Source organism: Eubalaena glacialis, chromosome 7 (genome assembly GCF_028564815.1).
Source record: "Eubalaena glacialis isolate mEubGla1 chromosome 7, mEubGla1.1.hap2.+ XY, whole genome shotgun sequence".
Taxonomy (NCBI): Eukaryota; Metazoa; Chordata; class Mammalia; order Artiodactyla; family Balaenidae; genus Eubalaena; species Eubalaena glacialis.
Window position 1 is genome coordinate 109173177 of NC_083722.1, and position 144179 is coordinate 109317355.

Consider the following 144179-nt stretch of genomic DNA (forward strand, 5'->3'; position numbering starts at 1 on the left):
CACTCTCCCTTCTCATGGCTCTCCAACTCTCCCTTTGTTTCTTCTCCCACCCACCTGGCTTTTTCTCTGTCTCTCTGCTCCCTCTTCTCCCTCTCACCCTGTTTTCCACCTGGGCCAGAATCTGAGCCCTTCCCCACCCAGCAAAGGGCAGAAGGGCACAGTTTAGTCCCATCCACGACCTTCCCAGGGTTAATGTGTCATTGGCTTGGTCCCTTGAAGACCTTCGTTTCCTTGGGAGATTCTTGGGCTGACTTCACTGGCCACAGAGGAAGCACCGCGTTTCTAAGGCCTCGGACTGGAACAGGGCTGTCAGGGCCTTTGGCCTTGCAGGAGCCAGCCCATCCCACGGCCTCACCCGGATGCTGGAGGCACGCTTGTTTATTAGGCAGAGTTCAGAGAAGGGGTGGGAGGCTGGAGAGGCAGGGCTGGGGGGCCCAGGATGGGCTTGGGAGGGGCCACGGCCAGGCCACACTCCGGGTGGCTGTGGGATGGCATCACTTCTTGGAGGCCTGTTTCTTCCAGGTAGTTATCTTCTTACTGCTCCTCCTGGCTCTGCTAAGAGGATGCAGATCCACTTCAGGCTGTACCAGTCTAAAAACCAAAACAGAGAGAAGCAGACGCGGGGCAATGGGTAGAGAGGGCTAGTCTGGCAGTACCTGGAACCTCCCCGGCCTGGGCGAGGAGGGTGGGCCTCACGGGCCTCGCTGCCTGTGCAGCTGAGGCCTCTGGGTGTTGCTCCAACCTGGGGGTCCCGGCGGAACCTGTGACCTTTCTGGGTGCTCACAGTTTTGCTTTTCTATCTTCATGAGAAATGTGTGATTTTCACATCCTTGCAGAACATGATTTGCTTTGCAGTTACTGCGGCCAGCGCACTGGACTTTTGACGGGTCTAGGAAGTTTCTTGCCGGAGGCAGCGGGCAGTCTCCACCCTTCTCAGACCAATGGGTCTGGGCCATGGGGCTTTGCCGAGAAGTCTACAGAAGGCCTCCATCTCCACCACCCAGAACACTGCCAGCAACTCCAGGGAGCAGCCTTGACGGCCAGCTGGACGTTGTGTTGATAAAACGGACCAGACGTCAGGGATTGCTAGAGGACCCGCACCCGGGGGGAAGTGACTTGCCCAAGGCCACTTAGCCCCTCGTGGCCTCTGTGGCCTGTGGTGGAGCCAGGGCCCCTGCTGTGAGCCACACCCATTCTGCCAACCAAGGGGAGGCCCCTGATCCCAGGGAGGGGGTGGCCACCTACTTACTTCTTCTCAGCTTCAGTGGAGGGCTCCTCCATCTTGTTCCCCAAGGCCAATGAGGAAAGGCTTCCTTGGATGTCTCCCGACACCGCTGTCTTGGCCGAGTCAGGGTCCTCCAGGCCTGGGGTGGAGGCTGAAACGCTGCAGGGGAGGCTGGGAGGGGAGGGAGTGCTCAGCAGAGGCCCAGCCAGAGGGCGCCCAGAGCTGGCGGGCCTGGGCAAGCCGCCCTCGCTCGGCTCTGTCCTTTCAAGGCTCCAGTTCTGAGAGGAAAGGGCACAGATGCCTCTCCTCCCGAGGCGGGTGAAGGGAGGACCCCTGGGGACCCGGAGACTCACTGAGCTCAGCTTCCCTGGCTTCTGTTTAAGGCTGGACTTGCCCTAACCCTGTGTCAGCAACACCCGTACGCCCAGTGCTGACCACCGGATAGGCCTGCCGTGGGGGCCCCGCAGAGCGAGCAGAGAGAGGCCAGGAGGCCCGCATGTAAGTCCTCCTGTACCGTGTTATGGGTTGACTGCGCCCCCTCAAATTCTCAGTTGGAGTCCTAACCCCCGGAACCCCAGAATGTGACCTCATTTGGAAATAATGAGTGAAGATGAAGTCATGGGGACTTCCCTGGTGGCGCAGTGGTTGAGAATCTGCCTGCAAATGCAGGGGACACGGGTTCGAGCCCTGGTCCAGGAAGATCCCACATGCCACGGAGCAACTAAGCCCGTGCGCCATAACTACTGAAGCCTGTGGGCCTACAGCCTGAGTTCCGCAACAAGAGAAGCCACTGCAATGAGAAGCCCACGCACCACAACGAAGAGTAGCTCCCGCTCACCGCAACTAGAGAAAGCCCGCGCACAGCAACGAAGACCCAATGCAGCCATAAATAAATAAATAAATAAATAAATAAATTTATTAAAAAAAAAAAAAAGATGAAGTCATGAAGTCACACCAGAGTGGCATGACCCCTCATCTCATCTACCCGGCGTCCTTATAAAAGGGAGAAGTGTGGACACGGACAGGCATGGGGGACGTCACGTGACGACAGTAGTGCTGCCACGGCTAAGGAGCTCCCAGCAGCAGGGAGAGAGGCCTGGAACAGATCCTCCCCTGGCACCCGTGGAGGGAGCGTGGCAGCCACACCTCAATCTGAACTCTGGCCTCTAGAGTCATGAGACAACACCTTTCTGTCCAAGCCTCTCCCGTGCTCACTCCTCACCTTTGCACCACACCTCAAGGCTCTGCAGCCATTCACTGACAACAAGCACTTTCCAGTGACAAGGTGGCTTTGGGCATCAAGCAGCCCCAGGGGACAGGCAGCTCAGGGGCTTCTGTCCCCGTCCCACCGACAAGGGCAGAAAGGAGAGTGGGCTTGTGGAAGGGACAGCGCTGGCCTTTTCGTTCACTGTCTCTCATGTTTACTGAGCTCATGTCCCCCCACCCCTGCCTCTGCCTCACCTGACCCTGCATGCCACTTGCTCAAGGCAGGGCATTGCAGAGATAAGAGACAAGGGGGCGGAGGGGGCCTCTTCCATTATTCCAAGGGCCCTAGAGAAATTAAAAGTGGAGAAATACCAAAACAGGGTCACAAAGGCTGGGTGTATTCACAATGTTTGCAAACTGACGCCTTCCTCTACCCGCCCTCTGCTGCCTGCCCCTGCCCCACGCAACTCAGTCCAAGCCACCCTGCGCAGCACCGCACTGGACACCAGGCTAGAGGCCTAGGCGGCCTGGGGAAGTCAGGTCCTGCACGGATGCTGCAGGTGTCTGGGCTGAGCCCAGGGGCGCTGGCCTCCATCCCTGCTGGTCCCAGAGGGCAGAGGGGGATGACCAGGGGCAGAGCCAGGCCGATGGCTCCTCTGGGAACCCCTGCAGGGCCCCAGCCCAGGCTGGATGGGGAGGAGGCCCCTGGGTTCTCTGGGTGGCAGAGGGTGCTTGGGGAGCAGAAGGGAAAAGCCCAGGAAGAAGCATGGTCCCCCTAAATTTCTTCCCTGCTCAGTCACTCATTCATTCATACCACAAGCAATTTTGAGCACCTACTCCCTAAGCTAGGCTCACAGCCGGCCCCTCAGTCCCGCCCATCCTGAAGCACCCCTCCAGGGCACAAGCCTCCTCCCTGGCCTCCCTGCTTCCAGCGTTACATGCCCAATGTCCACGCTGCTGCCCAGCGGCTTGTCCTCCTGGATCGGGCCTTGTCTCTCCTGCTTAAAACCAGGCTATGGCTCCGCAGCTTCTGCAGGGGTGAGCCCCAGCTCTCTGGAGTGATGCCCAGCTCAAGGCCCATCAGAATCTGGCGCAAGCCACTGGCACGTTTTTCTAACAGCCCCTCTTGGTAGCCTCACTAAATCCACAGCTATCCTGCTCCCAGGTCCCAAAGTGTGCCGCGCCATCCAATCCCCTGCCAGGAGTGTCTTTTCCCTCTCCTTTTCTCCTGGACCTTGTACTCATCTTTTAAGGCCAGGCTCCTGTGTCACCTCCTCTGGGAAGCCTTCCCTGAACTCTTGGAGAAGGAGTGATTCCCTCCTCTATTTATTTTGGTGCAGGGTTCACAGCTCTGTGAGTCAGCCTCCAATCACCTGAGGAGAGGACTTGATCTTAGCAACCTGGCACAGTAGGTGTGAGTGAATGAACGAATGAACCAAATGACGGGGCATCAAGGAACGCAAATGGCTAGGCCAGTGAAGCCACACAGCCATCCTCTTGGGGTGACGGGAACACTCCTGTTCCTGCTGACAGTAGGCCAGGTGCTTTCCTGGAAGAACAGTCTGGAGATGCATGCCGAGACCATCCTTGCTCAGGGATAAGCAAGGAAGGCCATCTGGGGGTCTATAACAGGCCAGCCCCTCCAGCAATTTAAAAAACCTTTGTACTCACTTCAGTGAAAAGGATAGTGTCACCAAGGGCTGGTCCTCATCAGAGTGAAGCCCCCCCTCCTCCCTGTGGCATCGAGGCCAGCCACTACATCTAGCCCCTGGTCTACTGTAGGAAGGTGGCCTTTTTCCAATCAGCTCTTTCAGGTCCCCCTGTCCGGGAGAGAAGTGGCTTTATTTATTTATTTATTTATTTATTTATTTTGTCCATGCAGGCGCGGGCATGCGGGATCCTAGTTCCCCGAACAGGGATTGAACCCGCACCCCCTGCAGTGAAAGCGTGGAGTCTTAACCACTAGACTGCTGGGGAAGTCCCAGAAGTGGCTTTAAAACCACCTTCATCCATACCATCTGCTCCTCTGACAAGCCTATTAACACCCTGGTAGCCCCAACCCAGTCCCTACCAGGTTCATGAGTCTAAAGCCCAACGCTGATCAAGCCTCTCCCCCAGCTCAAGAACCTTCAATGGCTCCCCACTGCCTGCATGATCGGGTCACGGAAGCCTTCCTTGGCATGCCCTTCCCCTGCCTATCCAGTGCCTGCTTCTCCTTCCGCTGGGCCCCCGCTCCAGCTGGTCTTGCCAGGACTCCTCATGAACTGGTCCACAGTGACCTGCTAACCCACAGAGAGCCCGGGCACTGCCTCATGCTGGCAGGCTTCTACTGTCTCCTCTCCACGAGCTCACAAGTCTCATCTCACCAACCAGGCCTGGTCCACACCTCACGTGTCTCCAGTTCCCCTAACAGAGTGGCTTGACCCAGGGCAGGCCGGCAGCAGGCTCACAGTGCCACAAACCAGAGCCCTGCTGAGAACCTCCATGGCTGGTTAGGGGAGCTGCCTGGGCGTGGAGGTGGGGAGGCCCCTTAGGACAGGGGTGGAGGTTGGAGGGCCAGCCCAGCCACGCCCTGTCCCTGCACACACAGAGCTTGCACCCTCTTCCCAGGCCTGGCTTGACTCCTCTCTGTGAGAGCTGTCAAGGTGCCTGAGGACAGGGTGAACAAGGCCCCTGGTAGGTTTCCTTGGGCTGAGGGTGGATGCTGGCGTGAACAGCTGGCGAGGGCGACTGGCCCTCCCTCACAGCAGCATCACTGTGGGAGGGCCTGGTGGCAGCTGGCTCCTCCCTGGCACTGGGCCCACCCTTCACAGTATCCTCCTTGGAGGGGGCCTGGTGGACATAGCTGATGCGAGGAGAGACCCGGGTCTCCTGACACTGTGCCCTGGCCCTCCGCTGCCTGCCCCTCCTGCCACTGAAAGGCCGCCTCCTGCCTCTTCTAAGGTAGGCATGCTATCAAGTGGCACAACTGTGAAGAGCGTCCCCTCACATGCGGTGGCACTTTACAGTTTACAAAGACTTTGCTCTAGTTTAGAAGGAACATTACAATTTACAAAGCCTACCTAGGATTACATGTGCATTTACAGCACTGTGCTCCCTGTCTGAAATGTACTTTTCACTTCAGAGAACTTGACAGTTTATAAGGGGCCTTGTCATTTATGGAGTGTCTTGTAGTTTACAGAGTGTTTCACAGGGTACAGTGTACCATACAGTTTGTGAAGCACTTTCCAGGCTCCCAGCTCACGGGGCCCTTTGGAGCAGGCCTGTCTTCAGGTTTGGGTAGAGGGCACACAGAGTTACAAGACACTCTGCAGTCGATGGGGCACCTCACAGCGTCCAGAGCCCCTGTGGTTGGTTGGGCAGGCGGCACCTGACAAAGGACTCAGTCTTTCACAGATTCCACCACAGCTTGCAAAGTGCTCCAGGGTTTACCGGGCATATTACAGTTTACACAGGTTTTGCAGTTTACCGGGCATACGACAGTTTACAAAGCACTTTGTCATCACAGAGCACATCACCTCTTACAGTTTTTGATTCTCTCGACTCCCTGCTCTGAGAGGGTCCTGAAAGAATGGTGTCCTCATCCTACTGGGAAAGGGCAGGTGACCGTCAAAGCCATGTGTGTGACGTAGCCTGGCCCCCGCCTCTCCAGGCACTTCCCTGCCCCCTCTGCTCCCTGCGCCAATGGGAGGGGGCTGCACAAGGGGCTCCTGGCCTGGGCCAGCCCCTCTGTAGGGGGCTCACCTCCCGGACTCCCACATCATCCAGCAGCTGGGCTTGGAGCCCACGGCTTCACTCTCCTCTCCCCACCGCCCCTGCCGGGCGCTGTAGGCAGCACGCGTGGCAAAGGCAGGCCCAAGTGGCAGCGACTGCACCAACGGCAGGGGGAATCCGTGGTCTGTGGCGGTGAAGTGTAGACCAGGCTGCCTCCCCGCTGTCCCCTTGGAATCCTGGTGGACAGAGGTGGCAGGAAAGCAGACCCCAGGAATGGGTCTCTTGAGACTTCCTGCCTTGGGCACATGGCAGTGAATGGGGTGGAGGGGAAGCAGACAGCACTGTGGGCTCCCCTCGCCGCACCCCCCGACCCAACCTGCCCCTGTTCCCCAGGATGGGCCTTGGCTCAGCATGTCTTAGGAACTCAAAGCACCACCAAATGGAAAAATGGAGTCAAGCCAAGCGGGATGCAGGTGAAGGGTACGTCCCTGGGTGAAGGGTGACCAACAGGATACCCAACAAGAGTGGGGGTAACCCTGATGGAGAGGCGCCCCATCAGAGGCCCTCCATAGTCTTGTTGTCTGTGAATTAACACTGGCCCCCGGCCATGGAGACAGTCTTTAGGAGGCCTCAGCGCCAGGGGGCCTGTCAAGGGTTCCAGCCCCCTCTGGCCTTGCCCCTCAAAGCTGCCTGGGCTACCCTTCTCAAAGCACCACCCCCAGCTGCCGGCTGCACTTGGGGTCTGGGAATCCGGTAGCACCTGTCTTACCTGTAGCTAAAGTGGCCCCATCTCCATCATCCCCCGACCCCGGGGCAGGGGTGAGCCCCTGGCATGTGGAGGCTCTTGGTGTTCCCAGGAGTATCTCACTGCTCTCTCCAGGGGCGGGGGAGGAGCCCTTCCCTCGTCCCCACTGCAGCCCAGAGTGCCACTGCTCACAGGCACCCATCGCAGGGCCTGCCAATAGCGCAACCTCTCCTGGCCACAAGGAGGCCTCCCTGAGCCCAATGAGGGAGGCCGGGAAGAGCAGCCGCCAAGCGCCCAGGTGGCTGCAGCTCAGACTCATGAGGCGGCCACCTCCTCAAGATGCCACCTTGTGTGCGTTCCAGCTGTCCTTTCGACCCAGCTTCTGCCCACTCTGCCCAGGAGCTCTCCTGACTGTTCCAGCCTGCTGAGCTCTCCCTCGGTCAGGGGTCTGTGCCTTCCACCTGCGGGTCCCTCGCGTGGCCGTCCCTTTGTGCCACTGCCTGAACCCCACCCCAGAGCTGCAGAATGTCCGAGAGAAGCCAAGAGGGCAAGGAGAGGGCTGGGCCAGCATGGACTCAGTGCCGAGCACAGGGCTGTGGGGATGGGGGGGTCACTATCTGCTGAACAAAGGAAGGAAGGAAAGAAGACACGGGGTGGGTGAGGGGCAGGGGGCCGCCAAGCTCTGGTCTCCAGGCCGTTCCTGACTCCCAGCTGTGGCTCTGTTTGCTGGGCCAGGAGCCTTCATTGGGCCTTGCGTTGGTGCCCCGTCCTGGGCATCAAAGATGACGGCCACGGCAGCTCCCACTGGGGCCACACTGCCCACAGGGTCCCTCTCCTCACCCGCCCCCACTCAGCCTGGCTGGCTGTGCATTGAGGGCTCAGAGAGGCTCCCTCCTGGGTGGGCCTACGTGGGAGAAAGGAGCTGCAGCATGCAGCACCCAGGAAGCCTTCTGTGGTGAGGACAGGCTCACGCTGGAAGTGCAGGCCATAGGACAGACGTGGACAGGTCAGTGGAGCAGGTAGGGGACGATCTGATGGCCAGAGGGAGAATGGGACCTGGTGCTACCAGAGCAGAAAGGGTGGGCTTTGAAGACCAAACCAGCCCTTGCCCTGGGAGTGCGCTAGCCGAGGAAAACAGTCCCTTTCTTCCCTGTCAGCTGCAAGCACCCACAGAGCATCTCCGAACCCCTTTTTATAACTGTTGTTAAAAGCGGGTTAACATAAAATTTACCATCTTAACAATTTTTAAGTGTACAGCTCAGTAGTGTTAAGTACGTTCACATTGTTGGACAACAGATCTCTGGAACTTTTTCATCCTGTAAAACTGAATCTGCCCCCATTAAACAAACCTTCCCATGTCCCTCCCCCTGGCACCACTCTACTTTCTGTCTCTATGAATCTGACTGCTGGAGGGGCCTCATATAAGTGGAATCATACAGTATTTGTCCCGTGTCTGGCTTATTTCACATAGAATAATGTCCTCCGGTTTCACCCATGTTGCAGCAGGTGTCAGAATTTCCTTCCTTTTTAAGGCTGAATAATATTCCATTGTGTGGATAGACCACGCTTTCTTTATCCATTCATCCATCGATGGACACTTGGGTTGCTTCCACTTCTTGGATATTGGGAACAGTGCTGCTATGAACATGGGTGTGCAAATATCTCTTTGAGACACTTTTAATTGTTTTAGGTAGGTACCCAGAAGTAGACTTGCTGGATCATATGGTGATTCTATGTTTAATTTTTGGGGAACCTCCATACTGTTTTCCACATGGCTGCACCCTACATGAGAGTTCTAATTTCTCTACATCCTCACTAACACTTGTTATTTTCTGTTTTTGTGTTTGTTTTTTAATAGTAGGCATCCTGATGGGTATGAGGTGGTTTCTCATTGTGATTCTGACTTGTGTTTCTCTAATGCTTAGTGCCCTTCACTCCTTCTCACATCAGTTTCCGGCCCTTTGGATCAGTGAGGGTAGAGCAGGTCCAGGTCTTGTCCACCTCCAAATCCCCAGGGCTGATGGAGCACAACGCCGGGCGTGCAGCAGCTGATCAGAAACTGACCAACCGGCATGACTTTTAGGCTGCAAAGGGGCGGCCTCTGGAGAGAGGGGTCTCCCATCACTGGAGGTGGGCAAGGAGCGGCCAGTTATCAGCAGACACACTGTCTGCCAGCCCTTCCTCATTCTGACCTGACCTCTGACTCCCTGGGATAAAATCAGCCCTTGGTCGTCATTCAGCAGATGTTTCCCAAGGGCCTCCTACGTGCTGGGCCCCGAGCATGAGCGGAGGATGTGAAGAGAAGGGAGTGGGGGGTCCAGGGCACGTGGGGCAGGACACCCAGCCCTCTGACGGCTTAATACCTGCAGGGACCTGCAGCCACTTCCCCACCCACTGCCTGCGCCTCAGGGCAGGGCCGTCCCCAGGTGGCTCCACCCCTCAGGACTGTAGGAGCCTGGGGCCTTGCCCCAGTTGTCCCTGGCCTGGCACACCCTCACCCTTGTGCTCTGTTTGTCACAACCAGTCCACTCGCTAGTCACGAACCCACCCCAATCTCGACTGGGGCTTGAAAGCTCCTGGGCAGCCAAGTTCCTCCTCTGGCTGAGGAAACCCCAGCTCTTCTGCATGCTCACAGCTCTTGCTGTGATGGTCTCACAGACCCCGAGCCCAGACTGACGGCGGTCTCTGTGGCAGCTCCTCGGAGGACAGAGAAGGCCCAAGTGCCCCCAGCCCACGATCTGGCTCCCAGGCCTACCATCCCCTGCGTTTCCCGAGACCGGTCTCTTCTCCCCCACACCCGCCCACCTCAGAGGAACGGTTTCCTTGAATCCTCCCACTACATCGGGACAAAACAAAGCAGATGAAAACTCTGGTAAGGAAGACACGGTTCCTACCAAGGGCCGGTGAGGCCCTCTCAGGGCTCTGATGCAAGGCTGTCTGCCAACAACCCTCTTGAAACAGGACCCAGAAACAGAGGCACTGCAGGGCCACGGCCGGCTACTGCTGGGCGAGACACTGGCGTCAGGACTCCTAGAAAACTGAGGGCCTGGTGGGAGCGGCGCGCTGCCGGACTCAGCGCAGTGGGGACGCAATCAGAGGTAAGCCCACGTCTGCAGGCAGATAATGCTTCTTAGGCAGGTACTGCCCAGGCGTTCTAGAATCCGCCGCTGTCTCCCAGTACAGCTGTGAGCAACGTCATAAACCCCAGGCTCCTTCCCTGGACCAGGCTGTGTGCTTCTGAGCCTATAGACCTACCTTTGCTCATCTCAAGCAAGCTGGGCCCAGGCCCCTCCCACAGCGCCAGCCCCTCCCTCCCGGTCACCCTGCCCTGTGCCCGCCCCTCATTCCACGTGTTTCCTGCTTTACCTAAATTTGTAGTTCTCAGGCAGGAAGTAGCCCATCTTGTAGTTCTGTCGAGCCTGGAAGATCTGTTTCAGCAGATTCTGCCTGCTGAAGCCATATCCATTCAAAACGCAGCCCCCAAAAAGGAGCTTTCCCCCAGCGAACATCTGTTGACACACAATAAGGCAACAGTGAGAGAGACCCTCAGCACATCAGCACTGAATCTCAGGACAGTGCAGCGGGCTCTCAGAGCTTGTCCCAGAATCCAGGCCTTTCTTTGGTGGTTCTGGGGCAGGGGTGTTGCCGTCCCCGAGTCCCTCAGTGAGGTGTGGCTGAGCCTGTCCCCTATGCAGGCCTGCAAGTCAGAGGGCAGCCTCACCATCCCAGCCTTTGCCCCTGCAGGCCTGACCAGCTGAACTGCCCCTTCACAGAGCCCTGGGGCCAGAAGGGTGTCTTCCTGCTCAGAGGCCCCCAACCCCCTCTGCCTCTAACCCACTTATCTGTTACACTGATGAGCAGGTCCCAGGGGATGGGGGCCCCTTGAGGGCAGGGATCTTGTCCTACTGCTCTCTGCAATCCCACCCTCCCCGTGTCAGTCTCAACAAGAGAGGCCTGTCCAAGATTTCTGCACAAGGATATCCATTACGGTGCTATTTATTATGGCCAAAACCAAAAAGGAAATAACATAAACATCCAACAAAAGGAACACAGGTAGAGAAATAAAGTGATTCTTACGCTGCAGTTAAAAATCATAATTAAAAGGCAGGGCCTCAAAGTTAGAAAATTACTGAAGCGGCCAGACACCAAAATGTGAGCAGGGGTACGGCCCAGGGCTCCCGAAAGCGCTGGTCCTAGCACGCACTCAGTGCATGAACAATTAGGCCATTCGGCTGATATGATGAAGTGATTATTTTCTAAATTGCATTTTCCAAAGTTTCTACAATGAATATATGTGTTTTTTTACAATACACTGTTTTTAGTAAAAAGTTATTTAAAAACAAACAGATGAAGAGAATTTGTTTCTTCAGGTTAAGCATCACCTGTCCCTTCAGCCTCCTGGGATGGGAGACACATGGGGTCAGCCTGGGGACGGGGGCCAGGCTCCAGCCCCAGCTCCATGTGCTGGGTGACTTTCGGTCAGTACTGCTCTCTGGGCCTCAGCCTGGCCCCTAAATCTGTGATTCCACAAGGGTAGGGGCTGCAAAGACCAGGGTGGCAGGCAGCGGGCAGTGGGTCCCCCCGGGCCCCGGCTCACCAGAACCATCCCCTGCATCACAGCGTACTTCTTCACCAGCAGGGGCGGGTCCCTCTGCAGGGGGCTGTCCAGGTTGTACTGCAGCAGGCGGTAGGGGTCGTGCCGGCACTGCCGAGAGAGAAAGGAGTGCCCGTCACCCCCATGCCAAGAAGACACACTTGGATTCCCACGTTCTCAGCCAGGCTGGTTCCCCTGAGTCCTGAGCCCCATACAACATCCCCTCCCAACTCCTGCTCAATGGCCCTTCAGCCCCTGCACGCACACCTCCCCATCCATCCCCAGAGGATATCTTGGATCCACTTAGGGCCCTCTGCTGGTGAAGGTCATCATGGAGATGACTGCCCCCCACTACGTGACATCCACGAGCCCAGCCTTCTGGCGTCTGCAGGACTTGTTTATCCCCTTTGCCTGGGAGAAGCCCTGCAGAGATCTGAAGGTGTGCCCTGTTCCTGGGGGTACTCCTTTCCAGGACTCCTCCACCGTCTACCCCCCTCTGCCCCCACTGGCTGCCCCTCTGAACACCTCCCAGTCACCCAATCCAGTGCCAGGACCTGAATTGAATCACCTGAATTGGTCACCTCAAGGTAGGACCTGGTCAATCCAGAGTAAAGCTTGTCTCTTTCCCCTCCTTTCTGGGTGCTACAGGTCCATTAATATGACTAATGTGTAATGTGATGTTTTCTGGTTGTATCTGTCTTTTATTCCAGGTGCCCCCAGCTGTCCTGCCTGACCATTCAGTTTAAAGTGTGGAATGCAGAACTGCACCTGGGGTTCTAGTTATCAGAGCAAAAGAATGTCAGAGAACGTTTCTGCCTTAACTAAAGACACCGGAATGGTGGCACCAGAGTCACCGTGAGATCTGACACCACCCCCGGGTCTGTCCTCTGCCCTCCTCAAATCCCGCTGCCCATTCCTGCGTCGCTTCAACCACCTCAGCCCAGGCCCTGTGCCCATTCATGCTGCCCATGGCTGCGCTGGGCCACTGCGCCTTCCTATACTTTCAGACAATTATTAGTGAACAATTAATAGCCCAGAAATAAACTAAAGTCAACTCTAACTTCCACAAGGGCAGGGATGATATCTATATACAGATGGGTACAGAGCTGGTACTCAATACTGCTCATGGAATCTAACTAAATCGGAATTCTCTCCAGAAAATGTACGTGGCTTTGATGTATGAGACCCGTAAAAAGCCTTCTGGCGTCTGATCAGAAGGGTTCCGATGCCAAGCTCAGGCACTGGCTGGAGTGCATGCCTGAGGGTGGACACCTGGGGGTCAGGGAGGCAGCACCCCTGGGAAGAAGGAAGGAGGGGGCATTCCCAGGGCATACACGGAAATTTAGAACTCAGGATTGCAGCCAGAGAGACAGGGCAAAGCAATGAATTCGAGAGGCCACAGGGCAAAGAGGACCTGGAGGAGGTCAGCGGTGAACATGAAGCTCTTATGCGCATGCTTGGTCACACTTGGCATCCTCTCCTCCACTTGGTCTGGGGACGGGGCCACCCCATGAACTGTGCTAACCCCGCTGGGAACTGCTGCTGATTCAGGGTGATGATGAGACTTAGGAACGACTCTGCAGCAAGGAGATGGGGTGGGTTCCACGCGCCCCTGACTGACCAACCCCTAGAACTTCAACCACAGTGAGCGGGGGCCTGGAGCAGCCATTTCCCCCCAACCTTTGCACAGCCTGCTGCCTCTGCTGGGAACACACACCCATCTGCCAAAACCCTCTCTTCCTGGGAGACCCTGGCTGACCCTCAGAGGCGGCTGGCCCCATTCCTGGGCTCCTACATGCCTAGACCTGTCCTCTCATGGCCCTTGCCCGGGCTGCTATCAGTGCCACCCCTGGGGCCTGGCACGGGACCTACACGCGGGTATTCGGCCATGAACATTCCTGAGCCCTGAGGGGCCCATGGTGAGCACGTCTCCTCTAAATGCTCACTCCAGTGCATGACCACAATCTGCAGCTTGTGGTCTGGAAGAAAATGGCCAGCACCCTGACCTGTCTCAAGGTCAGAAAAGGCCCCCACCTTGAGTGGTGACATTCACCTGGGACAGGAGGATGAGTGGCAGAGAGAGAAGAGGGCTGCAGATGGTAGGAAGAGCGTGTGCAAAAGCCCAGGAGAAAAGGAAGTGAAAGACGGCCCACGTGCTCTCAGCAAGAGGCTTAGCCAATCCCAGCCCCACGGGGGTCTCCCCCACCCGTGTCCTGGGCTGGGCCCAGGACCAACCTGGATGCAGGGGGAGGCACGGCCCTGCTGCTGGTGACTGTAGAGTGTGTCCAGCAGCCACTGGAGCTGCCCCGACCTGGTGGAGTTCTGGCCCGACACGATCCCGAACACCAGCACCTGGCTGGGGTCTCGGGGTGCTGACAGGAAGCGCTCCAGCTCCACGTCGGACACCAAGGGTGCCCTCACCATGCACTTGCAGCCGGCCCGGACGTCTTCCTTGAGAATGAGCTTTCGCAGAACCAGTGGGCAGTCGGAGGGTGAGGTTGCCCACCTGGTGGGGCTGTGAACCTCTCCGGCCTTCCCTCTGCCAGGAAGAACAAGTGGGTGGCGCTTAGTGGGTGGGGTGCAGGTCCCTGGCCCCCAGGCCCAGCTCCAGATGAACAAAGCCCCCACTGCTGCAGAGTCAGAGGTGGGCTGCAGGCAGTTCTAGTCTGGCCTCTGCCACCAATGTGCAATGCCGCCTTGGATGGGTCCCCTAAACTCTCTGTGCCTCAGTTTCCTCAGTTGCAAAACAGGATTTGCAAGGGACTCTTTCATCCATCCAACAAAAACTCTGGAATCATCCTGAACGCCTTTCTTTCTCTCACACCCCACATTCCGTCCAATCTATCAGCAAGCTTGTCTACTCTACATTCAAGACAAATCCAGGATCCGACCACTTTCCCTGCCCCCACTCCTAGTAACATGGTCTAAGCCTCCATCATCTCTTGCCTGACTGCCTACCAGTGCCTCCTAATGGGTCTTTCAAGGGATCCTGTTAGAACTAAGTCACACCCACACATAGAACACAAACTTATGATTACCAAAGGGGAAAGGGAGGCGAGGGATAAATTCGGAGCTTGGGATTAACAGATACCCACTACTGTATAAAAAACAGGTAAACAACAAGGACCTACTGTATAGCACAGGGAACTATATTCAATATCTTATAATAAACTATACTGGAAAAGAGTCTGAAAAAGTATGTGTGTACTTTGTTGTACACCTGAAACATTATAAATCAACCATATGTTAATAAAAATTTTTTTAGAAAAAGAGCCAAGTCATACCACATCACTACTCTCTTCAATACCCTTCAGTGGCTTCCCACCTTCACAGGATAAAAGCCAAAGTCCCTACAACGCCCTCCAAGGCTATACTTGATCTGGCCTCTTCCTCACCCCCTCTACCTCTTATTCTCCTCCAACATTCTCACCTTTGCTCACTGCACTCAGCCCCGGTGGCCTCTTCTCACCCTCCAACCTCAGGCCCTTTGCTCTTGCTGTTCCTTCTGCCTGCCTGGCTTTTCCCCCAGATGTGCGCTTTCTCACCCGACTGTTCTGTTGGGAATTGCATCCCTCCATCCCCAACAAACTTCCCCCTTCCCTGCCTATTTTCTTTACCACTGCTGACTATCTAAAATACTATATAGGACTTCCCTAGTGGCGCAGTGGTTAAGAATCTGTCTGCCAATGCAGGGGACATGGGTTTGATTCCTGGTCCAGGAAGATGCCACATGCCGTGGAGCAACAAAGCCCGTGTGCCACAACTACTGAGCCTGCACTCTAGAGCCCGCAAGCCACAACTACTGAGCCTGTGTGCCACAACTATGGAAGCCCACGTGCCTACAGCCTGTGCTCTGCAACAAAAGAAGCCACTGCAATGAGAAGCAAGTGCGCCACCACAAAGAGTAGCCCCCACTCACTGAAACTAGAGAAAGCCCGTGTGCAGCAACAAAGACCCAATGCAGCCAAAAATAAATAAATAAAATAAATTTAAAAGTTCCTGTCCGAAACAGTTTAAGGTAAAAGCTTGCAACTGTGTGGACCACTTCTGTCTGAAACTAAGATGTTTCCTCCTAACAAGCTGAAAACGGTTTCAATAAAAAGCTTTTTAAAAAAATACTATACATTTTGCTTATTTATTTTGGTTGTTTTACTTCTCCATCCCAATGGAACATAAGATCCATGAGTTCATGAGTTTGGAGTGTTCTCCTCAGTGGAATAATAGTAAAGATTCAATGCGTACTCAAAAAATAATCAAACAAGTATTTATCAGGGAACTACTATGTGTCAGACACTGCACAGGGTTGTTGCAGGGTTGTGAAGGTTGTTGTATTTAGATGGGAATAAGTACCATCCAGATAGAAAGAGCTGCTATGACTTTTACTCGTATCATTACTACTGCCTTACACCCTGGTTAGCATTTTACAGCATCCACAGTCCTTGGCATAGACATTGTCTTGGTTTATTTTGTAATAACCCTAAGTAATAGGCTGAGCAGACACTATTATCACTGTTTACAAATGGGAAAACAGAAGGCTCCCACCAGGTGAAGGGGTTGCCCAAGTTCATACAGTCTTTAAGTGGTAAGGGCTAGGATTAGAAGCCAGATCATTCTGAAAAAGAGCAATGCAAGTAATTTACTGCTCATAATTATTCAGAGGCTACCTGATACTAATAAATACTTGCTAAACAAACTTAAGGATAGCTCTTCTTCAAGAACATGAACATCTGCAGGGCAAAAGGTTGGATCTGTTAATCACAACTTATACCAAGATAAATCCAAAATGGATTAAGCATTTAAATGTAGGAAATTAAGCCATAAAAGTTCTAGTAGAAAATATGTGAAAATCCTTTTATAACTTTGGAGAAGGTAAGACTTTTCATAATTATGACTCAAAAGTCCAGAAGTCATGATAGAAAAAGACTGATAAATTCAACTACACAATAGAAAAAAAAACCGAGAAACCCTGAGTGGAGAAACTATCACAAGCCAAGACAAAAAAGATATGACAAACTGGAAAACATATATGATACTCCTATCACAAACAAGTGGCTAGTTTCCCTACAACATAAATAACTGTAAGTGAATTTGAAAAATTTAATAACCCAATAAAATATAGACAAAGGAAGTGAACACACAATTTATGAAAATCATATAGAAATGAATTAATCATAAGAAAATAGGAGCGATGTTGCCTAAAATGGCAGAGTAGGGAACTCCATAACTATGTCCCTTCACAGAAGGTCACAAACAAACAACTACAAACTACAAGCAGCAATAATAAACCCTGGAGAAGGGGGAGTATTTGATTTCCAGAGTTACTGCATTGTAACATTCTAAATGAGTTTTCAACAAAAAATTATGAGGCATGAAGAGAAACAAGAAAGTATGGCTTTGATACCAAAGCCAGACAAAGATACGGTAAGAAAAGAAAAATACAGATGAATATCCACTATGCATATAGATGCAAAAAACCTCAAAGAAATACTAGGAAGGCAGAGGCATATGTTCCAGATGAAGAACAAGATAAAACCCCAGAAGAACAACTAAGTGAAGTGGAGATAGGCAATCTACCAGAGAAAGACTTCAGAGTAATGATTGATCATAAAGATGATCCAAGATCTTGGAAGAAGAATGGATGCGCACTGCAAGAAGTTACAAGAAACTTTTAACAAAGAATTAGAAAATATAAACAACAACCAAACAGAGTTGAAGAATAACTGAAATGAAAAATACACTAGAAGGAATCAATAGCAGATTAAATGAGGCAGAAGAATGGATAAGTGAGCTGGAAGACAGAATGGGGGAAATCACTGCTGCGTAAGAGAAGAAAGAAAAAAGAATGAAAAGAAATTAGGACAGTTTAAGACACCTCTGGGACAACATTAAATGCACCAACATTCGCATTATGTGGGTCCCAAAAGGAGGAGAGAAAGAGAAAGGGCCTGAGAAAATATTTGAAGAGATAATAGCTGAAAACTTCCCTAACATGGGAAAGGAAACAATCACCCAAGTCCAGGAAGCGCAGAGAGTCCCAGGCAGGATTAACCCAGGGAGGAACATGCCAAGACACATAGTAATCAAACTGACAAAAATTAAAGACAAGGAGAAAATATTAAAAGCAGTAAGGGAAAAGCAACAAATAACATACAAAGGACTCTCCATAAGGTTATCAGCTGATTTTTCAGCAGAGACTCTGCAGGCCAGAAGGGAGTGGCACGATATATTTAAAGTGATGAAAGGAAAAAACCCACAGCCAAGAATACTCTACTCTGGGACTTCCCTGGTGGTCCAGTGACTAAGACTCTGTGCTCCCGATGCAGGGGGCCCAGGTTTGATCCCTGGTCAGGGAACTAGATCCCACATGCTGCAACTAAGAGTTTGCATGCCACAACTAAAGATCCCTCATGCCTCAACGAAGATCCCACATGCTGCAACTAAGACGCAGCGCAGCCAAATAAATAAATAAATAAATATTAAAAAAAAAAAGAATACTCTACCCAGGAGTAAGAAGACAAACTATCCAGCAAGGCTCCCATTCAGATTTGACAGAGAAATCAAAAGGTTTACAGACAAGCAAGAGCTAAAAGAATTTAGCACCACCAAACCAGCTTCACAACAAATGCTAAAGGAACTTCTGTAGGCAGAAAATAAAAGAAACAAGAATTTTTTTCTATTTTCTATCAATAGAAACAAGAAAATTCCGAAATAGGAAAGCTCACCAGTAAAGGCAAACATACAGTAAAGACAGGAAGTCATTCACACACAAATATAATATCACAACCAGTAATTGTGAGGGGATGAAAGTACAAATGCAGGATATTTGAAATGCATTTGAAATTAAGAGATTGACAACTTAAGACAATCATGTATTTATATAGACTACTATATCAAAAGCTCATGGCAACCACAAACCAAAAATCTGTAATAGATATACACATAAAAAAGAAAAAGGAATCCAAACACAATACTAAAAATAGTTATCAAATCATAAGAGAAGAGAACAAAAGAGGAAAGGAAGAAAAAAGACCTATAAAAATCCAAAACAATTAAGAAAATGGCAATGAGAACATGTATATCAATAATTACCTTAAATGTAAATGTATTAAATGCTCCAACCAAAAGACATAGACTGCTGAATGGATACAAAAACAAGACCCATATATATGCTCTTTACAAGAAACCCACTTGAGATCTAGAGACACATACAGACTGAAAGTGAGGGAATGAAAAAAGGCATTCCATGCAAATGGAAATCTAAAGAAAGCTGGAGTATAAATACTCATATCAGACAAAATAGACTTTAAAATAAAGACTGTTACAAGAGAAACAAGAAGGACACATGATTAAGGGATCAATCCAAGAAGAAGATATAACAATTGTAAATATACATATACATATATATATATACACACACACACACACACACACACACACACACACACACATACACATATGCATCCAACACAGGAGCACCTCAATATACAAGGCAAATGTTAACAGATATAAAAGAAGAAATTGACAATAACACCAAAATAGTGGGGGACTTTAACACCTCACTAACATCAATGGACAGATCATCCAGACAGAAAATCAATAAGGAAACACAGGCCTTCAATGACACATTAGACCAAATGGAGTTACTTGATATCTATAGAGCGTTCCATCCAAAAGCAGCAGAATTCACATTCTTTTCTAGTGTACACGGAACATTCTCCAGGATACATCACATGCTGGGCCACAAAGCAAGCCTTGGTCAATGTAAGAAAACTGAAATCGTATCGAGCATCATTTCTGACCACAATGTTATGAGATTAGAAATCAACCAACGGATCACTGAAGAAATCAAAGGGAAAATCAAAAAATACCTAGAGACAAATGAAAACGAAACACGATGATCCAGAACCCACGGGATGCCACAAAAGCAGTTCTAAGAGGGAAGTTTATAGCAATACAAGCTTACCTCAGGAAACAAGAAAATTCTCAAATAAACAACCTAACCTTACACCTAAAGCAACTAGAGAAAGAAGAACCAAAAAACCCCATAATTAGTAGAAGGAAAGAAATCATAAATATCAGAGCAGAAATAAATTAAATAGAGACAAAGAAAACAAGAGAAAACATTAATGAGACTAAAAGCTGGTTCTTTGAAAAGATAAACAAAATTGATAAACCTTTAGCAAGACTCATTAAGAAAAAAAGGGAGAGGGCTCAAATCAATAAAATTAGAAATAAAAAAGCAGAAGTTACAACTGACACCACAGAAATACAAAGGACCATAAAAGACTACTACAGGCAACTATATGCCAATCAAATGGACAGCCTAGAAGAAATGGACAAATTCTTAGAAAGGTACAATCTCCCAAGATTGAACCAGAAATAGAAAATATGAACAGACCAATTATCGATACAAATACTGAAACCGAATCTGTGATTTAAAAACTCCCAACAAACAAAAGTCCAGGACCAGATGGCTTAACAGGCAAATTCTACCAAACATTTAAAGAAGAGCTAACACCTATCCTTCAGAAACTGTTCCAAAAAATTGCAGAGGAAGGAACACTTCCAAACTCATTCTATGAGGCCACCATCACCCTGATACCAAAACCAGACAAAGATACCACAAAAGAAGAAAACCATAATTTGAAAACATGCATTCACCCCAATGTTCATTGAAGCACTATTTACAATAGCCAAGACATGGAAGCAACCTAAATGGCTATCAACAGCTGAATGGATAAAGAATATGTGGGGTGTATATATATATATATATATATATATATATATATATATATATATATCAATACTATGGAATATTAGCCATAAAAAAGAATGAAATAATGTCATTTTCAGCAACATGAATGGACCTCAAGTTGATCATACTAAGTGAAGTAAGTCAGACAGAGAAAGACAAATATCATATGCTATCACTTATATGTGGAATCTAAAAAAAAGATACAAATGAACTTATTTACAAAACGGAAACAGACTCATAGACATAGAAGACAAACTTACGGTTACCAAAGGGCAGTGGTGGGAAGGAGGGATAAATTAGGAAGTTGGGAGTAACATATACACACTACTATATATAAACTAGATAACCAACAGGGACCTACTGTATAGCACAGGGAACCATACTCAATATCTTGTAATAACCTACATGAGAAAATAATCTGAAAAAGAATATGTATATATATATATATATATATATATATATCTTTGCCATATACCTGAAACTAACAAAACATTGTAAATCAACTACATTTCAATAAAAAAATTAATTTAAATAACTAAATAAAAAAATAAAATTTAATATCGCTTTTGCACTAAAAAAAAAAGAAAGAAAGAAAAGAAATACTAGCAAGCCAAATCCAGCAGCATATTAAAAGGATTATTCACCATGACTAAGAGGAGTTTGTCCAAGGAATGCAAGAGTGGTTCAACATATGAAGATGAATCAATGTAATATATCACACTAATAGGATGAAGAGGACAAAAACCACATGATCTTCCCAATTTATAAAGAAAAAGCATTCGACGAAGTCCAACACCCTTTCATGATAAAAACATTCGACAGACATGTTAAGGGAACTTCCTCAACATGATAAAGGGCATTTATGAAATACTCACAGCTAACACTATACTCAATGGTGAAAGACTTTAAAGCTTTCCCCCTTAGGGATAAGGAATGAGACAAGGATACCCACTTTCACCATTTCTATTCAACACTGTACTGGAGTTCTAGCTAAAGCAATTAGGCAAGAAAAAGAAGTGAAAGCCATATAAATTGAAAAGAAGGAGGAGTTAAACTATTTCTATTCACAGATATGATTTGTATATAGAAAATCCTAAAGAACATATACACACACACATGCGCATGTGTGCAAGCACAAACTATTAGAACTAATAAACAAATTCAGCAAAATTTCAGAATAAAGATCAACACAGGGCTTCCCTGGTGGCGCAGTGGTTGAGAATCTGCCTGCCAATGCAGCGGACACGGGTTCGAGCCCTGGTCTGGGAAGATCCCACATGCCGCGGAGCAACTAGGCCCGTGAGCCACAACTACTGAGCCTGCGCGTCTGGAGCCTGTGCTTTGCAACAAGAGAGGCCGCGATAGTGAGAGGCCCGCGCACCGCGATGAAGAGCGGCCCTCGCTCGCCACAACTAGAGAAAGCCCTTGCACAGAAACGAAGACCCAACACAGCCAAAAATCAATCAATCAATTAATTAATTAATTAATTTAAAAAAAAAGATCAACACACAAAAACCAATTATGTAAAAAAAAAAACCAGTTATGTTTCTATACATTAGCAATGAACAATCTGAAAAGGAAGTTAAGAAAATAATCTCATTTATAATAGCATCATAAAGAATAAAATACTTAGGAATAAATGAAACCAAGAAAGTGAAAGGCTCACACAGTGAATACTACAAAACACTGTTGAAAGAAAATTTTAAAGACCTAAGCAAATGGAAGACACCCATGTTCTTGTATTGAAAGACTTAATGCTGTTATGATGGCAGTCCTACCCAAAATGATCTACAGATTTGGCACATTTCCTATGAAAATTCCAAAAACCTTTTTCTTTTTGCATAAATAGAAAAGCCAACCCTAAAATGCATATGGAATTGCAAGGGGCCGTGAGCAGCCAAAACTACCTTGAAAAAGAAGAACAAAGTTGGAGGACTCGCACTTCTTGATTTCAAAACTTGCTCTAGTGCTACAGTCATCAAAACAGTGTGGTACTGGCATAAAGACAAGCATACAGACCAATGGAATAGAATAGAAAGCCCAGAAATAAATCCTCGCATATATGGTCAAATGATTTTTGACAAGGGTGCCAAGACCATTCAATGGGAAAGGACAGTCTTTTCAACAAATAGAGCTGGGAAAACTGGATATCCATATGCAAAAGAATGAAGTTGGATCCTTACCTAACACCTTATACAAAAGTTAATTTGAAATGGATCAAGGATCTAAATGTAAAACATAAAATATTATAATTTTTAGAACAAAACATTGCAGAAAAGCTTTACAACATTGAATTTGGCAATGATTTCATGGATATGACACCAAAGGCAGAGGCGACAAAAGAAAAAATAGACAAATTATACTTCATAAAAACAAAAACTATGTGCACCAAAAGACACTATCCACAGAGTAAAAAGGAAACCCACAGAATGGGAGAAAATACTGGCAAATAATGTATCTGGTAAGAGATTAATATCCAGGATATATAGAGAACTCCTAAAACTCAACAAAATAACCAACAACCTGATTGAAAAATGGGAAAAGGACTTGAACAGACATTTCTCAAAAGAAGATATGCAAAATGGCCAATAAGCACATGAAAAGATGTTCAACAACACTAATCATCAGGGAAATGGAAATCAACACTACGAGACACCACTCTCACACCCATTACAATAACTACCATCAAAAAACTCCCCAGAAAACAGCAAGTATTGGTGAGAATGTGGGGAAATTGGAACACTCTGCACTGTTGGTGGGAATGTAAAATGGTACAGCCACTGTGGAAAACTGTATGGTGGTTCCTCAAAAAAATTACAAAATAGAATTATATAATTTAGCAAATCCATTATGGGTATACACCCAAGAGAATTGAAAACATGGTCTTGAAGAGATATTTGTACATCCAGGTTCATAGCAGCATATTCACAATAGGTAAAACATGGAAGTAACCCAAGTGTCTACTGACCAATAAATTGATAAGCAAAATGTGGTCTCTACATGAAATAGGATATTATTCAGCCTTAAAAAGGAAGGGAATTCTGCAATATGTTATAACATGAGTGAACCTTGAGGACATTATGTTACATGAAATAAACCAGTCACAGAAAGACAAATACTGTATGATTCCACTTATATAAGGAACTAAGTGTAGTCAAAGTCATAAAGATAGAAAGTAGAATGGTGTTGCCAGGGACTGGGGGAGGGGGAATGGGAAGTTAGTGTTTAATGGGTAAAGACTGTCAATTTTACAAGATGAAAAGAGTAATAGAGACGAATGGTGGTGATAGTTGCACAACATTATGAGTATATTTAATATCATTAAAATATATACTTTAAAATGATTAGGATAATAAACTTTGTTATGTGTATTTTACCACAATAAAAAAATTGAAAAAGAAATGAAAAGATACTCAACTTCACTTATAATAAGATAAATACAAATTAAAACTATACTAAGGTAACATATTTGGCTGATGAGAGACTGTAACTTGGTATAACCCTTATAGAGATTAATTTGGCACTATCTCTTAAAATTATAAATGCATATGACTTTTAGCCCAGAAATTCCATCTTTAGAAATTTATACTCAAATATATGTGTACAAGGGTGAGATAATGAATATATATGGCTATTGTCTTCAGCATGGCTTAGAATAAGAATAAAGGATTGCGCCAATCAATCATGGAACATCTATACAATGGATATTACCCATCCTGAGGAAAAAAAAAAAAGATGAAATTGATTCACAGAATAATCTCCAAGATATACTAAGTAAAAAAAGCAAAGTTCAGAACAGTGCTATTAATATGATATTTTTTAAGCAAAAAAGAAGAGAGAAAGAGGAAGAAATAAAGTATGTTTACATTCGCTTGCACAGGCATTGAGAAATTCTAGGCTGGGTTTTGCTAATGGGGCACCAGCAGGAGATCGGAGGAGAGGAGGAGCATAAGGTTGGGTATTTACTACTCCAGTTCCCTCCCTGCGGGGTCACGTATCTCCCATCACAGGCCACTGCTCCTGTCACAAGGTCCTCCCCATTGCTTTCTCTGTCTGGGACTTAGCCATTTGTCCTGCACATCAGATCCAACCTCTTCAGCCTGGTCTCATCAAGGTTCTCCTTCCCAGCTGAACTTGACTTTACTCTTCAGACAGGCCCACACATTTGGAACCACCTCCCATCTGCTAGCTGTGACCTCTGCAATGCTGAAAGCCTAGAGCCTAAGTTACTGTGACTAGCAGCCCGTCGCGGAGCTCCCTTATCCCACATCTGTCAGTTCTGTTAGCTTTACTTCCAAAATGTACTAGAAATATGTCTAATTTTCTCGTTATTTCTGCTACTACCCTTGACAGCACATTAGTGTCATCAGGATTACTAAAATCATCTCCTAACTACTTTGATTCCACTCTTCCCACCCTAAAATAATTTTCCCACAGAGCAATAAGAAATGTTTCCACTTCCAACAATGGCTAATTAGTGTCTTTTAGACCAATCTTCCTTCTGAGAAAAATGAGAAAAGCTCAACAAAAAATATTTTAAAAAACTGTTTAAATGCATTGGAGACTTCACAAGTCAATGAGAAATTGCAGGGTCAGGATCTGGAAGAAGAGGGAAACCAAGAAGATGAATGTGACCTTTAAGACAGCTTTATCCCTCTCAGCAAATACTGATTCTGAAAATGAAACCTGGGGATGACAGGCTGAGCAACTGAGCAGAGCTCCTGACATGCTCATGGCTAAAGGGAGAAAAGTGGGAGTTCAGGGCCCATTGAAGAAGATGGCCCTGATAACAATCCTGAAGAGTGAAGGTGAAACAGAAATAGACAAGCCCTAACAAAGAGCAAAGCACAGTTTCAGTCCCTGTCTGGATGAGGGTGGTCTGGCCACAGCCAAGCTGACAGTTGAAAACAAAGGTAAATCTTATCTTAAGGAACATTACATCATCCAGAGCCTCAAATTATCTCTATACTTTTTCATATACAATGTGTGGCATGCACAAAACATCAAATACTTTAAAAGTCAAGGACTAACTGAAAACTATGAGAAACATCTACAGGGATATAGATATTGGAGATATCTGACACAGACATCAAAGTAGCCATGATTAATATATACAAGAAAACAGGAGATAAGATGAAGAATTTCAGCAGAGAATAAAATTCTAAAAGAATCAATTAGACATTCTAGAATTTAAAAATAGAATAAATGAAATCAAGAACTCAAGGGATAAGTTTTATCAGCATATTAGACACAGTTAACAAGAATATTAGTAAACTGAAAGTCAGGTCAGTAGAATATAGACTAAAGTACAAAGGATGGAAAATATAGACTCGAGAAAAAAAGATGCATGGAACTCACGGAAAAGGTATAACATAACATACTTGGAGTGCCAGATGCAGAAGAGAGGAAAAGGAGGAGGAAAAGAGGGGAAGGAAGAAGGGAGAGAAGGGAAAAAGGATAGAGTGAATATCTCATGAATTAATGGCTGAGAATTTTCCAAAACTAATGAAAGCCACAGATCATGAAATGCTGCAAACAAAGGAAAACTCAGAACTTCAGGAATTAAAGAAGAGCAACAGAAATGACAAATAACAAATAACATAATACACTATGTATTTTTTCTTAAGTGCTTTAAAATATGTTTGACTGTTGAAAGCAAATATTATGATGTTGTTGAAGAGTTTAAATATATGTACATGTAATACATATGATAATAGAAAGGAAGGAGGGTAAAGAGACTTATGATTGTAAGGCTTCTACATTTCCCTTGAAATGGTAACTATTAGGCCTAAACATACTGTGAAAAGTAAGGCATGTATTGAATAGAATGTATATGCTAAGGCAAACAATAACATAAAAATTAAAAAACAAAGAGCTATAGCCAAAAAGCCAATAGATAAATTAAACTGGAATACTAAAAATATTCAAACAATTCAAAAGAAAGCAGGAAAGGGGACAGAGAGAAATAAAAAAGCAAAGGATACAAACAGAAAAATAATAAAATAGCAGACTTAAACTATATCAATAGTTATATTAAATGTAAATGGTCTAAATATGCCAATTAAAAGACAGTGTCAGGGACCTCCCTGGCAGTCCAGTGGTTAAGACACTGCACTTCCAATGCAAGGGGCGCAGGTTCAATCCCTGGTCAGGGAACTAAGATTCCACATGCCGCACAGCACAGCCAAAAGATTAAAAAAAAAAAAAAAAAGACAGTGTCAGACTAAACAAAAAACCAAGACCTAATTATATGCTGTTTACAAAAAACCCACTTTAAATATAATGATATAGATGATTAAAAATAAAATAATGGGGACTTCCCTGACGGTCCTGTGGTTAAGACTTTGCCTTCTAATGCAGGGAGTGCGGGTTCGATCCCTGCTAGGGGAGCTAAGATCCCACATGCCTCGTGGCCAAAAAACCAAAAACATAAAAAAAAAGAAGCAATATTGTAACAAATTCAATAAGGAGTTTAAAAATGGTCCACATCAAAAAAAAAAAAGTAAAATAATGGAATAGTTGTATCAAGCAAACACTAATCAAAAGAAAGCTGAAGTGGGTATATTATCATTAAACAAAGTAGACTTCAGAACACAATTATCAGGTATCAAGAGAGATGTTATATAATGACAAAAGAGTTAAATGTGCTGTACCCAACAACATAGCTCCGAGATGTATGAAGCAAAAAACTGATATAGAATTAAGGTAAAATAGACAAATCCATAATTATATTTGGAGACATCAACATTCCATTCCTACTACTCAGCAGAACAAGACAGAAGATCAACAAGGATGTATAAGACTTTTACAACAATATCAACCAATTTGACTTCATTGACATTTGTTGAAGACTCCACCCATCAAGACCATGAATACAGACATATATTCTTTTCAAGTGCACAAACAGCATTCACCAAAACAGATTATATTTGGGGTCATAAAACAAACTTTAATTAATTTAAAAGAATGGAAAGCGAACAAACTACATTCTCAGACTATACCAGAAATAAACCAAAAATCAATAACAGAAAGACATCCGGAAAATCCTCAAATATTTGGAAATTAAAAAGCAGACTTCCAAACAACCATGGGTCAAAGGTGAAACACAGGGAAATTAGAAAATATTTTAGACTGAATAAAAACGAAAATCCAACATACCAAAATTTGTGGGGTGTAGGCAAAGCAGTGCTTAGAGAGAAATTTACAAAATTAAATACTTATGCATTAAAAATACAAGGCCTCAAACCAATAATCTAAGCTCACAACTTAAGGAACTAGAAAAAGAGCAAATTAAACACAAAACAAGCAGAAGATAAAGAGCAGAAATCAATGGAATTGAAAATAGAAAAACAATAGAGAAAAATCAATGAAACCAAAAAGTGATTTTTTGAAAAGATCAATAAAATTGATAAAACTGTAACCAGACCAAGATAAAAATGAGAAGACATAAATTACCAATATCATAAATAAAATAGGGAATATCACTAAAGACCCTATGGACAGGGACTTCCCTGGTGGTCCAGTGGTAAAGAATCCGCCTTCCAATGCAGGGGGCGCGGGTTCGATCCCTGGTCAGGGAACTAAGATCCCACATTCCGTGGGGCAACTAAACCCACGTGCCAAAACTACTGAGCTCGCATTCCTCAACTAGAGGCAGCGTGCCGCAAACTACAGAGTCCACGCACCCTGGAGCTTGCACACCACAACTAAAGAAGAGAAAACCCACACACCCCAACTAGAGAGAAGCCTGCGTGCCACAATGAAAGATCTCACATGCCACAAGGAAGATCCTGCATGCTGCAACTAAGATCCAATGCAGCCAAAAATAAATTAAATAAATAAATAATAAATCTTTAAAAAAAAAAAAAGAAGGAGGGGAGGAACCAAGATGGTGGAGTAGAAGGACATGCTCTCACTCCCTCTTGCGAGCACACCAGAATCACAACTAGCTGCTGGACAATCATCAACAGGAAGACACTGGAACTCACCAAAAACGATACCCCACATCCAAAGACAAAGGAGAAGCCACAATAAGATGGTAGGAGGGGCGCAATCACAGTAAAATCAAATCCCATAACTGGTGGGTGGGTGACTCACAGACTGGAGAACACTTATACCACTGAAGTCCACCCACTGGAGTGAAGGTTCTGAGCCACACATCAGGCTTCCCAACCTGGGGGTCCAGCAATGGGAGGAGGAATTCCTAGAGAATCAGACTTTGAAGCCTAGTGGGAATTGATTGCAGGACTTTGACAGGACTGGGGGAAACAGGGACTCCACTCTTGGAGGGCACACACAAAGTAGTGTGCACATCGGGACCCAGGGGAAGGAGCAGTGACCCCAGGGGAGACTGAAACAGACCTACCTGCTAGTGTTGGAGGGTCTCCTGCAGAGGCGGGGGGTGGCTGTGGCTAACCGTGGGGACAAGGACACTGGCAGCAGAAGTTGTGGGAAGTACTCCTTGGTGTGAGCCCTCCCAGAGTCTGCCATTAGCCCCACCAAAGAGCCCAGGTAGGCTCTAGTGTTGGGTTGCCTCAGACCAAACAACCAACAGGGAGGGAACCCAGCCCCACCCATCAGCAGTCAAGTGGATTAAAGTTTTACTGAGCTCTGCCCATCAGAGCAACAGTCAGCTCTACCCACCACCAGTCCCTCCCATCAAGCCTCTTAGATAGCCTCACCCACCAGAGGACAGACAGCAGAAGCAAGAAGAACTACAATTCTGTAGCCTGTGGGAAAAAAACCCCACATTCGCAGAAAGATAGACAAGATGAAAAGGCAGAGGGCGATGTACCAGATGAAGGAACAAGATAAAACCCCAGAAAAACAACTAAATGAAGTGGAGATAGGCAACCTTCCAGAAAAAGAATTCAGAATAATGATAGTGAAGATGATCCAGGACCTCGGAAAAGGAATGGAGGCAAAGATCGAGAAGACGCAAGAAATGTTTAACAAAGACCTAGAAGAATTAAAGAACAAACAAACAGAGATGAACAATACAATAACTGAAATGAAAACTACACTAGAAGGAATCAATAGCAGAATAACTGAGGCAGAAGAACGGATAAGTGACCTGGAAGACAGAATGGTGGAACTCACTGCTGCGGAACAGATTAAAGAAAATAGAATGAAAAGAAATGAAGACAGCCTAAGAGACCTCTGGGACAACATTAAATGCAACAACATTCACATTATAGGGGTCCCAGAGGGAGAAGAGAGAGAGAAAGGACCAGAGAAAATATTTGAAGAGATTATAGTCGAAAACTTCCCTAACAAGGGAAAGGAAATAGCCACCCAAGTCCAGGAAGCGCAGCGAGTCCCATACAGGATAAACCCAAGGAGAAACACACCGAGACACACAGTAATCAAATTGGCAAAAATTAAAGACAAAGAAAAATTATTGAAAGCAGCAAGGGAAAAACAACAAATAACATACAAGGGAACTCCCATAAGGTTAACAGCTGATTTCTCAGCAGAAACTCTAAGCCAGAAGGGAGTGGCATGATATACTTAAAGTGATGAAAGGGAAGAACCTACAACCAAGATTACTCTACCTGGCAAGGATCTCATTCAGATTGATGGAGAAATCAAAAGCTTTACAGACAAGCAAAAGCTAAGAGAATTCAGCACCACCAAACCGGCTCTACAACAAATGCTAAAGGAACTTCTCTAAGTGGGAAACACAAGAGAAGAAAAGGACCTACAAAAACAAACCCAAAACAATTAAGAAAATGGTCACAGGAACATACATATCGATAATTACCTTAAACATGAATGGATTAAATGCTCCAACCAAAAGACACAGGCTTGCTAAATGGATACAAAAACAAGACCCATATATATGCTGTCTACAAGAGACCCACTTCAGACCTAGGGACACATACAGACCGAAAGTGAGGGGGTGGAAAAAGATATTCCATGCAAATGGAAATCAAAAGAAAGCTGGAGTAGCTATACTCATATCAGATAAAATAGACTTTAAAATAAAGAATGTTACAAGAGACAAGGAAGGACACTACATAATGATCAAGGGATCAATCCAAGAAGAAGATATAACAATGATAAATATATATGCACCCAACATAGGAGCACCTCAATACATAAGGCAACTGCTAACAGCTATAAAAGAGGAAATCGACAGTAACACAATAATAGTGGGGGACTTTAACACCTCACTTACACCAATGGACAGATCATCCAAACAGAAAATTAATAAGGAAACACAAGCTTTAAATGACACAATAGACCAGATAGATTTAATTGATATTTATAGGACATTCCATCCAAAAACAGCAGATTACACTTTCCTCTCAAGTGCGCATGGAACATTCTCCAGGATAGATCACATCTTGGGTCACAAATCAAGCCTCAGGAAATTTAAGAAAATTGAAATCATATCAAGCATCTTTTCTGACCACAACGCTATGAGATTAGAAATGAATTACAGGGAAAAAAACGTAAAAAACACAAACACATGGAGGCTAAACAATACGTTACTAAATAACCAAGAGATCACTGAAGAAATCAAAGAGGAAATCAAAAAATACCTAGAGACAAATGACAATGAACACACGACGATCCAAAACCTATGGGATGCAGCAAAAGCAGTTCTAAGAGGGAGGTTTATAGCTATACAAGCCTACCTCAAGAAACAAGAAAAGTCTCAAGTAAACAATCTAACCTTACACCTAAAGAAATTAGAGAAAGAAGAACAAACAAAACCCAAAGTTAGCAGAAGGAAAGAAATCATAAAGATCAGAGCAGAAATAAATGAAATAGAAACAAAGAAAACAATAGCAAAGATCAATAAAACTAAAAGCTGGTTCTTTGAGAAGATAAACAAAATTGATAAGCCATTAGCCAGACTCATCAAGAAAAAGAGGGAGAGGACTCAAATCAATAAAATTAGAAATGAAAAAGGAGAAGTTACAACAGACACTGCAGAAATACAAAGCATCCTAAGAGACTACTACAAGCAACTCTATGCCAATAAAATGGAAAACCTGGAAGAAATGGGCCTTCCAAGACTGAACCAGGAAGAAATAGAAAATATGAACAGACCAATCACAAGTAATGAAATTGAAACTGTGATTAACAATCTTCCAACAAACAAAAGCCCAGGACCAGATGGCTTCACAGGTGAATTCTATCAAGCATTTAGAGAAGAGCTAACACCCATCCTTCTCAAACTCTTCCAAAAAATTGCAGAGGAAGGAACACTCCCAAACTCATTCTATGAGGCCACCATCACCCTGATACCAAAACTAGACAAAGATACTACAAAAAAAGAAAATTACAGACCAATATCACTCATGAATATAGATGCAAAAATCCTCAACAAAATACTAGCACACAGAATCCAACAACACATTAAAAGGATCATACACCATGATCAAGTGGGATTTATCCCAGGGATGCAAGGATTCTTCAATATATGCAAATCATTCAATGTGAGACACCATATTAACAAATTGAAGAATAAAAACCATATGATCATCTCAATAGCTGCAGAAAAAGCTTTTGACAAAATTCAACACCCATTTATGATAAAAACTCTCCAGAAAGTGGGCATAGAGGGAACCTACCTCAACATAATAAAGGCCATATACGACAAACCCACAGCAAACATCATTCTCAATGGTGAAAAACTGAAAGCATTTCCTCTAAGATCAGGAACGAGACAAGGATGTCCACTCTCACCACTATTATAGTGGTGAGACATAGTTTTGGAAGTCCTAGCCACGGTAATCAGAGAAGAAAAAGAAATAAAAGGAATACAAATTGGAAAAGAAGAAGTAAAACTGTCACTGTTTGCAGATGACATGATACTATACATAGAGAATCCTAAAAATGTCACCAGAAAACTGCTAGAGCTAATCAATGAATTTGGTAAAGTTGCAGGATACAAAATTAATGCACAGAAATCTCTTGCATTCCTATACACTAATGATGAAAAATCTGAAAGAGAAATTATGGAAACACTCCCATTCACCATTGCAACAAAAAGAATAAAATACCTAGGAATAAACCTACCTAGGGAGACAAAAGACCTGTATGCAGAAAACTATAAGACACTGATGAAAGAAATTAAAGATGATACCAACAGATGGAGAGATATACCATGTTCTTGGATTGGAAGAATCAATATTGTGAAAATGACTATACTACCTACTAAACTACTCCTAACTATCTATTAAACTACTCCTACCTACTAAACTACTCCAACACTACACCTAACTCAGGCACTGACATTCTCCCTAACTAAGGCCTTGACATTACTCTTAACTCAGGCCCTGACACTGTCCCTAAGGCCCTGACACTACTCCTAACTCAGGGACTGACACAGATCCTAACTAAGGCCCTGACACTACTCCCAACTCAGGCACTGACAGTGTCCCTAAATAGGGCCCTGAGACTACTCCTAACTACTACTAAAATGACTATAAGCAATCTACAGATTCAATGCAATCCCTATCAAATTACCAATGGCATTTTTTATGGAATTAGAACAAATCATCTTAAAATTTGTATGGAGACACAAAAGACCTCGAATAGCCAAAGCAGTCTTGAGGGAAAAAACGGAGCTGGAGGAATCAGACTCCCTGACTTCAGACTATACTACAAAGCTACAGTAATCAAGACAATATGGTACTGGCACAAAAACAGAAACACAGATCAATGGAACAAGATAGAAAGCCCAGAGATAAACCCACGCACATATGGTCAACTAATCTATGACAAAGGAGGCAAAGATATACAATGGAGAAAAGACAGTCTCTTCAATAAGTGGTGCTGGGAAAACTGGACAGCTACATGTAAAAGAATGAAATTAGAACACTCCCTAACACCATACACAAAAATAAACTCAAAATGGATTCGAGACCTAAATGTAAGACCGGACACTATAAAACTCTTAGAGGAAAACATAGGAAGAACACTCTTTGACATAAATCACAGCAAGATCTTTTTTGATCCACCTCCTAGAGTAATGGAAATAAAAACAAAAATAAACAAATGGGACCTAATGAAACTTAAAAGCTTTTGCACAGCAAAGGAAACCATAAACAAGACGAAAAGACAACCCTCAGAATGGGAGAAAATATTTGCAAATGAATCAATGGACAAAGGATTAATCTCCAAAATATATAAACAGCTAATGCAACTCAATATTAAAGAAATAAACAACCCAATCCAAAAATGGGCAGAAGACCTAAATAGACATTTCTCCAAAGAAGACATACAGATGGCCAAGAAGCACATGAAAAGCTGCTCAACATCACTAATTATTAGAGAAATGCAAGTCAAAACTACAATGAGGTATCACCTCACACCAGTCAGAATGGGCATCATCAGAAAATCTACAAACAACAAATGCTGGAGAGGGTGTGGAGAAAAGGGAACCCTCTTGCACTGTTGGTGGGAATGTAAATTGATACAGCCACTATGGAGAACAATATGGAGGTTCCTTAAAAAACTAAAAATAGAATTACCATATGATCCAGCAATCCCACTACTGGGCATATACCCAGAGAAAACCATAATTCAAAAAGACACATGCACCCCAATGTTCATTGCAGCACTATTTACAATAGCCAGGTCATGGAAGCAACCTAAATGCCCATCGACAGACGAATGGATAAAGAAGTTGTGGTACATATATACAATGGAATATTACTCAGCCATAAAAAGGAACGAAATTGAGTCATTCGTTGAGACGTGGATGGATCTAGAGACTGTCATACAGAGTGAAGTAAGTCAGAAAGAGAAAAACAAATATCGTATATTAACGCATGTATGTGGAACCTAGAAAAATGGTACAGATGAGCCGGTTTGCAGGGCAGAAGTTCAGACACAGATGTAGAGAACAAACGTATGGACACCAAGGGCGGAAAACCGTGGTGGGGTGGGGATGGTGGTGTGCTGAATTGGGCAATTGGGATTGACATGTATACACTGATGTGTATAAAATTGATGACTAATAAGAAAGTGCAGTATAAACAAACAAACAAAAAAACAACTAATACTAAACTTTCTTTGGGTTATTTGTATGGAAATATGTTAATATAAATGTTTCAGACATTACATGAAATTTCTAAAAATCTTATATGTTCTGGTATAATGTTATAAGTCATAATCCTAGTTATTACTTTAAAATGTACATCTCAGAAATAACTAAATTTCCTTATCAATTGCATTATTATGAACTTTCATCAAATCTTTAACCATGGTCATTTTTAAGTCTTTTGTCACTTACAGACAGTTCTGGGTGTACTCTGATGCTTTCACAAAAATGTTCCTATAAAAGGGTTTCACCTTCAAGGAATTCATGGAAAAGACTCTGACAAGTACAGGTTTCTGGTAACTGACTATACTGCTGAACTGAATGAATAAGCATTTTCAGAACTCTAATGGAAAACTGATGAATTCATAAAAGTGCTAACAAAAGATCAAGATAAAAAAAAATTAATCACATGGGACTGAGTGAACTGATGAGGATGATTATAATTTTTGTGACTTTCTGTTTGAATAAAAAAAAAATCCCACAAGGATTCAGAGGCAAAAAATATACAAATCAATTTTCACTGCAAAGTAAAGAGGCTGTTACAGTGGAGGATTACTGGACTGAATGTCAATATTATGACATAGTATGAGTGTGTTTCGTGTTTGGTAATTGCAATCATTGTTGCTTTTGTTGTGGTCATCCATTTACAATGCTTGGTATCAGTTTATTTATCTCTTGTACAAATAAAATACAGTGTGTGTGTGTGAAAAAAAAAAAAGGAAAACGTTTTGGAGGTGGATGGTGGTGATGGTTGCACAATGTGAATGTACTTAATGCCACTGAACTGTACACTTAAATATAGTGAAGATGGTAAGTTTAAAAAAAAAAAAGACCCTACAGACATTTAAAAGATGATAAGGGAATACTATAGACAATTCTGTGCACATAAATTCAATAACTTAGATGAAATAGGTCAATTCCTTTAAAAACACAAACTATCAAAATTCACTCAAGAAAAAGAGATGACCTGAACAGTCCTGTATTTATTAAAGTAATTAAATTTGATTTTAAAAAGCTTTCCACCAAAGGAAACTCCAGGCAAGACCATTTCACTGGTGAATTTTACTAAACATTTAAGGAAAAAAATAATACCAATTCAAAACAAAGTAGAAGAGGAGGGACTACTTCCCAAGAAACTTTTAAGGCCAACATTACACTAATAAACCAGACAAGAACATTGCAAGAAAAAACACTATAGACCAATAACCCTCATGACTAAGGATGTAAAAATCTCAACAAAATATTAGTAAACTGAATCTAGCAACAGAGAAAAGGAATAATACATATGACCAAGTGGAGTTCATTCCAGGAATGCAAGGCTGGTTCAACATTTGAAATCAATGTAATTCACCATATTAACAAAATAGGGAGTCCAGAAAGAGACCTACACAAATATGGGCAATTGACTTTTTATAAAGGTGCAAAGGCAACTTAATAGAGAAAAGGATATCTTTTCCCCAAATGCTGCTGGAACAATTGGATATACATATGCAAAATAAATAAATAAATAAACTTCAACCCATACTTTGTACCTTATACAAAAGTTAACTCAGAATGGATCCGAGACATAAATGTGAAACATAAAAATATAAAACTTTTAGAAGAAAACTTCTGTGACATTGGGTTTGGCCAGAGTTTCTCAACTGGTACTACTGACATTTTGGATCATATAATTCTTTCTTGTGTGTGTGTGTGCTGGGGGGGATCATTTTGTTCATTGCAGGATGTTTAGCAGCATCTCTGACCTCTACCCACTAGATAGCAGTAGCATCCCCTCCCCAGTCATAACAGTTAAAAATGTCTCCAAACATTTTCAAATGTCCCTTGGGGGTCAAAATCATCTCTGTTGAGAACCACTGGGTTAGGCAAAGGTTTTTAGACATGACACCAAAAGCACAATACAGAAAAGAAAAAAAAATGATAAACTGGACAGCACCAAAATAAACTTTGCTCCACAAAAACACTACTAAGAGAATGAAAAATGAAGCCACAGACTGGGAAAAAATATTTCAAAGTCCCATTTCTGATAAAGTACTTATATCCAGAGCAAGGAACTCTCAAAACTCAACAATAAGAATACAAATAACCCAATTTAAAAATATGAAAAGATTTGAACAGATACTTCACCAAAGAAAATATATGAATGGTAAATAAGCCCATGAAAAGATGTTCAACATAATTAGTAATTAGACAAATGCAAATTAAAATGATATTGAAATATTACTACACATATATTAGAATGGCTAAAATTTAAGGGGAAAAAAGCTGACAATATCAAGTACTGACAAATATTTGGAGCAACTGGAACCCTCACACATTACTGATGGGAATGTATAACGGTACAGCCACTTGGGAAGACAGTTTGGAAGTTTCTTAATGAAGTTAAGCACACCATTTACATACAACCGAGCAATCCAACTCTGAAGAATTTACCTAAGTGAAATGAAAACCTGTGCTCACATAAAAACCTGTTCTTGAGTATTTATAGCAGTTTTATTAATAATCACTAAAAACTGAAGACAATTTAAATGTCTTTCAATGGGTAAATGGATAAATAAATTTTTGCCCACCTATGTCACATAATATATACAGAAGAGAGTTAACATAGGAGGCCTGAAGCTGCTGTCTTTAGAAGGACCTGCCTACAAGGTTGGCCCCTGGCTGGTGTCTGGGAACTTGGCACTTGAACCATTTCCTACACTATGCCTACACTGTTTATATAAATAATGTGATTTATGCTGAACACGTGCTTTCCTTCTGGCAGTCTGCAACTTTGATATTTGTTAGGCAGAGAGTATCTACATGACTACTACCCAGTAAAAACCTTGGGCTCCGAGTTGCTAATGGGCACCCCTGGGCAGAAACATCGCACATGTTACTGCAATTTTTCACTGCTAGAGAAGGAAGCACGCTTGGTGTGTCCCGTTACAGGAGGGAGAGCGCATGGCGAAGTCTGTATATGGATTTATCCAGATTCTACCTGTGTCTTTTACCCTTGCTCATCCTATCATGTATCCTTTCACTGTAATAAACCTTATCCATGAGACAACTATATGCTGAATCCCATGTGTACTAGTATCAATAGATCTCTAAATGTGGGGGTGGTGTTGGGGCTCCCTGAAACAGAATACTATTCAGCAATAAAAAGAAACTATTGAGGGGCTTCCCTGGTGGTGCAGTGGTTGAGAATCCACCTGCCAGTGCAGGGGACATGGGTTCAAGCCCTGGTCCGGGAAGATCTCACATGCCGTGGAGCAGCTAAGCCCATGTGGCACAACTACTGAGCCTGCGCTCAAGAGCCCGCGAGCCACAACTACTTAGCCCACGTGCCACAGCTACTGAAGTCCGTGTACCTAGAGCCCGTGCTCCGCAACAAGAGAAGCCACCACAATGAGAAGCCCTCGCACTGCAATGAAGAGTAGCCCTCGCTCACCACAACTAGGGAAAGCCCGCATGCGGCAACAAAGACCCAACGCAGCCAAAAATAAATAAATTAATTAATTAACTAAAAAAAAAAGAAACTATTGATACATGCAACAACATGGATGAATCTCACATGTCTTATGCCATGTGAAAGAAGCTAGACTCAAAAGGCTATATACAATATAATCTCATTTATATGACATTCTGCAAAATGCAAAACCATAGCTACAGAGAACAGATCAGTGGTTGTTAGGAATTACAGGTGAGGGAAGAGTTAGACTACAAAGGGGTAGCATGAAGGAATTTCTTTCTTTCTTTCTTTCTTTTTTTCGGTTGGTGGGGAAACTGTTCTGTATCTTGGCTACAGTGGAGGTTACACCACTCTATGTGTTTGTCAAAACTCATAGACTTTTACACAAAAAAGAGTAATGTTTACTGTAATTAATTTAAAAATAAATTCAACTAAAACAAAATCAATTGCCTTTCTATAACCAGCAACAAATAGAAAAATTAAATTAAAACATAATTTATAAGAGCACCAAAACTATAAAATATCATAGAATAAATCTAATGAAAGACATACAAGACCTCTATGCTGAAAATCACAAAATATTACAGAGAGATTAGAGAAGACATAAACAAATAAACAGATATACCATATTCATGGATTGAAATACCCCAATATTACAAAGACATTAAGAATCAAATTGAAATCCCAGGACAATGTTTTAAATCTACAGGATGATTCTAAAATTATATGGAAATGTAAAGGGCCAAGAATAGCAAAACAGCTTATCACACAAAGACTGAGTACTTACTCTGCTGTATATCAATACTCATTATAAAGCTATAATAACTGGGTCTTTCCTGGTGGTCCAGTGGTAAGACTCCACATTGCCAATGCAGGGGGCCCGGGGAACTAGATCTCGCATGCATGCCGCAACTAACAGTCCACATGCCACAACTAAGAGTCCACATGCTGCAACTAAGAAAGTCTGCATGCCACAATTAAAGATCCCGCATGCTGCAACCAAGACCTTGTGCAGCCAAAATAAATAAATAAATATTTTTAAAAGTTTTTTTTTAAAAAAGCTATAATAACTAAGACTGTTAGGTGTTGGTAAAAGTTTTACCAAATAGGGAACAAAATAGGGACTCCAGAAAAACGACCCTTGATTTAAGCGTGTAGAGCCCCTTGATTTATGACAGAGTTTGCACCAAAGAGCTGAGGGAAAATTACAATCGTCTCAATAGGTGATGCTGGATCAGTTCAGTATATATGTGGGGGAAAATAAAACTTGGCCCCTACTTCATGTCATACACAGAAATCATCTGCAGGTGGAGGATGGATATAAATGCAAAAGTTAAAAGAAAAAACTAACAGAAGGCAACTTTGGAGAATACCATCATGTTGTCTGAGTAGAGAAGGTTCTTAAATAGGTTACAAATAACTAATTACAAACAAAAAGACTGAAAACTGGACATTAAACTTAGCAACTTCTGTGCATCAATAGATACCACTGCCAGAGTAGGAGTGGGAGAATCATTTGCAACATGTATAACTGACAAAAGTCTTGTATCCACAATAAAGAACTCCAAAATATAAATCAAGAAAAGACAAACAACCAGCAGAAAAATGGATGAGAGGACTCAACAGGCACTTTGCAAAAGAGAATATCCAAAAAGGTCAATGAACAATTGAAAAGATGCTCAACCTCTGTAGTCACCAGGGCAATGCAAATTAAAAAATATTTCATCATTATAGAATGGCTGTAATTAAAACGATGGACAATATCAAGCACTGTGAGGATTTGGAGCAACTGGAATGCTCATACACTGCTGGTGGGAGTGGAACTTGAAACCACCATTTGGAAAACGGAGTCTCACCAGAACTACAGGATCTAGCATAACATACACATACTCTATGACAGCAATTTCACATCCAGGCATATCCCAACCAGAAATAAGGACATATACAAAAACCAGCACAGTCTGTCATTACCAAAATTGTAACCAACCCAAATATCCACCAACATTAGAATGCATAAAATTTTTAGTGTAGTCTTACAATAGTTCATTACATAGCAATGAAAATGAGCAGTGGTTCTGCCACACGCAGCAACATGGATAAATCTCACATTGTAACATTGAGCAAAAGAGGCCAGACATCAAAGAATACATACTGAATAGTTCTATTTAAATAGTTTAAAAATATATAAATCTATGATGTGAGAAATCATCCTGTTGGGGAGGACGGTGGGATTATTGATAGGGAGGGGACAAAAGAGAACTTCTAAGGAGCTGATAATGTTCTGTTTCTTGGGGCCTATAGGGTATGTTCACTTTGTGATACACGTTGAGCTATATACACTTAGGATTTGTTCATTTTTCTATATTTTATAAAATTTTTTAAGTTAAAACACAAGAGATATATATCTTATCATTTTTTTCAGTTTTCTAAAAACCTCATGAATCAGATGATGTCACTTCCTGCCTTGCAGGTACAGAACGGCTTCCTCTATAACACTCACAAGGCTACTTGATCCAGCTCCTGCCTACCTTTCTGTCCTCAATTTGCATCCCTCTTCCCCCTTCCTCACAGTGCTCCATACTGGTCTTCTCACTTTCCCTCACACATACCAAACTTGTTCTTATCTCAAGGTATTTGTACTTGTTCTGTCCTCTGCCTGATGTTCCTTCCTGATCCTTCTTTGTGCCTATTTCTAATCCTTCAGCCCTCCATTAAAATATCTCTTCAGAACTGCTTCCCCGACTGTCTACCTAGTGTACCACATCCCACCCTACTTTCCAGTCACTCTCCGTGCCTGGGGTCAGTCAGCATTTTCTACAAAGGGCCAGACAGTAAAAACTCTAGTCTTTGCAGGCCAGGTGGTCTTGGTCACAATGACTCAAAATTTCCACCTTAGCAGGAAAGCAGCTACAGACAACATGTAAATGAGTGGGCATGGTTGTGCCCCATTAAAACATTACTTATGGATCCTGAATTTGAATTTCATATCATTTCACATGTCACGAAAAACTCGTCTTTTGATTTTCTTCCTCCCAAGCATTTAAAAACATAAAAATGGGCTTCCCTGGTGGTGCAGTGGTTAAGAATCCGCCTGCCAATGCAGTGGACACGGGTTCGAGCCCTGGTCCGGGAAGATCCCGCATGCCACGGAGCAACTAAGCCCATGTGGCACAACTACTGAGCCTGCGCTCTAGAGCCCGCAAGCCACAACTACTGAGCCTGCGCTCTAAAGCCCGCGAGCCACAACTACTGAGCCTGCGCTCTAAAGCCCGTGAGCCACAACTACTGAGCCTGCGCTCTAAAGCCCGTGAGCCACAACTACTGAGCCTGCGCGCTAAAGCCCGTGAGCCACAACTACTGAGCCCGCGTGCTACAACTAATGAAGCCTGTGCGCCTAGAGCCCGTGCTCCACAACAAGAGAAGCCACCACAATGAGAAGCCCACTCACCGCAATGAAGAGCAGCCCCCGCTCGCAGCAACCAGAGAAAGCCCGCGCACAGCAATGAAGACCCAATGCAGCCAAAAATAAATAAATAAATTTATTTTAAAAAATAAAAATAAAAAGGTAAAAACGACTTTTAGCTCACCCATAAAAAAGGCAGGCAGTGGGGCCAGATTTGGCCCCTGACCGTAGTTTGCCAGCCTCGGCGCTAACCCATTTCCCCGGTCTACTTTCATCCCAGCCTTATCCCTAACTAAAATAGTTCAGCTGTTCACATGTGTATCTTCTATCTTTCCCCACCCCTAAAATTTCAACTCCAAGAGGGAGGGGCCTCATCTGTTTTGTTCACCATAGCGTGTTTATTCACCATAGCGTGTTTACTACCCATCTCAGCATCTGACACACAGAAGCTGGAAGAAATGAAGGCCCAAGCCCACCTGGGTGTGACCGTGGCCTTGGCCTGGACCTTGATGGGCTTCTTCCGAGTGGGGTTCACAGGAGCCAACACAGGCTCCTCCTTTGAAGACTCTCCAGTTGAGGATTCGGGTCGGGCTGACTGAGACCGTAATAAAAGGATTTCTCCTGTGTATAAACTCAGCTTGGTGGAGTGCTCGGGATAGGGCCCGGACCTTAATCTGGTCCGAGTGATTTCTGCCTCTTCCTTTACCGGATATTCTATGGTGAACAGGCCTGTGAACAGAAGACACTGGTGTCACTCCCCCTCGTGGCCTGGCCGCCGTGCCCTGCTGTGAGACTGCACAGCTCCCTCTCCAGGCCATTACTCTCGCAGAGTCTGCTGCCTCCCGTTGTCTGGCCCAGTGCTCCCACCCTAGTGCGGCTAGTGGATCAGTAAGTGCTGGCTGAATGGAAGAACAAATCAGTCTCAGTTCTGGCCATCTGTCAAGACCCAGCTTTGATCCCTCTTCCCCCATGGGCCTGTGTTTCATTCAGCTTTGTGTCCTTTATAGCACTCAATGTAGAGGCTGGGTACACTATGCATCCATGTTGTTCCCTGTGCCTCCAGACTTAAGTCATTTCCATCTATGTTCTTTGTTGTATTTTTCTTTTGCTTTCTCTGCTAGACTGGCCAAGGGCCTCTCATTTCTTCATTCACTTACCAAACATTTACTAAATGCTGGGCACTGGGCATAATGATGACCCCATACAGGGTTTCCTGCCTCTGGCACTCCAAGCAGGAATGGGGGGTGGGGATGGGAAAACAAGTAAATATTTATAACGCTAGGTAGTAAGATTTATAATCTTACTATATAGTCTCCTTACCTGCCGCCAGCAGGACGGAGTTCATGAACTGGGACACTGTCTTCTGAAACCGCCTCTTGATCTCTGCCAGGGCCCGACTCATCTTAGACACCTTTTCATCCATGCTGCTGATTCTGCGGGTCATCTGGGGAAAGGCCAAGGGGAAGGGCATTGTCACCTGCCCCGCCAGGAGCCGTCTGCCCAGCCCAGTGACCACAATGCTTAGCCCTGGCTTAGAGGATGTGCCGCTCCTGCCTGGGACCCACCTCTCTCCCCTCAGCCCAGTGAATCCCTGCACACTGACCCAACCCACCTCAAACATCCCCCCCAGGGAGGTTGGTTGCACTGGGCAGAACTGTTCCTTGCCTTGGACCCTCACCACTTTCTCTATGCAGCCTGAAGACAGAGGTTAGCCCTTTGTGAAGTGATCAGTTGCGTGGGAGCCTGTCTCCCCAGCCAGACTCTAAGCTCCTAGAGGACAAGGATCGGGTTTTGGTCTCCTTTGTGTCCAAGTGCCCATCGCACAGAAGGCACTCAATTAATGCCTGTTGCGCTATGAATAACTGGGTGGACAAACGCCTCTCTGGACGTTTGCTGCCTATCTCCCTCTATTGCACAACCCACAGAACCCTCTTCACCCTGCTGGCCGCTCTCTGCTGAGAGACTGCCCTAGGCCAGGGTTACACAGACTGACTGGTCCCCATGGGCACCAAGGCCCAGGCCTCCGGCCTCAATTCAGGATTACTCCGAAGGGCCACACTGGCTCCGGAGCTACTATGGGACAGCTGAGGTCGCCCTGCAGTTCAACCTCTGCCTCTGCCGGGGCGGAACTAGGTTCAGATTCTGGAGTTAATGGCAATCAGGGTCTGACTTTTTCTTCAGGAAGGCGTCACAGACTTGCTAAGCTACCAGCAATCACTCCCCACGTTGAGCTTGCACATCTGCTCGTTCCTGTCCTTCTTGCCCTGGGTGCTGGTCACTTTTTACTTTCTTTATCCCTAAACTTCGTCAGCCCCTGAAGGCAGGGTCCATGCGGTCTATATCTCCCACTTCACACAGAGGAGGTGTGAAATAATTTTTCGTCTGCAGAATTGAAGCCTCAGGTGGAGAGAGCGGGGTGAGTGGTGGACAGACTTTCTGAAGAGCGATAAAGTCAGCCACGTGTCCCTCTTTGTCCTGCAGGCAGAGCTTCTGTAAAGGATGCCCCAATTAATAGCAAAGCCTCAACGATCCTTTTGTTTGTTGGCGCCAACCTCTGCCTCTGGGCTAATTTTATTTATTTATTTATAATTTATACGCAGTCTTGCTTCCCAAAAGGATCTGAGGCAGCACTGGGCTAATAAAGCATTTAAATTGAGGCATTTCCTCGCTTCCAAAGTGCTGCCTTGATAGAAAATTTAGTGAGGAGCCTGGCCGCAGGGCTATAAAAGCTGGGACTGCCATTCTGCCTGTCGCTCTGATGGGTGGTTCCTTCCAGGGTGATGGGTGTCTGGGGAAACCATTTAACAAGTTTTCCACTGACAGGGAGTGTGAGGGAAGAGGCCACCCTACTCCCACCCCTCAGCTTTCCTAGATGGCCACAGGTTTGCTGATGAGTGGGTGACAACCAGCTCCAAACATACACACACACACACACACACACACACACACACACATACACACACACGACTGCAGTTGAATGGATTTTTAAAGTCCCAGGAGAGAAGTGTGGGATAGCTGGGTGGGCCTTTACACATCACTATACAAATGGGGAAACCGAGGCCCAGCAAGGAAAGGGAAGGCCTGAGGCCACCTCCTAGCTGAGGCTCTCTGCCAGCCTCGAGATTTCACATAAAAGTATTCCAAGATGCTTAATCTGGAAGCTAGGGTCAACATTTGGAAATCCTGTTACCCACAATAAGTCTTCATTTGTTGTTGTTTATCTAGTCAGAAAGTTGTAATATACAGTACACCACCCTGCTCTCTCAAACAGAAGAGGTTAAGACGAGGATGTTCTGGGGCAAATCAGTCTCCTTGGTCAACATCAACGACTATCCTCTAGAATGCGGTGGTTTTCAGAAGCTGTTTTAATGTATTTGTCTGTTTATCCCTACGCTAGATGTCTCCAAGATGGTTATGCTTTTTGAGTTACAATGTTCTTTTTAATAGATAACTTCCAGCCTCCTTCTGCAATGTCAGCCTCTGCGAGCTTCCCTTAATGAGTACTCCACCTTTAGATCCCCACTGTTCAGTAAAAATATAATGCGAACTGCACGTGTGGCTTTAAACATTCCTGAAGCCACATTAAAAACATTCTCAGGGGACTTCCCTGGTGGCGCAGTGGTTAAGAATCCGCCTGCCAATGTAGGGGACACGGGTTTGAGCCCTGGTCCGGGAAGATCCCACATGTCGTGGAGCAACTAAGCCCACGCACCACAACTACTGAGCCTGCACTCTAGAGCCCGTGAGCCACAACTACGGAAGCCCACGCGCCTAGAGCCAGTGCTTCACAGCAAGAGAAGCCACCGCAATGAGAAGTCCACGCACTGCCACAAAGTGTAGTCCCCGCTCGCCGCAACTAGAGAAAGCCCACGCACAGCAACAAAGACCCAACGCAGCCAAAAATAAATAAATAAATAAAAACATTCTCAGAAGGTGAAATTAATTCTAATAACATATTTATCTAACCCAATACATCAAAAATATGATTACTGCAACATGTAATCAAAATAAATGATCAATAAGAAATGCTACATTCTCTTTTCATACTAAGTCTTTGAAATGCAGCGTGTGCTTTCACTTCCAGCCCATCTCAGCCTGGAATTGTCACATTTCAAGTGCTCAATAGCCATTTGTGACTCATGGCTACCATATTGGACAGCACAGCTCTGGACCTCTGATTCTAGCTCTCTAAGGCTGCATTTAGCTAAGAAAACATAAGATGTGAATGACTGAGGGGCTTTCCTAGGCCAAGAGGACATGTTCGGTACATGGAACTTAGAGTGATTTCTCTCAGCTGTTCATGGGGGCCTTCAACTGCTTACGTCCTGGTTCTTAGCCATGTTCCAAATTTCAGAGATTACCAGACAAGAGGTTGCCAGAAAAACAAAGCATTACTGCAATTTCATGTGAACAAAAACTCTTCTATTATCTATTGCCTTTGATAAGTAAATGCACATTTTTTTTCACATTTTTTAAAATACAGTATAAAAAGGTTTTCAAGAAATGTAGACATGTGACCTCATACATCCTGTGTACTTAGTCAGCCAACAATGAAGTTTAGAGTAAGCGCATGGAACCAAATTGATAGAATGGACTTATCAATCAGCAGTCATCTCAGCCCTGATGGACTCAAAATCCTGGCGTTGTTTTGCTCTTTGGCATGAGGAGTGTAGGCTGAAGGCATTGGCGTCTGAGTTTCCTGGGTGCTCAATGAGATCCCTTTAACAAACCCACCAGCTCCCTCAGCGCCCCTCTCTCCCGCGCACCACACCAGTCAAGCTGGATCACAAACCTGTGTTGATGCTTTTGCCCCTTCCATTAGACTGAAAGTATTTCAGAGACAAGAGGGAGTGAGGCTTCTTTCACTTCGACATCCCCAGCAGCCAATCCGGCACACGGCAGGTGCTAATTCATGTTTATTGAATTAGCTAATCAACTAATGAAGTTGAAATGCTGCTGAAATGTAAGAGCAGTGAAAAAAACAGGTGCAACGCTTCCCTCCAGGAAAAACACAGGTGTTCTCTGTGTCTTGTTTAGATACATGGGTCTCCAACAAATGCCAGCCTCGCGTGTCCCCACGTGAAGGGGAGACATGGGACTGGCTGCTCCTATGGGCTCTGTCAGCCCTGCGAGCCTATGAGCCTTTGGCATGTGGTGGCAAATGCCCTCACAGTGCAAACGCCTCCTTCAAAGTGACTATAATTTATCAGCCAAACTGGGACACTTCTGAGAGTGAAAGGGATGCTACTAATAACTCCTGGGCTGATAGGCGTAAACTGGGACTGGCCCCGGGAAGACTGGGAGGTGTGGTCCCCTCGCTCCCACTCCAAGGAGGCTTCTTGAGTGAGCCAATCCCCTGTGTGTAATGCCAGCGGCCAGTGCCACCAAGCAGCCTGTGGCCAGCCCAGTCTCATGGTGAATGTCAACTATTCTCTTCCAGACTATAAACTCCTCGGGGATCAGGGACTTTGTCCCCTCATCCTCTCCATCTCTTTCCACAATGTTGACTCTGGACCAGGCACACAGTAGGATCCACAAAGACCCAGTGAATGAAGAACTGGGTTTCCAGACTCCAACATTGGCTCACCTACCCCCTTAGCAAGTGCTTCATTTGAAGCAGTCCCTGTGCTTCAGGGCAACAGTACCTGTAGGAATCACAGGGAATTCCCAGTTTGGTAGAGAAGGCTGGCTTGTAAATAAAGCAGTGTTGGAACGGAGGTGAGTCACGGCTGGGAGGGCTGAGCAAGGGGACAGGCAGATTCTACCTGGGATGGGAAAGGGGGTGGTGGAGAGGGTCATCAACACATGGGCAGTTACTCTATCCGGCATCATATCTCCCTTTTCTGGTAACAGCACCATGATTTTCCTTTAGGAACACACTCCTGCCTAATCGTTTGCCCGAGTGGTATACCTGGGGCTGATCACACCCCTCGGCTCCTGGGATGGACATGACCACTCGAGCCTGGCTAGTAAGAGCAACACACATACCTCACCACAGAGAACATTTCAGGTGCAGGCAGTAGATGGAGCCAATGATGTTGGTGTTGGCACCTCTACTGAAGTGCTTAGCAAAGAGAAGCCCTCTTTTTCCTGGGGAGACCAAAGCTGGTAGAACAATAAGCCCGGAGAGGCTCATGACCATCTTGTCACCATAATAAGAGAAACTCCTTGAGAATAAAGCCAACAAAGAGGAAGGCAGAGCCAAGAGATGGGAAGATCTGATGGAATCCTTTGAGGGCCTGGATCCAGCCATGCCTGATGCTGCCTATCTACAGACTGACTTTTCAGTTTACTGAGCCAATACAGTTTCTTTCCATGCTTAAGCTAGTCTGCAATGGATCCTGTCACACCTGAAAGACTCTTGATAGAAGTTTCACAGAGAAGGTGGTACTAAAGTCAGACAGTGAATGATGAGTAGAAGTCCATTAGGCAGGGAAAGAGGTGGGGCCTTGTATGGGTAGGGGAGGCAGGAAGAACAAAGGCATTCCGAAGTGACAATCCATGTGGAAATGCTCTGGGGTCAGGCCTGGGTGACTGGTCTGCGTGCCTTACCCGTTTATCGTGTGATGTCCCGTGGGGACAGTTGTTGGCCGATACGGGGAGTGTTACTGTCTCATTCAGGGAGGTAAAGGTGACCATGATAGAATCCTGCCCTAGCACCGTCAGCTTCATTTGCTCATTCACCTGTGGATGAAGAAACCAGGACTCAGTGGATCCCTGCTTCTGTTGTCCCACCTACCCGATCCTGACCGAGTAGGTGGGACAACAGAAAACCACAAAACACAAAACCCCTCTTGGCCTGGGGCTAAGAGAGCTGTAAGATCTTTCTGGTTATTATGCTAGAATCCTGTTTTCAGGGAGAACACACAAGAATTCCAATTTTTCTTTGAGGGATTAGCAGAAAAAGTAATGATGGTTCCTTACCCCTGCCCTTCCCCTTTCCAACCCAAACCTGTAACCAACTGTGAAGGAGACACAGGGATCCAACAGGCGAGTCAGCTTTGGTTCTGGTAGAGTTGGATAGGAGTCAGAAGCCAACACTGTCCCTGAATCTGACACTGTATCCACCCAGGCACCAGGTCTGACTAGGAAAGCACGCAGAGCTACCTTGGCAGGGGGACCAGAACTCACCCCTCTGCAGGTGGGTGGGCAGATGGCAAAAGGGAACCCAGCCAGGGCCATGCCACACATGCTCATTCCCCTCTCCTGCAGTCACCAAATGTGTCACCACTCCTCCCCTGAGGAGGAGCCACCCTTTTTCATCACTTCCGAAAGGGTGGGATTTCCTAGGTAGCAGTCCCAGAGAAGAACACAGGGAGGGTGAGCTGCCCTTATAGCAACTGACTCCTTACTAAGAACTCTGTGGTCTGGAGTGAGTCCCAGTTCTGCCTCTGGTTAGCAAGCCACTGGGCCTCTCTGAAGCTCCCAATCTTCAGTATCAGAGTCAAAATGCTCGTGTTAGGTTCAAATAAGATAAAGATTATGGAAGTGGCTTTCTAAACCACAAAGGCCCACACCAAACACGAGCAGATATTGTCAGGATGTGGCAGAGCAACGCGCACGTAAGGCCCTGGATGGTTCAGGTGTGCAGAGAGTTATTTATGCACAGTGGCCCCACCGGGGCCTGGGCATCTGTAACTCTACAGCCCCTGACCTACACGTGCCCCAGAACTCCTCGGAACTAAGAAGGTGCTCTCCATCTTCACTCCTTCCATTTCCTTCTAGGATTCCACTTGCTGGTCCAAAGGTCCACACTCAGTTTCCTCACCACCCAGCCCCTTCCTCATTCTCTGCAGCCTGGGTGCTAGTCCCCTTCCACACCCTGAAAACATCTGATCCATGACCATCTTCCTGCCAAGTGTGTGACATCTTCAAACCTGTAGATCACCCTCACTTAAGAGAGACACTACCTGCTCCTGTTCTCCTTCTAGAGAGTGTAGAACAGAGCTGTGAGCTGTGGCTGGGAGCTTAAGCACTGTGGTTGGAAACTTTAGGCAGGTTGCTTTGCTTCTCTGAGCCTGGGGACAATAACACAATCTTTCTCTGGGGCACTAAGCAGATTTCACAGATAAAATAAGCAAAGGGCTTAGCTTGGTAGAGCTGTTTTTAATTATCTTGGCCCCTGGGTGGTTTCTCTTCCTCTTCCCAATGTCCCAATGATGGTGCTCTATGAACTCAGCCACTGCTCATCTTCCTGGGAGTTCGTAAGCCACATGTATATCACGTGTATATCATCCCCAATCTCTCAGTCTAGGTGAGGATCCCTGTCCAGAGAGAGATGTCCACTGAGCCCAATCAGCACATCAAAAACCATATGGGCCTCTGAGCCTCTCAGAAACTGCTTTGTTTCCACCCAGACACACACACTCCATGTGGAGTCATCTATAATTCCCTCTTCCTCTCATTTATCCCCTACAGCCCATTTCTGAATGCCACTGATTTATTTTACTGAAATGGTCCCTTTAAAAAATATTACTAATACCCTTCATCATGTCAAGTCTGGCTAGTAACTCCTTAACTAGTCTTTCTACTATCCCCATCTGCTGATCTTTCCCTCTCCCGTCAACCTTCCACATAAATGCTGGATGGAGCATACCAGCCCTCAGCTTAAAAACTAACCAGCTGGTTATACTCCCAGCATAGCTGAGTCAGCTCCTAACAGGCTGATCCTCCCACAGAACTTGGAAAAAATACAAAAAACAACTACCCAAAGGCTCAGAAGAGTAAGCAAAAGCAGGCAGATTTCAAAGAGTCAAAACTTAAAAGGATCAACATGGGATGAGTTCTTTCTGGCCCAAAGAACCAAAGGACAAAACGTGGGGTCAACTACAGTCACAGAAAAGTAAGGAGAGAATTACAGAAGGGACAGAGAAATAGAGTCCCAAATGCTATGATTAAACAGTCCACAGCTTTGGCTGATCCCCGAACCATGTGTGAGCAGTGCAAACTCAAGGCAGTTTACTTCCAGGGAAACAGAAGACTGAACTGAGATTTGAGCTGCTGCCCACTGCGGGTGAGACAAAGTTTGCATTATGAGTCTAAACAAGCCCATTGCCTGTTAAAACAAAAAAATCAACACTCTTCAGAGAAATACATCAGAACTCAGAGACTCTAAAACGTAATATCCACAATGTCAGCAATCCAAAATGACTCAACATGTGAAGAGCCAGTGAAGTGTGAGCTGTTCTCAAAGCAACAAATAACCAATCCTGCCTGATATGTCCCGGATGTTGAAATTACCAGACAAGGCTTTATAGCAGCTAACTTAACTATACTCAATAAGGCAAAGGAAAATATATTTGTAATGAAAAAAAATTAGGAAATCTCAGCAGAGAAACAGAAAATATAAAAAACAACTAAACAGAAATCATAGAGTTGAAAATAAATATCTGGAATTTTTAAACGTCACAGGATTAGCATAACAGCAGAATGGAAATGACAGAATAAAGTCAGTGAATTTGGAGATAGATCCATGTAAATTATCCAATCTGAAAAGTAAACAGAAAAATATTGAACAACAACAAAAAGAACAGAGACTCAGGGACCTTTGGGACAACATAAAAGGTCTAAAATACATGTAATTGGAGTCTCAGAAGAAAAGGAAAGAGACTGGAGTGCATTTTTTCCCTAAAATAACAGCAGAAGACTCCCCAAATTTGGTGAAAGATGTGAATTTACAGATTAAAGTAGCTCAGTAAACCCCAAACAGAATTTATATGAAGACAACCACATGCAGACACATCATAGTCAAACTTAGAAAACTGAAAGAGAAAATCTTGAAAGCAACTAGAGAAAATGAACAATGATTTGAATAACTACAGACTTCTCATCAGAAACTATGGAGGACAGACACAGTGGAACATCTTTAAAATGTTGATAGAAAAAAATGTCAACCAGAATTCCATATCTGGCAAAAATATTCTTTCATAAAGACATTTTTCACATGAAAGAAAACAGAATTTGTTGCCAGAAGATCTCCATTTCAAGAAATGCTAAAGGAAGTTTTTCAGGATGAAGAGAAATGATACCAGAGGGAAACTGTATTTTCAGAGAGGAATGAAAATGCTGGGAACGATAAATATCTGGGCAGAAACAGACTTGCCACTGCAGCCTCCAAGACAGCATGCAAACTTCTCAGCATGACATCCAATGCCTCTCACCTCCACCCCCCTGACACATACAGCTCTTGCCTACTTTTCTTTCATGAGAAGCACTTGTGAACTTTTAACAATGCCTCCCTGAGTCCCAACTCCAAGCCTTTACAGATGCTATTCCTCTATCCAGTGTGCTCTCCCTCCTTCTTATCTGTATCTATGAGAATAATATGCACACACACTCATGTTACAACTCAAGGCCACTCCTGACTGTACCAGCCCCTGTTGTGCATTTCTGTATGCAGCTCTAGGGAACAGAACAATGAACTAAAACACACTGCTGAAACACTTTAGTGTGTCAAAGCACCTTCCCCACCATTGTTTCATTTAGTTCTCACAGAAGCAGTGTGAGGCAGGAGGGAGGCTCTTGTGACCCACCTTGTATTGATGAGCCACCAAGACTCAGAGAAGCTGAGTGGTTTTCAGAAAGCTGCACACCCAGGGTTTGGCAAAGCTGACACTAGTACTTGGCTCCTCAGACCCTCATCCCAGAGTTCTCTGTCCACTTGGCCATACTGACATATAACGTATGGTGTCTGCCTGCAACCAATTTATAATCTTTTTGGATTGTAAACTTTCATACGACTACAAAAAGTTAAATAGTAAGGCAATAACTCAATACACCCCTGGACTGGGGATCTTGGACCTGGTCAAGCAATAGAAAGACTTGTGAAAACTACAAAATCCAGAACCCATGACAGACCAACTGAATCACAATCTCTCTAGGGCTGTGCCTGGGATCTATATTTTTGTTAAAGTCCCATGGGTGATTCTGATATGCAGCCACAACTGAGAACCTCTTCATTACATGACTAATTGTACAATGACTGAAATTTGTCATTTCAGTCCGGATTACTTTTTAATCCAGACAGTGGGCACTGGGAGAAGAGAGAAATGGGCGTGGACTGAAGTGCCATGAGGAGAGGAAGTCTGAGTAGGGCCTCGAAGGAGGGAAAATTTGGATTGGCAGAGAGAAAAGATGTATTATATTTCAGTCCAGTGGGGTAGGAAGGGTGAGACATGTTCAAGGAATTGAATGTTTCTGAGCAGAGGTATGGTCTACAGGAATCGAGATATAAGAATGAGAATCCAGTGGTCAATGTAGAGGATGAACAGGAAGGGCATGAGACAGGATGCTTGAGCCCTACCATGAACTCTAACAGTGCTTCTGTCTGTAACTCTTACCTTGGGTGGATTCTATGTTCTGTGATCTTTCTCTGAAACCCAACCCTATGAGCTTGTCCTTCTCTCACAGCCCTTATACTTTTCTACCACATATTCTTATTATTCCCCTAGATTTCTGAGTTCCTTGAGGGGTGCTGTCTATCTTTCTATCCCCTAGATTGGTGATTTTCAACAATGGGTGATTTTTGCCCCCCAGAGACATTTGGCACTGTCTGGAGAGATTTTTGGTTGCCACAACTAGGAGAGGGGGTACTCCTGGCATCTAGGGAGATAGTGGTAAATATCCTACAATGCACAGTTATTACAAAGGATTATCCATCTCAAAATGTCAGTCGTTCCGGGGATGAGAAACTCTGCCATAGGTAAAGTGACAAGCACACTTATTTGCTTTATTAGTATATTAAATGTATTAAGTTATTATTTAATATTAGTAATCAAACATTTATTATTTAATAACTCTTTGATGAATAGCTGAACAACCAAATGAATGAAAAAAGGATTTGTGTCTATCAGCTTCCTTTAACTCTCAGATTTTTTTCTTTCACAGATAGTAAAACTATAAAAACAAAAACTGGGGAGACCAACATAGAATTACTTTTCTTATTGCCACACATAGGCATTAAAAATAAAACTAGCAACTACTGTAACAGTTACTTCCTAAAATAAAGGACATTTTAACTATAAAATATAATATCATTAATAATAAAAATAAAACAGGAAGCATATTACCAAGAAAGGTCAGTACAGCAGTCAACAGTTGCTGTAGGCTGGTGAAAAGTTCACTTCAGCCAGCCCTGGACCACTGCCCATCAACGTGGGAACCTCTGAGATTATAAGCTCCTTGAGGCTAGGGCTCCTGTCATACAGGTAGCCCTTTGGCTCTTAATGCTGGGCAGCCCAGTGGCAAGCCCCACCTCTGCTGCCCATCCCTACCTTGTATTCCAGGGAGAGCAAAGTCTCCGTCTTGGAGGTCCAGCTCCACTTGTGGACTACATAGCCCTTGTAGTCATTGGTGGTCCCACCTTCCTCATCCAAGACCAAGACGTATGGGCAGCTAGGAGAGATACGTAAATGAGGAGCTTCCTCCAGGTCCCGGAAGGAAGCCCCCATCACTACAGGCTATAGGCAGGCAGGGCTCTGAGACTCTGCCCCAGCTGGAGGAACTGTGGACTCTTGCAGGTGGCCCTACTTACCCCGCCTAACATGGTCTGATGTCCCTTCACACCTGTTGATGCTACTGGGGAGTCTGTTGGGAAGGTCAGATCTGACGGAGATGGTGGAGGCTCAGGCCAAACCCAAGGGGGAGAGAAATGGAACGTGTGCCCGTAGCCCAGGAGCCTGAGCATATAAGATCTCAGGCACCAAAATGGGAAACAGAACATCTGTCACATGAAAGTAAGTCAATCCCTCCAAGAACAGTTCCTTAGGAAAATCAGACAAAATCAACATTTGGCTGCCAAGAATATGTGCTACCCATGGCCTCTCCTTCACTGCTTCCTAGTATAAAACACTTCTCTCCCCTAAAGAATTCTTCCATGAATCTAGCTAACAGTGAAGATCTTAGTGCTCTGGGGGGAACAAGTGGAGTAGGACTTGGGGAATTTCCCTTCTCATTGGCTATGACATGAATCCAGCAAGTAAGGGCCTCAAAGCACCTATGTCCCTACAGGCACTGCTTTGGCCCTGCCACACCGTCTTCCTAGACCTCTGGACACTGCCTGGTCCATCTTTTTCCCAGGGGCTCCTACTTTCCACCTCAGTGCCCCACTTTGTCACCCTCAGAGATACTTCCATGGGGCCAAGATTCCCTCAACCGACTCACCGGGCCTTCAGGTTGTAGTGAACACAGCCCTGGCCTTCAGCATTGAACATGGCCAGGAAGGAGAAGCTGGGTGTGTCATTAAAGAGGCAGGTGATGGCTCTCCCTCTGCAGCACGTGGGGATCTGACACACGGCGATGTTTCCGGAGGGATAGCTGGCAGAAACTGTTAAGTAGAACTAACAGAAAACTCTCAGAGTTCTGCTCTTAGGTGCCTCATGGAAAGCAAGTCTACATGTCAGTGTTTTAGCTGTTTGGTACATCATTCTCAGTCTTCTGCACTTTGCGTAAGTAACAACTAAATGACTATGGAACCAACCATGCCCTGGGTGCTTCCCTGTATCCTCTTTCTACTCCTCACAACCACCCTGTGGTAGGTACTATTACCTTCATCTCACAGATGAGTAGGGTTTCCCTGCATGTCAGGGGTTTCCTGGGATGCAGGACTTTCAGTGATAAAACCAGGAAAGTCCCAGACAAACCAGGGTAAGTTATTCACCCAACAGATGAGGAATCCAAGGTGCAGAGAAATGATCTGCCTTACATCACAGCACAGGAAGTGGCAGAGCCAGTATCTGAACTCTGAGGCCAGAGATATTTCTAATGCTGTTAGACTGCTTCCCCTTCTTACCAATCTAGAAGAGTAGACAATGTCTCCCTGTTCATTTCCTATTAAGGAGGCCGCAAGGAGCACTGGTCCTGACTAAAACAGATATGGTGTGGGCAGCTACTATCCTTTTTGCAGGAATTTCAGAAGTGCCCCAGACAGGAAGAATTTCAGTGATCCTACAATCCCACTCCTGGACATATATCCAGAGAAAACTATAATTCAAAAAGATACATGCACCCCAATGTTCACTGCAGCACTATTTACAATAGCCAAGACATGGAAGCAACCTACATGTCCACCGACAGATGAATGGATAAAGAAAATGTGTTATACACACACACACACACACACACACACACACACACACATACACACACGATGGAATATTACTCAGCCATAAAAAAGAATGAGATAATGACATTTGCAGCAACATATAGGACCTAGAGATTAACATACTAAGTACAGTAAGTCAGAGACAAAGACAAATATCATATGATATTGCTTATATGTGGAACCCTAAAAAAATGAACTTATTTACAAAACAGAAATAGTCCCACAGACATAGAAAACAAATCTATGGTTACCAAAGGGGAAAAGTGAGGGGAGGGATAAATTAGGAGTTTGGGATTAATATATACACACTCTTATATGTAAAATAGATAACCAACAAGGACCTACTGTATAGCACAGGGAACTATATTCAATATTTTATAATAACCTATAATGGAAAAGAATCTGAAAAATCATATATATATATACACATATAACTGAATCACTGTGCTGTATACCTAAAACTAACACAGCATTGTAAATCAACTATACTTCAATTTTTTAAAATTTAAAAATAAACAAATAAATAAATAAATAAATAAATATTAAACAAAAAATAAATTCATTAGATGGATTTAGCAGCATGCTGGAGCAGTAGAAGAAAAAAATCAGTGAACTTGAAGACAGAACAATTGAAATTATCCAGCTTGAGGAGCAAAAAGAAAAAAGAATGAAGAAAAATGAACAGAACCTAGGAGACCTGTGGGACACCACCAAGTAGACCAATATATGCATAACAGGAGTCCCAGAAGAAGTGAGGGGACAGAAAGAAATAATGGTTGAAAACTCCCCAATTTTTATGAAAGATATGACTCTATACATTCAAGAAGATCAACAAACTGCGAGTAGGATGAATTCAAAGACAGCCATGTTATTATCGAACTGCATAAAAACAAAGAAAGAATCTTGAAAGCAGCAAAAGAAGAGACTTGTCATGCACAAGGGATCCTTAATAAGATTAGTGGCCAAGTTCTCATCAGAAACCAAGAAGGCCAGAGGCACTGGGATGAAATATTTTAAAAGCTGAAAAATAAAAAAGCTATCAACCAAGGCTTCTATACTGAGTAAAACTATTCTTCAAAAATGAAGGAGAAATTAAGATTTTTTCAGATAAACTAAAGCTGAGAGAGTTCACCACTAGTACACCTGCCCTACAAAAAATGCTAAAAGGATTCCTTAAGGCTGAAATGAAAAAACACTTGACAGTAACTCCAAGACAAAGGAAAAAAGAACACCAGTAAGGGTAACTACATAAGTAAATATAAAATTCAGTATTATTATTTTGTTTATAATTCCTTTTTTCCTATATGATTTGAAAAAACAAATGCATAAAACAATACTTGTAAATCTATATTAATGGCAATGTATATATAAAGAGTTAATTTCTGTTAACAACAAAATAAAGGAGGAGGAATGGAGCTGCATAGGAGCAGAGTCTTATATGCCACTGAGGCTAAGTTGGTCTTAACTCAAACTAATATGTTGTCAAATGTAATTAGTTTCTTCAGGCTGCTGTAACTAAGTACCACAAACTGGGTGACTTGAACAGCATAAATTTATTCTCTCACAGTCTGGAGTCTAGAAGTCTGAAATCAAGGTGCTGATGGGGCCATATTCTTGGAGGCTCTGGGGAAGAACACTTCCTTGCCTCTTCCTATTTTTCTAGTGGTTACCAAGAATCTTAGCATTCCTTGGTTTATAGATGCATCATTCTAACCTCTATCTCAGTCATCACGTGGTGTTCTTCCCTCTGTGTGTGTCTGTTTTCTCTTCTTATAAGGACACCAGTGGATTAGGGCTCATTCTAATCCAGTATAACTGCATCTTAATAATTATATCTGCAAAGACCCTATTTCTAAATATGGTCATCTTCTGAGGTTCCAGGTAAACATAAATTTTTGTTAGACATTATTCAACCCATTATACCAGGGGAACCAATAAGAAAATAACTAGAAAGTGTGGAGAAAAGGAAATCAGAGAGCTACCATAGAATCCAGCAATCCCACTCTTGGACATATATCCAGAGAAAAACATGGTTCGAAAGGATACACGCACCCCAATGTTCATTGCAGCACTGTTTACAATAGCCAAGATATGGAAGCAACCTAAATGTCCACTGACAAATGAATGGATAAAGATGTGGTACATAAATACAATGGAATATTACTCAGCCGTTAAAAAGAATGAAATAAAGCCATTTGCAGCAACATGGATGGACCTAGAGATTATCATACCAAGTGAAGTAAGTAGGACAGGGAAAGACAAATATCATGTGATATCACTTATACGCTATATCCAAAAAGAAAAAAATGAAAGAAATGAACTTATTTACAAAACAGAAATAGACTCACAGACTTAGAGAAGGAACTTATGGTTACTGGGGAGAAGGGTGGGAGGAGGGATAGATTGGGAGTTTGGGATTGACATGTACACACTGCTGTATTTAAAATAAAATGCCTTGGGACTATCCTCGTGGTGCAGTGGTTAAGAATCCACCTGCCAATGCAGTGGACACGGGTTTGACCCCTGGTCCGGGAAGATCCCACACACCGCAGAGCAACTAAGCCCATGTGCCACAACTACTGAGCCTGCGCTCTAGAGCCCACGAGCCACAACTACTGAGCCCACGGGCCACAACTACTGAAGCCTGTGCGCCTAGGGCCCGTGCTCCGCAACAAGAGAAGCCACCACAATGAGAAGCCCATGCACAGCAACAAAGAGTAGCCCCCACTTGCCACAACTAGAGAAAGCCCGTGCATAGCAACAAAGACCCAATGCAGCCCCCATAAATAAATAAATAAATAAATAAAAATAAAATGCTTTTCCATGAAAAAGAAAGAAAACAAACAGCAAAATGGCAGAATTCAGTCCTCCCATATCATCAATTACTTTAAATATAAATGGATTAAACTCTCCAAACAAAGGCAGAGATCTGCCAAATGGATAAAAACAAAACAAAACATATTACTCAACTATATGCCATCTACAAGAGACTCACTTTAGATGCAAAGACACAACTAGGTTGAAAGTGAAATGATGGAAAAGGATATTCCACGCAAATAGTAACCAAAACAAAGGTGGCTATATTGATATCAGACAAAATAGATTTTAGTAAAAATTTTTACCAGAGACAAAGAAGGATATTATGTATTGAGAAAAGGACCAATACCTCAAGAAGATATAACAACTATAGACGTATAAACACCTAACAACAGAGCCCTAAAATATATAAAGCAAAAAGGCACAGAATTAGAGGAAGAAATAGTTCTACAATAAGAGAGACTTCACTACCTTGCTTTCAATAATGGCTAGAAAAACTAGACAGAAAATCAATAAAGAAACAGATGACTGGGCTTCCCTGGTGGTGCAGTGGTTAAGAATCCGCCTGCCAATGCAGTGAACACGGGTTCGATCCCTGGTCCGGGAAGATCCCATATGCTATGGAGCAACTAAGCCCGTGCGCCACAACTACTGAGCCTGCGCTCTAGAGCCCGTGAGCCACAACTACGGAGCCTGCGAGCCACAACTACTGAAGCCCGTGCCTAGAGCCCATGCTCCGCAACAAGGGAGGCCACCACAATGAGAAGCCCGCGCACCGCAATGAAGAGTGGCCCCCGCTTGCCGCAACCGGAGAAAGCCTGCGCGCAGCAACAAAGACCCAACACAGCCAAAAATAAATAAATAAATAAATACATTTATTTAAAAAAAAAAAAAAGAAACAGATGACTTGAACAATACTATAAACCAACTAGACCTACCAGGCATATACAGAACATTCCACTTGACAACAGGAGAATACATGTTCTTCTCAAGTTCACATGGATTGTTCTCTGGTTTACACAGTATGTTAGGCCACAAAACAAGTCTCAATAAATTTCAAAAGACTGGAACCATAAAGAGTATATTCTCTGACAACAGAATGAAACTAGAAATCACTGGCAGAAGGAAATTTAGAAAATTCACAGATAGGTGGAAATTAAGCACACACTTTTAAACAACTAATGGATAGAGAATAAATCACAAGGGAAATCAGAAAATACTTTGAGATAAATGAAAACAAAAACACAAAATACCAAAACTTATGGGATCAGGTGAAAGCAGTACTCAGAGAGAAATTTATAGCTATAAATATTCATATTATGACAGTCTCTAGGTCCAATCCATGTTGTTGCAAATGGCATTATTTCATTTTTTTATACAGCCTAGAGATTGTCATAGTGAGTGAAGTAAGTCAGACAGAGAAAGACAAATATCATATGATAGCACTTATATGTGGAATCTAAAAAAAATGGTACAAATGAACTTATTTACAAAATAGAAATACAGTCACATATGTAGAAAACAAACTTATGGTTACCAGGGGGGAAACAGGGTGGGGAGAGGGATAAACTGGGAGATTGGGATTGACATATACACACTACTATATAAAAAATAGATAACTAATAAGGACCTACTGTATAGCACAGGGAATTCTTTTCAATACTCTGTAATGACCTATATGGGAAAAGAATCTGAAAAAGAGTGGGTATAGTAAATCAATGATACTTCAATTTAAAAAAAGATAAAAAGATTAAAAATTTAAAAAACTAAGAGTGGATATACGTATAAGTGATTCACTTTGCTGTACAGCAGAAACTAACAACATTGTAAATCAACTATACTCCAATAAAATGTTTTAAATATTCATGTTAAAGGAGAAGAAAGATCTCAAATCAATAGCCCAACCTTCCACCATAATGAACTATAAAAAGAACAGCAAAGTAAAACTAAAGCTAGCAGAGGAATGAAATAATAAAGATTAGAGAAAAGAAAAACAAAACAGAGAACAGAAAAAACAATAGAGAGAACCGACAAAACCCAAAACTGGTTCTTTGAAAAGATCTGTAAAATTAACAAAACTTTAGCTACACTGACCGAGGGAAAAAAAAAAAAAGGAAGACTCAAATTCCTAAAACCAGAAATGAAAGTGGAGACATTACTACTGACCTTACAGAAATGAAAAAAGATCATAAGAGAATTATATGAAGATCTGTACCTCTACCAGTTAGGTAACCTAGTTGAAAAGGACCAATTTCTAGAAACATGTAAAGCAAAGTTGCAGGATACAACATCAACACATAGAAATAAGTTGTCCTTCGTGAACATGGGACGTCTTTCCATTCATTTCAGTCCTCTCTATTTCAGCAATATTTTATAGTTTTCAGTGTACGAGTTTTACACCTCCTTGGTTAAATTTATTCCAAAGTATTTAATCCTTTTTGATGTTATTGTAAACAGCATCATTTCCTTTTGTTCATAGCTTTTCTATTGTTGTTGTTGCTCATATAGCATTTCAGATCATTTGTTCCCAGTATTCATGGATTGGAAGAATTAATACTGTTAATGACAATGCTCCCCACAGTGATCTACAGATATTGGGTTGGCCAAAAAGTTTGTTTGGGTTTTTCTGTAACATCTTAGGGTCTTTTTGGCCAACCCAATACAATGCAATCCCTATCAATCCCACCAATCTTTTTTGCAGCAAAGGAAAACTTGATCCTAAAACTTGTACAGAATTGCAAGGGTACCCAAATAACCAAAATAATCTTGAAGAAAAGAATAAAGATGAAGGACCCACACTTACTGATTTCAACACTTACTACAAAGCGATAATAAAACAGTGTGGGGCTTCCCTGGTAGCGCAGTGGTTGAGAATCTGCCTACTAACGCAGGGGACACAGGTTCGAGCCCAGGTCTGGGAAGATCCCACATGCCGCGGAGCAACTAGGCCCGTGAGCCACAACTACTGAGCCTGCGCGTCTGTAGCCTGTGCTCCGCAACAAGAGAGGCCACGATAGTGAGAGGCCAGCGCACCGCGATGAAGAGTGGCCCCCGCTTGCCGCAACTAGAGAAAGCCCTAGCACAGAAACGAAGACCCAACATAGCAATCAATCAATCAATCAATCAAACTTTAAAAAAAAACAGTGTGGTACTGGTATAATAGACATATGTATCAACAGAACAGAATTGAGAGTCCAAAAATAAGCCCATATATCTATGGTCAATTGATTTTCAACAAGGGCGACAAGACCATTCAATGAGGGAAAGAATAGTTTCTTCAACAAATAGTGCTGGGACAACTGGGAACCACATGCAAAAGAACGAAGTTGGACCCTTACTCATACCATATGCAAAGATCAACTGAAAAATGGATCAGAGATCTAGACGTAAGAGCTATAACTATAAAGCTCTTAGAAAAAACAGAAGAATAAGGAATAGTTTCTTAGATACAAAATCCAAAAATATAGAAAAACTGGACTTCATCAAAATTTAAATCTTTTGTATATCAAAGGATGCTATCAAGAGTATGAAAAGACACCTCACAGTACAGGAAAAAAATATGCAAATCATATATCTGATAAGGGCCTAGTATCCACAATATAAAAAGAACTCTCACAACTTAATCAAAAAATGGGCAAAGGACTTGAATACACATTTCTACAAAGAAGATTATACAAAGAAGGCACATGAAAATGCTCCTAATCATTAGCTATTAGGGAAATGCAAGTCAAAACCATGACAAGATATCACTTCACACCCACTAGAATGGCTGGAATTTAAAAATTGGAAAGTATCAAGTATAGTCAAGGATGTGGAGAAACTGAAACCCTCACACATTGCTGGTGGGAATGTAAAATGGTGCAGCCACTTTGGAAAACATTCTGAATGTTTTCATAATAAGTTAATAAGTTAAATATAGAATTATCATATGACCCAGTGATTCCACTCCTAGTTATAGACCGAAAAGAAATGAAAACAGTGTGCAAATAAAAACTTCTCCAAGAATGTTCATAGCAGCATTATTCTCACTAGCCAAATGGTGGAAGCAATCTAATGTCCGTAAATGAAAGAATGGATTTTAAAAAGTGGTATATCCATACAATAGAATATTAGTCAGCCACAAAAAGGAAGGAAATTCTGACACGTTACAACATGTATGAATCTTGAAAACATTATGTTAAGTGAAGGAAGCCAGGCATAAAAGGCCACATACTGTAAGATTCCATTTATATGAGATGTCCAGAATAGGCAAATCCATAGAGACAAAAAAACAGATTGGTGGTTGCCCCTGTGGGTAGGGGGAAATGAGGAGTGATCAATTAATGGGTATAGGGTTTTCTTTTGGGGTGAACTCAATAGAGGAGTTGGTTGCACAACACTGTAAATGTGCTAAATGCCACTAAATTGTACACATTAAGAGGACTTTATGTCATGTGAATTTCACCCCAATCAAAAAAACAAAAGGAGGGAATTCCCTGGAGGTCCAGTGGTTAGGACTCTGTGCGCCCACTGCCAAGGGCTGGGGTTCGATCCCTGGTCGGGGAACTGGGAGAACTGATGCATACTACAACATGGAAGAACCTCGAAAACATTATGCTAAGTGAAAGAAGCCAGATAAAAAGGCCACATACTGTGTGACTCCATTTATATGCAATGTCTGGAATAGGGAAATGCATAGAGACAGAAAGCAGATGAGCAGTTGCCAGGGACTGTGGGGGAGGGGAAATGGGGAGTGACTGCTTAATAGGTACAGGGTTTCCTTCTGAAGTGATGAAAAAGTGCTGGAAACTAGATAGTGGTGATGGTTGTACAACACTATGAACGCCACTGAATTGTACACTTCAAAATGCTTAAAACGGTAAATGTTATGTGCATTTTACCATATTAAAAAAAAATGTGCACCACACACAGCAGTTCTGAGTGCTCAACAAATCCCTAAAGGAACAGCACTTAGCACAGTACTGGGCACATGGTGATTATGGTTTGTTTTTAATGTGGTGAGTTTGTATCTTTGTATGAAAAAAGGACTTGAGGGAAGTTTGACAGGAGACTCAGCCATTGAGGACAGAGATCCAAGGAGATGCTGACAGCCCAAATGAAAGGGATGCCGGGATGGTTCTGGGGTCTGACACTGACCAGTGCAAACCCACTGGGGCTTGGAGCCTTTTGGCAATCCAAGGGCAGACACATCACTTCTACCTGAGAGTTTTGCCCAGCAGTCTCCGTGAAGACAGAATTAGCTGCCGAGTCCAGGGTTCTGTGGAACCCATGAGGGAGGGAAGTGCCTCCCAAACATTTTCTCTACTCCAGAGGGATCCAACACCTGCACGTGTGTTTTGGCCATTTGATCACAGTAACACAGATGTTGTCCTTCAAGATCACTGGGTCCAACTTCCTCACCTTATAATGGAGAGAAGTGAGGCCCAGAGAGATGGAATGGCTTGTGCAGGGTCACCAAGAAGAACTGGGCCTAGAATCCAGGCCTCCTGGGACTCCCACAGCAGAAATACATTAATGACCAAGATCACTGGGGTCTGAGTCAAGCGCACCAGCATCGATGGCCTGAGGCCTGGGGTGGTCCCAGCAGGGGCTCCTTGGGATTCTGTGGCAGGCGAGGGAACACGGATCCCAGCAGGCTGGGCTGCAGTACCTTGATCCCCTGATCTACACTTGTCCACCCCTCTCTGGTCCTGCCAATAGCAACCTAATTCACAGACACAGCTTCACGAGCTCAGGGCGATGGTCCCATTCAATGCAGTGTGGAGTAAGAAAAGGGGGGAGAGGGAGCCCCATGACCCCTGTGAGCAGCAGCTGCCTGGGAAGGTGTGTGCTGAGTTCAATGCACAAGGTGCCCTGGAAGCAGGGCTGAGCAGAGGGTAATGAATGCACTCATTTATGGTCAGAGAAACAAAAGGACTCCTTTGACAGGCACTGCAATTCTGAATTCCCAGTTCAGTGAGGAGGAGGCCAAAGGAAGCGAGTGGGGCCATGGCCAGGCAGGCCTGCTGGGCCACCTGTTGAGACAGTTCAGAGAGCCACCTCCCTCTAAGGTAAAGTGGTACATTCACTCCATTCCATTAATCATTGCATATAATACTCGATAAACATCTGTGAATGAAGAAAGCAATCTGATTCCATTCATGCTAAAATATGCATAACTCTCAGCCTTTACCCTGCATGTTAGAAATCTTAGTTTTCCTCAGTCTAGGGTTCTTGGTCCATGGACAAGCTTTGAAGGTCTGCAGACCCCCTGCAATCACAGGAAATGTTTTACATGCATGTGTATCAGTTCATATTTCTGGGAAGAGGGTCTATAGCTTTCACCAGATTCTCAACGAGAAAATGTGTCCCCTTGTGCCACTCACACACCCCGAGGTTGGGACCCAGCTGCCCATATGCTCATGAACACCGACAGACCTCAGATGCAGAGCAACCCGAGCATGTGCCAGGCGGGGTATCTGCGGTGCGGGTTAGACTCCAAATACATGGATCTTGGGGGCAAAGTATGCAAGAACCACAGGGCTTACCCGTTGAGCCTGGGACAGAAGGACAAAGACTCCCCTCCCCCAGGATTGAGAGTCTTCTATCACCTTCTCTCGGCTAGAGATGAATTGTTCTGTGTCTCCAACCTCTTCCTACCTGGGAGAGCCTCGAAGGCAGGGACTGCTGCTGTACCCCCAGCCCGCACTGACACGCGATCACAGATAGTCGGGTTCAGTACGTCCTGGTTGATCAGGACTGAATTTGAGGCTTGACTCTCGGTACTTCTTCTCTGACCTGGACAAACTCTTAATATCCCAGAGGACCCGTCACCAGGCTTCTCTGACCAAATGAAAAGCCTTGTCAAAGCCTGGAGTTCTCTGGGCTGAGCTGCTGGGGAGAAAGGGAAGCACCAAATAAAAGGATACTAAATGAAGGAGGACCCATCATAGAAGGTGTAATGCAACTTGATGGCCTTCTTGGGTGCCTTCCACTCTTGAGAATGCCGGCCCCAGTGAAGATGATGGGCAGGAGGTTGGTGAGGGGTGGGAGTGGAAGTCTGAGCACCTGGAGGGTGAGGATGGTGGGAGCCTGGGGTCTGAGCGTCCCCTCTGGGGGTCGACATTAGATGAGGGGGCATCTTTGCCCTGTAGTTGCGTAAGATCATGGGGTAGAAGATATTCTTCCCTTTCCACGAGACCCTTTCCGCTTCTCTGCAGGGAAGGAGACCAACATATTTTCTAGCCACTTGCCTCTCACTCACCAGGCTCTCTGCAGCCCCTCCCCAGCTCCCGAGACTCCCATTCCATTTCCCTGTCCCCAAAGTACCTGTCCCTACCCCAACCCCTCATCCTTACAGGTAATGTTTTTAGGAAGAACTGGGAAGGTCCCCATACCCCTTTGAGACCAGCCCTGGCCTGATTTCTACCTTTTGCACAGGGGTGGGGACCCATGGAGTGGAGCTGCGTGTGGAACGGGGTGGCAGAGCTGGAGGCTTTGATCACCTCCCAATCCTGAGCTTACAAAGGAAGACAGCTTCCTTCTGGAATGTCACAGTAAGGAGCAAACTGGGTGGCTGCCCTCTACGCATATTCTACAGCTGCAGTGACAGTGGCCTGGGAGCCCCAGGACACGTATATGCTTAGATGTGACTAGGTTTGAAATCTTTTATGGCCCATGGTCCGGGCCTTTGGAGAAATGCAGATTCACTTGCTAGGACTTGTGGGACCCACAAAATCATAAATACCATTAATCACCCATGTCAGTGTTTTTTGTTTGTTTTGAGAGCTGTTTCTTTTTTTCTAAGAGAACATCTGACAAATTATGTCAAGAAATAAACATTCTTAACTGTAAGGGTGTGTAAACTTTAACAAGCCATGCAAAGGGGTCTCACCAGTGAGGAGGCAAAGAACATTGTCCTGGGACAGGCCCATTGAGCTGTGGGACCTCAGACAATGCCTTACCATGTGCTTGGGGTACCTCAGTTTCCTCATCTGTAAAACGGGCATAAACCTGCCTTCCTCCTAAGGTCATAGTAGGACTGAAAAGGACTGTGAATGTGGAAGGACTAGGGATGTGTGTGTGAGGGACGACTATCACCCTGTCACTGTGGCGGGGGGCACTGGGTAGCCGACATGTCCGTGACCCCCCTCCACGCACATATAGGCCGTGCCCTCCTCTCCCATCCGCCCCCAACCACTAAGGTGCTCACATAAGGCGACACATCTCCTGCAGCTTCTCCCGGGCTTCAGGGCAGGGGTCGCTGAACTCGATAACCTCAGAGGCAGAGGTTCCTGTTCCTCGTTGTGGGGATGTCGAGACTACTTCTTCCAAATTTTTGAGTTTGCCTGTAGTTGGAGATGAAGAGGTTAGGGAGGGTTTTAGAAAATGGTTTCTCAAGACGTCATGTTCACCTGGGGTGAGGGGGCAGGGAGAGCAGGAGACCTGCATCCCTTGAGAATCAAAATAACTGTGGGAATCATTTATGCTTCCAGGGACAAGAATCCCCAGCAGGTCACTTATGAAACAGAGGCGGCACTCTGTGAGTCAACCGAGTGTGTGTCAGGAACACTCATGCAGAGTGATGAATCCAGCCACATTTCCCCAAGGGCGGCCTGGTCCTGGGTGGAGAGAGCACACACGTGGCTGTGGTGGATGCAGAAGGGATTCCCTTGTGACACTTCTGACTTAAGACAAAAAGTCCCAATTCCATCTCAATGGCTCAAGGGCTTCAACACTTCTCTGATGCTGGCTTATCTTGGCCTTCGGCAGAGGGCAGAGTATATCAACTGAGACTCAGACTGTGATGTTTTGGGAGTTTTTGTGTGTGTTTGTGGTAAAATACGTATAACAAAAATTTACCAACTTAATTTTTAAGAGGCAAGTTCAGTGGTATTCAATACATTCACAGTGTTGTGCAACCATTATCACCATCTATTCCCATAACTCTTTTTATCTTATAAAATTGAAACTCTGTAACAATAACCCCCCATTCTCCCCTACCCCCAGCCCCTGGCAACTGCCAATCTACTTTCTATCTTTATGATTTTGACTACTCTAAGTACCTCCTATAAGTGGAATCATACAGTATTTGTCTTTTTTGTGACTGGTTTGTTTCATGTAGCATAATGTCCTCATGTTTCACCCATGTTATAACATATTGCAGAATTCCCTTCCTTTTTAAGGCTATATAATATTCCATTATAGGTATAGACCAAATCTTTCTTTTCAATTTTTTAAAATATTTATTTATTTGGCTGTGCCAGGTCTTGGTTGTGGCACTTGGGATCTTCATTGTGGCGTGCGGGATCTTTTAGTTGTGGCATGCGGCATCTTTTAGTTGAGGCACGTGGGATCTAGTTCCCTGAACAGGGTTCGAACCAGGGCCCCCAGCATTGGCAGCACAGAGTCAACCACTGAACCACCAGAGAAGTTCCAATGATTGAGTTTTATATGTTGAACCATGCTTGCATTCCAGGAATAAATCCTGTTTAGTGTCATGTTGTATTATCCTTTTATTATGCTGCCGAATTCTGTTTGCTAATATTTTGCTAAGGATTTTTGCATCAATGTTCATCAGGTATATTGGTCCGTAGTCTTCTTCTAGTGTCTTTGGCTCCAATATCAGGGCAATACTGGCCTCACAGAATGAGTTGGGAAGTGTTCCCTCTTCAATTTTGGGGGAAAATTTTAGAACGATTGGCATTAATTCTTCTTTAAATGTTTGGTAGAATTCATCATTGAAGTTATCAGGTCCAGGGATTTTCTTTGTTGGGAGATTTTTGATAACTGATTCAATCTCTTACTATTTATAGGTCTAGTTCAAATTTTCTATTTCTTCATGATTTAGTCTAAGTAGGTTTTGTGTTTTAGGAAGCTGTCCACTTCATGTAGGTTATCCAATTTGTTGGCATACAGTTAGTTGTTCATAGTACTCTATGATAATCCCTTTCATTTCTGTAGAATCAGTAGTTGTGCCCCATTTTCAATTCTGATTTTAGGAATTTGAGTCTCCTTTCTTTTATTCTTAGTCCATCTAGCTAAAGATTTGTCAATTGTGTTGATCTTTCTGAAGAATCAACTTTTGGTTTCATTGATTTTCTGTTGTTTTTATATTCTCTATTTAGTTTATCTCTGCTCTAATCTTTATTTCCTTCCTTCTCTAGCTTTTGGTTTAGTTTAAAGTTCCTTAAGTTGTAACGTTAGGTTGTTTACTTGAAATCTTTCTTGCCTTTTAATATAAGCATTATTAGCTATAAATTTTCCCCTTAGCATTGCTTCCATTGTACCCCATAAGTTTTGGTATGCTGTTTTCATTTTCATTTGTCTCTAGTATTTTCTAGTTTTCCTTGTAATTTCTTCTTTGATCCATTGATTAAGTGTGTGTTAATTTAATTTCCACAATTTTGTAAACATTCCAGTTTCCCTTCTGTTATTGATTTCTAACTTCATCCCATTGTGGTTAGATAAGATACTCTGAATGAAATCTATTTCTTTTAATCTACTGAGACTTAATTTGTGGCCTAACATATGACCTATCCGAGAAATGTCCCATGTACACTTGAAAAGAATGTGCATTGTTTTTGTTGTTTTGTTTGTGTTCTGCATGTGTCTGTTAGACCTAGTTGATTTATTGTGTTGTTTTTTATTTTCTTACTTCTGTCTGTTATTCTATCCATTATTGTGAGTGGGTTATTGATGTCTCCCACTATTACTGTAGAACTACTTGTCTTCAATCGGTCAGGTTTTGCTTCATATATTTTGATGGCTTGTCATTAGGTACATAAATGTTTATAACTGTTGTATCTTCTTACTGTATTGAAATTTTATTATTATAGAATGTCTTTCTTTGTCCCTTGTAATCTTTTTAAATTTAAAGTCTATTTTATCTGATATTAGTATAGTCACCCCTGCTCTCCTTTGGTTACTATTTGCATGGAATATCTTTTTCCATATTTTCACATTCAAACCCACTTGTGTCTTCTCTGGATCGCAAGTGAGTCTCTTATAGCATATAGTTGGATCATGAGTTTCTATTCATTCTCCCAATCTCTGTCTTTTGATTAGAAAATTTAACCAATTTACATTTAAAGGAATTACTGATAAGGAGGGACTTGCTTCTGTTACTGTGTTTTTTATTTTCTGTATGCCTTATTAGAGCTTTTTGTTCTTCATATCTTGCATTACTGTCTTCATTTGTTTTAATTTGTTGTAGTGAAATTTTAAAATTTCTCATTTCCTTTTCTGTATATTGTAGTTATTTTCTTTGTGGTTACCATGGGGATTACATTTAACATCCTAAGGTTATAACACTCTAATTTGAATTTTACCAGCTTAACTTCAATAACGTACAAAAACTCTCCTCCTTTACAGCATCATCCCCACCACTGTCAGTTGTTAATGTCCTAAAAATTCCATCTTTTTATATCGTATGTCCCAAAACATAAATTTACAATTCTTTTAAATGCATTAATCTTTCAAATTATGTAGAAACTAAGATTTGGAGCTACAAACCATAGTTAACAGTAATACTGGCTTTTACACTAATTTTTTTCTTTAAATATATTAGTCTCTTAAATCATGTAGAAAAACAAAAAGCGCAGTTATAAACTGCCGTTACAATAATACTAGCTTTTATTATTTCCTATGTGTTACCTTTATTGAGGTCTTTATTTCTCCATATAGCTTTGTGGTTCTGTCTAGTGTCCTTTCACTTCACCTTGCAGGACTCCCTTGAGCACTTCCTGCAGCACAGATTTAGTTCTCATGAACTACCTCAGGTTTTGTATGTCTTAATGTCTTGCTCAGTTTTGAAGCACAGTTTTACTGAATTCAGGATTGATTTTTAGCTGACAGGTTTTTTCTTTAAGCATTTTGAATATATTTGCCCTGTACCTTGTATCCTCCAAATTCTGATAAGAAACCTGCTAATGATCTTATTGAAACTCTTTGTGAGGATTCACTTCTCTCTTACTGCTTTCAAGATTCTCTTTTTGTCTTTGTCTTTTGAAAGTTTGATGATTAATGTGTCTTGGTGTGGGTTTCTCTGAGTTCATCTTTCTGGGAGTCTGCTGAGCTTCTCTGATGTTTATATTCATGTCTTACATCAAATTTGGGAAAATTTCAGCCATTATTTCTTTAAATATTCTCTCTGCCTCTTTTGATCTCTCTTCCTCTTCTGGGACTCCCACATGCATATGCCACTTGATGGTGTCCCACAGTTCCCTTAGGCTCTGTTCATTTTTCTTCAATCTTTTTTCCTTCTGTTCTTCAGACTCAATAATTTCCATTGTCCTGTCTTCGAGCTGATTCTTTCTTCTTCCTGCTCAAATCTGTGGTGGCAATGTTTTGTGCTTATTTCCGTTATTTTCACAGTTATCCCCCATGGCAAGTCTTAGGTGGTATGAGGATATGATGACATAAAATTGTGGAGGTGATCATCCATGGCTGAATTTCCAGAAGCATCTATTCAGGTCCTGCCTGCTTCTGAGCCTCTGCTGCCTACTCAGCTGGAGCCACATGCTCTCTCTTGATATATGTAGGCTCATCTTCACCTTGGACTCAAAAATAAAATGAGTCTTCAGGCCAGGGGCATTGTTTAGGCTCCAACTGAGCCCTGAAGGCCTCAGAATGGAGTCTTTCTCACTGTCAGCCAAGCCTTGAGGTTTCTGGTTGGTGCTTGGGTACCATGTCTGGTACCTGTCACCTTGAGTGGTTCCTGGTCCCTTTCCTGACTCCTCCAGCCATGAGACCAGAGACTTGACCCTGAGGTCCACCTACCTACTGGCTGACCTCCTGGAACATCTGCTGGCCTGAGCATCCATTTCTGGCCTGCCCCTAGTTGCTTTGGGCCCCCAAGTGTGACAACCAGGAACCACTGTTGACAGATTTCTCTCAATTCTCTATCTGTAAAGTTGGGCTATGCTCCAGAAATAGCTGTTATCTGCTCAGGGAGTAGGTCTAACTCCTGGAGCCTGTCTGCTCCAAGTCTGCACGACCCTAGAACTGCAAAGGGGGCCAGCGGGCAAGGTGTGACAGCACGTGTACATGGAACAGATAGCAGAGGTCCCAAACCCAAAGTGACTTAAAACCACAACGACTCTACAATATGTTCTTTAAGCTAGTGTACTTTGGAATGAAAGTGGGTATAATTAATAGTTATGCCAGGACAACAGCATAAACTGGGACTTTCCTGGGCAAGCTAGGACACACGGTTACTTATAAACTATTAGGGAAGGTTAACCACCCATCCTAGCATGCATGTGTGAGAATAATTTCTAAACAATATCAGGAACCTATAAGAAATGCAGCAGCGTTGAACATCCTAGTGAGAATGATGCAACATCATGGGGTAGTCACATCCTCGGGTGGCAGAGGAAAACAGCCACATAGACAAAGAGACCAACAGACATATGTAACTTTTGTTCTGGAACAACCTTACTCAAGGCATCACCCCTGAGGTCATTAGGAAGAAAAAAATCATGAAATCACTGGGTGTCCTGAGGATACTTTGTTTCCCCTCAAAGTGACTGCATAGATTTAGGGCCAGCTCAGGAGGAGATATGATAAACCAGGAGCATATAAAGAGGGATGCTGGAAGTGATGCTCACAGTGACAGAAAATGCGTCATGAGAGGTAAAGGAACAGGGGAAACAAGAGTCTGAGGATGTCACCTCCATCAGGGAAGGTGTTCCTTGTCTTAGAATCCACACGTGTACCCACAGCATTCAGAACAGTGACTGACAACTAGCAATTGTTCAATAAACATTTGTTCACTGACTGAAAGGCTACAGGATCAACTTGATATGGAGAGTGAGGCTTGGAAGAAGGCAAATCTCATAGCAATCCTAGGTGGGCTCAGGAATAAAATCCAAGCTTCTCAACTTCTAGCCTTACCTCCAGTGTCTGTGGGAATCACTGGACAGTCTTTGAGCATCCCAAACTTCTGTGGATCCTCCCACCACCACTTTGCGAATACAGCCCCTCCCCTACCCCACCACTCTACCACCACAGCCTGGGGGGCCCTGGAAGTTCCACGAGAGAAAGTTCCTTCTCTGCCCTCTCCAGCCCCAACTCATCTCTCCTCCAAGCTCTGGCTGCACGGTCACTGCTACCCTGTTTGGTCTCACCTGCCACCAGTTCTTTCCTTTAAGCCTTTCCTTCTGCTCTGTGTTTTCTGCAATAGAATAGGAATGGCCTCTATGTCGGTTTCCTGCCCACATAAACTGACCCAGTTGGGGACACACGGTTAGGCTTGGTATCCAAACACGTCCGTTCAGGTACTGGTTCCCCCACTTGCTGGGTGAGTATGGGTAACACAGGTCTCTCTCTGAGAAGGGGGGGGTGAGTATGGGATAACATAGGAGGTGGAAGATGTGGGTTTGCTAGGGGTGTTGCCCCAGGTGAGAGGAACCGCATTAACAGAAATGGAGCGCTTGTAAACATTCAAACGATGAGACTGCAAAGTGGAGTGACTGGGTTGAGATATGTCACCTTTCATGGGACAGAATCTGTCAATAGCTGCTGGGTCTCCAGCCAGGGCAGCTATATATCCTTCCTATCAGAAAACCAAATCAAATCATCTCATCAACCTACACAGGAAATCTTCTATCCCCCTCCCCATCCCACCCCCACCACCAAAGATAGGTCAAAAAGTCTTGCTGGGAATCACTGTTACCTGTTTTCTTCTTGACTTCCCTTCCGGTTGAGAGGGAAAAGCTCAGACAGCCAGTAGAGGACTCGTAGACAAGCTGGTAAGGTGAGTTCACTCCCATGGCTGGGATGGTTGTGGAGGAATCTGGAGTGGAACAGACAGGGATTCTGCTTTCAATTTTTTAATTTTAATTTTTTAATCAAAAGTATAATAATGAAGTTTTTGTCCTAGTTGTATGGTAGACCAGATATTCTAAAGTGCCCTGTTGTTACAAAACAACCAATTTCTGGAAGAAAAAGATTTTTTAATGCTGGAGAAGGCTCAGAGTAATTAAGAGAAATCTTTAAAGTTCTCCTCTACGGTGTCCCCCCTTCCCCATCCTCAGTATCTCTCAAGAATGAGGGGGGTGGTGGTGGGATGAATTGGGAGATTGTGATTGACATATTTACACTAATATGTATAAAATAGATAACTAATAAGAATCTGCTATATAAAAAATAAATAAATAAAATAAAATTCAAGAATGAAATGACACCAGAGCAGGGAGCAAGGAAGAGAAAGCAACCACAGGTGACGTTACTCTAAGGATAAATGCAGATATAACTGCTGCACTAGGTCAAGAGAATAAACACTGGGCTAGCTAGAAGGAAATTTAGAGTAATCTGTTTCCCCTTATCCAAGCCACAGAAATCAGATGCTTCTTCAACAATAGATTAGTCTCTTGCAGAATCACATTGTCTTGTGCAAAATCACTTGATACCTGACCACTTAAGAATTAAAATTTAGCACCCCTTTACTTGTGGAAAATCTTGCTCATTCTTTTATAAACCTCATCAAATCATTTGCTTATTCTCCCCCCAAATACAGTCATTTCACTAGTTGGGCATGAAACTGTTAGGAAATGCTAAGCAATTCATCACGGCTCATTCAAATTCATAAAGAAAATGGCAAACCTGACCTCCTAAGTAGACAAAAACTATACCCAGAGACTGCACACTGCATGCTGCAAGCTCATAAACAATCACCTTCACTGGTGAAGTTAGGATCACATGAAAAGAACTAATAATAGCCAATGCTGGGAAAGATGGAATAAAACCAGTCAACACTGCTGGTGTGGAGAAAATTCATCAAGAAAGCAATATTTAGCAAGAACTATATACATGTTGAGACCCTCTGCCCAATAATCTCTCTGCTGGGAGATTAATCTTAATAACCAACACAACAGTGATAAGAAGCAATGTGCATGAAGCTGTGTATTACAGTGTATATTATACTAATAACAAGAAACCTGGAAACCTAAGCATTCAGTTAACTATGGAACATGAACATGAGGACTCTACACTCACTCAGAATGACAACTGTTAAAGGTATACAGCCGTGTTGGAAAAGACTGTATCTGTTAAGTAAAGGAAACTGAAAAATAGAAAAGTTGCAGTATTCTTAGGAAAAAGAAAAAATACACACACACCCCCCCAGAGGGAGGAACCACAAAGGGAACTGCAAAAGTGAAAAATAGTTATCACATAAAAATGGCAAGATTATCTGTTTTCTTTTTTGTTGTTTTATTTAATAATATTGCCATCAACTAAAAATCAAGGAACAGTCCAGTTTTCTTTCCAGACAAGCCAGGACTAGTAGGTATTGGACAGGAGAAAAGACAGGAAGTAATTTTATTACTGAGGAAATACTACCTTAGCAATGGGTATATTCTGGTTACAGCTTTCAAGGAATACCACTCCAGACTCAGTAACAACTTGGGTCTACCTCAGCAGTTAGATGGTTCAGAAAAGCAAAATTCATGCAAACCAGATCAACAAGAGTTTGAATCTTCTTTTTAAAGCCCTGGGAAACCTATCTAATTCAAGTCCTTCTAGGGTGAATGCTTTTCCCAAAGAAACGGATCGCTCCTTCATTTATATTTTGTTACCTAGATTTTCTTTTCAAACTCTTGGCTTGTTTAAAGAGAGGAGCATCAGGAATAGATGTGCCAACAAGAGAGATTTCCTGAGGAGTGTGATGGAGGAGAGGCTTGCTCAGCACTCTCCTGATGCAGCCGGACAAACACATCACCGAGAGGCTCTCTGCAAAGTCTCCTCCACTAGGTTAACCACAAGCCACGAGAGATGCAGGAAGCCACTGCATCACAGGTGAAAGCCTATGACCTTCCAAGATGCTTAAACACCTTGTGAGGTGGAGCGCTAACGGGGACGACGACTTTCTTTTCAAGGTGAGGGAACACAACGTTCAGGTAGGAGAGCACCGCTTGCAGGTTTGAGGGTGGGCGGTTGGGCTGGGGCTACCAGGACCCCTCCCGTGGACTCGCCTACCCACACAACAGACCATCAGGCAGCTGTCCCCCAAATGAGGTGGAGCTCCGAGCCCTATATGGAGTGCAGGGCGCAGAACTCCGTGTCTGCTGACAACCAAATAGAGCATAATCAGAGGACCTGTGTTATCAGAGCACAGCTGATCCTGAACACAATGGGCAGAGTACCTGCCCTTAAAACAGAGACCACCCCCTCCCCCCACTTCATGGTAAATAGTGGGAGGATGCTTGATTGGGACTTTATGTTAGAAAAGGAAACCAAAGTTTATCAAAATAACCTTCTTTATCTTGTATTTAACAAAAATCCATTGATATCGTAAGCATATGCTAATTCTTATAAGAAATAAAAATGACTCTTTTTTTCAGGTGGTGTGATTTTCCTTTTCTCCTGAATGGCTGTACGACAGCAATAAAACATGAGTCCCTTCATGTCTGCCTTTTGCAAAAATATCCAAATTTTTACTGTTAACCCTTTGATAACCAAGTCGTCCTTTCTCCACGGAGTAGTCACCCGAGATGACTCTCCTGGCCTCAGCAGTTAACTAGTTTTGCTCCTCCACGTCGCTAATGAGTGGCTTCGTGTGGGCACCCAGAAGCTCTCCAACATCATTTTCATTGACTTCATGAAATTCCGCATTTTTTTTCCCCGAGCACTGCAATTTTACTATGCAATTTATTTCCCCTGTGTATATGTACATCATCATCAGCTATTTAACCTCTGACCACCAAGGGAAGCCTGACACACATTCAGAGGACAGGGAGAGACACTAAAAAGGATGGATTTTATAGGTTAGGGCAAATGGTTATGGGATATAAATTTTTTATGCTTTGCATGAAGCCTCCTAACAGTGAGGACTTTCAGGCATTCGAAATGAATACCTGTATATCCACCAAGCTTAAGAGATACAACAGTACAGATATGACTGAATTGCTGTCCTCCAGATCCCGGATGTTCCCCTTCCCGCTAGCAGAGATCACTTTCTCTAACTCTGCATGTTATTCCCATTCAGCTTTTGTACTTATACTTTGTTATAATTTTGTTATTTTAAACTTTAAATAGTATTATACCAAATGTATCCTTCTATAACTTGTTTTTTTTGCTCAACACTATTTTTTTAGTTTATCTATGTTGATACGTGTGCTTCAGTGCTTGATTCATTTTCACTTCTCATTATGTTCCATCATCTAAATACACTATAATTTATTTTTCTCCTGTTGATGGACATTTAGGTCGTTTCCATTTTTTTTCCATCCCAAACAATTCTGCAGTAAACATTCTGGTATGACTTCTTGCACGTGTGAGTTTGTCTAGGGCAGTGCAACTCTCAAGTGTGGCCTGTGGACTGGTATGAATCCGCACCAGACCATGACCAGCTGAGTACAAAAACTGAGAATAAACATTTAGAAGACTATGTAACAATTTGATGTTGTTGTGACGTTATCATGTTTTTAAGAGGGGTGAGCCACAAGAGACTACAAATTTTACAAAGTCGTCCTTCATTGCAGAGTTTGAGAACCACAGCTCTATGGAATGACCCAGCAGAGAAACTGCTGGGTTGTAAGATGCTAGAGCATCTCCCACCTTGCAGACACCACCAAGCTGTTCTCCACAGGAATTGCACGGATATACACATTCACCTGCAGTGTTCGAGAATACCTGTTGCTTCACATCCACCTCAACTCTTGGAAATGTCAAACGTTTAAGCTGGGGACTTGACCTTTCCATTGCACTCTTGTTGGTGTTTGACCTTTCGCCTAAGAGCTGAAGCTCAGGTACCCACCTTTCCCCATCTGTCCGACACTGCAACCACTCCTCCCGATGGTGCCAATGAGGTAGTCGAAAGCCATCTCCTTGGCATTGAGGTGGAGGAGCTGGCTGGCCTCCACGAAGCGCCTTGTAATGTCCAGGGGGTTGGCACCTACTAAAGGAATCATCAAAGGCAACTACTCATTTTCCTCCAGCATGGGGCTAATGCTTCTATAAAAGGACTTCCATAAACAGCCCAGGAAGTAAGGGGGAGTGATCTATTCCTAGGGTGAGCAAGTATGAGGGGGCTCCTAATGAGAGGGCCTCGAGCTCCCAAGACCTGTCAGATGGTACTTTGCTCTCTGCCCCCTTGTCCTTCTCTCTTCCCACCCACAGGCCTGGGGACTGATGCTATTGGTATTTAAAATAACACAGAATCCAGAAGGCTCCATCACTGATGAAACTCTGGGTCCCTGATCTTGGGATGACACCCTCATTGTGGACAGACCCCGGTTCTCACGACTCTCCTGGTTCTGGCTCTGCTTGGCTCTGTCTTGCTACCCACCAACTGGCCCTCCCGATTTACCCCCTCCTCCTGGGTGCTGCCTCTCTCTACCTCGGCGTCATTTCCACAAACTGCCCCCTTCAATACCTCACACTGTTCTCATGGCCAACCTCTCAATCTGGGCTCAGCAAAGCTGGAGGGATGGGAGGACAAAATGGAGAACGGAGAGGGGTGAAAGGATGATTCTTGGGGGTGGTCTCAGGAAGGAGCTGAGTTGCAAAGCAGACCCTTGGCTGCCACCTTTTCACAGCGCATCCTTGTAGACCTGTCTGGGGTGGGTGCAGGGGACACATACACACATGCCCAGGCCAGACCCTTCCAGGCCCAGAAAAATGAGCCAGGATCCGGTGAGCCAGTCTTCGCTGACTTACTGGACACGGACTCCAGCATGGCCTTCATCTTCAGGGTGAGGAGCTCGGTCAGCAGGTGGATAGACTGCCTCTGGAACCTGTGCAGGGTCTCCTGGCTGGATGGCCCCCGGTGGCCGTGGGTGGGAGAGTGCGTGGAGAATCTGGCCGGCCCAGTGGAAGCGGGCAGCATCGGCAGTGGTAGCACTGGCGGGGGTGGCTTCTTCTGGACAGGGGCCTGCACAGGGGCCGGTTCCATAAGCACCACGGGCGGGGCTCCAATGCTGATCTCCAGGCCCAGGATCTCAGAAGGGGCAGGGATCATGGGGTCAGTGATCAGCTCCTCCCAGGTGAACTCAAAGATGTTTCTGATGCCCTTGGGTACAGAAACGCCTGCGTTCTGGCAGACGATGAGCAGCCTGGAGATGTGGGCCAGCAGCTTGGGGGCCGTGGCGGTGTACTGCTGGTACAGTTCTCGGTTAGTCTTGATGTCATTCATGGTCCTAGAGCACGCATACTTCTAGGTAATACTGTCCATCTCAGACAAGAAGGACCTTCAGCTGTGAGGAGGCAGACACCCTGAGAGCTGAATGAGAGCCAAAGTTCTCACCTAAGGTGAGGCCTTGGGGACAGATGGAATGAAGTGCTGAAATGGCCCTTACAGGTCATTGAGCCAGTGCATCCTATGCGGGAGGATAAATAATTGGTCACTCTCTCCCACAAAGGGATGCCCCCCCGTCACCCCACTTCCCTTCCCGGGGACGCGACAGAGACCACGTTAGTGAGTCACTTTGGGAGGGGCCTGGGAATGAGCAGGTTCCCCAAACGGACCCTGGGCTGGAGGAAGGGAAAGGATGGGCAAGGGAAAAACGTTCCATCGCACCTTTTGTAGCCAGAGATCTGAGGGTGGAAGATCTGCTTGTGGGCTCTCAATAAAAACCTGCAAAAACAAAAAGATGTTTCATTGGTTCCCTCTGGGGGAAGATGATGTGGAAGCTCCTGGTTGCAACGCAAGGATGGGCCTGGATTCAACATGTACATCCAAGGGCAGATGGGAAAGGAGGAGGAGGATGAATTTTTTTAATCCAATGACTAATATCGTTTACCACATCTCAAATCTAGAACTTCTGACAACTCCTGCTACCGCAGCCTTCTAATCATCAGTTCTATCACCTTCCATCCTGACAACCACTCCCCATGACGTCCATGGCCCTCTTCTCCTGCCAGACAATCCTCATTCTTTCACTCTTCAAACTGTGTCCTCTGGAGCCACCTCAAATTTGCCATTCCAGAACTGCGCCCCTGGTGCACACCCTCAGCATTTACAGTGCGGCTGCCCTGGTGTGAAAAGGCTATTATCTTTCCGGTTTCACTGATGAGGAATCGAAGGCTTATAGAGACAGAGCTCTTGGTCAGGAGTTGCCTGCCTGCAGACTCTTGGCATAGAGACCTTTCCAAACACAACACGACTTCCTCACGGGCTTCCAACTGAACTGCCCATCCATCAGCAAAAAAATCTCCTAGGAACAAGAGTCCCACAGAGCAACCCCTTCAGACATTCTGCTGGTTTGCAGATAAAGTGGCTTTCTACATCTATTTGCTGACTCCCTGGCATCTCTATTCTTCAGCTTTGGAGACTCAGAAAAATAGGTTCGCTTTTGAAATGATAAGTCTACAGAACAAAGAGACCACTCAGAATCTTGGTCATCTGGGCAACCAGCCAGAGGGATCTGACCCTGACCATGCAGGGCAGATCTGTTTTAAAGCCAGGATTCCAATGAAGAGAAGACGAATACAATCCTTGAAATGTTAACTGGTTTGAGGAACCCCACCCCACCCCCTACCAGTTCCTTTCTTGTGGGGTTAATTTTGAAGATATGCCTTACAAACAGATAAAAGCTGGTTTTAAAAACAGCTTTATTGAGATATAATTCACATACCATACAATTCACCCTTTTTAAAGTGTACAATGGTTTTTAGTATAGTCAGTTGTGCAACCATCACCACTAATTTTAGAACATTTTCATCACCCCAACAAACCCATTAGCACTCACTCTCCATTCCTCCTCCCCCCAGGCAATGACTAATCTGCTGTATGCCTCTATAGATCTGCCTGTTCTGGACATTTCATATAAATGGAATCATACACTATGTGGTCTTTTGTGACTGGCTTCTTTTACCATCATGTTTTTGAGGTTCATCCAAGTTACAGCATGTATCAGTACTTCACTCATATACTTCATTATATGGAGAGACCACCATTTGTTGATCCATTCAGTATTTGTTGGACACTTTGGTTGTTCCCACTTTTCGGCTATTATGATGGAACGTTCAGGTACAAATTTTTCTGTGAATGGATGCTTTCATTCTCTTGGGTTGATACCCAGGAATGGAATTGCTGGGTCATATGATAACTCAATGTTTAACATTTTCAGGAACTAGCAGGCTGGTTTCCAAAGTGACTGCAGCATTCTACAGTTCTTTTTACAAAATCGGTAATGTATGAGGTTTTAAATTTCTCCATGTCCTTGTCAACACTTGTTATTACGTCTTTTTTATTTTAGTGCCATCCTAGAGGGTGTGAAGTGGTACACTGTGTTTTTGATTTGCACTTCCCTAACGACTAATGATGTTGAGCACCTTTTCACGTGTTTATTGGCCACTTTTCCACTTTTATATCTTCTTTGGAGAGAAGTCTTTTCAGATTGAACAACTGTTTTTTTTGAAAAAAAATGTCATTTTAAATTAAATGCACAAATAACCTCTATTTGTTACCATGTATTTATCTCTGCAAAATTCAGCCAGAGGTGACCACGTGACTCCATTCTGGCCTATGAGATGCAGGTGGAGCTGTTGGGTGGGATCCTGGATATCTTTTCAAGAAGTCTGTCTGCATGGAGAGAACACTTTTTCTTTACTCACTGCCCTTCTCTTTCTTCTTGTCTGGAATGGATGAGATGGCTGTAACTCTGGCAGCCATCTGGAGCCATGAGGTTACCTTGAGGAGGGAAGCCATGCATTAAAGGTGGCCGAGCAGAGGCACAGAGCCCGGACTCCTGCTGACATCGCGGCACCCACACACCAGCACTTAACCACCTGCCTCCAAACTTGTTTCACCTGACAGAACGAACCCCTAATCTCTTTAAGACCCTTTATTCAGATCTCTGTTCCTGCAGCCAAATGTGATTCCTGACGGACAACCAGCCATGTGGGAACAACATCACTCCCTCCTTTCCATATATCTAATTTTCATTGTCACTCGTTCATTTTTCCATCACTGAGACACAGGCCTTGCCCTCAAGTAGCTCAATGTTCAACAGGCAGAACAGACTTACAAAATTGATATAAGGGTCACACTGCCAAAAAAATGTACAAAGGCCATGAAAACCCAAAGACAAAAGTCTAAAGGAAGCTGCACTGAAGGCTGTCATAGAAGATGAATAAGAAGTCACCAAGCAGGTAGGAGGGAAAAGGCATTCTTGGTAAAAAGAAGAGTTTGTACAAAGGAACAGAGACATTTAAAGCATGGCAGGTTCAGGGAACCACAAAACACATCAGTATGGTTGGGGCCTTGGGGCTCTATGGGAAAGTAGCAGACAAGGCTGAAAAAGTGTCTAGAATCAGATCGTGAAGGGCCTTGTATGCCATGCCAAAGAATTTGCATGCTATGTAATCATATACTCAGTGCAAGTACTCAATGTATCATCTTTAATTGCTAGTTGCATCTCATGTGGTCTCTGCAAACAGAGGGCAAGCATCACGTCTTCTCCCCCTTTTACAGCCTCCATGACACTAAGTAAGACACCGAGTAAGCTGCCACATGCCAGAAAGTGAAAAATACTTATAGCCTGAAAATCCAACAGATAGCCCAATAGGCCCATGTAGATGGCTATAAACAAAGTTTCAATTAACAATTCCCACAAAGAAATAAAAAGAGCATGGAAGAAGTTTATAAAGGATATGAAAAATGACCATCCTCATTCCAACATCTTCAAAGTTTTGCGGGCTGCCTCCTCATAGGGGCAGGACAGAGATGAGGGGAGGAGTGCACACACACACACAGGCTACCATGACATGTCTGAGTGCTCTCTGCCAGGCAGAGGGAAATCCAGAAAAGGCAGTGTCACCGGGCGGCTAAGAACTCAGGCCATGCGACCTTGAGCCTGGCACTTGTGGACATCAGGCCCTGCCTCCCAGGACTGTGAGGATAAATGAGGTCATATGTGTTAAGGGTTGGCACAATGCCTAGCAGAGGTAAGTGCTCAATGAATGTTAAGCAGAAAAAGATAATCATTTGAAGTGGTTGAAGAAGGCTGTGCAATGGAAATGACAGAAACTGGTTCAGAAGTAGGTGACTAGTGAACAAGGACAGGAAGAGCACTCCAGGTGATGAGAAGAGCACTTGTTCAGGGTAGAGGCTCTAAATAGCCTGGCAAGTTTGGGGAACTGCAAGTAACTTGAGGATGCTACAGGTTACTTGGGGGGGCGGGGGGATGTGTGGGAGGGGTGGGCGGCAGCCTGCTGAGAGGAGCTGGTGTAAACCGCTGAACCCTGGCTTCATCTTGCAGATGATGGGAAACCACAGGACTGCTAGCAGAGGTGACATCTATACTGTAGGGCGCTCCTCCCAGGGGCCAGCGGTGTGGTGGGAAGGAGTGTGAGAAATACGACTGAAGTGGGATTAGCCAAGGAGGAGAGCTGTACCCACAGCACCCCAATTTCTGCCTACAGTAAAAAAGCAATTTCCAGCCCATGCACCTGAAAGAGTACTTCAGAAGGCACAGACCCAGCAAACTCCCAGGGGTACACCGTGGGGTGCAAGCAGAACAAGGATGAAAAGTGGGAAAGTTCTGAACAGGCTTTGGGAAAATCAAGGGCACCCAATGGAGAAGGAAGCTGAGGGGGAAATTCAGGCATGGCTTTGAAAAAAAAAGGGCATACTTCCTTCTTGTACTGGCACTGATTCAAGAAGACATTTTTGGGTAGAAGTTGTATCCAGCTGTATATTTAAACCAAAATTAAACTTTGCTCCCTCAAGTAATCTGGTCCTGACTTTCTTTGCTATTTTCTCTAGTCTCTGGCTCTCTCTGGTTTTAACCAGAACGCTTTTGATAAGGACAGTGAGTCCAGATGTAACCATGTGACTGCCATCTGTGAGTAAGCGCAGCTTCAGGCTGGGACAGGCAAGAGAACAAGCCCGCACCTGATGCACGCAAGAGGTAGAAATGGAATTAGAAAAACTAATAGACGCTGTCCTCTCCATTCAATATATAAAGAACGTTCTGGACAGACGCTCGAATTCTCTAGCAGATGAGAGGAAGAAGGGCTGAGCTATGGAGAGAAGTGGATCTGAGAGGAAGGAGAGGGGGGTCACGTGCATACGATCAAGCTTAACTGCCTGCTGCCCAGCAAGGTTTGCTCTCGAGACTGCAACCTCAGTCACCGCTCTTCCTCAAGTTGAATCCACTTGCAAACCACCTGCATCCTCCACCAGGGGGATCTACTGTGGCACCAAAGGGCCATTAAGATGAGTCTCCCGGCAAGACCCATCGAGAGACCAAAAAATGATCAATGCTTTGACCCAGTGATTTTAGTTCAGAAAGTAATGCCCAAGGGAACAGTTTTAAAAGGAGGGAAGATAGTTCTTCAAATGTGGTCAAACCAAACAAAAAGATGCTTATAGCCACTTCATTCCTAACAGTGAAATAACGTAGCCAGCCAACAACTGAGGAACTGTTTGACAACGATGCAGATTAATATGAAGTATTAGGCAGCAAAAAAATAACTTGAGCTCAGTTTTGAGAAATGTTAAATTAAAAAAAAAACACACAAATGGTAGGTCTACATTGATTACACATCCCATAAACACCTATGCTGATCATAATTGGAAGCAGAGATACAAAGTCTTTCAGTTTTAAGGTAAAGATGACTTTAGGAAAGAAGACAATAAACAAGGGTCCCTGAAAAGAAAGCACCATGTTCTCAGACAGGCTTGTGACCTGGGAGACCTGGGCTGGGAGCAGGGCCCATTCTTGTGTTTCCTGGTTTCCATATCAACCCTGAACAACCGAGACTGTCTGTGCAGAGAGGAGTGGTGTGGGGACTGAGAGGTCAAGAGCTACACCCGTGTTCAAGCTCAGGGAAGCTTACTTGCTGATAACGACCAAATAGAAACAGAATGCATCGTACCCCAGGGAAGGTTTTTACAACCGGGCAAAACCACCACCTAGCAGATGAGCTTAGAGTTGGAGAGAACATGGCAGTTAGAAATGTAGTGGGGAAAGATGCTGTTTAAATAGAGGGTAGAAAACAAGTAATATTGGTGACCACTCCCATCACTGGACAGACGTACATTTACTGGGCATGGTTACACGAACAGCTGGGATTTACCGAGAAACGGTAACAGAAGATCAATACTCAGCCTGGGTGACAGGTTTTCACTAAAACACCCTGCTTCTTTTGATTATTCTGGTTTTCCCATTTCCTAGACAATGATCTACACCATCCCACTGTTCTCCCCACTCTGCCCCACCCCACACACATGCTCTGAATGTTAAGCCAATGTCCAGGTCCACACCAGCAAATGCCTCACCACCTACCAGCAAGCAGGGCAGGTGCCAGGACCAGGGGAGTTTCATTTTCTCTCATGGTTTTCAGCAGGTTAACAAATTCTTTTCAATTATCACGACTTACCTTAGCCATATAGTTTTTTACAGGAACTGCCTGACGTATAACTGACTTAGTTCAATTTTCTGGCTGAAAAAAAATTAAACACATATGGCGTGGCTACTCTGTGTTGTATTAACTGTAAAGACCAGTACCCACGTCCATTCCAAATTCTAAATTCTACTGCCTCATCTGTGTGTCACAACAAGGTCAGCTGATAGCCATCTCCCAGGCTGCACTATGGCTTTAAGAGGAAATAAATTATCCCACAAGTCTTCGGCAAATGCACGGCTAAACATAGCAGGAATCTCATGTATATGGATTTAAAGTTTCTCCTTTGGGAGTTGTGCAAGCAAACAAAATGATTTATTTAGCCAATTCAAACGAACTGTATCAAAACACACAAAGGCCTGGAGAAAAGATTACAATGAAAACAAATAATTCAAAGCAATTTCTGATCCAAAATATTTCGTTTAGCTCCACAATGCCACGAATGAGGTGGGGTCATGCTTTCTGATAGAAGATTTCAGCACTGCTGGCTCCCAAGTCAAACAAGCCATAGGAGTAGCGTGAATGCTTAATGTATGCTTGGAAGAGATGTGTTTGCCAGTCCTTTAGTTACTAACAGGAGAGTTATGTATAGTCAGACCACAAAACATGTAAAAACAGATCATTTAGAGTTGTGCTGTGCATTCAGTAGCACTAGACTCGTGTCTTTTGAGCATCTGAAATGTGGTGTAGTATGACTAAGGAACTACATTTTAATATTATTAAATTTAAAACTTGATAATCAATTCAGTTATTGGCAAACTCTTAAATGTTTTAAGTATGTTTGGACGGACCTGGGTATGTGAATCTACTTTCAAATGTTTATTTTATGAAATCTAAATACAGATCAAGTATTCCTGACGAAAATTTAGCATCTGAATTAAGATGGGCTATAAGTGGATACACAGTGGATTTTGAAGACTTGGTGTGAAAAGAATTGCAAAATATCCCATTAAACGTTTTGTATATTGATTAAATGTTGAAATATTTTGGATATACTGGATTAAATAGAGTTGACCCTTGAACAACATGGGTTTGAACTGTGAGGGTCCACTTACGCACGTATCTTTCAATACTACTACAGCACTACAGGATCCACAGTTAGTTGAAACCACAGATACAGAACTGTGGGTACAGAGGGCCGCCTGTGGAACTTGAGCATCCACGGATTTTGGTTTCCATGGCAGGTCCTGGCACATACAGAGGGATGACTATATACCACAAAATTAATTTCACTTGTTAAATGTGGTTCCTAGAAAACTGAAACTGACACACACAGCTTACACCCCATTTCTACTGGGCAGTGCTACCAGAGCACGGGTCTGCAGTCTAAGAACTCCAGTGCCATCTGCTGGACACACTCCTACAAAACAGGCCCACAAGAAACAGTAAAACTGGAATTGTGTTAACGTTGAAGGACCTTGAGTCTGAAATGGAAGAGGATAAAACTGGGCTCACAAAACACTCAACATATGCTGTTAAAAGGGGATTAGTAAAAGGCTTACACAGTCTTTGAAATCCTAGAGACTATCCAACTTACAGTTATTAGTTGACAGTGACCCTGAGCCAACGTGTACAGACTGCTCTGCCGTCCACCGTGGGTGCCCTGGGCAAGGACAAAAGGTTATTTGGGGGCCCCTTCCGCGACCACTGCCTCCTATACTCATGCACTTGTTGCTGCCTGACTAGTCTTCCCATCCCTTCTCTATGCTATGCCTCTCGAGGCCTTCTGCTCTACCTTATAAACACACCCTCTTCCCATCTTTCTCTTATTTGTCTATTATTCACCTTCTCTTTTCTTCTATTTTTCCTTATGATTCTAGGATATCTAATAATTCTGTTTTTTCCTTTTAGTATTCCAATTTTTCTTTTTGTCTCCTCTCCTTTTGTCCTACAAGCTGTTTCAGTTGGTTTTACAGTTTTACATTTAAGCCTTTGGTCCATTTTGAGGTGCTTTTGTATGTGGTGTGAGGTATGGGTCCAAGTCCATTGTTTTGCATGTGGCGAGTCAGCTGTCCCAGAACCATCTGTAGAAGACTGTTCTTTCCCTACTGGATGATTTTGGCACCACTGTCAAAAAATCAAGTGACCATAGATGTATGGGTTTATTTCTGGACTCTCAACTCTGTTTCAGCGATTTATCAATATGTCAGTACCACATTGTTTTTTGTTTTTTATAAATTTATTTATTTATATATTTTTGGCTGCGTTAGGTCTTCGTTGCTGCATGCGGGCTTTCTCTAGTTGTGGTGCGCGGGCTTCTCATTGTGGTGGCTTCTCTTGTTGCAGAGCATGGGCTCTAGGTGCCCAGGCTCTAGAGCGCAGGCTCGGTAGTTGTGGCGCACAGGCTTAGTTGCTCCACGGCATGTGGGATCTTCCCGGATCAGGGCTCGAACCCGTGTCCCCTGCAGTGGCAGGTGGATTCTTAACCACTGTGCCACGAGGGAAGTCCAGTACCACATTGTTTTGATCCCTGTAGCTTTGTAGTAAGTCTTGAAATCAGGAAGTGAGTCCCCCAACTTTGTTCTTATTCAAAATTGTTTTGAATATTTGATATTCTGGGTCCCTTGCAATTCCATATGAATTTTAGGATGAGTTTGTCAATTTCTGCAGAAAAAGGCAGCTGGGTCAGTTGGTTTTCATTTTTGTTAGGAGAGGTATTTGCCTGATCAGGCTGACAAAATGACCATTTAATAGGTCTTGCAACTCCACCCTTGATCTGGACTTCAGAGGTTAAGTTTGCAAGAATTTGGAATTTTGTCTATTACTGCTCAATACTGGGGAAAAAGACTGAGAGCAGAGGGTGCTGAAGAAAACATGAGTCTGAAGCAAAACTGCACCTAAACCATCTGTCACTTAGACATCACGTGACGAATCACTGACCCTCTCTGTGCTCCAGCTTGCAATCCATAATGAGAACAGGGGTGCTCCCAGCAACACCACTGTGCTGTGGGGACAGAGACCACGGGCTCCAGCAGGCGCTTCAAGGACCTGCTCTAGCACCTTCTTACAAGACTCACTGGCCTGGGAGGCAGCTGTAACAGCCCTGTGGATCTGGTGGTCAACTTCTACTGCTTGTCTACAGCTGTGAAGAGGACACTGCGGTGTAGTAGGTAGAGGACAGGAACGGTACTCAGGCACAGGAAGTCCTTCTGGAGCTCTGCTCGCCCACTCGTTAGTAAAGACAAAAGGACCTTGCTGTCTCTCACTCCAGCGCAAATCCATCCCACCTAGGCTGAGGTGACTCAGCTCCCGAGAGAGCTCAGGGCCCAGAGCGAGAGAACCAGGGAGGCAGGCGGAGATGAAAAACCAACCCTGGTGGCTAAGGAGCATCTCTTGCTCTTACCATGCCCAGCAACCTCCACATGTGCCCGTCACTCAATACACACTTAATGAACACCCACTATGCGTGGCTGTGATAATCGCCACTCAAGAAGGGGTGATAGTAAGAACAAGTGACGTCAATGTCTACCTTTCTGGATTGTGAAGTCCTCCCTGGTCTTCTTGATCATTTCAAATGATATGCTTAATTCTCCATCAGTGTCAGCGTCCTCCTGGAGACTAGATCACTTTGCCTCCCAGTGTACCCTCATGTGCCACCATTTGACAGGCCAAAATTCTTCCTGACAGATGCTCCACCAAATGACCTGGAAGCTGAATGCTTGGAACAAAGACATCTACAAGCTAGTACTGGCAAAAGGAAAGGAGTGGAACCCTTAAATCTGAGTAAGTCATGGGAGTGGGTATGAAGCAGACAGGATTACAAACTCCTTAGTATCAAATATTACAGAGTATGTTTACTCTGTCTCAGCTCACATGTAAATCCAGATGAATTGGTATCTCCATACCAATTAGAATGAAATGAACAGCTAAGTGGCCAGAGTTCCCACAGTACCATTCACTTTCTTCGCTGCTGCTGACAAATACAGTCTGAAGTCTCGATCTTCAGGTAAAAGACAGGAAGAGAAAGTTACAATTCAGTCCCTAAAGTTAAGTTATTTTCTCTGCTCTGGGAGAGGAAGGCACCGTCAACAGTACAGACCCGTTATAGTGTTTTTAAGTTCATGTCACTTGTTTATAATATGAAATCATATCATCCAGAGTTTCAAAAGTGACCACCTGGGCTTGTGGTGGGCCACTGGGGGCTGGAGTGGATGATGTATGTGAAGAGCCGGGGTCATGGCTCTGGCCAGAGTGCTGCCCCGGGTCACTCTGTGCAGGTGCAGGTCTGTTCCAGGCCTGGCTACTCAGAGAACCAGTTCTTTTTTGGTCCACAAAGTAATTCGATGGTGGGGCAAACTCAGGGTCTCTCTCAGCCCGGAGATCTGATTGCCTCTTCAACCAATACCCAAAGGAAAAGTCTAGTAAAAATAAGAAAGAGTATTATTAGAACTGATTATTCAATCATTGAATGTTTATTGTTATTACTTTTTAATTATTGTATATATTTCTTAAAAGCCACCTTAAATTCTCTGGAGAACAAGGACAGTAATAACAAAACTATAATACAAGGTATATGCGATGCCTACAAAGGATAAGGAACCAGGCTAAGAGAAAGGAGTGAGAACTTCCATGTGGAGAAAGCTTCAAGGAAGGTTCTGTGGAGAAAGAAGGCTGGCAGGCTCTGGAGACAATGCCAAAAAAGTACTAAAATTACACGTGACAGACAAACATAAAAAATCAAGCACTTAGGGCTTCCCTGGTGGTGCAGTGGTTGAGAATCTACCTGCCAACGCAGGGGACAAGGGTTCAAGCCCTGGTCTGGGAAGATCCCACATGCCGCGGAGTGGCTGGGCCCGTGAGCCACAACTACTGAGCCTGCGCGTCTGGAGCCCGTGCTCCGCAACAAGAGAGGCCGCGATAGCGAGAGGCCCACGCATCGCGATGAAAAGTGGCCCCCGCTTGCCACAACTAGAGAAAGCCCTCACACAGAAACGAAGACCCAACACAGCCAAAAATAAATAATAAATAAAAATTAAAAAAAAAAAGAAAATATTAAAAAGCAAATTAAAAAAAAAAAAAATCAAGCACTTAAATCATTTGCTTGACATGATGTCACAGGTACTTCATAGCAAAACACAAGTTTTGTCTTTTATTGAATTTTAGAAGACACAAAAGGCACCGGTCCAGATCTATCTTGGTATTCCACCTCTATTTCTAACAGTAGCACTAACCAAAGGCACTCACCCATCTGCATATCTTTACTTTAGTCGTGGATCTCATCAGTTCCAACAATTCACACTAATGTACCACTGAAATGATCTTTTTCAAAAACACATAAACCAGAGTCTTCTCCCAAAGAGAGGCTGCTGTAGGGACCGTGGTGTATTTACAGAAAAAATTTACAGACAATTCTGCACAACCCAATGGGACCATATGTGAATCCAAGTTAATACACTGGGACGCAGACTGTTTTCAACTGAACATAAAAGGGACCGCTAAACCACAGAATACATTAAAGTACCAAACCTTCATAAGGTTTTAAAAAACGGTTCCTGAAAAACAGCATCCCAGGGGCTTCCCTTGTGGTGCAGTGGTTAAGAATCCGCCTGCCAATGCAGGGGACACAGGTTCGAGCCCTGGTCCGGGAAGATCCCACATGCCGCGGAGCAACTAAGCCCATGCGCCACAACTACTGAGCCTGCGCTCTAAATCCCGCGAGCCACAACTACTGAGCCCGTGTGCCACAACTACTGAAGCCTGCTCGCCTACAGCCCATGCTCCACAACAAGAAAAGCCACCTCAATGAGAAGCCCATACACCGCAACGAAGAGTAGCCCCCGCTCACTGCAACTAGAGAGAGCCGCGCAGCAATGAAGACCCAAAGCAGCCAAAAATTAAAAACAAAAAACAAAAAAAACCAGCATCCCAAAGCTGTAACACCACATGGGGGCAGCGGGAATTTCAGAAACCTTCCGCCAAGTGCTTCTTAAAAAAAAAACAAAACTCATCCTTTAGGCATGATGCCTTGTAGACCCTGATCTTTTATAATCACACTTTCTAATGCTCCTGGGTATTGAGAAGAAACAAGTTCAAGGATGTGGAGAATTCCTTAAGCTTCCAAGGACCACTAAGACTCACCAGAATCACACTCTGTTCAGGAGAACTGACTGCCTTACCTTTTCCTCTGTCCCACTCGCGGACGTGCGGCACCCCAGGCCTGGTATCCTTCCTCTCCTGAACGATGACTTCGACTTTGCTACTCTGGGCAGCTGTATGAGGAGCTGGCATGACCTCTGGTTCTGGTGGCAATGGCCCAATAACATCTCCATCTATTTTTGGCAAGAGAATAAGACTTCATTATAATAAAGCTTAAAACTACTTAAAAAACTAAATAGAACATGCTCATCCTGAGAGTACAAGCAATAACCGGTATTTATTGAGCACCTATCATGTGCCAGGCAGTGGGCTAAGTATTTTGTATACAATAGTTCACTTAACCCTGTAATAACCCTAATAAAGTCAGGATTGGTATTCCCATTTTATCCCCATTTTATAGATAAGGAAAATTAAGATCAGAAATGCTACACAGGTAGACAGTGACAAGGGCCAGGATTCAAACCCAGGATGGATGGATTTCAAAGTCTCTGTTTGGCACTATGCCACCCTGCTTCCCCTGACCAACAATTGAAGGACCAGAAACCCCCCAATTACTCAACTAAAGTAAGAGTCTCCGACTAAGCAAGGGGACTGAGGGTGATGAAGAGCTGGAGCCTGGCGACAGGCTGTAGGCTATTCTATTTTGGCCATATTTTAAAAGAAAACAGATTTTTAAAAAGCACTGGTGGCACTTCACATCTTGTGGAAATGACAGATGTTCAGGAGTACAGCAAAAACAGAGAAACAATACAGAGTTTAACATGTCACAGGGAGACAGCATTTATACAAAACTAAATGGACCATTTTCCGATTTCTAAGTGTTCTGATCTCCTTTCAAAGCTATTAGAATTAGAAAATGGCCCGTGGCTTAGCACAGGTTTCCGTGAGAGCTGGAGAAGCTTCTATGTGCCCTTAACACCCACACCCCCTTCTTCCTTTTGGGACTATAGTGCCCCCCAGCTTCAGCTGGATATGTGTCACCTCGCCAGAGAGGCCATTTCCCAGCCTCCCCTGCAGCTGGGGATGGCCTGTGGATTCTGGCCATTGGGATGTAAATGCGTAGGTTGTGTGTGATCCCAACTCACATTCCTAGAATGGAAGCTGGTTCCCCGCCCCTTCTTCCCCAGGGCTGGATCATGAACAGGTGCTGGGGAGCTAGCGACCGTGCAGGTGAGAGGAACCCTCTATGGAATGGCAGAAGCAGTAAGACAGGAGGAGACCAGGGAAAAGGTGACCGTACAGGGCAGAGCTACTACCTGCCCTGGATGGGTGTCCAAACTAGAGAAGCAGACGTCCACCTGGTTTGAGCCAGTCTCTGCAGTGTCTCTGCTGGGGCAGTTTATCCCAGTCTAGCATAACTCTCACGGTGAGCAAGTCTGACCACGGTACTGGACGGTGCTCCCAAGCATTTCAACCGTCCCTTGGTAAGCTGTCTATACCCATATTTGTAAATCCTTTATTTTATTAACTTTCTGAATGCATGTCTTCTTTAAAATACATTAATTTATAATAAGCAACAAAAACCGCAACCATCGCAAATGAAAATAGGTCTAAAACATGTACGTGCACAACTAAATTTTATCCTAAAAAACCTTTTAAGTATTTTACTTAGGTATTTTACTCCTAAGTCTCAGTTACTAAACCATGCTGTTCTATGAAACAACACAATGTACTGTTAATACCCTTGTCTACAGCCTAAAATTTTCTTTGGAGTGTAATTCCATGCCACTTTGGTTATAAACACTGTTCCTGGCAGTATCTCCAAGGTGCACTGCTTGCTTAGAGAATAAAACTAGATTTCCACATTGCCAGTCCTATTATTGAGATATCAACTGAACTAAAATTTTTCCTTTTGAGGTTTAGAAACACGAGCCAAGATATACCTCTATCTTCTTCCTCTGCTCCGTCCTCTTTTGATTTTTTCATCTTTTTTTGTCGGAGTTTGGCAAGTCTTGCTTCTAACATAGCCTTTCTCTTTTCCTTTATATTTTCTCGTTTTGTTCTCTGATCTGTTGTCTGAACGGAACAGAAAATTAGAAAATTATTAGCCTATTCACAATATTTCTGTTGAAAAGGATGAAATAATTAATTTTATTCTAAAAATAGACTAATTGATTTTCATGCCACCTCTAAGAAGCCATCCTTGAGATCTTCAACATGAAGACCCGTTAAGTCCTCTTACACAAGCCCTCTGATGTCTTCTGAAGTTTAGTAAGAGTTCACAGAGTATCCTGGAAGGCTTACCATTCAAGAAAATTCTGTCCTACTCCTTAACCCCCCTCTAATAACTTTCTATTTTCTCACCCAGGCCGCTCCAAAAGTGCCATATTTGAAACCAAGTTTAAAACATCAAAGTTATACAGGTTACTTTTGAACAACTATAATCTTAAAGTCTGAAACACCAAAATAATAAGGCAATTACCTTTATGAAACCGATAATTGCATTCTGAATAGCAATGTAAATTTCTAATTAATTTACTAGATTTTTTTGCAGTCCGGTACAACAAGAAACCCAACCGCTCAAATCCTTAACATCAACTGAGTTTAATTTGTACCTGCTCACGCAGCATTTCTAAAGTTTTCATCTGCTTGTTTCTCAACTCTTTATCTCGGGCAAAGGCAAAGTATCCAACACCAAGTTGCCGGGCCTCTGAAATAAGTCAAAATTATCCAAAAGATTAGATTTCCCTGATCAGTGAATTAAATTCAGACCAAATTCCTACCAAAGCAAAAAGGAACACAATGATGTCTCACACATTTTGTTTTGTTTTTTCTAAGAAGCAGCTAAAAAAAAAGTTAGAAGTTGTTTCCATCCTGTTTGCCAAGTGACAAGCGTAACAGATATTCATTAACGTTTTAGTCATAGGCTGTCTCCACTTCTCTTGAGGAGCAAACTCGGATTAACAGACCCTCTGTTAGGAAGATACTCCCAATATGAATATTTTTAGGCTATGAAGTGAAAAAAGGGATATTTTCAATTCCAAAAGCAGAATCTTTTATTTCCACATAAGAGCTGCTGCTTTACGAATACTTCCTTTTATGCCTGTCATTTGTTCAAGATAAAAAAATGATTTAAAAAGCTGCCAGATGGGGGCTTCCCTGGTGGCGCAGTGGTTAAGAATCAGCCTGCCAATGAAGGGAACACAGGTTCGAGTCCTGGTCTGGGAAGATCCCACATGCCGTGGAGCAACTAAGCCCGTGCGCCACAACTACTGAGCCTGCGCTCTAGAGCCCGCGAGCCGCAACTACTGAGCCCATACGCCTAGAGCCCGTGCTCTGCAACAAGAGAAGCCATCACAATGAGAAGCCCGTGCACCGCAACGAAGAGTGGCCCCCACTCGCCGCAACTAGAGAAAGCCCGTGCACAGCAACAAAGACCCAACACAGCCAAAAATAAATAAATTAAAAAAAAAAAAAAAAAAAGCTGCCAGATGACTATACCATTTTCACGAATGTCTTCGTAATGTACGGGCCCCATTGGCCTTCTCAGGGACTCCCTCTCTTCTTCCTCCCATTGCTGGCGCTGGAGTTCTTTTCTCATATCTTCAGATAGTAAGGTTTTTTCATTTGCAGGACTAACGAAACTAGGAAAATAGAGCAAAAACCATCTTAGATAAGAGCTGTGACACAGCAATGCTTCAGTTCAGGAGGGCGAACATGGATGAGTAACTCTAGTTTTGAAGAAGACAGTTCCTTACAGAGGCTTCTGACCCACAATACCACTGGGAACCTGCAAAAACTATTTTCACCTTTCTTTAATCAAAGCAAGCAACATGTTACATTAGCATAATGAAATCTTGCCTCACCACTCAGACAAATTACTTTCCTTCCCACCCTGGTCTGGGGCTGAATGGAGGGCGCAGGAGAGGCAGAGAGGAGGAACTACGGGCCTCCTGTGGACGGTCTCCCGTGCAGGATCTCATGTCCCGTCAGGTGGCTCAGGGCTTCTGCACTTTCTTCCCTGTGCCAAGCCCAGGCCTACCTGACCCTGGAGGACGTGGACAAGGTGGAGCTTCTCCCAACACTTTCCACACAATAGCTGCCCTTGGTGAAAATTTTATTCCCTGGGATGTTTTAGCAAGTTACCTCTTAGGTGTGTCTTAGGCACCACAGAAAAAATTCTAGCCATAAAGCCCTTACTTCAAAATGCAAAGGTGTATAAACAAAAAGTTAAGCTAACTACCTCCCTGCCCCCACCTGCTGTGGGATAACCAAGAGTATATTCTTAAACACTTTCTCCGCAGTGGTTTGTTGGCTTGGTCTGGGCTCATTCTCTATTTGTTACTCTGTAGGCAGACATCCTTCCAAGTAAACAGATAGGCTCTAACTCATCCCTTTTAGTAGCTACACAATATGGATGATCAACCACTCAGGTTGTTCCCTGAGTGTGGACTATGTGTGTATGTGTATGCTAACCCCAAAAAAGTGCTTCCACTAATATTCTTATACATTAAAAAAATATTCTTATACCAGAGCACCAAAGATAATTAACTAAAAACAGCCTTGCGCACAAAACAATCCCCGTGTCTGCATATCATGGGCAAAGCTTTGCATGTCACACACTTACAGCCTCCCCTGAAGATTTTTATCCATTTCCAGCAGATGTGGCAAATCCTTTCTCATACAGCGCCGGGATCGCCCTAAAGAATCCACATAATCCACCCTGAAATAAAAGTGAAAAGACATGGAAAATTGTACATGACATATGGTTCCCTAAGTCAGGGAGTTGGTGCACAGTAAAAAGTTAATTTAGGCCCCATCACCAAGAAAAACCCTCAACCTGAGAGACCACTACCATTGGTAAGAACATGTTTTTCAAAGTTAAAAGTTGACACACGGTAAGTTCATTAAGCCCTTTATTAAATCTTAGTTTTAGAAACTGTAGAAAATGATCATGTACATCTCGGACCTCAAGATAAATACCCCACAAAGACCCTTGCTGCAGCATCTCAGAACTTACTTTAATTTGGTTTAAACAATTCCAAATATTTTATCAGCATCATAATAACTTTGCTCCGTACCATATTCTCAGCTTGCTCACTTCCTTACAGTCTTCCCAAATTTGACTTTTTATTCTTTCCTGTATTTCTTCGAATTGGTACAATTCTTCCCAATGAATTAGAACTTTCTTAATATAAGTATTTTGAGAGACTCTTTTTAACTAGGAGGAAGCCAAGCAACACACATTTTATACCAAAGAAGCACCTCAGCGGCGGGCCAGTCTGTTATCTTTCACCCCCGTTCCTCTTTCCTCATCCTGGCCCAAAGTACCTTTGTCCAGGTACGAGGCAGGGGAGCCAGGCAGCTGGCAAGGCCAGTGAAATACTGAGACTCCCCCAACAGAAAAAGGGCAGGTTTTCATGAGTAACATTTCATTTGCATTATGATGCAAAACATTTTTAATTTTTTAAATTATGGGCAAGGACTCCCTCACAGCCTTTGGCAGGAGGCTGAAAGCACAGAAGGGCCAGCACTGCTGCTGGACCAACTCAAGGTCAGATTCCCATGCATGTGGCTTTGCTTTTGTTAGCCTTTTCTTTTGTCTCACACCTGCCGATTCCAACTGTCAGCCTATGATTTAAAAACTGAATGTTTGGGAATCCACAACTATAGTCCTAAAGCTGATGACCACAGAAATAAAACCTCCAACAGCAGAGAGCAGTTTCTTTCTCCCTTTTCTTCTTTTCCTTTTTTCTTCTTCTATGAATGGAGAACAAAAACCATTTAGCCAGATGGTCTGAGTAGTTATTTACAGTATTTTTGCTGAAAGATTTTCCACCACCTGGAACTTAACTACCTAAAGGATTTTACAAGCAGTTACAATTCTGGAACCTAATTTAAAAACAAAAAAAGTGTCAGAACTGCTTGCAGTGCATCTTCCTTCACCATATGGTGGCATGTGACACCTTCAATTGCCCTCCAAACTCTTCAAATCAGTAACAAATTGGTTGTAATCATACAGGCATTAATATGAGAGGGAAAAAAAAAGACATTAAACCTTTCAAAGGAGATGAGATTTCTGCTATGAAAAGCAATCACAGGCCATTCTGTCTCCGGAGAAGGCCTCCAAAACATTCAGATCCCATCACAAAGAAGTGGCAGAACAGCAGCCAGCAACTGCCCCATGTAATCAGCAATCACCGAGCAAGCTCTCAGAGAAACAATTACTCGAGGTACAAGGGGGACACAGGAGGGCTCGGAGTCATGCCCTCTTCACAGGGCTCTAGGGGGAAGTTAGGGCACACGCTCATGAAACACTCCTAACAGGAGCAGGCAGGGTATAAAAAGTACCAGAAGTTTGCCTCAATCTTCTTCTGGTAATGAGGCCAGTTATGTGTCAATATAAATAAAAGGTAAGACCCAAAGGAGCAGAAAGTATGTTTAAGTGCTACCAGAGCTCAGATGAGGGAGAAACCACTTAGACTAGAAATGATGATGAGAAGCATGACGGAAGGGATGGCATCATACATGCTCCTCTTCTGGTTGCTATAGCAAGCGTGCGGCCACTTAGCCCACCCCAAATATAAGTGTTTTAGAAGGCAGGTAAGAAGACCCCTCCATGGTGGGAATGTAAATTGATACAGCCACTATGGAGAACAGTATGGAGGTTCCTTAAAAAACTAAAAATAGAACTACCATATGACCCAGCAATCCCACTACTGGGCATATACCCTGAGAAAACCATAATTCAGAAAGAGTCATGTACCAAAATATTCATTGCAGCTCTGTTTACAATAGCCAGGACATGGAAGCAACCTAGGTGTCCATCATCGGATGAATGGATAAAGAAGATGTGGCACATATATACAATGGAATATTACTCAGCCATAAAAAGAAATGAAATGGAGGTGTTTGTAATGAGGTGGATGGAGTTAGAGTCTGTCATACAGAGTGAAGTAAGTCAGAAAGAGAAAAACAAATACAGTATGCTAACACATATATATGGAATCTAAGGGAAAAAAAAAAAAAAAAAAAAAGAGGTCATGAAGAACCTAGTGGCAAGATGGGAATAAAGACACAGACCTACTAGAGAATGGACTTGAGGATATGGGGAGGGGGAGGGGTGAGATGTGACAGGGTGAGAGAGTGTCATGGACATATATACACTACCAAATGTAAAATAGATAGCTAGTGGGAAGCAGCCGCATAGCACAGGGAGATCAGCTCGGTGCTTTGTGACCACCTAGAGGGGTGGGATAGGGAGGGTGGGAGGGAGGGAGATGCAAGAGGGAAGAGATATGGCAACATATGTATATGTGTAACTGATTCACTTTGTTGTAAAGCAGAAGCTAGCACACCATTGTAAAGCAATTATACTTCAATAAAGATGTTTAATAAAAATAAAAAAAAAATAAAAAAAAGAAGACCCCTCCACAGCATGAAGATGCAAGTTCTCTGTGTTCCCAAGCAGTGAAGACTGCTCTCTTCACTCATAAATGACTCCTGCCCACAGGGGCAATGGCTGACAAAAGGTCAACAAGTGCTGCTAACAATCCTAAGCAGTTCCTAACAAACACCCCCATAAAGAAGACATTTGAGCCTTGAAGCAGGGAAGGGGTGGGCTCTGCACCAGCAGGAGGGGAACAGGCAGGGTTACTCCCAGGACACAGCATCAGTGCATCTCCATGCAATTTCAAGCCCTTTTGAACAAGTTTCTAAACAATGTCTTAGGTACAAAAAATCATAATGGAATTTTCATTCTGGTCTCTCATAAACAAAAGACTAGTTTAGTTTCCCCATCATTCACCTACTAGGCATCACCATCCCTGTTCTACAGATGAGGAAACTGAAGCTTAGAGAGGGTAGGAACTTGATCACAACCATATCACAAGTGAAAGGCAGAGCTGCTGCAGTCCAGATCCAGGTCATGATGCCTAGACCACATCGCCAGAAAATGTCACAGCCAGAGTAAGGCTCACTGGATCAGCTCTGCCAGCCTCTTTTCACTGGAAATAGAGATGACACTATCTACGTGATGACTCTCCATGATGCCCGAATAAGGACATGGGTAAGGTAGCGTGGGTAAAAAAAGGAACATTCTTCTGCCTAAACAACTCTTTCACATCAATGAAACAGGCATATCAATGCCTCCGTGCCTGGCACAGTGCCTGGCACATGGCCGGAGCTCAGTCTATTTGTAATTATTTCTTTATTGGAGCTACTGCTTCTATACCTATAAAACCAATCCTATTTAAAGTGGAGTCTCTAAAGAAAGAAAACTGATTAAGAATAGAGAGAAAGGGACTCCCTTGGTGGCACAATAGTTAAGAATCCGCCTGCCAATGCAGGGGGCATGGGTTCGAGTCCTGGTCCGGGAAGATCCCATGTGCCATGGAGCAACTAAGCTCGGGTGCCACAGCTACTGAGCCTGCGCTCTAGAGCCTGCGAGCCGCAACACTAAGCCCGCATGCCTAGAGCCCACGCATGGCAACGAAGAGTAGCCCCTGCTCACTGCAACTAGAGAAAGCCCACGCACAGCAATGAAGACCCAATGCAGCCAAAAAAAGAAAAAAAGAGAGAGAGACTGGGACTTCCCTGGTGGTCCAGTGGGTAAGACTCAGCGCTCCCAATGCAGGGGGCCTGTGTTCGATCCCTGGTCAGGGAACTAAATCCCTCATGCGTGCCGCAACTAAGAGTTCACATGCTGTAACTAAGAAGTCTGCATGCCACAACTAAAGAGCCCGCATGCCTCAACGAAGAGCCCACATGCCACAACTAAGACCCGGCACAGTGAAAATAAATAAATAGTAAATAAATAAATATCTAAGGATAGAGAGAAATGGCTTGATAACAACCAAACAACATGACTCTCAAAAACTAAACGCAAGTCTGACAATATTAACATGACCAAATGGCATAATATCACCAACCATTCTTCACTGGGGTCCTGGGGAGGAGGGATATCTTTTTCAGAAACGGTTTCTTCATCATCGTCTCTTTCTGTCCTTCTATAATCTCTATTGGCACCAATCTCTTCCATTTCTTTGTGTTTGTCTATGATCTTCTGTGTGAAATCCACAAGGTACATATCCTCCACTTCTTCATCTAGGACATAAAAATCAATTTTCAGATTCTTGACATCAAAGAAGAACACACATGGAATTGACATGAAGCAGTCACATTCATCACTAGGCGGCTATATTACCCGACAATTCAGTAGTTGATGTCTCCACCCACCCCCTAAATGCTCACAAAGACACAGAGCCACCTCGAGACTGACAAGGAAGCTGTAAATAGGCCACTGGACACATATACCACATAAAAAAAATCTTTAAAAGCCTAATGTTTTCTACTGTCTTGTCAATAACAAAAGACTTTAAGATAACAAAACTATTTGACTTCAAAAGACTCATATAGCCAATTACATAATACAGAAGCAAAACTGTATTTCTCAGTTAAGTCTTTGTGCCTATCAGTAATACCCCTCTCTAAACATGTGGGCCGTATCCCATAACCCTAATTATACTGCTACAGTATGGCAAATGTTTGAAGGGTCATAACACAGGTAAAAGAAGTCATCTGAATTCTTTTCAATCCAAAGAACACCACTTTCAGGTAAGGCACGGTGCCAGGATCTGCAGGGCATACAGAGATGTGTAAAGTGCCATCTGCCTGCAGGCCTTACGATCTACTTGAGCTAAAACATACACTGAAAGTTAAATAGCAATCCATGATTTTAATTTAACACAGGATAGCGGATGTATTCACAATGTTTACATGAAGTTTCACTCTGCTAGATTTAAGCTCTAAGGAACAGATAGTAGGTTCCCTACTACCAGGGACTGGTGTTACCCTCACTGTACAGTGGAGAATAGCTGAGGCTCCAAAACTTAACTAGCCCAAACATGCTGGTCCAATATGCCTATCAGGAGGTGGGCCTGCTGGTATGGACAGAACCAAATCTCCACGTCCACACACTCCTTTGGACTTGATTTCTATATTAACAATGTAAGTAAAGTTTGAATCAAACGAAAAAAGACTTTTTTTTTAAGCCACAAAAACATGTAACTCAAATGGGAAAGAGATATACGCTCCCAGAACTGAGTTGTAAGACCATGTAACAGTGAGGCCTCCTGCTGACTGACACCCTGCTGCTTCTTTAGGAGGAAGGCAGAACATCTCCCAGGGCCCTCAGCTTTGCGAGCACCCAACCTGCCCATGCTGGGCTCCCCACCACACAGGGAACAGGCCTCTGCTGTCTGGGCAGCCCATGATCAGGGTCCAGCCCCGCTGCTCTCCTGCTGCCCCGCTGCCCCCTTACCCTGCCCCTCAGACCCAGCCCTGCTAGTCGGCCCTGCCAGCTCTGGCCCTCTCCTCCCTCCGATCTGCTCTCTCCATTCTCCCCCTGCAGAATCCTTTTCTCCAGTTTTCCAACGCCTTCAAGACCCCCATCAGAGCCACCTTCTCCCTAGAGACTTCCACACATGCCTTTTAAAGGCAATAAGATATGCACTGCCTTGTAAAATCTCTTCTACTGCTGTTGAACTGTAGGTTGGGTTTTCTTTTTCTGGGGCGGGTATGAGGAAAGGGGGATCTTTTTTTTTATTATTTTAAAAGCAACTATAAGCACATCACAGAAAAAAACTAAAAATAGAGAAAAACAGGGGAAAAGGAACCATAACTCCAGTACCCTGATAGAACCACAATTCCTCCCAGGTTTTTTTTTAACATAGCAATAACTGTAATTGTGGCCTATTTAGACCTTGCTTCCTAAATTTGTTTTGTTCTGTGCCATTTTCCTCCACTGATGATACCCCCCTTGAGGGCAGAGGCAGAGAATCTGGCTTATACTGTACTGGCTTGTCCCTTCATAGCACCTATCATGGGGCCCAGCACCCACGGGGCAACTGAAAAACTATTGCTGATTTTCTTGTCTCTGTGTTGGCATGGAAAGTAATCAATTTTATTTTTTAAATTTCTCCCTATTCTTACAATTATTTTAACAAATAATAAAATACCACAGACGTGTATGAATTACAGAAAATAAAAATACATAAATAATCATATTTACCTATAAAGTCTCCGTTAGTCATTTTTTCATATAATTTGGCTTTTTCTTCCAATTTCTCCCTAGGAGTAAAAAAAATAGCAAGTATTAGGAATGGTCTTATCACTGCCACTCCTGGTAAGTCTGCCCCATCCCCAGCCTTACTGCTGCAACCTGCCCAAGGGACCCAGCCTGACGACTAGAGCTGAAACCCGGCCCTGAGGGGACCTTCAGGCCCAGCCAGGTCTGCTCTGCCAACTAAACGTAAGCTCCGTGAAAGCTTAGCCCATGTTTCTCTCATTCGTGACTGTATCCCAGGGCCTAAAACAGTATCTGGTGCATAGCAGATGCTCAGTAAGTATTTGATGAGTGAATACATGAATGAATTAAGATTCCAATTTAATTTAAATGCCAAATGCAACTTAAATACCAAAAAAAGAGAGCTGTCTAAACAAAAACATTTTCTATTTGCAACCTTCCAAATGGATCGCCAAATTCCATTTGTTTTACAAATTCCTTGTCTTACACGAAGGTCCCTGGTCTCCCTTGGCTCATCAGGCCTAAGGCAGGTAGAGACCAACTTCTTGGAAGTCTGTTAAAAATATGATCGTGTCTATTTTATACAGAACATGAATAATGTATTCATGACAAATAGCTAATAAAAAACAAACATCAACCCTGGTATTTCAATACAGCAGTCTCTCTGCTCATGTTAATTCTAGAGACATTTATTCTTTCGTGGGTAAGACAGCTGACAATTCTTTTATTCTAGAAATACCTATGATGGTAAAGAGCCCCAAAGAAGTCATCCGATTTTTTGCTTGTGAAGCATCACACTTAATCATAATAGAAAAGTTCATTTCTAATGGTGTCCCAAGGGAATTCCCTGGCGATCCAGTGGTTAGGACTCTGTGCTTCCACTACAGGGGGCATGGGTTCGATCCCTGGTTGGGAAACTAAAATCCCACATACCATGCAGCGCAGCCAAAATAATAATAATAATAATAATAATAATAATAATAATAATAATAATAATAATAATAATAATAATGGTGTCCCAAGGCACTAAAGTCCCTTGGTCACACGATTGTGTGCTCTGGAACAAGTGACTTAACCTCTCATATACCTCAATTCCCACATCACAATAGATGGGAAAGATAGCACTGCCTCTTAGCGTTGTAATGAGGATTAATTAGATAATACACGTAAAGCATGCCACCAGTTACAGCCTCTTCGCATCTATGTCAGAAAGATTCCTCTTTCATTTTACACATTCATTCCCAAGTACTGACTGAGCAAGTGCCAAGCACTGTTTTAGGTGCATAAGACAAAGTTCCAGCTCTCATGGGGGTCACAGTCAAGAGAGGGAGAAAGACAAATAAATCAATGAAAAAGAGGATTTCAGACAGTGAGAAGAAGGGAAGGAAATAAAAGCAGGTTTTCCCAATAGAGGCCCTTTGTCATGCATTGATGGAGTGCTCTGTGGACCAGCTAAGTCATATCAACTTCTAAGAGGTTAAGTTCTCTTTTTCAGATGGAGCTTAGTGTAACAAGCAGTCTCGTTACAGAATCTCATCATCTTAGTAAAAATAAAACTTCAAAAAATTTAGAAAACAAAATACACTGTCTGGACAGAGCAACTGGGCAGGACACTAAGATAGGGTAGTCAGGGGAAACATCTCTGAAGAGGACGTTTGGCCTAAGGCTTGCATAGCAAGAAGTCAACCATGGAAGGAATCTTCAGGGAGAAAGCAAGTTAGGCAGAGGAAAGATGAAGAGGGAATGAACTTGACATGTTCAAGGAGACACCAGCATGGTAGAGGGTGCTGAGCAAAGGGGAGAGTGGTACAAAATAAACACAACAGAGACAGCTGGGGACAAGAGTGCAAGGGAAAGGATAAGAAGTTTGGATGCAATGTAACAGAAAGAAGACAGTTTTAAGATGGCAGGAAGAGTCTTCAGATGAATAATGGAGGGATTTCCCTGGTGGCGCAGTGGTTAAGAATCCGCCTGCCAATGCAGGGGACACGGGTTCGAGCCCTGGTCCGGGAAGATCTCACATGCTGTGGAGCAACTAAGCCTGTGCGCCACAACTACTGAGCCTGCGCTCTAGGGCCCGCGAGTCACAACTACCGAGCCTGCGCGCCACAACTACTAAAGCCCGCGCACCTAGAGCCTGTGCTCCACAACAAGAGAACCACCGCAATGAGAAGCTCGCGCACCACAACGAAGAGCAGCCCCCACTCGCCACAACTAGAGAAAGCCCACGTGTAGCAACGAAGACCCAATGCAGCCAAAAAATACACATAAATTAATTAATTAATTAAAAATAATGGAGATCAAGGAAGATGTCAGGGAAATGGCCACTGGATTTAGTAGATGAGGAAGTCACTGGTGACTGTAAAGAACATTTCTTCAGTCAAGTAGTGAAGATGGAACTCAGAGGGCAAGGGTATGGGACACTTATCTGGAACCCACTATGTGCCAGACACTATGTATCTCCTTTAATCTCTTAAAGGGCTTCATGAGTTAAGTATTAACCACCACACCTCACAGATAAGGAAAGAGTCTCAATGGAAAAGTAACTTGCCTGAGGCCTTACATCCTCATGGAACTATCTCTGCCTGTTGTAAGCTCTGGAGAGATGCAGAAGTCCTGCAGATCATGGGGAGACTTGATTCCCCAGGAGCACAGTGAACGTATTATGTAAAAAGTTACTGGATAGAAAAATCACAGCAAAGTACCAAGGAATACTCCGTTATACAGAGGAAACTAAAAAAGATCAAGCCCATAGTTAATACTCAATGGTGAAAAGTTGGAAGCTTTTACTCTAAGGTCAGAAACAAGACAAGGATGCCTACCCATAACATTTTTACTCAGTGCAGTATTGGAAGTTCTAGCCAGAACAATTAAGCAAAAAAAAAAGAAAAAGGCGTCCAAATCAAAAAGGAAGAAATAGGGCTTCCCTGGCGGCGCAGTGGTTGAGAGTCTGCCTGCTAATGCAGGGGACACGGGTTCGAGCCCTGGTCTGGGAGGATCCCACATGCCGCGGAGCAACTGGGCCCGTGAGCCACAACTACTGAGCCTGTGCGTCTGGAGCCTGTGCTCCACAAGAAGAGAGGCCACAATAGTGAGAGGCCCGTGCACCGCGATGAAGAGTGGCCCCCACTTGCCGCACCTAGAGAAAGCCCTCGCACAGAAACGAAGACCCAACACAGCCATAAATAAATAAATAAATAAATAAAATTTAAAAAAAAAACTTAAAATTAAAAAAAAAAAAATAGTATTCTTACCAACAACAGTTAGTATGACTCTAATCAGATTGTGGGACACTGTAGAAACAACTGGGCTGGACTCTTCAAAAAACATTAATGGCATAACAGACAACAAAAGGCAAGGGAACTGTTTTAGATTAAAAGAGACTAAAGAGATATGAAAATTAAATGCAATGTGTACTCTTTGATTGAATCTTGGATTAAATGTTTTAAAAAACAATAAAGGACATAACCTTTATTTAGGATAACTGGTGAAATCTGAATATGGACCATATGATACTACTATTTTATCAGTGTCAAATTTCTTGGGTATGACAGCAGTATTGTGATTATGCAGGATAATGTCCTTATTCTTAAAAGATATATGCTGAAATATTTAGAGGTAAAGTATCATGATGTTAAACAAACTTTCTCTACACACACTGGAGAGAGGGAGGGGGAAGAAAAAAGTAAATTTTAAAAGATGTTAATTGGTGAACTTAGGTGAAAAGTATTAGAATGTTCACCATACTCTTCTTTCAAATATTCTGTCCGTTTGAAGTTTTTCATATTAAAAAGTTGAGGGGGAAATTCAGTTTCTAAATGCTAATAGCATGCCACCTAGTAGCCCCAAACCACAGCACCATGGGGACATTTCTTAAACACTTGTTGATACCTCAGTGCCTAACAGGGGCTCAAAGTGGGACTGTTTCATCTTTTAAACTGAGGCTTTCTCTTATCTTCTTATAAGACTATAAATATGTCTGCAAATTATATTATTTTCAGAGTAATAGAGTATTTGGCTAGAAGGATGATAAAAATTAAAATTGTAAATCAAAAAGAGTAAAAGTTGAACTTTCATTCCCTTTGCCTGGGTAGCCACAACGGCAGCTACATTTATCAGAGCGAAACTTAACCTCGCTTTGTCCAAAGTCTTCTGTTCCTCAATCTTCTGTTCAGCATCCGTCTCAGCTCGATTAGAAACTCCTGCGTTTTGTCTGCTCCAGATACTTGGTTTCTGAAAAATAATTTAAAAAGACAAGACAGAATCACCAAATGATTGCAAAAAAATCTCTACTTGTCTTGTACATCAGAAGGAAAAAAAAGATAATTAGATCTTATGAATCAGTGGAAATAACTAGACTTCTGACAGCCAACCTATGTCCTGCAAATACACTGTACATAGCAAAGCTGGAGATGAAAAAAAAAGCCCTAACTACATAAAAAAAATTTCTTTATACAATTGCAGTTACTTCTCTTTTATCTCCTGAATGATTACAACCTAATTCTAGACTAATGAAAATATATATAACAGAGATTTAGTAATACAAGTAACAGATACCATTAGCTATAAAATTGTAAAAACATTCACAACTCTTAAAGACCCAGCTATATTTCTGCTATATTTCTATATTATCTAATTGTTTATCTCTGTTTGGATTTATAACACCTGTAAAGCTAGATAATCTTCCATGGGAATGTAAACAAACACATACTAACAGCATGTACTATTCCAAAAGAAGTGCTAAAGAATTAGATCATTATAATGCGCTTTTAAATCTTACTAATTTCTATCTTAATATTTAAAACATTTCATGCAGATGTTCAAATACAAGACAGGGATTTTTATGTAGCAGACACCATGAACACTTTCAAAAAACCTAAGTACGGTGTAATTTCCCTATGTTTGGAATTGATAGAGATAATTAGATCTTATTTTTACCTTAGTAGTTGGTTTTGGTTTCCCCAAAACTCCAGCATCTTTGAGAAGTTTTTCTTGTTTGAATTCTTCTTGTTTTCGGAAGAGTTCAGCCTTAAGGTCTACCAACTAAAATAAAACCGATAAGCAAACAAAAACAATTAATTCTAATGAGTGACTGGATTTCTAAGTTTTTATAATTCTCAAAACAAGATTACAAGCTCCTATAAATGGACAAAAATGGATATAAAACTAAATGTTTAAATGTAGAATCTAGTACAAAATAAAACCCAGTCATATTTCATTCCAGCTCTGTTGTAAATGTATTTAACTTTCAACACTTCAAGGCTTTCCTCTGGGCAAGGGGAGAGTGATAAAGCAAGGTAAATGAAATCTGCATCTTTTAGATTCAGATTCAACTAACATTATTAAGCACCTTCTGTCTGACTGGCACTGTCCTTGGCTTTTTCTTGTAGTAATTTCACTTAAACATCACAACAATCTATTATTTCTATAGGAAAACGTCTTTGTTCAGCAACAATCTGAGCACCAGTATATGGCTGGCACTTAACACTGAAGAGCAGGATACAAACATGAATTAGACATACTCCTGCCTCAAAGAGCCTACAATCTCCTAAGAAATGTAACTTACAATACCAGTCAGTTGTAATAAACACTGTGAAGAGTGGAATTAAGTAGCAAAAAGTTCAGATAAAGGAGTATTTCCTTCTGGCCAGAGTGATCAGAGATGGCTTTGAAATGAAGCTTAAAGGATAGGCAAGATCTCAACAGCTAGAAATAAAATGGACTGAGTGAATTTTGTTTCAGCATGTTTTGGAAACTGCAAGTTTAGCTGAACAACAGGGTTCAAGAATAGGAAAGGTCAGAGCAAAGGGAACAGGGGAGTTGGATCAGTCACCACTATCTACTCTGCAAAAAAGGATGTAATGACAGTTTCCTTTTTAAGGATCCAACTACAGCTGCTTATACACATGGTCATTTATAAAGTAGATACTTATAAACCCCAGCATCACATACTGACTTTTAAAGGACATCAAAATAACTCAGCTCAATGATTTCTAGTTTGGAAGAAAGCAATTTAAAAATAGGCTTGGCAGGGTTTTTAATAATGCCAAGGGCAGATTCATTCTAGGGCCTAATACTCTAAATTTTAAAAAACAAATTTAAAACTTAAGCCTTGGGACTTCCCTGGTGGTCCAGTGGTAAAGAATCCGCCTTCCGATGCAGGGGACGTGGGTTCGATCCCTAGTCGGGGAACTAAGATCCCACATGCCACGGGGCAACTAAGCCCACGTGCTGCAGACTACAGAGACCACGCTCCACAACTAGAGAGAGAAAACCCGCACACCACAACTAGAGAGAAGCCCGCGCGCCAAAACGAAAGATCCCGCATGCCGCAACTAAGACCTGACGCAGCCAAAAAATAAAAATAAATAAATAAATAAAGTTACATGTATCACTAAAAAAAAGACTTGTACATTTAAGGAAAAAAAACTTAAGCCTTTTCTTCTAAGCCTTCTTTTTTTTTTTTTTTTTGATGTGGACCATTTTTAAAGTCTTTATTGAATTTGTTACAATATTACTTATATTTTGTCTTTTGGTTTTTTGGCCCAGAGGCATGTGGGATCTTAGCTCCCCAACCAGGGATCGAACCCGCGTCCCCTGCATTGGAAGGCGAAGTCTTAACCACTGGACTGCCAGGAAAGTCCCTCTAAGCCTTCTTAACTACATCAATTTCTTAGCCAGACATTTTCCTATTAAACTTTCGAACTTTAAAATGAAGATGCTCAGAAAAGTGTCAATTCCCAGATGGCATTCACATTATGAGTATTGCTAATTTTAACCCGTCAGGAAAGGATAACTTTAATTTTACAGCTTTTTGATCCCTAATCCTCAAACATAATAACTAGTACCGATTTTCAGTATTAGACGGGGGAAAGGAGCTCAAATATTGGGCTACTTCCATCTTTTCCTTCGTATCGCTTGCATCCTAACATTCTGCAGTAAATCCAAGATTAAACCAAAGGTTAGGCAATTTGCTCTGATATAACGGAAAAGACAACAGCTTTGGAGTCAAACAGATGGAGTGAGCCCAGTTCCACCACTAAGAACTCAGTATGTAAGCTTGAGAAAGCCACTTCATTTTCTGAGCATCAATGGCATCACCTATAAAGTGGGGATATTACTAGCACCTGCCTCCTAAAGCAGTCAGGAAGATTCAATGAGGTAGTGCATACAAAGTGCTGGCACAAAAGTACTCAGAACAGGTTTTCTTCCTAGAAGCAACTAACTTAACAATGCTGTTTACATTCTGTTAGACCTTACAGCTCCCAGGCAGCGCAGCCTTCGGGTGTATTAACAACTGTTTAGTTCCTAGTGGGGACGCTGGGCATCTCGGACCCTGGGGAACAAATCACACTCTCTAATGTTCTGGGAGGACCATGCCGGTCCCTGAACTGAAGGGAAACATATCTGCACAGCTAGCAGAGGCTGCGTTCCCCCTCCGACGGTAACGAAGACAAGGCTGGCAAGGAGGCCTGGCCTGTTGTTGCGGAGGGGAGGCAGGGACATTCCAAACCCGGAAAAGACACCAGGTTCTGGTCCGCGTCTGAGGGGCAAGCCTGGTGCCGGTGCACGGCGGAGGGGAGACGCCACGTTCGGGGTTCTATAAACAAGAAGTGGACCCTGGCTTTTTCTGGGAGAAAAGCCAGGTGCCGGGGGTCCTGTCTGAAGGGAGGCCAAGTTTGGGTCCCCGAGTGAAGAAACAAACGAGGTCGAGATTCTTGTCCGGCAGAGGCGGGGAGACGCGGAGCCCGCAACATCAGCTACACCCGTACTCACCGAGGACGCCGTGACGTCCAAGGGCTTTTTCCTCCGGTCCATGGTCGCACTGGAGCGCCCCGGCCCAAAGTGAACGCCTCACCAGCTCCCGGCAAGCAGCTTATACCGGCTTCCGGCGTAACCGGAAGTGGCCTCATGAGAGCGACGCTGTTTACGACGCTGGCGCCATCTTGAGAAGGTCAGGATATGGTGCGCACTGCGTCCTTCACCATTTTGAGAAGATCAGCATGCCCAGGAGTGAAGCTAACTGCTAAGGCCATCTTGAAGAGGGCGGAAGGTAACAGGGCTAGTGTTGTCGCCATCTTGAGAAGGGCGGCATATGTCTTGCAGAGCAATGCACACCATCTTGAGTGGGGCAGTTGCGGGGGCGGGTGTGTGTGTGGCGATGGCGCCATCTTGGAAGGGCAAGGGAACTGAAATGAATGTCTTCTCAGTGAAAGGAAAGCTGGGTTGGTAGCACTGCAAAGATCTACCTAAATACCGTTTTAAGACCTGCTGTATGCTTGGCACTGCTTGGTGCTTCTCACAGGTTAATTTATTTAAATTCTCACAAGAGTCATATGAGATAAGGATTATTATATTAATTTTAGTAGAAATAACAACAATAATAACTAACATTGATATAATGCTATATATGTATAGTGTGTCACTTTACATAGTTCAGCTGGTAAGAACATGGACTCCAGAAGCCAACTTCCTCAGCTGGAATCACTGCTTCACCACTTACTGACTGTGTTACCTTGCAAAAGTTACTTGGTGCTTCAGTTTCCAAATGGGAATAAAATAGTATTTACTTCATGGGGTTCAGTTAGGATTAGATGAAGTAAATGAGCTCGTCGATAAAAGTATTAATGATTGTGGTAGAGAGACCAATGATACATGCCCCCCCCAACACACACACACAAGATGTCCATCTTCTAATCTCTAGAACCTGTGACTGTGTTACCTTATATGGCAAAAAGGAATTTGCAGATGTGATTAATGATTTTGAGATAAGGAGATTATCCAAGTACTGTAGGTCCAATGTAATCACAAGGGTGTTTATAAGAGGGAGACAGAAAAGTCAGAATCAATGAGAGATAAGAAGTAACTACACTGTGGGCTTTGAAGAGAGAGGATGGGACCACTGCCGAGGAATGCAGGCAGCTTCTAGAAGCTGAAGAGACAAAGAAATGAATCCTTCTCTAGAGCCTCCAGTGTAGCACTGCTGACACCTAGATTTTAGCCTTGTAAGGCTCATTTCAGACTTCCCACCTCCAGAACGTTAAGAGAATAAATTTGTGTTGTTTTAAACCACTAAGTTTGTAGTGATGTGTTACAACAGCAGTAGGAAACTGATACAAATGATAATGATTGCAGCAATAGCATATGTGTGTACCTCTTTTCATGGATTATCTCATTTAATCCTTGCAAGGATCCCAGAGGTGGGAGCTGTTTACACCATGTTACCGAGGAGAAAAGTGAGGCCCAAGAGGTTAAGTGACATGCAAAGGACATTTGCCAGCTAGCAAGTGATAGACCCTAGAGTCAAAAAATAACTCAAAGGCATTGAGCTAATTATTTGCATGCTATTTACTTGTAAAGAGGGGAACCCATATAGATTGACTTCATCTAATAAAGGCTAGAAGAGGATTTATATAAAAGCAAGAGGGGAGAAGGAAAAGCCATAGACAGATTGTAAACCATGAACTTCAGTTTCCTTGCCTAGCTGGCCACTGGTAATGAGGCCAGTCAGTGTTCTGATCTTGGGCTGCTAGAAAGCAAAAACTTTTAGTTGTTTATGGATGCCCCAGAAGACCTTGAGAGTTTAGCTTTCTCTGTATAATGCCTGTCAGTGTCCTGGCTGTCATCTCCATGTTCATTAGGCAGGTTTGTACCAATACCATCCTCCAAAGTTCTTGCTCCCGTGGCATCCAGCTGATTTCAGTTACCTTCCAAGCCATTTAAATTACCGGGAGCAAACCAGTGAGTCTCCTCTGTTCCCCCAGCCCTCGCACACATCCAGGTCTGGAGAAGCACAGAAAGTTTAATCCTGGATTGACCAGCGTGCCCTCCTGGCACATCAACCATTTTTCACATATTCCGTTCCTCAAATTCTCCTCTTCCTTTTATACTTTCCAAATGTCTGGGTCTGTCTGGAATTGCCTTCCTCTACCAGGTACGAAAATTGAGGCCACAGCCCTCTGTTCTTTACCACACCATGCTCTCTTCCTGGGTGTCATCTTCTAAACCAGATCTCAGTCCACTGGGTCTCCCACACGGACCTGGGTTTGTTCTGGAAGAAAGGGGAGGTCAGGACCCTCGTCTGCTGAAAAGCACAGGATTTCCTCCGAGATCAGGCTCAGCCGAGCTGCACCCCCCTGGTTACCTTGAGAACCTCACATCACCCCCCTCTGAGCCTCACTTCTCGCACCCAGTTGGGTGCACGGATGTTTGAGATAAAGAGGAGTGTGGAAATGGTCTTCTGGCTGAAAAGTGCTATGCATACATCTGTAGAGGGATACAGAAGTTCACTCAGCGCCAGTTTTCTCGCCGCAGAAGGCACGTGCCTGGCGACAGTCTGTGTTATGATGCTGCATGTTTTGCAGCGCTTTAAGCTCAGCTTGTCCCCCGACCCCTGTTGGGTCCCACGGGGGTAAGGCTGGGTGGGAGAGCTATTATCTTCTTCCTTTTCCTCTCCTATTGGCCTTTAATTGTCTGTCAGATCTCCTAGGTACTTTAAATAAAGATGGAGAGAGGCAGCCTTTGGAAACACACAGCAATTATTTCCTTGTGAGCACTGCCACCCAGGCATGCTCTTATTTTAAAGGGGGGCTCCCGCAGTCATTTTCTGGCATGAAGATTCATAGCAACAGGGTTGCAAGTTGTAAGCTGTGCTGCTATTGTAATGTTTTAATTGATAATTAAGTCAAGAGGTTTAATTCAGCCCAGGCTCCTTTTGGCACGTGAATGATTTCTCTCCACCCAGTATCCTGTTTCCTCAAACTGAAAATGTCTCTCCCAGATGTGTCCAGCCCGCAGTGTCTTAACATTTGTTCAGTCTCCAACACACTGTCTCTGATAATAAATTACTCAGCAGTGGATGAATTAGCCAAGTCCAATGTGTGAAAAAAGATTAGGTCGGATCTAAGGAAATTTAGGTTCTAAGTATGAGCACAGGATGAGGTATAAAGATACCGAGCCTCGTGCCCTGGATGACAAAGAAGCTAACATTTATTAGTATCAGGCACAAAATCAGTTGTTGGCATTATCTCATTGAATCCCCACAACAGCCTCAAGGGTGGGTGCTATTATTATTTTATTTGGCAGATGAGGAAACTGAGACACAGAGAAGTTAAGTAACTAGTCCAGGGTCACACAGCTAGTTTTGGCCCCAGGATTTGAACCCAGGCAGCCTAGTGCCAGGACCTCACACTGTCCTCCCTCTGTGGATCTGAGACTATATTCGCTTTGCATTAATTAATTAATTCATTTATTCATTCATCCTTTCAACTTTACTGGGGAAGGGGGAAATTTTTATAGGAGCTGGCCCCAGAATATTTCTGCAGGAGAGACCTGTCATTAGGTCACTGCAGTCAGAAGGGACCCACCAGGTGAATGCCGGGAGGCCTGATGGGGCAAGCTGGGACCGGACAAGGATCACTTGGTGCCCTGGAAAGCCCAGCTGAGCTTGCAAATGTGGAGTAACTGGATGCTGAGTGGGGCTTTTCCTGCAGCCTGGGAAACTGGTGCTTGAGGCCATCACTGAAAAAAAGAGGTGCTAAGAACTCTACAGCCTTGAGAAAACTGCCGACAAGTAGGGCCCAAGTGCTGTCTCCCAACTTCAACCCAGCAGATTATTATGAGCAGGGGAAGATGCTTTACTATGTTCAACCCCACCCAGGCCCACTGCATAAACAGAGGCAGCTGGGAGGGGCAGAGGGAGCCTGAAGCCCAGTGAGGCCCTGCAAGGGTGGGGCACAGAGGGCAAGTCAGGGACCTGGCAAAGCCCGGGCAGGGGTATCCCTCAGAGTGTAACCGAGCAGGACACCATAGGGCCTTCCCAGGACAGACACCCCCCACCCCCAATGTACTCTGCCTGCCTCTTGTTTGTAGAAAAACTTTAGCCTCCTAGGTCTTCCCCGAGTTCCAAAGAATAAATTTAATCAGAGAAGTAAGAAAATGCAGAAACAAAGGAAAACAGTCAAACACGACAAAATAATAATGGTTTGGCCATTAAACAAAGTCAAGGACCTTTTGTTCCTCCTCAAGGGCTATAGGTAACATGCTGAGCCATATCCTTTGAGCTGTTTTACAGATACTGAAACACCCACCAGCTGGAAGAAGTTAAATGTATGCTGCCCACAAGCACGTAGACCCCAGGTTGGTTGGAACCAGAAGGTTGATGATGTTGGCTCCCAATTGTCTCACCACCTACCAATCAGAAGAATGTCTATGAGCTGATCATGCACCTGCAACCCTCTCCTCAGCACCTAGCCCCTTCCTGTTTTCCATATATTATCTCTGAGCTAAACCTGGGGTGTTGGGGGTTGGTTCTTTGGGATATGAATCCACCTTCTCCCCAGGATTGCTGGCTTTCTCAATAAAGCTGTCTTTCCTTTTACCCAACACTGTCTCTCAGTATTGGATTCTTGAGCCACGAGCAGCTGAACCTGAGTTCGGTGACAAGAGGGTCTTGAAGGCCACGAAGTGGGGAAAAGCAGAGAAACAGAGGCTGCTTTTGCCCTTGCCCCCTACTCCCCCCTTCTTGTCCTGAGTTATGTTCCTAGGGCCAAACTAGGGTACTTAAAACAACGGAAATGTATTGCTTCACAGTCTGGAGGCTAGAAGTCCAAGATCGAGGTGTCATCACTGATATTAACCTTGATCACCTGGCTTGACTCAGGATTTGCCAGGTTTCTCCACTAGAAATTTATCCTCAATCCATGCTCTTTGGAAGTAAGTCACATGGATCAGCCCACCCTCAAGTGGCACTTTACGTATTTTAACTCATTTAACTTTCACAGTAACCTAACCGGGCAGGGCCTCTCATCATCTCCATCTTACAGAGGAGGGAACCGAGGGAGGTTAGGTGGTGACGGAGGCCATGGGAGCTCTCCTGCCTCTCCGAGCAGACGGGGCTCCTGCACCCATCTCTCTCCAAGTCTGCCACCTTCTCTGCATCCTGCCTGTGGTCCTCACCCTTCACACATCCAGGGGTGGAAACAATCCAAGTTCCTTTGTGGCCCCAAATCTGATATGAGACTGTACCTGAAAGAAAGAGGCCCCGAACCACATTCCTTCTTGCCGACACTCTTGGGTCCCGGAGCCTGGAGCCTGAGCTATTTATTGTGGACACCCTGCTGCCCACTTTCATTTCTGGCATGGTCTAGATGGACACAGATAGAGACAGAGCGGGGGAAGCGCCCTCAGGGGATGAACTGTGAAACTCACAAGAGGGACCCTAACAATGGCTGCATCCCTCCTGGATCCTGCAAGGGAGAGGCAGGCTGCAGGGAAGCCCGGCGTCAGCCGGGACCATGATTTTGGCACGAGGGAGCTAGGATCATGGTCTTGGAGGGTGGGGGAGGAATAGGATCATCAAGACAGGGAAAAGCAGAGGCTGCCTGGGGGGCTAGGGCTCTGTTTGGGAGCACACGTTCTCCATCCCTTCATTCCAAGGAGCCTCCCCTGCACCCCAACTCCATCTTCTTCCTCCCTGAGAATTCACCCTCAAAACGACTCACACAGGGAATCGACTGTCGTGCTTTTACTCAAGCATTCTGTACTCAACACACAGCTAACAAGGGCCTGCTCTGTGCTGGGAATCGTGCCAGGGGCTCTGCACATGCTCTCCCCCTTTATCCATATAGCGGCCTGGGGGTTGGGGGGAGGATTTTCACACCCATTTTACAGATAAGGAGACAGAGGCTTGGAGAGTGAAGGTGACTCACAGCTGGTGTTGGAACCAGAATTCAATTCAGGGTTTGTTTGGTTTTTTTTTTTTGGCCGCACCGCGCAACATGCAGGATCCCAGTTCCCCGACCAGGGATGATCGAACCCGGCCCCCTGCAGTGGGAGAGCGGAGTCTTAACCACAGGACCGCCAGGGAAGTCCCTCAATCCAGGGGTATTGACTGCAAAGACTCCGCTCTTGCCACCCATGACTCATTCACTCATTCATTCAAAAAAGTTATTTTTGACCCGTGCACATATGCCAGCTGTTGTGCAAGGCACTGGAGGTACAGAAATAAACGAGACGGACATGGTGCTTGTCCTCGTGTCCTCACATTCCGGGGGGAAGACAGATCCCTCCCTCACCCGGTAAGCAGCACATCAGCTCATTGTGAATCACGGTCATTGCCATGCAAGGAGGATGGTGATGTGATGTGAGAACAGAGAAGCATGAGGTGGTGGGAGGGGATCTAATACAGACTGTGTGACCAGGGAAGCTATCTCTGGGCAGGTGACATTTAAAGTCTACCCGAATAATTGGAAGAGCAACAGGAAAGGTACTTAAGGAACATCAAGAATGAAGGCCGTGGGGTCTGAAACAGGACCAGAGGGAAGGCAAGAGTGAGTGGAGTAAAGTGAGGAGGGGGAGAAGGTAGGATGTGAGGTCAGAGAGGTGGCCAGGGTCCAGGTCCCGCAGGGCCTTGTAGATCAAGGTAAGGGGTCCAGAATTTATCCTGGGTGTGACGGACGCTGTTGGAGGGTTTTAAGGCAAGCAACAAGTCCCTGCTTTCAAGATGCCCGTACTTTAGAGCAGGGGTTCTTAACCTCAGGGCTGTTGACCTTTTGGACTGAGTAACTCTTTGTGGTGGGGCCTGTTCAGACGTTACCAAATGCCCCGCCCCCCACCTTGAGAACCAATGACTTAACATATTAGTGGTTTACTTGCTGCTGTCACAGCAAGGAAGGGGCTGGATCTGCAGGAGAGATGACCTGTAGACCCAACCATGGGATGCTTGGGAATGCCAGAGTTGGAAGCAGGCAGCTGAGCTCCAGGGCAGCTAGAAATTGTAATCTCTCTAATATCAGGACAAAGTTGCCTGACACGCCACCTTGACTTAGAAGTCCAAACAAAGAAAATAATATCCAACACTGTTCTGGCTTATGAATCACTAACCTAACCTGACCACAACCCTGAGAAGAAGTTACCTCTGAGAACCCCATTTTACAGGTGAGGAGGCTCAGAGAGGTTAAGCGACTGACCCAAGGTCACCCAGCTAGAGATGGGAGGATTGAGACCCAAAATCAGATTTCTCTGACTCTACAGCCCATGTGTTGCTTTATGTGTGTGTGTGTTTACATAATAAATTCTAATATCTTTCCCGAGCTTGTTTTAAAAAATAAAGCCAGGATAGCCTTTTGTTTTCATCCAAGCCTGGGATTTATCAGGCGGTCCATCCAGGTCACCCAGAGAAGGCTTGCGGAAGCCAGAGCACCCCTCCCTTCTCCTCCCTCCTCGGGTCCTGTGTTTGGGTAACTACGCCTTCGATAGAGAGTACATATTTAAGCATTTGCAGGGCCCAGAACATCTGCTGCACGGGATGCTCGCGTTCCCTCCTGCAGGTGCGTGGTTCTGCGTGGGCGAGACCGAGCGTGGAGAAGACGTGCTATAAATGTCAGCACGATATTCACACCCGACTGTCTAAGAATTAACAAGCCTTTGCCGAATGGCTTCTGTCGGCAGCCCCAGACGTGGGGGACACACCCCTTTCAGGGACCGTGCGTTCGTGGTTTGTGCCGTTGGCATCGCGAACGCGTGGGGTTGTGTTTTGGGGAGGTGGGAGCACACGCACGTTCATGTTCACACAGCCCGGCCAGAACCGAACCAGCCTGGTGGAGCCCAGCCAGTGAGTCAGCCGGCTGCCGCCCAGGGAAGGGAAGCAGGGTGGTGGTGATGTTTTCAGATGGAATGCTGCTTCCTGCCGCCAACGGAAGAAAAAAAGTCTTCCTGGTAATTTGGAGGAAACAAACAACCAAATCAAACCCCGACTCTTAACCAGCTCTAGGGAGACTCATTAGTATGAGAGGTACTTTATCATAAAGGAATTGGGCTTCTCTTCACGGAAGTAATCAACGTGAAAGCCTGTCTGTTTCTCACAACCAAATTTGAAAACAAGCCAGAGTGAGTTTTACCAAGGCTTCCGTTTATTCCTCCCTTGGATCATTAGGGAGACAGCTTTTCATTCTCACTGTCCTTACCTGAGGTGTGTTCCCAGCCTTTGGTCTATCACATTGTCCTGGGATGAGACCAGACGGTGGATGTCTTGCTAGGGCATTGGGAATAGGGACAGACTTCTGGTAGCCAGGTCTAGGGGGTCCAGTGGACACCTGAGGTCTCTCTCTGACCTGTGTCCAATCTCCCTTCTGGTGAGAGCACCCCAATTTATTGTGGGGATCCACCATTCCCTCACGCTTAAGTCTACATGGTTTGGGAGGAGCTGGCCCCCTCCTAGTTCTGAAGATGAAGATGTGACCCAGGCCCAGCCAATCAGCAAATACCATTGCCATGGGCTCAGTCATTGGTTTAAGGACGGGTACATGACCCAAATTAGTCCAGTGAGTGACAAGTCTGGGACCTTAGCTGGAACTATTGGGAAAGGGAAGTTATCTTTTCACTGGTATTGCTAACAGCAAAGAGGTGAGGCTGGGGCTGCTCAAAGTCATCTTGCCACCAAGAGGGAAGGGCCTGTCACAGAATAAAGCTGACCTAGAGGAAAGTAGAGCTCAGAATACGAGCAATAGACAGCTTCCAGATGCCATCTCTAGGGCACCTAGATCCACCTGTGCCTGAAGCTATCATGGCCCTGGGCTGTATTAGATAAGTGAGGTCATATATCCCTCTATGCTCAAGCCAGTGTAGATTGGGTTTCTAACACTTTCTACCAGGAGATTCTTAACTCACACCAGACATTTACTTAACCAAGGGATCTGATGCTCCCAAGAAATTAGGGCAGGGCTCAGTTCAAGGGCAGACTGAGGGTGCCTGCTTATAGCTAAGAAGCTTGAGTCTGGTAGATGCTAAAGGTCCCAGCCCAAGACTAGGAATTTTCCTCCACGTTGTGTGGTAATCAAAACCAATCCTTTGTGTAAAGATGCCCGACATCATTAGTTATCAGGGAAACATAAGTCAAAACCACAATGAGATACCACTTCTCACCCACTAGGATGATCAGAATTTTAGTGGAAAAAAGCACATCAGCAAGGATGGAGAGAAAGTGGAGCCCTCATACGCTGCTGTGGGGAATGTAAAATGGTGCAGCTACTTTGGAAAGCGGTCTGCAGTTCCCCAAAACGTTAAATATAGAGTTACCATATGACCCAGCAATTCCTTTCCAAGGTCTATACTCTAGAAAAGTTTTTGTTCACACAAAAACTTGTACATAAATTATTCATATCAGCACTATTCACAATAGTCAAAAGGTGGAGACCACCCAAATGCCCATCAACAGACGATGGGTAAACAAAATGTGGTCTATCCATGCAATGCAATATTATTCATCCATAAAAGGAACGTGTGTTGGTATGGCTACAACACAGGTGAGTCCTGAAACACTGCACTAAGTGAAAGAAGCCAGACACAAAAGGTCACATATTGTGTGATTCCATTTATAGTTAATGTACAGAATAGGAAAATCCACAGAGACAGAAAGTGGATTAATAGTTGCCATGGAATGGGGAAGGGAGAAATTTAGACTAACTGCTAGTGGGTATGGGGTTTCTTTTGTGGGATATGGAAATATTCTGGAATTAGATAGTTGCACAGTATAATGAATATACTAAAAAACCATTAAAATATATACTTTAAAATGGTAATTTTATATTATGTGAAGTGTTATCTTGAAAAATGCTATATAAGAGGAGAAAAGAAAAAACCAGCTCTGCTGGGAGGAGCTGAAAGAAACCAGGCAAGACCTCGTTCATGTGAAGGAAGTTGGTTAGAAGGGAGTGGCCCAGAGATGAATAACTAGGTAAGAGTATAATGAATTTTAGACCGAGCTTATTTTTTGTACAAATACCGCACTTATGCATGGGTTGAATGCCCAGCACTCAGCCACCGAGAACCCAGCGGTGGATGCTCCAGGAAGTCAACCTGCCCCTAGGTTTGCCTCAGTGGGGGGAAGTGAGCCGGCCTCCAGCCTGCCCATAGGTGTTGGTTCCCCGCGGAGCTGGGGCATTGCCCAGATCAGAGATGAGGAATGGCGTACTTGGGTCCCAGGGGAAAACAATCATGCGTGGCAGATGAAAGCTGAGGTCAAGAAACAGTGGGGAAACGGGGTGCCAGGATTTGTGGACTGAAGAGGGTGAGGACCATGCCACGCAATTCCAGCTCCCCTAGAAAAGACGCTTTCTTAAAACCATCACTTATGTGTACACAGGGCTCTACAGCTTACAGATACTAATGATAACATTTGCAGCCCACACTGTCCCTGCCCTCCTGCCTGTGGCTTCTTACGGCAAACACCTGTGACTCTGCCTGCAGGTGCTTCTCTGACCACAGGAGTAAACTTGGACCAGGCGCAAGGCACGCTGGAAATGCCTGGGAGGTAATGCCCAGAAGTAGCCCTCCAACAACTACCAATGGCAGCTGGTGCATCAATACCCCAGCCCTCTTGCCCCCTGGGAAGGGTACAACTCTTGAGCTGCATCCTCAGCCATCTCTCGGAGTTCCCCAGCAGCATCGAATCCCATTGCCCACAGCCTGCACATTATTGCACCTCCTCTTCCCTGTCTCACGCCCCTATTCCTTTACATTACAACCTGGATTACCTCCAAGTAAACTACTCGCATGGAAATCTTAAGTCTCAGAGTCTGCTTTGGGGGAACCCAAACTCATAAGAGCTCACACTTATCGAATGTTTAGGGATTAAGCTAAACTTTACACAGATTATCTCACCTACCCTTACGAGACCTCTGAGGTCAGCATTGTTATACTCACTTACCACATGAGAAAACTGAGGCTCAGGAAGGTGAAGCAACTTACCTGCTGGCTGACAACTCAGATTCAAACCCAGGCTGAGCAGTTTCCAATAAAATCACCTCTTTCCTGCACCATGAACCTCCCTGTGGTCTTGATCCAAACATCAGATAGACTTTGCCTTGAGCGCTGACTCTGGTCACTGTGTTGAGAAGGATTCTGAGGCTTCATCTAGGCTCTGTAGTGAGGAGTTAGACCGTCATCACTGGTGTCTGCCCAGCTTCTCTTTCCCTTTTCTTCAGGAGAATGGCTCCTTCCCGACTCTTTGTGATTCCGTGGGCTGCCAGTCCTGGTAACCAACACCCAGCCCCACCACTGAACACATGACTCCAGCTGGCCAATCTGAGACCTTTCCTGAAATTTTCAAATTGGAGGGAGAGGGGCATGCTCTCAACCTTTCCTCCAGGTTAGGAAACAGAAAGGAGGTAACCTCAGAGCTGCCAGCTGCCAGTCACCAAGAGCCTTGCCTGAGAGAATAATGCCAGCAAACATCCGAACACCTAGACGAGAAATGAGGAGGTGACGGGGACCTGATGAGGTACCCAGGAGGGCCCAGAGCTTCCCTGCTGCCTGCAGCTCCTTCTCTGGCTTTCTGAGCTACTCCAGTAGCTGTGCAACAAACCCCTTTTTGCTTAAGCTGGTCTGTCATTTCCAACCACAAGAGTCCTAACAGAATGCCATGATTGATTAGTAATGTCTGCCTTTGGGAAGTGAGTAGGGAGCAGAGGTTCATGTGGCAGATATTTCCCGTTCCTGGCTAAGGGTTTGTTTGAGACAGTGAGCATGAACCATGGTTAATACTCTTAAAGCAATACGAATATTAGTCATCAAACCATTAATAAATACTTATTGAGCCCATATGCTTGCCTAGTCTGGTGCTAAGTACCCGGGGACCATAACATGAGAAGGGTGAACAGAATTAGCGTTGAACATCTACTGTATGCTGGATGCTTTATATGGGTGTCCTCTAATTTCGTTTCACCATCATAACACCCAGTCCTGAAAGATTTTATTATCCCCATTTTATAGATGGTGACCTGAGGATCAGAGCTAGTCAAAGGCAAATCCTGGATTCAAATCCAAGCCTTTGATCTCTGGTCTGAGGCTCTTTCCACCACACCACTTGCTTATTGCACTCTTTCATTTATTCCATATGCAGTGATTTGGCTAAAAGCAACAATAGCAGCATGACAACACCATCATAGCAGCAATACTTGCATAGTCAGGCATGGCTCTAAGCACTTAGTATACTTAATTCACTTGCCAGTTCCTATGTTAACTAGAAAGGCAGAAAAATAGGTGAATAGGTGTTTCCTGACCTCAAGGAGCTTGTGGTCCAGCCAATGAGACAAACAGGTGGGTAATTAATAATTTCATGTTCACGTCCACACTCTCAACCTAACGATGTCAAGACTCAGCTTAGGCATCACCTCCTCCAGGAGGCCTCCCTGGATTCCCCCAGCCTCTAGGTGCTGGGGAGTCCTGGGTGGTCCATCTCTGATCTCCAGTTCCCAACACCAGACCTTTCCCAGAGTGGGTGCTGGGGAGTATTTGCTTCGTGAACATACACATAGAAGTCTCTGGGGATGGATGGATGAGGGAAGGGGATGGATGGATGACTTTCCAGGGTCAACAGGAAAGCAAATCTCTGGGGCCTCTCAGGGACCAGGACGCTAAGCCAGCCTGATAGACTAAACAATGAAGAAATGGTGTCACAAAGTAATATATTTTAAATTATTCGAATGAAAGAATGAACATTTTAAACAGCACAACGCAAAAAACACAACGAGGAGTGCGTGAGGAATGTGCTCCCGAAGACCATGCATAATTCAAAACTCTCATAATTCAAGACCCCCAAGCACCGGACAGAGGCAACTTGTTTATGGTTTGAGTGGCGCCACCGTGTGGCAGCAGTGCAGTATGACTTAGAATTGTGGAGGCCTGCCTGCTATGAAAACGCTTGACACTTGCATTTCCTTCTGCTCGCTGGTGTGTGTGTGCGTGTGTGTGTGTGTGTGTGTGTGTGTAGGGGCAATATTTGTATTATCTTCAGTTTTGCATTTAAAATAGGGCTTTGTTAGTGTTTTACAAAGCACTGCCTCAAATTCACATAGAATGTGACCCCTCTGAAATGTCACAGTCTGAATTGCTGCTCCCTGACTGTGACAGGTTCCACAAGGCACCACGGTCACTGGACCATCGCCTCTCTCTCGGGTCCAGAACCCAGGACATGGAGGCGTGAAGCCAGGGTGGCTACCCAGCCCCAGGGGGCGCCCTCCACACTGTAGAAGTGCCCCTGCTCAGAGGCAAGCCTGTTGCTCTCAGCTCTGGGGTAGCGCCACATTAGTCTTGAGTTTGGGATTCAAGACAACGTCTCAGACTATCCAATCACCTGTCCAATAAGTGAACATGGATTGGCACTGACGACGTCCCGGCTGCTGCGCTGGTGCAGAGGGGTCCCTGTTCTCACCGAGCGCCGTCCGGGGGCTGCTTTCCTGCCAGACCCTGCTCTTGACAAGCTGCATCTCACGCCGGCTATGTGGCATTCAGGCGATTCCGGTCCTGTACTTTCTTGGGGGCAAAGAGAAATCATTCAATGTTCAATAATATTGCAAGAACATCTATTGTTGCCGGCCACCTACCCCTCGGGCTCCTCGGGCTCTGGGAATGAGGCAGGTGGCTGAGCTGCTCCACCATTAAGGGTCTGGGATGGCCCCAATTTCAGATATTTTGGTCTGTGATTCTACAGAGTAGTTCCCAGCTTGGGGGGACAAGGGTCCCAGCAGCTTCTGTCAGTGTCCTGCGAGGGACCCTGGCTTGTCCATCTGGTGGTGCCTGAGGCCTTTTTCTGGCTGCTGGACATGCTGGCAAAGCACCGCCCCCTGGGAGCAGCCCCAACCAATGGCTGCAGAGAGTCGGGGTGTAAGCATGCCAGCTCCCTCACCCCTCAGGTAGGACAACTGTGAGCTACTTCCTCCCTGACCCTCAGCTAGTCTCCACGGCTTTCCGCTCCAACTGTCCCCAGCAGTGTCCACATCTGAGCAATTTTCACTGGCTGCCTTCCCCTCTCTGTCTCACTCGGGCTCTGTCAGCCATGCATCCTGGATCCCCTCCCAAGAAAAATGTATGCACTTAAATTCTCCACTCAAGGTCCGCCTCTGAGGGAACCCAAACTAAGACAGAGGAATATTTTCAAAAAGCCCCAAAGGTGATCCCAAGATCCTTCCCTCTGTCCCGCTGAATTAAGAACCCCTTCAGCAAACCATCAGAAACTCTTGGAAAGTCAGCTTGCCTGGGATTAACTCCCAGCAATGCCACTAGCCAGCCGTGGTACGTTGATAAGCTACTTAAGGCATCTGGGCCCCAGTTTTCTCACCTGTCAAGGAGAGAGTCTCCTTTCCCAAGCGTTGTGAGGATTCCACGAGAGATATATGGACTCACCCTGTATGGACACGGACACTGAGAAAACACTCAATTTATGATGTTTTAAATGTCAGGAAGCATTACCTTAATATATATGTCACAAAAGTCTTTGTCAGACTCTGTTCTGATTTACTTGCTATGTAGGTCACAAAGCAAGGAAATGCCTAAAACGTACAATTTAATGGCCACTTATTAAGCTCTTCTTCCCTTGGGCTGGAATGATGTTCTGGAATTATAAATGAGAAGGACCCTTGTTCCCTACCAGCTGGAGGACAGACATATGAACAAATAATTGTACAGTGTGAAAAGGGCTCTAAGAGGCATCTGTCGTAGGCACTTGTGGGTTCTGGCTGCTGGGTCCCCACTTGGCCTCAGGTTCCAGGACCCTGATTTTTCCCTCCAGAAGCTGCCCCTCCCCATTCTAGTTCCTGGACTCCAGGGGTGTCATGCGACTCAGGCTAGGCCAATCAGAGTTGTCGATCTCCTGGCCACAGCGACTGGTTCAAGGACCAGCACATGACCCAAGCCAGACCAATGAGACTCAATTCTGGGACTTCTGCAAGGCTGCTGGGAGATGGGAGCCTTGGGCTGAACTTCAAGCCCTGGGCTGAACTTCCCACACAAAGGAAGTCAGAACCAGTCGATGCTAGAAGCAGAGTCTCAGTGGCTCAGTTTAACCCTTTGTCTCAGCTGTGTTCAAAGCAGTTCTACCACACGGGCATTTCCATTAAATAAACCAATGATGTAAAAGGAAAAAAATCTTTTATCTTAAGCCATCTGCTACCAAGAGTCATGCTAAGGAGTGTGCAAGACACAAAGGAGGCACAGGGCAAGAGGTCAGCCACTGCATGACGCTGATGTGCTTCAGTTTCCTCACCTATAAAATGGAGACAAAAATACTACCCAAGTTCTGAAGGGTCATTTTGAAGTCTAAAAGGATTAGTATATCTAAAGAAATCACAAAAATGCCATGCAGCTGGTAAGCCCTCCACAAACGTTTAGTACTATTATTACTACGTGTCAGACCTTTTTCTATGCACCAGGGGTACGGTGGTGACCAATCAAAGCATTGGCCTCACGAAGCTTATGTTTAGTGAGGGAGACAGGTAATAACGGACACAAAACTAACGTCTATCTTTGGAAGAAAGATAAAGCAGGAAAAAGCTAGGGTGAACCCTTTACTCTGAGCGCTGCCCCTCTGGGTGGGGCGCAGCACCCGTGCACCTGGACTTACTAGCATCCAGGCAGCGCTCACTGAAAGGGGCCCCGCCCGCCTCGCTGCTGCCCAGGTGACCAGCCGGAGCTGCCCCCTCCTCGCTGGAGAGCCCCGGCCCTCAGGAGCACCAGGAGAGTCGATAGAATCACAGATACAAAGGAAATTCCCGGAAGCACTGTTCCTGCCAACCAGATGTTCCCACGCCTTTCTCAAACAGATTAGTGTCCTAGCAACTGGAAAAGGGGAGAAACGGTCTGTTTCTCTCTGGGAACAGAATGGACAAAAGATATTTGTTTAAGTTCAACCTCTGGGAAAGGCCCACGGTTGGGGGGAGGTGGTGGCGTGGAACGCACTGGGGACGGGAGAATTGGGTTCAGGATACCCCCTTCCTTGCCGTCCCAGGTCACTGTCCTGCTTCGAGAGCCCTCAGTGACTCGCTGTTGTCCTTCAGAGCAAAGAGAACGGGACTTCTGATCCTCTCCACAGACCTGCGTCCTTGCTAGCCTCCAAACCCCCTCTTCCTTGTCTTTATTTAGGGGACCCCATCCACCCAGAAAACTGGGGTCCTCCAGACTCCCCCCACCCCTCACTCTCACATACAAACATCAGCAAGGTGGTCTGGTTCTATCTCCTCCTGTATCTGCTAGAAAGATACAGAAAGACAATACTGTAGTCCACCCCCCAGCCCAGCCACGGTTTCGTTTTCTGCGGTTTCAGTTACCTGGGGTCAACCGTGGTCTGAAATTTTAAGTGGAAAATTCCAGAAATAAACACTTCAGACGTTTTAAATCGCTCACTGTTCTGAGTAGTGTGATAAAATCTCGCGCCGTCCTGCTCCCTCCCACCTGGGACGTGAATCATCCCTTTGTCCAGCGCATCCACACTAGATACGCTTCCGGCGTTAGTCACTTAGCAGCCGTCTTGGTTTCAGATCGGCTGTCCTGGTATCGCAGTGTTTGTGTTCAAGTAGCCCTTCTTTTACTTAACAATGGTCCCAAAGTGCAAGAGTAGTGATGTCAGCATCTCATATTTTCTCTGACTGTGCCTAGTTTCTAAGTTAAACTTTATCATAAAAGAAGCATAGGCTATATAGGTTTTGGTACTGCTCGTGGTTTTAGGCTTCCACTGGGGGTCTTGGAATGTATCCCCCGAGGATCAGAGTGGGGCTCCTGTACTGCTGCATAACAAACAACTCCAGACCTCAGAGCATCCAATGATAGCATCTGTTCATGTGCCCAGGATCAGCTGGGGGTGGGCTGGGCAGTTCTCTAATCTTGGAGGGACTCTCATGTGTCTGGGGGTTGCTGGCTGGCTACGGATCTAGGCTGACCTTGGCCTGGGGCAACTGCACACGTCTCCCATCCTCCGCCAGGCCAGCCCAGTGCATAGTGATGGCAGAGGCTCAGGGTGAACACCCCCCAAGCGCACGGGCCCATTTTAGGCTCTGCTGGGGTCACATCTGCTGACATCCCATTGATTGGAGCAACTCACGTGGCCAAGTCCAGCGCGAAGGAACAGGCGCTGCAAAGTTAAATGGCAAAGGGTAAGGCCTCACGAGGTAAAGAGTTAGGACCAAGTGGTGTAGCTTCCCCCACCTTTTCTGCGTCCCCCTGCTTTGCCCCAGACCACCAATTAGCTCAATTTTTTCCGCAGCCTCCAATGACCACCCCTCTTTCATCCCCTCTTGAAGTCCATCCCTTGGCAGAATGGACCCTTGCAGGCCATCCCAAAGGAACTTCCAAAAGAATCCTAAAGGAACTTCTGGCAACGTGAATCTGACCATGTCTTTCCCTGTCGGAAACCCTACATGGCTTCCTGTTGCCTTGAGAGTGAAATCCAAACTCCTTACGGGACCACAGAGCCCTTGGGATAAGGCTTTGCCATTTTTCGCAACCTCATTTCTGACCATGGCCTCCTTTCCTCTAAATCTTACAGCGGCCGGAGTCCTCACTTAGTGCCTCCAACTGGCTCAGCTTGTTCCTCTCTTCCGGGCCTAGAGCATACTCCCCTTACCCTCTCATGACTGCCTTCTCCTTGCCATTTAAATCTCAGCTGAAGTGCCATCTCCTCAGAGGAGCCTTCCCTGATCTTCCTCTCAAAGTAGATTCTACTTTGCCTCTGTCACAGCCTGTTTGTTTTCTTCTAACCACTCATTATATCTCATTATACCTCATAACTTTCCCCCATTTCCCCCCTTCCCGCTAGAATTTAAGCTCCATGATGGCAGGGACTTTTTACACCTCATTCACCCTTTATGCCCTGCACCAACACCATAGATGGTGACTATGGACTGAACTGTGTCTCTCCAAAATTTATACGTTGAAGCCCTAACCCCCAATGTGATGGTATTTGGAGTGGGGCCTTTGGGGGTGATTAGGTTTAGGTGAAGTCATGAGGGTAGGGCCCTCAAGATGGGATTAGTGCCCTGATAACAAGAGGAAGAGACACCAGAGGTCTCTCTCTCCACGGGAGCATGAGGAAAGGTCACATGAGGATGCAGTGAGAAGGTGGCCGTCTGCAACACAAGGAGAGAGCCTCACCAGACACTGACCCTGGTGGCACCTTGACCTTGGACCCCCAGTCTCCAGAACTGTGAGAAAATAGATTTTGGTTAAATCCTACCAAGTCTGTGGCATTTTGTTATGGCAGCCCTGGCTGACAAAGACAGTGGTCACAGTGGATGTAGAACCAAAGCACACATTTCTCATTCTAGCACCCAAGGCACTAAATACCATGTTCTTACAAAGACACCAGGAATGGGGGAAAAGGGAGAGGAGGACCGCTGGGTCTGGCATTAGACCTGTCTACTGGGGTGGGGACCAGGGACAGGATGGCAGCCCTGGGGTCTGTATAGACACATTCCCAAACTCAGCGTCCAGCTTAGCCACAGTGAAGAGTGAACAGAAAACAATTTCTGAGCCCAAATCCAGCCCCAGGGACATCCACTTCACAAATTTCTACTGAGCACCTTACTCTGTGTCAGGGATGCAGCAAGGATGCAGCAGGGATGCAGCACCTTACTCTGTCTCCCTTGGAGACCTGGGAGGACTGGGAAGGACATTCTTCTGTCATTCACCAAACACTTAGCCCCTCTCCTACATGAGCACGGGGCCAGGTGCTGGAACTACCCCTGGGGTATTTTGGCCAGTCTAGTCTTGTGGTGACCCATTTGCCTACATGTTTGTGTCCCTCACTGGTCCCCCAGCACCTTGGGGATTCTGGCACCTGCGGGCCTGGCACACAGTATGGAGCTGGAGAAAGGGGCACTGGTCGAAAGCAAATGGACCCAGAACTTGCCCTCAGAAGGCCACACACAGTCCAGGCAGGAACAGACACTCACATACAGGATGGCAGGGCTGCCATCCGGGGACAAGACAAGCCCAGATGTGGGGAGAGTATTTGGCTCACAGTAGGTACCAAATCAGTATTTTTAATTCCCCACTCTTGGAAAACTCTTATTTTTTGTGATCCTGGTCAAAAAACCTCTCCTGCAGGAACATTTTCTTTCTCTCCACTCATAGTAGATGCTGCAAGGGCTCTACCCGGATCCCTGTCACCAAACGGTGCACCCACCTCCCAGCTGCTGTGTGTGTTGGCTGCTAACAGCTCTGGCTGCACCTTCTCCTGAGAATGGCTTTCAGCCAACAGGAGCCTCCTGGGGGTGTGGGGGGCAGTGTCTGGGATGTTACACTCTTCCCGTGGGTTGGGGGGAAGTATTGTTCCCTCAAGTATTGTTCGTGCTCCAGAGCAACCTGTGGGGTCAGGCTGAGGCCAGACTTCTCCTGAAACCACCTCCCTGCTTGGTTTCTTCCCTGCCTCATCCGGCTTCCCTCCCTCCCTTACCAGGTACTCCTGAGCTTTCCCTAAATAAATGCTTGCACCAAGAGTCCCTAAGGCTTGGTCTAATCTAAGACAGTGTGTGTGTGTGTGTGTGTGTGTGTGTGTGTGTATTGATACTATATATCTATATCTATATCTTTTTTTTTTTTGCTTAACTTTAGGTTTATTTTATTTTTTTCTTACTTTATAACATCTTTATTGGAGTATAATTGCTTTACAATGGTGTGTTAGTTTCTGCTGTATAACAAAGTGAATCAGCTATACATATACATATATCCCCATATCTCCTCCCTCTTGCATCTCCCTGCCACCCTCCCTATCCCACCCCTCTAGGTGGACACAAAGCACCGAGCTGATCTCCCTGTGCTATGCGGCTGCTTCCCACTAGCTATCTATTTCACATTTGGTAGTGTATATATGTCCATGCCACTCTCTCACTTCGTCCCAGCTTACCCTTCCCCCTCCCTGTGTCCTCAAGTCCATCCTCTACGTCTGTGTCTTTATTCCTGTCCTGCCCCTAGGTTCTTCAGAACCATTTTTTTTTTTAGATTCCATATATATGTGTTAGCATACGGTATTTGTTTTTCTCTTTCTGACTTACTTCACTCTGTATGACAGACTCTAGGTCCATCCACCTCACTACAAATAACTCAATTTCATTTCTTTTTATGGCTGAGTAATATTCCATTGTATATATGTGCAACAAAAAGAATATATCTATATCTATATTGTGTGATGTAAGCCTCTTCCAGGCCTCTCAAACGTCCCTGACTCCTGTTTCCCTTTTCACCAGCTCAGTGTGTATAACCATGTGGAAATGGTGGGGTTACAACACAGAAGAAACTTGATCTCTGAATCACTGCATGGAGAAGGTGGTTTTGAACTTCACATGAGTGAGAAATAAGCTTATATCATATTTGAGCCACTATGCATTTGGGGGTCTTTTGGGTACAGCAGGTAATGTTTCTGTAATTAATACATTTGGGTCGAGTCATTTGTAAGCCTGGTTGATGCTGCAGACCAGTGTGAGCCTCGTAGTAGTCAAGCTGGGGCTCCAGCTCTGCCACACTTTGCCTCCCTGGGATTCAGTTCCCTCAGCTGCAAAGGAAAAAGCACAAACCCTTCTCTGAGGGTGATCAGGAGCATTAAATGAGATCACTCTTAGCCTTGGTGCTTAGCCAGGCGCAAACTTGCCAGAGGCTTGATAAATGCTAGTTTCTTTCCCCAGAAGGTTCACAATGCCATCACCCTGAGTTTGGGGGCATGATTTCACACTGTGTGTTCTGGCCTAGGTTGGCCTCTCCTTGAGTGTGCTGGGTAGAGGGGCCTACGGCTAACGTGGCGTGATGGTTAACTTCATGTGTCAGCTTGGCTGGCCTTAGGGCGCCCAGATATGTGGTCAAACATCATTCTGGGTGTGTCTGTGCGGGTGTCTCTGGATGAGATTAACATCTGAATCAGTAGATTGAGTAAAGCAGCTTGCCTTCCCCAGTGTGGGTGGCCCTCACCCAATCCACTGGAGGCCTGAATAGAATAAAAGGCTAAGTAAGAAAGAATCCTTTCTCTCTGCCAGTCTTTGAACTGGGACACTGGTCTTCTCCAGCCTTAGGGCTCGGACTGGAACTTACAACATTAGCTTTCCTTGGTCTAGACTTCTCAGTCTCCATAATCACGTGAGCCAATTTCTTATAATAAATCTATCTATCTATATCTATCTATGTCAATATATCAATATATCGATATATCAATATCTATATGTATGTATGTATACACACACACACACACACACACACCCCCTATTGGTTCACTGGAGAACCCTGACTCATTCACATGGGGTTTTCAGCCAGCCTTCATTGCTGGAGCATGGCCACATCACACAATGTCACCCATATGTGCCTCTTCCCCTTCAGCCATCTCCAGGATCCCTGCCCCAGGGCAGGGCCCCTCACCCTCACTTGGACCATCACACACCCCTCATTGGTCTCCCTGCCTCTGATCTTGCCTCTCCAATCCATCCTCCCCAAGGGTCACAAGAATGAGATCTCAAAAACCCACATCAGTCAATGTTATACTTGTACTAAGAAAGCTTAATAGTTGAGCTTACAAGTCTCAATTTGCTCATCTGTAAAATGGGAAGGTTGAGCAGATGAACTCGATGCCTCCTTACAGCTATTTGTTTTCATGGTTTGGAAATGTGGTTCTTACTCCCTGGGCTGGACTGAGGGTTACTCCTCATCTGGCCCAACAGGTCTTCATTACTTTCTCTCCTATGAGTCACATGTGTAAACATTCTGCCCCACCCACACTGTTCTGCTCCTCTGACACCCAGGGCTCCTTACTGCCACTGGCCATTTGCCCACATTGCCCAGGTCCTCCTACCAAGCCTGCTCTGCCTCTTGTGAAAAATCTTTCCCATCCTTAAAGGCCCAGTTCAAATGCCACCGTCTTCATGAAGCCTCCCTTGAATTTCAACAGGAGATGACAAGATTGCTCCCTCTCCTTAAAATCCCAACTAAATGGCATGGTGGAAGGGACTATGATTTAATTGACTGTGTGTCTTGCACTGAGCAAAGTCCTGCACTTAATACGTACTTTTACAGTATCTGTTGCATTAATTCTATTTTACATCTACAATGTCAACATTTGTTTTCCATCTGTACCACCCATTTTATGTTTTGTTTCCTCTCTCCTTGTCTTGGACTAATCAAGAATTTTTTATTATTTCATTTCCCTCCTCTGTTAGATTATTAGTTATATATTCTTTGCTGATTAATTTAGTGGTCACCCTCAATATTATGACATGCATCTTTAGTAGAGTCCTGTGTAAATTAGTACTTTTATCACATTGGAGACCATGCTAGGACCTCACAGTATTTTACCTGGCCCGTTGTTTTCATGCATTTTAATGCTACATGTATTTTAAACCCCAGAAAACATTATAGCTTTTTTGTGCAGTCAAGTTCCATTTCAATCTACTCCAAATTTACCCTCCATTTCTTTCTGCATGCTCATATTTCCATCTGGGATTATTTACCTTCTGCTTGGAGAACTCCCTATAGAATTTCTCTTAGTGTGGTCTGTGGGTAACATCTCTCTCAGTTGTATGTGTCTTTATTTTGCCTTCTTTTGGAAGGATATTTTCTCTGTGTACAGAATTTTAGGTTGGTAGTTGATTTCTGTCAGTACTTTAAAGATGCCATCCATTGTCTTCCACCTTCCAATGTTTCTGTTAAGAAGTTAACTGTCATCTGACCGCTGTTGCTTTGAAGGTAACGTGTCTTTTTTCCTCTGACTGCTTTTACGTCTTTTCTGCTTGTTTGTTTTTTGCCTTTGGATTTTTGCAATTTTACTTGTACGGGCTTAGGTGTTGTTTGCCTTACATTTATCCTGCTTTGGGTTTGTAGCATTTATTGGAACTATGGCTTGATGTCTTTTTATGAGTTTTGGAAAATTCTTGATCATTATCAGGACTTTTGCTTCTGTCCCATTATACTTCTCTTCCTCTTCTGGGACTCCAGTTCATGTACGTTAAACCTTTTCACTGTGTGCCGTACATCTCTTTGCTGTATTTTCCACCATTTTTGTTTTTGTTTTTTTTTTTAATTTTTATTTATTTATTTATTTATTTATTTATTTATTTATTTATTTATTTATTTTTGGCTGTGTTGGGTTTTCATTTTCTATGCGAGGGCTTTCTCTAGTTGCGGCGAGCGGGGGCCACTCTTCATCACGGTGCGCAGGCCTCTCACTGTCGCGGCCTCTCTTGTTGTGGAGCACAAGCTCCAGACGCGCAGGCTCAGTAGTTGTGGCTCATGGGCCTAGTTGCTCCGCGGCATGTGGGATCTTCCCAGACCAGGGCTCGAACCCGTGTCCCCTGCATTGGCAGGCAGACTCTCAACCACTGTGCCACCGGGGAAGCCCCATTTTTGTTTTTTATATTGGAAATATTTTTCTACATATTTCTACTGATCTATCTTCCAATTCACAAATCCTCTCTTCAGAGGCACACAATCATCTGTAAACCCACCCACTGAGTTCTTGATTTTAGTGATTGTGTTTTTCAGTGATTGAATTTCCAGTTGGTTATTTCTTATAGATTCCAATTCTCTGGTGAAATTCAGCATTTGTTACATATTCTTGAACATATCAATCACAGTTGTTTTAATGTCCACAGCTGATGACACTAAAATCTGGGTCACCTTTGGGTCTATTTCTATTGGCTATTTTTTTTTTTGTTTGGTTCCGCTCATTGGTGTGTCTGGTTTAAAACAATTTTTAAAAATTGAATGCCAATCACTGTGCATGAGAAATTGAAGAGGGTCTTCATGATGTTAGCTTCCTCCAGAGAAGACTTGTCCTTTCCTGTGACCTAGCTAGAGTTAGGGTATATTGCCTTAATCTCATCAGGGGCTCAGCTGATACAAGTCTGGGTTGCTATATTTGTAAGTCTTGGCCTACCTGTGGTTCCCCCTTACTCCTGGGCTATAATCCCCACCTCCCCTGCCGTGGTCCCAACGAAAACCCTGGATGGTTCCTAGAGCTTCTCCTCTCTGATGGGCTCCAAACTGCAACTTTGTCTCCTAAGTGCTGTGAGACTGGAGAACACTTCAATTCTGCTTTTCAGTAGCAAATGCCTGCGGGAAAAACTGGTAGTAAGGGTTGGGCTTACTTCTCTGTGCCCCCCTTCTCTCTAGGATCTTCAAGTCTTGGTGGTTTTGGTAGCCCTGAACTTCGAACTTTGTCTAGTCAGCCCCAGGAAACTACTTAGAGCTCATTTGGCTTCTCCACCTCCCCCCACCGTGCAGATGACCCAAGGGAGAATGTTGGGCTCAGCTCAGTGAGCTGCCCTCTGTCTAGGATCTTGACCCCTCGAGTCCTGGATGCCTGTGCAGCCCTCTGATACAAGCTACATATGGAATGGAGCGATTAATGTCTTCCCTTCTCATGGTTTTTGAAGAAGAGACAATGATTGGTTTAAACAAACAAACAGACAAACAAACAGAGCTTCCCTGGTGGCGCAGTGCTTAAGAATCTGCCTGCCAATGCAGGAGACACGGGTTCGAGCCCTGGCCTGAGATGATCCCACATGCTGGGGAGCAACTAAGCCTGCACGCCACAACTACTGAGCCCACATGCCACAGCTACTGAATCCCACGTGCCTAGAGCCCGTGCTCTGCAACAAGAGAAGCCGTGACAATGAGAAGCCCAGGCACCACAATGAAGAGTAGCCCCCGCTCACTGCAGCTAGAGAAGGCCCACACACAGCAACATACACCCAACACAGCCAAAATATAAATAAATAAATAAATAAATAAATTTATTAAACAAACAAACAAAAAACATAACTGTGCAAATGTGACAGGGCAAACAGAGATGGTTTGGGGCAGTTCTGGCCACATCTCAAATATGGAATCTGCTTATCTAAAGACATTTCTCTGGAGACGTCTAGTCCAAGTCCATAGACACTGACCTGGATTGAGGGTCAGGCAAGGAAGGCAGTTTCCTGGTCCCCCAATCTTAGGGTGTAAAACATCCCTGCAAATGTATCAAGATGGAGAAAATTATATATCCCAGGGCTCTGGAGTAGAGTCCTCTGTGGATTCAATGAAATCATCCTTTGATGAGCCCCTGTAGCCAGAGGAAGGGTGAAAGCATGCCCACCGCCTCGTCTTCGGACAAAAGGGTGGGACAGGCATCAGGCTTTGGTTTTGCTGAGTAAGATGTGCCGGTTTGTGGTTGGAGCTGAGCTCCTGGTCCTGCGCGTGCCTCCTCACTCTTCCCCACGCTGTGCTGCGCCTCTTCCCTGAGCATCTGAGGCTGGACTGGTTTTTTGTTTTTTGCTTTTTTTTGAATTTTAGAATTTTATTTATTTTTTTATACAGCAGGTTCTTATTAGTTATCCATTTTATACATGTTAGTGTATACGTGTCAATCCCAATCTCCCAATTCATCCCACCACCACCCCCCTGCCACTTCCCCCCTTGGTGTCCATACGTTTGTTCTCTACATCTGTGTCTCAGTTTCTGCCCTGAAAACCGGTTCATCTGTACCATTTTTCTAGGTTCCACATATATGCGTTAATATATGATATTTGTTTTTCTCTTTCTGACTTACTTCACTCTGTATGACAGTCTCTAGATCCTGTGGTACATATATACAATGGAATATTACTCAGCCATAAAAAGGAACGAAATTGGGTCATTTGTAGAGACGTGGATAGATCTGGACTGGTATTTAAAGAATAGTTTTCTCCATGTGACTCAAAGGCTGGACTGCCTGGGGCTCCCACAGGTTTTTCTGGCCCAGACACTTGAAGTTGCTGTTTCTCCAGGGGAGCCGGGGTACGTTTCCCTCATGACCCCTCGGGGGTAGAGTGAAAGGTGAGAAGTCGGCAGAAGCAGTCAAAGTGCTTTCTTCTCCCCTGGAATATGATGGGCCTCAGTCCTGGCTGGACCAGGCAGAGAGCCTCAGACTGGAGGAAAGAAGGACAAGAGATGACCCCTGGGCCGTTCTTGCTCTGCCCCCACCTCACTGAGCGACCTTGGACAAGTCACTACCCATCACTCATCTGCTTTTCTCAATAGCTGCAGAATAGAGGGTTGGGCTGAGGTTCCTTCCAGGTCTAGGCCCCTGAGATGACATCCCTCGAATGCCCCAGACTCCAGACCTCCTTTCATCACAGCCGTACTGCAAGGTTGGGGGTTATAAGCCTCACTTCACAGATGAGTAAACTGAGCCTCAGAGAGGTACAGTGACCCTGCTTGAGGTCATGCAACAAATCATCTGTTCCCTTAGGATGTAAGCTGTAAGAGCAAAGATTTTGTCCAAGTGGCTGATCTACGCCTGGACAAAGTGCAGTGCCTTGCACATAGTAGGTGCTCGGCAGGGATCCACTGAGTGGAGCTGGGATTGGAAGCTAGGCCTGGGTGACCCAGAAGCTTGTGCTTTTTCCAGTGCCCAATGCTGCGTCCTGGCAGTCCGTCTGGAAATATTTGGATTATTTTCTTGGAAGGGGAAGACATATAAAAATGTAGGATGCCAATTTTTTGATGGCAATAATCAGGGAAGGAGTGAAAGAAAAGCTCAGGACGATGGGGAGCCCAGCCCTAGACTCAGAGCTTAGAAAGAGAAGCAAGGCCCAGAGAGGCCTTGGACAGGCGCTCGGAGCCCTGCTGGGGCCCTGCAGTAATTGCAGAGCAATTGTTAGGGCGTGACTCCACGCAAACTCCCTGGAGGGCTGGCTGGCTCTGGTATGATTACCTTCACGCGTGGTTCTCTGAATTTTGTGGTCTCACCCCCCTTTGGCAAAACAATTTGGGAGCATGTACCCCCTAAGTATGTGCGTACCTATAAATTAAATGTATGTACCATGCTCAATCCATGTATTAAATACCAGTAAAGCTTACTTTCTTTATATTTTCGATGATAAAGAGAAAGATAAGTAGTAATAGTTTCTTCCTGCAGCCGGGTGGTTTGTTCAGCCCCCCTGCTTCACCGGATCAGATTGTGCCTGCCCCCCACCAAAGATTGGCTGGTTCCCAGGAAGTGCAGGCAGAGTCTGGGGTCAAGAATGTTCTAGGGCACCAGCCCTGAGCACCTGGAGCCAAACCTTCTCTCCTTCTCCCCAGAGAGCCCTGGCCCGCGGCCTGGAGGCCTGGGTGCGGCCTGGGTGCCATCCCTTGGTGAGTGACCTTGGCTGAGTCCTGCCCCTGCCTTGTTCTTCGTGGCAGGGCTTACCGTCCTCACTCTGCTGGTCCTGCTTCCCTGACAGGCCCCCCTGCAGCGACTGTCGTTGGCTCGGGATACCTCTCCCATTTCTGTGGTCTTAAAAGAACTAGTAACAGTAGCTAACACTTACACAGGCCCCGTACGAGCCAGGCACTAAATGCTTTACACAAATTAACTCATCAACCCTCACAACAGCCTCAAAAGGGAGGTGTGATTAGTAACGCCATGCCCATTTTACTGATAAGAAAACTGAGGTAAGGTTCAGAAACTCACCAGAGGCCATGCAGTTTGGAGGTGGATCTGAAACCAGGCACCTGTTTCCAGAGCCTTCTGGGTCCTAAACCACTGTGCCACACCACCTCCCGTTACCGCTGTTCCCGCCCTCATCATGCATTTATTTCTCCCACACTATTACTCCTCTTCCCTTTTCTACTCCTCTGCTTACAACGTCCCATTACTACTACCTTCCTCCTCTCGTCCTATTACATCGCAAGGTTATTCATTTGCTGCCATTCTTATTACTATTTCCTTGCATTACTCCCCAAATATTGCCCTGCTGTTTGCACAACTTCTCTTTCTCCTCACCCCCCCTGCCCCCCCAGGTATAATGGCCTCTCCTATTTTAACCCTCCCATTCCTACTACAGTTCCTCCTGTTCAGGCTGCTACTGTTTTTCTTGTCACTATCCTTAATGTTACCTCTCCAAGCATCACTCCTCTTCCTATTACTACTACTTCTCTGATCACTCCTCCTGGCAAATGATTTCCTCTGCGACTCTTCCTCATCTCTATTACTTTTTCTCTTTCTTCTCCTTCAGTTAATAGGATTTCTTCTATTACTCTTCCTCCTCTTCTTTCCTCTGACATTTTTTCCCTTCTGTGGGTTTCAGAAATACTTGCAAATGTTTTGACATTCCTCCCACAAGAGGGGAGTCTGTGCCTGGAATTCGGGAGGCTTGTGACTGCTTCGAGGATTAGCAGGAAGTGATGCTCGTGACTTCTGATGCAGGGTCATGAAAGTGGAGCGGCTTCCACCTGTGCTGCTGGCACACTTGCTCTGGGACCTCTGAGCCCCACGTGAGAAGTTCAGCAGCCCCAAGGCCGCCATGCTGTGAGGAATCCCAGGGCACAGGGAGTCATTCCAGCTCGGGCACCAGCAAGGCAAGAAGCCTGCAGATGATTCCAGCCCCCAGCTTTCCCAGCTGAGGCCCAGATATCATGGACCTGAGACATTCCATCCGCCCTGCCCAAGTTCCTGACCCGTAGAGCTCACAACCATAATAACATGGTTGCTTTATGCCACTTAAGTTTAGAGCAGCCTTCTATGCAGCAGTAGGTAACTGGAACACTCTCCCCTCACTCACACGGCCCATCGTCCTCGTATCACTCCTCTTCCTCTCCCGCCACTGGAGGGGTACCAGGCCTCTGCCCTGCCCTCCTAACTGACCTTTTCTGTCAGAGCCTCCTGACCTGGGCGCTGGCACCTTTGCCTCTCCCATCAGTGATCCCAGCCCCGTCATCCTCTGAGCAGCGGGCATCCTGATTATGAGGCCATCAATCTGGATGCAGACAGAAGTGATTCACAGTTCTGCTGCCGGGGGAGACTCACTTCCTCGTCAAAAGCTCACGACCATTAAGACAAGTTGTAGAGTCAGCACTCTGCAAACATGGGCCTGCATACTGATATGCCCGTCCCTCGCCCCAATCCCCTGGGCCTGCACCCTATTTACTGAAGTGATTAATAATTCAGGATTAATACGGGGCTGGGATGTGACCCGTCTGAGGGTCTTAGGAGCACAAATAGGCAATAGGTATATCAGATAGACTGTGTGGGCAGCGCTGTCTGGGGGTGCTTGGAGCTGGGCAGATATGGGTTTGAACGCCAGTTCTGCCAACTCCTGGCTGTGTGACCTTGGGAAAGACACTTAAGCTCTCTGGGCCACATTGCCCTCCTTTGTAAAATGGGCTAATTATGCCAACCTCGCAGACATATCGGGGATCTAAGATCACATAAGAGCCCACCCTTACCTTACAGAAGGGGTACTTCTGAAGGCCAAGGTTTAGGTGGCTTCATTGACAGGATCAAGATGCCTGGGGTTCCACCATTGGACTCCCTTTTGGAATACAAGCACCTGGCTGCAGCTTTCCTGGATCCTGTTAGGACATTATGATGGTCCCTAGTTTGCAGGTGGGGAATCTAAGGCTCAAAGAGATAAAGTCGTTTGCCCAAGGAAACCTGGCTAAAAACAGACTAACCCAAGATCCAAGCAGAGGCCAGTTGTTTTCCTCCCAGCACTCATGGATGGTAGCGTGCTCTACACTGACCCCCACGTTCATATTTCACTTTGTTGTTGACTAGCAAGACCCTCTCCCTCCCAGAGCAGGAGGTGGGAGGGAGGGCATCCAGGCAAATAGGCTTACTTGATTGGGCAGCGGGGAGGCAGCATTTCCTGAGGTACAAATACTTTTTCATATTGTCATAAAATTTAATTTATTTAAAAACTTTATATTTTAAATAGGTAATGCATCTCCAGGGTTCAAAATTTCAAGAGGCACAAAAGAGGATTCAATGAAAATCGAGTCTCTCCCACCTGCCCCCAGCCACCTGACTCCCCTTGCCAAGGGCATCGGTGTGTCCACTGGAGATACTTTTCCACACACTAGAGGAAATATGAAGGTAGAGCCTACCCTCCTTTGTTCTGCGCATATTATAAATACGTACTTCACTTTGCCCTCTTCCAAAGAGTACCTTCCTCCTTTTTTATAGCTGTGTAGTACTCCTTTGTCTGGATGGCCCACACACCTCCCCCCTACCCCATTCTAATGGAAGAAGCAAATCTGACTTCCAAGGATAGGACCCCCTGTGCCCCTTCCCTGCCTGTTCTTCCTCAGAGCCTCTGAGACCTGGTGAGCTCAGTGGCTGCCGTGCTGATGGTGGGGAACTGTGATGGGGTTCAGTGGACAAAGCCTGCAGACAGACAGACCTCCTCACCACCAGCCTCCAGCCTTTGCTGGGTCCACGGACAGGCCCCGCCCTCTCTGAGCCCCCTGTGCCTCCTCTGCAAGATGCAACTGGAACACCCCACTCTCAGGGCAGGGGTGAGGGCTACCGTGGAAGGTCCTTTGCCTCGTACAGGCCTGAGGCCTGGGAGCACTCCCTCACTCATTGATTCACCCATTCATTCATTTACTCAGTCATTTATTTACATATTCCTTCACCCATTTATTCACTCGTTAATTTACATAAATCATACATCAATTCACTAACTCATTCATTCACTCAGTTATTCATTCATTCATTCCATCACCATTTTCTCACTCATCCATACACCTGTTTATTCAACTCATTCATTCACTCATTCATTCCCTCACATATTCACCCATTTATTTAACCATTTATTGCTTCGCTCGTTCATTAACTAATTCGTGGTAATTAGCGTTATTGGGACGTGCTGTGTGCTGGGCAGTGGGAAGCTCGCCGGGCGAGCGGGCTCAAGCAGCTGCAGGTACCCCACGGTCTCGCTCCGCACCGCCCCCGCCCGCGCCCGCCGCCCCACCCCCGCGCCCGGGAAAGCGCGCGCTCTCTGGCAGCGTCTGCTCAGCCGCGGGCTCCGGAGCTGAGCCGAGTGCCTGGCGGCCGCCCAGGCCCCACGACCCTCGGCAGCCGCCCATGCCCGCCGCGCCCTGGGCCCGCGGCCCTCCCCAGCGCTGCGCTGCGCCGCCGGGCCCGGCGGGGGCGGGGCCGGGGCCGGGGCCGGGGCTGGGCTGGCGAGGCCGGGCCGGGCCGCAGGTCGGCCGCGGGGATGCGGGGCTGGCGGAGGAACCTCGCGCTCTGCCTGCAGCGGCTGCCGGACGAAGGTAGGACGCGGCCGCCGCCCAGGCCGGTGAGCACCGGCGCGGCGCGGCGAGGCGCGGAGCGCGGAGGGCGGGCCCAGCGCGGGGCTGACCGCGGGCGTCCGCTGGGGGTCCCGCGGGAGGCGAGGGGGCGGGCGTCCGCCTGCCTCCGAGGCGCGGGAGGGGAGCGCCTTAAGCGGGGAGCTCGAAGGGTCACCGCAGGAAATGCGGTGCGGAGCGCAGCCGGGCCGGGGGAAGCCGGCAAGGGGGCTGCACGAGGCGCGCGGAGGTGGGACCCGGACAGGGCGACCGCGCGGGGCTGCGGCAGAGGCTCTGGACGCTCCGGGACCGGCGCGCGGGTCCGGTACCTGGAGCGGCCGGGGCCGGCTCGGCGACCGCGTGCCTCCTCGCCCCCCGAGAGTTCGCCGGCGCTTCGAGTGTGCGGGCGCTCACGGCGGGGGCCTTGGGATCCCGAGGCTGCAGTCGCTGGGACCCAACTTTCCTTCGCACGCCCTGCAGCAACCCCGCCCCGACCCCGGAGTGTGCAGTTCCTCAAAGTTGCAAAGAGGCCAGAGGCGGCAGCGGGTGCGGGGCGGGCGTGGACCCGGCCGCACTGCCCCCTGCGCGGCCTGGCCCTGCAGCAGCGCTGCGGCGCAGCCCCCTCCGCCCGGCCGCCTCCGGGGCTGCTCCACTGCTTACCTGTTGTCTGAGCCGCTGGCCGCGGAGGGAGGAGGAAGAAGGGCCCGCGCCCAGGTCCTGCCACCGCTGAGGGAAGTTCGGCTTCGGTGCTGATTGAGAATTGCCAGCACCGCGTCGGGGGCAGAGTGAGGTGGGGATGGCAGCTGCCCACTTAGTGGGCACGATGGCGGACTTAACAGGCAGCGGGCACTGTGTACCCAGGCCCTCACTTCCGCCTCTGTCTTTAACCTTCACTGCTACGCCTCAGGACGGCGCTCTTCTTTCCACCTTACAGGTGAGGGCACTGAGCTTCAGAGAGAATGCCTCTTGCCCAAGGTCACACAGGCAGTAGGCGGTAAAGCTGGGAGGTGAACCTAAGTCTATGTTACCGGCCAGATTTTGGTAGTGTCAGTACCCCCCCTTCCCATCTGCCCCCCGAGCTGGGCCCGGCTCAGTTCATGGGAAAGGATCCATTTCCCAACGAGGCCAGAAGCTCCTGTTCGGGGCATGGGGGGAAGAGGGGAGGAGGACAGCGAGAGCGGGTCCCTGCCCCTCCTCTCCTGTTCCCAAGGCTAAGTCAGGTGTGTAACTCCTGCACAGGGGGTGCCCAGGTTTCCTTTCCGGTGAGTGAGGAGGCAGACGGACAGGACTGCCACTCAAGGAGTGGAGTAAATTAAGAAGGGCTGCACAAGGAGGACCTCTACTCAATGGAGCTGCCCCCAAGGAGTGGAGTCAATTAAGAAGGAAATCTTGCAGAGCCAGGTGCCCATCACCAACCTTCAGAAAATGCGGCAATCAGCCACAGGCGCGCTCTGTGGTCTTGGACAAGTAATTGCCTCTCTCCGAGGCTCACTTTCTGTGTCTGTAAGGGGAGGGCCTAGGGAGGATGAAATGACGCCTTGGCCGGGGCACAGCGCACAGCCCAGAGCAGGCTCAGAAGTGGGGGCTGTGATGTCCTGAGACGGAGGTTGTTGCTCTCCTGCTTCTGATGCCCACTCCCCACGTGTGTGTGGCATGGATGGGGCATGTGGGGGTGTGTGTGTGTGTGTGTGTGTGTGTGTGTGTGTGTGTGGTGTGCATGCAGGCACATGGGTGGCATGTTTGAGATGCATGTCGGTGTGCACGAGGCTCAGGGTGACACGTATGAGGTGTGTGGGTCTTGTGATGCCTGCAGTCCTTTTGCCTGCCACTGGCCACATTCTTGAGAGGAGGCCACTTCTCCCTCCCTCAGTGCCATGAGGTACCCAGAATTTGAGTTTTCCTTGGAAAATCTTACCTGAGGTTGATCTTTGACCGCAGCACTAAATCAGAGGGTGACTGGTGCATCCACCCGTGCCAGCAGGGAATTACTATTTTAAAAAGACAAAATCCCCAGCTTTCTCTGGGCCATGGGAAAATTGTATCCCGTGGGCTGGGTCTCACATGAGAAACTCTGAGATGTAGATGTGGGTCCAGCTGGATGAGAGGCTTGTGGTGGGAGGTCATCCAAGCTTGAGTGTGACAGAGAGAGATGCAGAGATAGGGGCACAGGCCTGACATCCTCAGAGGAGAGCTTCAGCCAGCAGGACATTTTAAACAAGACCAGCTTATCTGCTTATCGTGTGGTGTAATTTAAGGCCCTGGGGAAAGAAGAGTGGACTTGGAGACCAGATTTATGTTCCCAGCTGAGCCCCTCTGCTTGCCAGCTGTGTGACCTTGGGCACACTACTTAATTCTTCTGAGCTTCAGGTTTTTTCATCCATAAAGTGGGAAAGGTAACCTTGCAGGTGGTCTTGAAGAGTCAATGTTAACAGGGCCTAGCACGTAGTAGGTGCTCAAGAAATACTAATCCTGCTCTTCCTTTCTGGATCTTTACATCCACTTCAGAAGTGATCTGGTGTACTGGTCATTGGAGAACTCAGGACTCAGAGTGGGTTTCTGGATTCTGAATGATCAGCTTGAGGCTCCCCACTCCTGGGGTTTGGGGGATCCAATCTGGGTTGTGTCTACCATGTGGCTACTTGAGTCCATCTCCCAGCCTTGCCCAGTGAGGTTGGCCAAAAGTGTGGTTGTGCTCAGCACACACTTGCACAGCATATGTGTTTGGATCACTGCAAAGTTTTTAGGACCTTACGTAGTAGTCACGTCCCTTGAAGAGAAATACATGCAGCCACAGGGATTGGGGAACTCTGTGATTCTAGCTTCATGATGCCTTTGAGTGTGTGTGTGTGTGTGTGTGAGAGAGAGAGAGAGAGAGAGAGAGAGAGAGAGACTTGTGTTCTAATGAACCTCCACCTTGAGCTTGTGGCCCTGTAGACAGCGACACATTCTCTTCTATTCACTACAGTAAATGCTTCTAGAGGGCTCCCTCCCCCCTCCCCCAGGCTCTTCCTGGTCTCTGTGTGGGATCAGAAATAAAACCCAGTCCTCAGCTTCAAGTTGCTCCCAGTCCCTCAGAAAACAAAAGTTCAAGGTGCCCAGTGCCTGGGGAACATGAAGTTGAAAGCAGCAGCCAGTTCCTATCAGGGAGGCCACTCAGGAGAAGAGCGCCGTGACCCAGTGGAGAAGGTCAGATCTCCACTGGCAGGTTCTTCCCATGGTGTGGCCTGATTAATTTTCCTCCTTACGCCAGTCCTTTCTGCTCTCTAATGGACTCTTGGAATGTTAGCCAGGAGGCTTAATAGAAGTCATCACGTCCAACTCTCTTATTAGAGAGAGGGGGAAATATAGAAGCAGTCAGGAGGAAGTAACTTTTTATTCATTCAACAAATATTTATTGTGCCCTGTTCTGGGGGCTGGGGATACAGCCATGAACAAACAAAGACCCTGCTGTAACAGACTGTACATTTTAATGGGGGAGACAGAACAAGTAAACAAGTAAATAGGAATGGGATCGTTTCAGAGTCAGCAGTGTAATGGAGACAACACAGGAACATAAGGTGATGTGGTGGAGAGTCCCAGGGGAGGAGACTTCTTCAGGTAGGGTGGCCGAGGGGGTCAGGGGAGGCCTCTCTGAGAAGGTAACTTTTGACCCAAGACTAAAGAACAAGAAAGCTCAGCCATGCCAAGAGCAAAAGGAAGAGCTGTGTAGGCAGAGGGAACAGCAAGTACCAAGAAGAGCCCTGGTCTGCAGGGGATAATGCGGGGAGGGCCGGTTTGACCTGTTGGAGGAAGAGAAAGAAGGAGTGTGGGAGGAGAGTGATGAGCCA

At 45.1% G+C, this 144179-nt stretch overlaps 2 protein-coding genes across 2 annotated transcripts; both read right to left on the bottom strand.

Annotated features, from left to right (window-relative positions):
• Positions 1-391: 391 nt before the first annotated feature.
• Positions 392-78212, bottom strand: C7H3orf20 (chromosome 7 C3orf20 homolog). Its single transcript, XM_061195606.1, has 15 exons — positions 77718-78212; positions 76816-76956; positions 72733-72852; positions 66268-66403; positions 64985-65269; positions 54320-54472; positions 53431-53551; positions 47711-47842; positions 42479-42602; positions 41635-41887; positions 13720-14023; positions 11488-11595; positions 10257-10399; positions 1250-1384; positions 392-591 (listed from the first exon to the last, which is right to left on the bottom strand). The coding sequence occupies exons 1-15, from the start codon at positions 78190-78192 to the stop codon at positions 495-497; spliced, it is 2727 nt and encodes a 908-aa protein (XP_061051589.1). The 5' UTR covers positions 78193-78212; the 3' UTR covers positions 392-494.
• A 7636-nt stretch (positions 78213-85848) lies between these two features.
• On the bottom strand, positions 85849-109416 carry CCDC174 (coiled-coil domain containing 174). Its single transcript, XM_061195607.1, has 11 exons — positions 109309-109416; positions 106471-106575; positions 105665-105765; positions 101518-101576; positions 99377-99551; positions 95074-95169; positions 93948-94090; positions 93062-93156; positions 92390-92522; positions 90527-90679; positions 85849-88768 (listed from the first exon to the last, which is right to left on the bottom strand). The coding sequence occupies exons 1-11, from the start codon at positions 109348-109350 to the stop codon at positions 88470-88472; spliced, it is 1401 nt and encodes a 466-aa protein (XP_061051590.1). The 5' UTR covers positions 109351-109416; the 3' UTR covers positions 85849-88469.
• Positions 109417-144179: the final 34763 nt, after the last annotated feature.

Excerpts from the sequence above, each read along its gene's own strand:
- C7H3orf20 (XM_061195606.1), bottom strand. The coding sequence starts at position 78,192 with ATGAATGACATCAAGACTAACCGAGAACTGTACCAGCAGTACACCGCC. Across the intron at positions 66,404-72,732 it reads GGAAGTCAAGAAGAAAACAG|GCAAACTCAAAAATTTGGAA; the intron begins GTAACAGTGATT and ends CTCCAACTACAG. Across the intron at positions 54,473-64,984 it reads GATGGGTCCTCCTTCATTTA|CTATCCCTCCGGAAACATCG; the intron begins GTATCCTTTTAT and ends AGTTTCTGCCAG.
- CCDC174 (XM_061195607.1), bottom strand. The coding sequence starts at position 109,350 with ATGGACCGGAGGAAAAAGCCCTTGGACGTCACGGCGTCCTCG. Across the intron at positions 101,577-105,664 it reads AAGACTTTGGACAAAGCGAG|GGAGAAATTGGAAGAAAAAG; the intron begins GTTAAGTTTCGC and ends TTTTACTCCTAG. Across the intron at positions 92,523-93,061 it reads TAGAAATGCTGCGTGAGCAG|ACAACAGATCAGAGAACAAA; the intron begins GTACAAATTAAA and ends TGTTCCGTTCAG.